A 126250-nucleotide genomic window follows, 5' to 3' on the forward strand; every position below is an offset into this window, starting at 1 on the left:
GGTCAGAGAAGATATAGACAGAACGAACAAAGTCAGCACCAGAATCTATTTGGACTATAGGCATTTGGGCCTGATGGTCCTGCAGAGTAATTAAATTTGAGCTAGAAGTTTGTTTCTTATCTTCCTATCAGATATAGCTGGAAAGGAAATGCAGTCGTTTGTAAGATTTACATTGGCCACAGGGAGAAAATATGACAATTCTTCCAGGGTAAAGGTTTCCTGATAATTGAATTTCAAAAACAAATTTGATCTCATTATGGAGTATGGGTGAGGTAACCAAATACTTTATCATCCAAATCAGGACACTTTAAAATGGGAAGGGGCATCATTAATAATTATGCCGGAACAACAGGTGTAAACTGGACAGAGGGTCAGCCTAATGAAAAAGACGAGTGTCGTCAATAGTAATCTTGTCATAAGTGTAGGATGATAGGGTTTGCCACAGCCATCTTCTAGAACAATGGTTCTCACAGTATGTTCCTTGGACCACCACCAGCAGTATCATTTGAGAGATTGGTAGAAATGCAAATTCTCGGGTCCTACACCAGACTTTTGGTTATGACGTTTAGCAGTCTGTGTGTTGACAAGCCCTCTAGGTGATTCTGATGCATGCTCAAGTTTGAGAACCGCTGGTTTAGAACCATCTAAAAGAAGCCGAGGGCGTAGGGCCAAAGCAGAACACAGTGGATAGGGTTCTTCATGTGCACACCTCACTGATGATTTCATTTCATACGGGTGCAAACCATCCTACATTTTAACTTTCCTCTGGGGCTTTTGACGCTACTTGGGCCTTAGGTAGGTCAAAGTTAAAAGAGTATATTTATATCAAAGCACCATATTGTACACCTTAAGTATATATAATTTTTAATTTGTCAACCATTCCTCAATGAAGCTGCAAAATTTTTTAAATATTTTAAAAAATTGGTAATAGAATATGCCATTTTCAGTCTGGGCTTAAAATTCTGTGCAAAGACTCTGTGGTCAGTTCCTCTTTTAATGTTGTTTTAAAAAATCTCTACTTAAAATATGTTATCCTGAAATATAAAATACAATTGCAATAGGGACTATAATTCTTTCAAGATACAAAAGTTAGTTAATATATCTTCCCTGCATATATAATCCCTCCATGGTGATCCATTAGATCAAGGAAAAAATTCTTACTTTTTCTATGATGGAGTCCAGCATTTGTCCTCAGATTTTAAATTCATTTTGCTTCCCTGAATGTCACATAGACCCTTCTTCTTCTACATAGAGCTATTTGACATCAAATAGTTTTTCTTTTTCACTTCCATACCTTTGCACTTTGTATCACATGCCTTATCATCCAATTTAAGCTTCTCCAACACTGGCGGGTAAACTTACTCCCTCATGGAGAACTTACCTTTCCTACCTACCTGTATTTGTTTTTCACATTTCGGGGTTGCTACAGGACAAGGGGTGTGTATAATATATTTCTCCCTTCCCAGTTCCCAGCATAACATCTGCTACTCGGTACTCAACTGCCCAGGAAAGGTGTTTCTGGCAGTTCTCGAAATCGCTGGAGGACTTAAGAGGGTTGTTTAGTCCTCATTTTTATCAATACTTTTAAAATTGAAGTATAGTTGATTTACAATGTTGTGTTACTTTCTGCTGTACAGCAAAGTGATTCAGTTATACATATATATACATTCTTTTTAAAAAAATATTCTTTTCCATTATGGTTTATCATAGGATATTGAATATAGGTCTCTGTGCTATACAGTAGGACCTTGTTGTTTATCCATTCTATATATAAAATCTTACATCTGCTAACCCCAACCTCCCGCTCCATCCCTCCCCAGCCCCCTCCCCCTTGGCAACTACCAGTCTGTTCTCTATGTCCATGATTCTGTTTCTGTTTCATAGATAGGTTCATTTGTGTCATATTTTAGATTCCACATATAAGTGACACCATATGGTATTTGTCTTTTTCTTTCAGACTTACTTCACTTAGTATGATAATCTCTAGTTGCATCCATGTTGCTGCAAATGACATTATTTCATTCTTTTTCATGGCTGAGTAGTGTTCCATTGTATATTTGTACCACATCTTCTTTATCCATTCATCTGTCAATGTAGTTCTCATTTTCAGTAAAGAATAACTTTTACTGCATGAACACAGTGAATTGCAGAAATTTCAACTATATTTCTTTCTCCTATAAAATATTATATAATATTAGGTATTTAGTAGTAGGCATACTATGTTATATACCAGGATTAAAACTCATTAAAAAATTATTAACTAGGAGATGTGGGTTATTCTGGGCTGGGGTGGGAAAAGTACAAGATGAACCTGAACATTTTGTTGTGCCAGAAGGTCAGGATGTGCTCAAGGCATCATGGGACATGTCAAAAGGACATAACATTCCAGCTGCAAGTGACTCCCACTGGCCAAATCTGAGAATATTTTAAAATTCAAAATAAATATAGTAATAAATTATTAGAGAAGTGCAAATTAAAACTACAATGAGGGGCTTCCCTGGTGGCACGGTGGTTGAGAATCTGCCTGCTAATGCAGGGGACGCGGGTTCGAGCCCTGGTCTGGGAGGATCCCACATGCCGTGGAGCAACTGGGCCTGTGAACCACAACTGCTGAGCCTGCGCGTCTGGAGCCTGTGCTCCGCAACAAGAGAGGCTGAGATAGTGAGAGGCCCGCGCACCACGATGAAGAGTGGCCCCCACTTGCCGCAGCTAGAGAAAGCCCTCGCGCAGAAACGAAGACCCAACATAGCAATCAATCAATCAATCAGTAAATCTTTAAAAAAAAAAAAACTACAATGAGGTACCATCTCACACTGGTCAGAATGGCCATCATTAAAAAGTCTGCAAATAACAAATGCTGAAGAGGGTGTGGAGAAAAGGGAACCCTCCTACCCTGTTGGTGGGAATGTAAATTGGTACAGCCAGTATGGAGAACAATATGGAGGTTGTTCAAAAAACTAAAAAGAGAGTTGCCATATGATCCAGCAATCCCACTCCTGGGCATATGCCCAGACAAAACTATAATTCAAAAAGATACATGCACCCCTATGTTCATAGCAGCAGTATTCACAATAGCCAAGACATGGAAACAACCTAAATGTCCATTGACAGATGAATGGATAAAGAAGATGTGGTATGTATATATACAATGGAATACTACTCAGCCATAAAAAAAGAATGAAATAATGCCATTTGCAGCAACATGGATGCAACTAGAGATTATCATACTAAGTGAAGTAAGTCAGAAAGAGAAAGACAAAAACCATATGATATCACTTATATCTGGAATCTAAAACATGACACAAATGAACTTACCTACAAAACAGAAACAGACTCACAGACATAGAGAACAGACTTCTTGCTGCCAAGGGAGAGGGTGGGTGGGGGAGGGATGGACTGGGAGTTTGGAATGAGCAGATGCAAACTATTATATATAGAATGGATAAACAACAAGGTCCTACTGTATAGCACAGGGAACTATATTCAGTATCCTGTGGTAAACCATAGTGGAAAAAACCAAAAATCCTACAGTTAACAAAAATTTAATGGGGAAATATTTAATAAATTACCTTTGGATTTCAGCACAGTAAATAAATAAATAGATTATAAACTGATTGAATGATATAAGAATCTATGTCTGTTCATATATAAATAAACAAATGAAAAATAAACTGGGGAGAAGGGAAACTTTTTTTTTAAACATCTTTATTGGAGTATAATTGCTTTACAATGGTGTGCTAGTTTCTGCTTTACAACAAAGTGAATCAGCTACACATATACATATATCCCCATATCTCTTCCCTCTTGCGTCTCCCTCCCTCCAACCCTCCCTATCCCACCCCTCTAGGTGGTCACAAAGCACAGAGCTGATCTCCCTGCATACAGGTCTTTTGTCTCCTTAGGTAGGTTTATTCCTAGATATTTTATTCTTTTGGTTGCAATGGTAAATGGGAGTGTTTTCTTAATTTCACTTTCAGATTTCTCATCATTAGTGTATAGGAATGCAAGAGATTTCTGTGCATTAATTTTGTATCCTGCTCCTTTACCAAATTCATTGATTAGCTCTAGTAGTTTTCTGGTAGCATCTTTAGGATTCTCTACGTATAGTATCATGTCATCTGCAAACAGTGACATCTTTACTTCTTCTTTTCCGATTTGGATTCCTTTTATTTCTTTTTCTTCTCTGATTACTGTGGCTAAAACTTCCAAAACTATGTTGAATAATAGTTGTGAGAGTGGGCAACCTTGTCTCATTCCTGATCTTAGTGGAAATGGTTTCAATTTTTCACCATTGAGAATGATGTTGGCTGTGGGTTTGTCATATATGGCCTTTATTATGTTGAGGTAAGTTCCCTCTATGCCTACTTTCTGGAGGGTTTTTATCATAAATGGGTGTTGAATTTTGTCTCACACCGGTCAGAATGGCCATCATCAAAAAATCTACAAACAATAAATGCTGGAGAGGGTGTGAAGAAAAGGGAACCCTCTTGCACTGTTGGTGGGAATGTAAATTGATACAGCCACTATGGAGAACAGTATGGAGGTTCCTTAAAAAACTAAAAATAGAACTACCATATGACCCAGCAATCCCACTACTGGGCATATACCCTGAGAAAACCATAATTCAAAAAGAGTCATGTACCACAATGTTCATTGCAGCTCTATTTACAATAGCCAGGACATGGAAGCAACCTAAGTGTCCATCGACAGATGAATGGATAAAGAAGATGTGGCACATATATACAGTGGAATATTACTCAGCCATAAAAAGGAACGAAACTGAGTTATTTGTAGTGAGGTGGATGGACCTAGAGACTGTCATTCAGAGTGAAGTAAGTCAGAAAGAGAAAAACAAATACCGTATGCTCACACATATATATGGAATCTAAAAAAAATAAATAAATGGTCATGAAGAACCTAGGGGCAAGATGGGAATAAAGATGCAGACCTACTAGAGAATGGACTTGAGGATACGGGGAGGGGGAAGGGTAAGCTGGGACAAAGTGAGAGAGTGGCATGGACATATATACACTACCAAACGTAAAACAGATAGCTAGTGGGAAGCAGCCGTATAGCAGAGGGAGATCAGCTCAGTGCTTTGTGACCACCTAGAGGGGTAGGATAGGGAGGATGGGAGGGAGGGAGACTCAAGAGGGAAGAGATATGGGGACATATGTATATGTATAACTGATTCATTTTGTTATAAAGCAACAACTAACACACCATTGTAAAGCAATTATACTCCAATAAAGATGTTAAAAAATTTTTTTATTGGAGTATAGTTGATTTACAATGTTGTATTAGTTTCAGGTGTACAGCAAAGTGAATCAGTTATACATATATATATACCCACTCTTTTTTTAGATTCTTTTCCCATATAGGTCTTTACAGAGTATTGAGTAGAGTTCCCTGTGCAGTAGGCTCTAATTAGTTATCTATTTTATATATAGTAGCATGTATATGTCAATCCCAATCTCCCAATTTATCCCTCTCCCCTTCCCCCCTGGTAACCATAAGTTTGTTTTCTACATCTATGACTCTATTTCTGTTTTGTAAATAAGTTCATTTGTACCATTTTTTTAGATTCCACATATAAGTGATATCATATGGTATTTGTCTTTCTCTGTCTGACTTACTTCACTCATTATGACAATCTCTAGGTTCATCCATGTTGCTGCAAATGGCATTATTTTGTTCTTTTTTATGGCTGAGTAATATTCCATTGTATATATGTACCACATCTTTATTCATTCCTCTGTCAATGGACATTAAGGTTGCTTCCATGTCCTGGCTATTGTAAATAGTGCTGCAATGAACATTGGGGTGCATGTATGAATTCCCTGGATTAGTGTTAGTATGGTACATGTTTTGCCATCCTTTTACTTTTAACCTATTTTTGTCTTTATATTTAAAGTGGATTTCTTGCACAGAACATATAGTTGTGTCTTGCTTTTTTATCCAATTGAAAAATCTCTATTTGCCATTTACATATAATATGATTATAGATGTGGTTGTGTTTAAATCTACCATATGGCTATTTGTTTTCTATTTGTTCTATCTGTTCTCTTTTCCCTTTTTCCTTTATTTCTGTCTTATTTTGAATTAAGTATTTTTTATGATTCCATTTTATATTCTTCATTGGGTTTAAGAGCTTTAATACTTTCTCATTTTTAGTTGTTGCTTTAGAGTTTATAGTATTAATATCATTAACTTATTACAGTCTACCTTCACGTGATATTATAGCACTTTATGTATAATTCAAGAACCTTACAACATACTTCAATGTACCCTCCTAAGTTTTGTGCTATTGTTGTTATATATTTCAATTTGCATGTATTATAAATGGCATGATTCATTGGTATTTTAATTTTAAATAGTTGATTATCTTTTAAAGAGATCCAAATAATAAGAAAAGTATTTATATTTACCCATGTAGTTACCATTTCTGGTGCTCTTCATTCCTTTGTGTAGATGTAGATTTCCATCTGGTATCATTTGCCTTCTGCTTGAAGGACCTCCTTTAACATTTTTTGTAGTGCAGGTCAGCTGATGATGAATTCTTTAAACTTTTGTATGTCTGAAAATGTCTTTATTTTGTCTTCATTAAAAAAATAATTTTGCAGGTAGAGAATTCTAGGTTGCTGGTTTGTTGTTGTTAATTTCAGTAAAGTTCTTGCTCCACTGTTTCCTTGCTCCACTGTTTCCTGGCTTGTTACTGACAAGAAAACTGCTTTCGTCCTTATCTTTGTTCCTGTGCATTTTCTTTTTTTCTCTTGGATTTTCTCTTCACCAGTGGTTTTGAGCAACTTAATTATGATGTGCCTTAAGTAGTTTTCTCATGTTCTTGTGCTTAGGATTTGTTGATTGTTGTATCTTTGGGTATATATTTTTTTATCTTACGTGGAAATATTTCAGCCAATATTTTTTCCAGACACCCACCTCTCTCCTCTCTTCAGGAAGCCCCACCTCCTAATACATTTATGAAATGACAAAATTTTGGAAATGGAGACCAGGTTAGTAGTTGCCAGGGGTTAGGGAAAGGTATAGGAGGGGGAGGTAGGTGTGGTTGTAAACTGCAACACCAAGGATCCCTGTGATAGAAGTGTTCTCTATCTTCATTCAAACCTATAACTGTGATAAAATTGTATGAAACTAAACACACACACACAAATGAATACATGTAAAACTGGGAAAATCAGAATAAGATCGGTGTACTGTATCAATGTCAATATCCTGATTGTGATCATAGTTTTGCAAGATCTTACCACTGGGGGAAACTGGGTGCTATGAACTAAATGTCTGTGTCCCCCACAGATTTCATAGGTTGAAATCCTTACCCCCAAGGTGACAGTAGTAGGAGGTGGGGCCTTTGGGAGGTAATTAGGTCATGAGAGTGGAGCCCTCATGAATGGGTTTAGTGCCCTTATAAGAAAAGACATGAGAACTAGCTCTCACTCTCTGTTCTTCACCATGTGAGGATACAGTGAGAGGATGGCCACCTGCAAACCAAGAAGTGGGTTTTCACCAGACATCAGATCTGCTGGCACTTTGATCTTGGACTTTCCAGCCTCCAGAACTGTGAGAAGTAAATTTCTGTTGTTTAAGCCACCCAGTCTGTGGTATTCTATTATGGACTAAGATACTTGGTAAAGGATACACAGGACCTCTCAGTATTATTTGTCATAATTGCATGTGAGTTCACAATTATTTTAATTAAAATTCCAATTTAAAAAGGCATGTATGGGACAATTAGGGACATTTGTTTAATAAGTAGGTAACAAATGATATTAATAAAATATTGTTAATGTTTTAAGTGTGTTAATGGTATTGCAGTTAAACAGAGATACATACTAAAGGAAATAAGGACAAAATATATCATTTCAGTGATTTGCTTTAAAATAATCCAGCAGTAGTAGATAAAACAAGATTAGTCATATGTTCATAACTGTTGATAGTTGTTGTACATGGGCGATGGGTACAAGGGGTTTATTATACTATTTTTTGCATTTCTGAATAGCTTGAATATTATACAGTACACGTGGATAAGTTCTGTAATGCCAAAAATTAAAAGATAATTTTTAAGAAAAAGGGAGGAAATGACCACAGGAAAAAACTGGACTGAAAATGTTATATATGACTAATGCCACTTATAATTTTGACCTAGCTGTTGCTCAAGCAGTGTCAAAAGGCTGACCAAGAAAAATTATTACAGAGTATTACTGAAGTGCATTTAGCCCACGCATTGATACATATAATTTAGTCTTTTCTGTTTGTATGACGTCAGACCATCAGAAAGGTGTGCCCTCAGACAGTTTTGGTTTCTTGTTATAATACATTTGCTGAGATCTGCTTTGACTGTAGGGCTTTGGCTTCCTCTGGAAAAAATGCTCTAGAATAGGGGTAGGCAGCTACACTCATTTGTTTACATATGGACTATGGCTGTTTTCATGCTACAAAAGCCGAGTTGAGTAGTTGTAACAGAGACTATGAGCCACAAAGCCTAAAATATTTACTATTGGGCCCTACAGAAAATATTTGCCAAGGGCTGCTTTAGAAGACAGCCAAAGAAAACACACAGTACTACATGCAAGATGGGGTTGCTATAACAGGGAACTATATTCAATATCCTGTGATAAACCATAATGGAAAAGAATATTAAAAAAAGAATATATATATATATATAACTGAATCACTTTTCTGTACAGCAGAAATTAACACAACATTGTAAATCAACTATACTTCAATATAAAAAAGTAAAGGATTTCCCTGGTGGCACAGTGGTTAAGAATGCACCTGCCAATGCAGGGGACATGGGTTTGAGCCCTGGTCCAGGAAGATCCCACATGCCGCGGAGCAACTAAGCCCGTGCGCCACAACTACTGAGCCTGTGCGCTAGAGCCCACGAGCCACAGCTACTGAGCCCGTGCACTGCAACTACTGAGCCCACGTGCTGCAACTACTGAAGCCCGCGTGCCTAGAGCCCATGCTCCGCAGCAAAAGAAGCCACCGCAATGAGAAGACAGTGCACTGCAACAAAGAGTAGCCCCTGCTCGCCACAACTAGAGAAAGCCCGCGCGCAGCAACGAAGACCAAATGCAGCCAAAAATAAACTTTAAATTTTTTTTAAAAAGTAAAAAAAAAGATGGGGTTGCTATAAATGACATTGTTTCTCTATTATTAGGCTGACTATATGTCCAAGTTGTCACAGCATAATTATGAACAGAGTCCCCTCTATCAATTTATATGAATATCTATCAAAAACCTTTTGAGAGCGAGTGAGCCCCTGGAGTGAGCCCTGCTGGTCTTCAAAGCCAGGTGTATTGAGGGCTTGTCTCTCTAGTACCAGTCTTAAAAGTTGGCGTGTCCCATGTGAGGTACAAACCCTTCACTCCTCAGGGAGAAGCTCCAGGTTTAGAGTTCCCTCGCAGTTATGGGTGGCCTTGCTGAGGGTGCAGTTTATGGCGAGATGGCGTCTCAGCCTTTACTACCTGCTTCCAGGTGGTTTCCCTCTCATTGCCTGATGAGAAGGGGTCGCTCCACCAGTTTTTAGTTGTTTTTTTTTCCTGAGGACATTGTTCCATACATAGCTGTAGGCTTGGTGTGTCCGTGGGATGAGGTCAGTTCAGGATCTTCCCCTGCACCGACATCTTGACCAGGAATCTCTGAAAATCTTAAAAGGAACCAGAGCTTCTGAATCAACAAACCTACAGGAGCCAAGAGGAGATACCTGTACGGACAGCTCCGGAGGCATTTCCATAGGCTCATTGTCAAGTAAATGTTAAAGCCCCCATTCACTGGGAAGCAAAGGAACTCTGTCTGCACTGTGGAGGACAGATGGCTATGGAGAAGTCTGGAGTCAGGAATATTAGCTGCAGGATAACAAGAGGAAGAAGCCTGCATCCCTGCTACCAAGTAGCTGACAGTTTAGTGGGAGAAAAAAGAGTGAAAATCATTTCCATACTGGTGTGGAGCTCTGAGTTAGTAGGAGTTGGGGGATTATGTAAGCCTTTGTACAGAAGATGAGTCTAAGGGGGGAGTAAAATGTGAATTGAATATTGAGTGGAAAGTGGTCAAGAATGATTAAGAAAGATCACTAATTGTTTCTTGACTGCTTTGGCAGATTATCAAGTTATCTGAATTTAGTCCTTTGATTTTTTGTGATTAAAGACAGTTTTATGTAAAAAAAAAAAAAAACAAAAAAAAAACACCTTTTGAAAACCCCATACCAGGAAGTTTCTACCACAGAGGAACTGTCATGCTGTCCTTGTGGACAATTTAATCACCTAACTGCTTGTGTTTCTTTTATTCTGTATCTGCCACAAAGAACACAAATTTGCAGTTTGATTTTAATAGCCATGTTACTAAAATTCATTCAGCATTGCGTGAATAGCTACAGTCTAATTGTGCTCTGTTGTTGACTTTGTCCACTCTGTCTATATTTTCCCTGATCCTAACTTTATAGATTCATATGTGTTCATTTTACTATACTGATTATAAACCTCATAAATCCAATGGTAAATGGAAGCAGCAACTAAACAAATAAAGGAACAAACGACAATGCACCAGAGACTGAGTATTTTCTAGTTCTTTTCTGGGAAGGAGAAGAGATCTATGGTCAGAGCTGGGGAAATGAGGGGTTACAGGTGAGAGGGTACCTTCCAGAGTCTGGAATCAGCAGGGAGCTGCCTCCCCCTCCCCTAGGCTGTAGGGGTGACCCTCCCATCCCACCCTTCCTCCATCAACTGCATCATTTTCCACTGAAACACGCAGGGCTTTGAATGTGGGACACCAGTGACTTGGTGCTCACGCAGCAGAAGGACGGTGATCTGTCTCGGGGCAGCAAGTCCAGAATCTGCTGCTTCTGTGACCCACTTGCCCCTGCCCTGAGGCCCTGGTGACAGGTTAGGGCCATCTCCTCACTGAATTCCTGCCCCTGGAGACCTCTCCCTCCTCACCTCACACATGCTGCCATGTCCCTCTGCAGCCAGGGCTGGGGACCACTGGGGAGAGCTCCAGTTGGCTGGCATCTTCCTGCTGGGCCTCAGCCCCCAGGCTCTCTTGCTGACAACTCTGCTCTTCCCGGGAGCCCGAGGCCAGGTGGGCACCCATGGACTCAACCAGAGCTGCTGAGGCCGGAAGGAAGATTCTGCAGCCTTCACTATAGGGTCTTACCCAGGGGCTCCGCAGAGACTTCAAGAAACCTGGAAAGACAGTGTCCACATGGTCAGTTACTCAACATTCATCCCACAAACACTTCCTGCAGTCACCAAGGAGTGGCTAGCTGTGTTGAATACTGCAGAAGAGAAAAATTCAGAAAAAAACTACCTCTAGTTTATAGTCATGGTGGAATATAGGAAAGATGATAAAATTTGGATTAAAATTACTGAAGGTTTGAATCCCAGGTCTCTCACATGTTAGCTGGGAGAATATGAAGAAGTTACGTTCAGATACAGGTTCCAAAACAAGGCAGATATGCCTATCTTAAGAGATAATAAAAACTACATGAGATGATACTTGTAATGGTAAGCATTGAATAAATATTAGCAATTACTGTTATTAAAAGGCACACATCAGGCACCTCATTTAATTTTCACAACTCTGACAATCAGTTCTATTATTATTCTACCCATTTTACAGATAAGAAAATAGAGGTGTAGAGATTTTTAAGTCATGTGTACTAAGATCACAAAACTAAATGGAAAGACAGGATTCAACCCAGATCTGTTAGTTCCAAAATTCACACTCTCAGCCACTCAGTAATACTGCATCAAATGCCCAAGCCCTGACCTGCTCTAGCCTGTTGATAATTGGTCACTACAGGTCCCAGATCCCTGAGACCACATCACTGTTATCTCTGGCTGGTAGCAGAAGCCATCCATGACTCACTGAACCACATCAAATGCAGGGTGCTACTGAAAAACTAACCAAACATTGACATGGCACAGACTCTTAACATTAATTCAGATTGCAAATTACTTTTCCAAGAGGGTAATTAGCCTGGCTTTCAAAGGCCCCTCAAATAATCCCCAGCAGAGGATCCCAATAACATACCCCCACCAGGAATCCAATCATTGATCTGTCTAGACAGCTAATAACTGATCCTTACAGTACCTGAAATGGACTAAAGGAGAGGTCAGATGCTGACCTTCCAGGCCCCAATTAACTGACTCCACATGGCCACAATTCCTGATACCCATAGGACACCAAATCACTGATCGCAAGTATTTTCAAAATAAGACCTCCCCAAAGTCTCCAGTTGCCAAAGCTCCAAGGCTCTCAGTCAACTCACTGACTATGTCAGCCTTTCAATCATTACCTTGCAGAGATCTTAATCACTGACTTCTACAATCAATGATTCCTACAGAGATGTAATCACTTTCCCCCAAAATGCCCAAGTATTATTTGCTAAGGGCTCCTTCAAATGCACATTCACTGCTGACAAATTAGTAACTCCAGCAGGACTTCCCATCACTGATACCGTTAGGCCTGAAATCAGTGGTTCCTAACTCTGCGTGCACATCAGAATCAAACTAGGATCTTCTAAAATCTTCTAAAAATGCTTATGCAAAGTTCCACTCCTGAATGAGTGTAACTTAATATCTGTGGGCCCAGGCATCTGTATTTATAAAAACTGCGTAAGTGATTCTGATGCACTGTGAGGAGTGAGAACCACTGTCTTAAATCTGATCCTCCCCCACATGCATCCTCCTAGCATCAGACTTCTCACAACAATGGAAGCCAGAGTCATTTGACATCTACGGACCATGGAGAGAAGAGGACTTCAGTGTAAGGAGACTATATCCCTCCTAAAGATCCTATTTCTCAGCCAGAACCAAAGAAGGACAGTTTTAGACATGAAATAATTTGAAGAGTGTTCCATCAATTTACCATAGTGAAGGAAAACATTCAAGGAAGTATTCTAAATAAAAGAAAATTGAATCAGAAGTGAGATCTCAAAAGAACAAAACAATGCATATGCAAACACACAAGTTCACCTGGTCATCGTGAGATCTTTGAAAACAACAGGACATGTATGTATGTAAGTGTGTGTACAATCATAACAGAGGAAGAAAATGTGACTGGGAATTTGAAATTTAAAATGCTAAGTACCTTTTAAAGCAGAAACCTAAAGAAAATATAAATGACCTGTAATAAAAATTTTAAATTATCTTTGAAAGGTCCAGAAGTATAACTGTCTTGCTGAAGAAAATTGAAAGGAGAGGGCATGTCTCTATAGGTATAAATAGGGAAAATATAAACTTAATTATGTTTGATAGAAATGGGAAGATATACCTTTAAAGATTTTATAAAAGTTAAAATTCCCTGACTTAAAAGGTGAGTGGGCTGGGGAGAGAGGGGGTGAATGGTCATACCTGCATTAAGTCATCAAAAGTAAGAACAGGAAAAAGAAAGCAGAAAATAATATAAATAGTAAACATAAAATAAGAAACAAGGCATAGAATTAGGTATACTATGGTTATGTGAAATTGAATCAGTTGATTCATTCTGTCAAGAGAGAGATAAGATTGGAATAAAAAAGCAAGCACAATGAGACATAGTTATAAGAAGCATAACTAAAACACAGCAGCAATTTGCAAAATAAAGGGTTGGGCAAAGATATGCCAAGCAAAGTCCAGAAAAAGGAAAGCCAGTTTGGTGATATAATTATCAAAGGGAATTTCAAGGTCAGAAGCATCCAATCGGTATAAACAGGTTATATATGAAGGCAGAGCTAGTAGACTAAGGAACTTAGGAAGAGTGAACTTAGGAACTCTAATTCAAAAAATTAAACCCAACCCCGAATAGCCCAAAACAATCTTGAAAAAGAAGAACAAAGTTGGAGGTCTTACACTTATGGATTTCAAAACTTATTACAAAGTTACAGTAATCAAAACAGTGTGGTACTGGCATAAAGACAGATATATAGACCAATGGAATAGGGAGCCCAGAAATAAATGGGTCATATACGGTCAAATGATTTTTGACAAAGGTGCCAAAAGCATTCAATGTGGGAAAGGTTAGTCTCCTCAATAAATGGTGCTGGGAAAAAAACTGGATATCCATGTGCAAAAGTATTACCTTACACCATATACAAAAATTAATTCAAAATATATCAAAGACCTAAATATAAGACCCAAAATTATTAGAAGAAAACACAGGGGAAAAGCTTCATGACATTTGTATTTGGCAAAGATTTCCTGGATATGACACCAAAACACAGGAAACAAAAGCAAAAATAGACAAATTGGACTACATCAAAATTAAAAACTTCTGTGCATTGAAGGACACAATCAATAGAGTGAAAAGGCAACCTAGGGAATGGAAGAAAATATGTGCAAATCATATATCTGATAAGGGGCTAATATCCAGAATATATAAAGAACTCCTATAACTCAACAACAACAACAAACCCAGATAACCCAATTAAAAAATTGGCAAAGGATTTGAACAGACATTTCTCCAAAGATGATATATGAATGGTCAACAGGCATATGAAAAGATGGTCAACATCAATCATTAGGAAAATACAAGTCAAAAAAAGTGAGATAACACCTCATACCCACTAGGATGTCTACTATTAAAAAAAAAGAAAATAACAAGTGTTGGCGAGGACGTGGAGAAATCGGAACTCTTGTGCACTGCTGATGGGAATATAAAATGGTGCAGCCACTATGGAAAATAGTACGGCTTTCCTCAAAAAATGAAAAATAGCAATCTCACTTCTGGGTATATATCCAAAAGAATTGAAAGTAGGATCTCAAAGACAAATTTGCACACTCCTGTTCATAGCAGCACTATTCACAATAGTCAAGAGGTGAAAGCAACCCAAGTGTCCATCAGGAGATGAATGGATAAACAAAATGTGGTATATTCATGCAATAGTATATTACTCAGCATTAAAGAGGAAATTCTGACACATGCTACAACATGGATGAAACTTGAAGACATTTGCTAAATGAGATAAGCCAGTCACAAAAAGAAAAGTCCTGGACGATACCACTTACATAAGGTATCTAGAATACTCAAATTCATAGAAACAGAAAGAAGAATGGTGGTTGCCAGGGGCTGGAGGAGGGGGAAATGGGGAGATGTCGTTTAATGGGTATACAGTTTCCATTTCATAAGGTGAAAAAGTTCTAGAGATTGTTTGCAGAACAATGTGAATATACTTAACACTATTGAACTGTACACTTAGAAATGGTTAAGATGGTAAATTTTAAGGTACGTGTTTATTTTTGCCACAACAAAGGTAATTAAAAATAGATAAAGAAATAAAAATCAAACTCAAAATGCACCAACAACACTGAAGTTATACACTTTGTACCAGATGTTATTTCACACAGCAAAAGCTATATTTATAAGAAAATGTACAGTCCTACATGATTCGTTATTAAAATGAGAGAAAACCTCAAAAAAGCTAAGTACTCAACCTGAGTAATTAGAAAAAGAAATTAGAAAAAACTCAAAATATGCTAATAAATCCCCTAATAAAACCTAAATGCGATATATGTGTGTATATTATATGTACATTGAGAGTATAAATAAAGTGAAGAGCTCATCCTTTGAAATGACCAGTTACATGAATAAACTTCCAGCAAATCTGATAAATAGAAAAAAAATACAATATTAGGAAGGAGGAGATATTACTACTAGAGGAGATATTCCACTAAACATTATTTCTAGAAGAATATTATGTGCAAATCCATAGCAACATTTAAATATGGAGGTGAAACAGGTGCTTCTCCAGCAAAATATAAATTAATGCAAAAAAAGAAAGAGCAAAAGAATCTCTAAGTGACCAGTGTATAGAAGTCAGAAAATTTGTAATGTGTATCATTTTTAAAAAACACCAGCTTTGGGACTTCCCTGCTGGCGCAGTGGTTAAGAACCCACTGTCAATGCAGGGGACATGGGTTCGAGCCCTGGTCTGGGTAGATCCCACATGCCATGGAGCAACTAAGCCTGTGGGCCACAACTACTGAGCCTGTGCTCTAGAGCTCGCGAGCCACAACTACTGAGTCTGCGTGCCACAACTACTGAAGCCCGCGCACCTAGAGCCCATGCTCCACAACAAGAGAAGCCACCGCAATGAGAAGCCCACACACCGCAATGAAGAGTAGCCCCTGCTCGCTGCAGCTAGAGAAAGCCTGCGCACAGCAACGAAGACCCAATGCAGCCAAAACAAAAACAAAAACAAAAACACCAAAAACCCAGCTTTCTGTACTATTTTTTGCAATGTCCTGTGAATCTATAATTATCTCACAATAAAAAGTTAAATACAGTATGGTGACAGATGGTTACTAGACGTATCATGGTGATAAATTTGTAAGAAATACAAATATTGAACCACTATGCTGTGTACCTGAAACTATTATAATATAGTATGTCAACTATACTTCAATTGAAAAAAGAAAGTTGGGCTTCCCTGGTGGCGCAGTGGTTGAGAATCTGCCTGCCAATGCAGGGGACACGGGTTCGAGCCCTGGTCTGGGAAGATCCCACATGCCGCGGAGCAACTAAGCCCGTGAGCCACAACTACTGAGCCTGCACGTCTGGAGCCTGTGCTCCGCAACGGGAGAGGCCGCGACAGTGAGAGGCTCGCGCACCGCGATGAAGAGTGGGCCCCGCTCGCCGCAACTGGAGAAAGCCCTCGCTCAGAAACGAAGACCCAACATAGCCAAAAATAAATAAATAAATAAATAAATTTATTAAAAAAAAAAAAAGTTAAGTACAAAAAAAAGGTACCAGGATGAAATTGACTTAATATGGAGTGCAATCTAACTTTTAAAAAACAGTATTTCTACAGTTTTTAAACAGTTCTAGACCAGGGGATGGCAAACTACAGGCTGCAGGTCAAATCTGGTCCTTGGCCGGTTTTTGTAAATAAAATTTTACTGGAAAACAACCATGTCCGTTCGTTTACATATTGTCTGTGGCTGCATTTGCTACAGCAGCAGAGTTGAGTAGTTGCAAGAGAGACTGCAGGACTGGCAAAGTCTCAAATATTTACTGTTTGGCTCTTTACAGAAAAAGTTTGCTAATCCCTGTTTCAAATAATAATAGCAAGTTGGAAATCTTCCAAATTTATTTTATGAAGCACTGTTACCTTACCTAAAAAATATAGTCTTAATACAAACAGTTATCTGGAGATTATTTCATCTTATAGATGCAAACATCTTTAATAAAATATTAGCCATTTGAGTCCAGTAAGGATCAAAAGAAAAATTTACCCCATGACCAAATTGGGTTTTCCGATAAGACACAGATGGTTAATGCTAGTCCATTTATCGATTTACTTATTACATCAACAAATTAAGAAGAAAAACTATACAACCGTATCAATGGATATAAAAAGGGCATTTGACACAATTCAGCAGTAATTCTTAAAATTTTGTAGGAAACTACAAAAATTCGGCAAAGATCATAGTCTCAAAACCACCAGGAAGTATAAAACTAAAAGGTAAAATGCTGAAGACAATTTCCATTAAAACCAGTAACAACATGGGGTTGTTCCTATCACAACAGTGTTTGAAAGCTCTAGCTAATGCAATTAAATATGAAGATGAAATAAACTGCTTCAATATCAAGAAGGGAGAGAAAATCATTTTTATTTGCAGGTTATATCATTGTATACTCAGAAAGCTAGTACAGGGAATTTTGACAAGGTGATGGGGTACAAGATTGAAACAGATGGAGAGGAAAAAAATATCCTATTTCCAATAATGACAACACAAAATACCTAAAAGTGAATGTAACAAGAATGGTGCTGGACTCAAAATAGAAAAACTAATAGTTATTATTCTAGAATATAATATAAAACTTAAGCACATGGAGAGACAGACCATATTCCTGGGCAGGAATATAATAAAATAAAAATATCACTGGTTCAATATTAACCGTATTGACATAACCAAGTGCCAAGCAGAATTCCAGTTCTTTTCCAGCTTGGTAAAACAATTTCAAACTCTGTATGCAAGTATAAATAGCCAAGAAAATTATGTAAAGGAATACTGAAGGGATGCTTGGACTAGCAGATATTAACATTTACAATAAAACTAATGCAATCAAAACAGGGACAAATAGGCCAGTAAAATAAAAGAAAATGTCCACACTTTGATCTTAATATGTACAGGAATAGATATGACACCAGCGATGTTCAATTGAGGGAGTACAGAAAAGTTCACTATGTAAAAGCCAGGGAAAAGAGGAGGAATGAACAAAGGCTATGGAAATGCAGAGAAGGAATCAAAGTGCCCAAATAACCAGAAAAGATCTCAACCACTAATAGGTGGAAAAGGTAAAACAGAACTAGATATAATTATTCAGCCCTCAGAACAATAAAAAATGAAAAAGAACATCATCCAGTACTGGAGAGGATTTGGGGAAATGAGGGTATTTATATATTGCTGATGGGAATATTTCATACACATTTCCGTATACATAGATGTATGTATTATACATTGTATATATCGATATAATATATACACAATGTATTACAAAATATATGTATAACACTTTTGAGAGGCATTTGGCAATGTCTATTTTAAAAATACACACACTTGTACCTAACAATAAGGTTCAAATACAGCAAAAGCCGACACAAGCAAAGAGAAACGCACAAATCACGATTACACTGCTCTCTACAGAGCACGTAGGTGAAAAAAAAAATCAGAGAGGGTATACCAGTTTTGAACAACACAATTAACAATCGGAGAACACATATTCTTTGAAAGCAATAGATGGCACATTTATGGGACTTGGCATAAGGCAAGTCTCCACAGGTTTCAAGGAACGTTCATGACACAAATCACATTATCTAACCTCTGAGAAATGAGGTTAGAAATCAATAACAAAAGGATTAACTGTTTATTGCAAAACAGAAACGCGCTTCAAAGTGACACGTGTGAAATGAAAAAAAAATCATAACTGAATTTTAAAATACTTGGAAATGAACAATAATGATAATACGATACAACAAATCTTGTGGGTCTTAGATGGAAATGTATAGCTTTAAGGCTTAAATTAGAAAAAGAAAGGCTGACTAACAATTAGCTGGGCAGCCGATGTAAAAGATCCCATCACTGAATCCCCAGTAGCCCCATCACCGACCCAGATTCCGCCCCCCACCATCACTCAGCTCAGAGTAGCCAACCCCCTTCAAAATCACCTCTGCGCGACGCTAACTCGTAAACAGCTGAGAACCGCTTCCCTTCCAAGTGCCGACCTCTTAACACCCGGGTGTTTAGTGGAGGGGCGAGGGGTGTCTCATGCGCATGCTCAAAAGCACTTGCGAAGCTCCGTTCCCCAATCAACAGGGCACTTTCACGCAGAGTCCGTGAGAGTTCCCTTACCCTCTGCGGCTTTGCTGGGCTCGGAATATGGCCGCGCCCAAATGTTGCTGCTTCAGGGGGCCGCCATCATGGAAGGGTGTCCGTGCCGTACAGTGGAAGAAGCTGTTGCCTCCTGCCTCACGCAGCAGAACAGTGGGGCCGCCTTGGGAGAAGGTGGACTACGCTTCTTTGGGTAGACTTCCTGGTGCATGGGGGTCTTTGCATTTAGCCTCTGAGGGGCTCCTAGGGACATAGCACGGGTGAGAGGGGAGCCATTACTAATGAAAAGAGTAAGAATAAGAACCCAGAGTGAGTCTGGGAGATACCACTGGAGTTGAGGGGAGAAATATCAGGATGGTACCCTCCCCTGGCCGATACTATGGAGTGTTGAAGAAGGGAGAGTAGGGGCGATACTGTACCCCTCCCCCCCACCCCCAGATATCACGAGGGGAGAGAAGTCGGGGTGGGAGCGTCGGGGTAATCTCAATCAACCCTCACACTAGTCACTCCAACTGAAATAATTGGTATCAACAAAAATTAGTTTATTTCATTTTTGGCCGCACCTCCTGGCTGGTAGGATCTCAGTTCCCCAACCAGGGATTGAACCCGGGTCACCGCAGTGAAAGCCCAGAATCTTAACCAGCAGGCCACCAGGGACACCCCCCACAATTAGTTTTAAATTGATATGGCTAATGGTTGTTTTCTCTGTCTAATGTAATGTGTCAATAAAAACATCTTCTAGGATTATTCATACTTCCTTGTAAAATAACATCTAAGTAATAATTATGCAAGTGCAGCCTTACAACAAATTTCCAATCCTGTCCCACAAGGAGTTTGCTGCCCCTTAGGGCCTCAAATATGGAAATTATGGAGAAGCCATTGCCCCTCTGGGAGATGTCGTGGGGGCAGAGGTGAGAAGAATCCACGATATCCCTTCGATGGATGAACTGCTACACATTCTTCAAAACCCATCTCACATGTCTCCTGTGGGAAGCCCTCTCTGACGGTGGTAGAGGCTCCACGCCAGCTGAAGGTCCTTCTGACGCGCAGGTCCTATTTGAAAGGACCTGGCCCTGAGCTCTGGTGTTCTCTATGTCTTTGTGCCCTCAGACCGGTCACGTCCTTTTTGGGCCCCAGTTCAACATTCTGGACAGTAGAGGGCTGGACTCTGTGATTACCCAATAATAGTGTGAAATTTTTCCATTAAAAAGCTGGGTGTAGGGCTTCCCTGGTGGTGCAGTGGTTGAGAATCTGCCTGCCAATGCAGGGGACACGGGTTCGAGCCCTGGTCTGGGAAGATCCCACATGCCGCGGAGCAACTAGGCCTGTGAGCCACAATTACTGAGCCTGCGCGTCTGGAGCTTGTGCTCCGCAACAAGAGAGGCCGCGATAGTGAGAGGCCCGCGCACCGCGATGAAGAGTGGCCCCCACTTGCTGCAATTAGAGAAAGCCCTTGCACAGAAACGAAGACCCAACACAGCCATAAATAAATAAATAAAACTAAATTAAATTAAATTAAAAAAAAAAAATTAAAAAAAAAAAAAAAAAAAAGCTGGGTGTAAAATAAATAAGCTATCACTGCCTTCTATCTACTGACACATGTAAATGGTTGTGGCTGTTTGTCCAGAGGTCCCTGCTCAGTAAATATTGTAAACTATTTTTTACCTACTGAAGGAAGGCATGCAAGACAAGACTGATCAGAAGACTGTGGATATTACTCCTTGCATCTACCGTAGGGCAAAGAGGTACTCATCATTACATCCTTAGCTGCAGATATGAAAATATTCTGACCTTGCGTTCGTCCTTGTTTTCAACTACATGCCCATATAAATGTGAGGATTTGAGACTGGCCTGCTCCAGGATGCAGGGCAGTCAGTGGTAGAGTTTAAAAGGAGACTCTGATCTTCCTACTTAAAGTGCAGTCCTCCAGCATTTCCAATTCACATCACTCTGCCCTATCCACCCCTCTTTAGCAGTTATCACCTTTCCACAATGTTTATTGCCTCTCTTCCCCACTAGGATGCCAGGTCCAGGAAGCTAGGGACTTGGGGGCTGTTTTGTTTTACCAAACATCAAGTACCAAGAGCAGTGACTGGTGATCAATAAATATTTGGTGAATGAACAAATAGGGTCTTACATACTTGGAAGTTCTCCATCTCTAGTATTTTCTGCATTACTCTAGAAATCAATTTTATAATTAGTCATGTCATCCAGAGATGCCTGCAGAGTCTTTAGGAGGGAATAATTAATCTTTTAAGAAAATGAATCCAGTGCATGTGTTTTGCTGCTCTCTACATGTATGGTAAGATACTAAAAATAAAGCAGTTGATTACTCCACATATGTGAGAAGCAGAAATCACTGCAGTATCAGCACGAACAAAGAAATGAGCAAACAGTAAATGAGTAAGATAATTTCTGATAAAAAGGAAGGCTATGAAGAAAACGAAAGCATGGTGAGGAGCTAGAGAGTTGTGGGGTAGATCGGGGAAGAAAAACATCCGAAGAAAGGACATTTGAGCAGGTGCACGAGTGGTGTGATGGAGTGAACCCTGGGGCCAGAGCACTTTTGGCAGGGGCCACAGAAAGTGTCAGTGCCATGGAGCTCCTGCCTCCCTGCTCATCCCACAACTGGGTGGCATCTCTGGGCTGGGGCCAAAGATTTTCTTACCCCATTCGAGAAAGGGACATCACTTTTCTCCATGCAGACTTTCTCTTTTTACATTTAGATGTTTATCTAACAGTTTAATTTTCCCAATTCACTTAAATATTAAGTTAGTTTCAATAATATAATTAGCACTTATGCACCTACCACCCAAAAGAAAAGGTATGGCCTTAATAACCTCCATCTATCCATGTGTTCCCCCAATTGATGGCCCTGCCTGCCCTCAGCTGAGGTAGACATCATCCTAAGTCCCAAGTTCATCAATTTTTGATTCCTTTTTATATAATTTTATCACAACTATACAAAATCCTAAATAGTTCATGTTCTTTATATTAGTAGCTTTTAATTTTATAAACGTGTGTTATGTTTTATACACTATTTTGGGAATCACAGGGTTTGTTTTTTCCCTTAAATTCATCCTTATTGTTGGGTACTGTTCTAGTCCATTCATTTTGACTCCATCCATTTTTGTTTCCAGGTCTTGCTATTGTGAACAGGATGCCATGCATATCCTAGGTTTCATGTGCAAGTGTTTCTCGTGGATATATTCCTAAGAGTGGACTGGATAGATTGTGAGGTATGTACATATTCGCTGTAGGAGGAAATGCTAACTATTTTCTAAAGTAGTTACACTGATCTATATTCCTTCAACAGGGCAAAAAGATCCTGTAGCTGTACATCCTCTGCAACATTGTACTGTCAGACTTAAATTTTTGCAAATTGAATGGGTGTAAAATGTCATCTCATCATGTCTTGATTTGTATTTCCCTGATCGCTGATGACTTTGAACATCTCTTCATATGTTTATTGGCTCTTTTTTTTTCTTCTCTGAAATAGTCTAATAGACTTAGTTTTTTAAAAACGTAACCATAGTGCTATTACGACACTCACATTAACAATGATTCCTGGTGCTCTCTTAGACATATATGCATGCCAAACATGCTTCCACTAATTCCATTTCTTCTTTCATTTATTCATTCAACAAACACTCAGACCAGGGCTATAGGGGCAGAAAGAGAATCTGGGATAATCAGAGAGTCCAACCCTCTAAGAAAGTAAAAATTAGCTCAGGGTATAAAAGTCTGCTCTGCCACTCATAAGGCTGGGAGAACAGACACAGATAAAGTCAGATGCAAAATTAACAGAAAATATTATTTCTCCCAAGGATGTCCTGCAGCTGTAATGTAGTAAATAATTCCTACTTTGAGTGACTACTGCTTTTTTACTCACTGAGAAACTGTTCTCTACAATCACAGGCTATCAGAAACTGCTGTTTGAAGTGATATCAGTACAGATAAAACATCCCACTCTTGCTGAAGATTCTAAGTCACTTAGACACCGCAGCTAAGATTTCCAACCCCAGTGCAGAGAGAAGGGGTATCTAGATACAGAATTCTGTATCTACCTTAACTTTATGGTTTCCAAGGAAACAGGATTCTGGGTTCGCTTCATAGTCCACCTACAGCCCCGCTTTGCTTTGAGTTTACCAAAACACTGCTTCATTCACATTTCACCTGAACTTCACCATTCCTCAGAATTCCATAATAACTCTCTTTTTTCCTTTGTTCAGTGAGCCACCCCATGGTTCCTCTGGCGTGTGGTCTCCCTCACTGACTGATAGATTTGTCTGACTACAGATTAATCCCAGATGGTCTTAGGCTAATTGGGATAGGACACCCTTACATTCCAGATTGTTAAACTGAGGCCCAGAGGGGATGTGACTGGACTGAGAGCATCCAGCAAGTTCACACCTGAGCCCCTCAAAACACCTTCCTCACTTGAGGATTCAGAAAGGCCTTCAGAGGGTTACAGAGCCTTCTACCTCTTTCAGGAGGATTCCCTGGAGGAGATATCTGAACTTGGTTTTGAAAGATAAGTAGGCATTCCCAGGTGAAGGGTAGCATGACTTCTTCCCCTTCTGCCCCTGTAACATCTCCCAGAGGGCACAGGCATCTCCAGAATTTCCATATTGGGGGTGATAAGGGGCAACAAACTCGTTGAAGGGCAGAATCAATCTTGCCTTAAAGCTACATTTGCAAAGTAAGGGCACTATTACTATATAGATTTTATTTTATGAGAAAATAAAAATAAATTTTCCTAAAGATACTTTTATTGACATATTGCATTAGATTAAGGGAAAAATCAAAAACCATTATTGGTAAGGACTTTTACTTTAGCTCGAGTAGCTGGAGTGGGAGATAATGTAGATTATGGGAGCATCCAAACCCCACAGCCAACCCCCACAAGCCCAGCAGAGGGGAATCTAACGCTGACTCCTCCCCCCTTTTTCCCAGGGCTATATCCTAGGAGGGCTTGCAGGTCCCTGATTTCTTCCCTTTCTCCCCTCGCGGTATGTTCCAGGAGAGACCCGCAAGCAGTCCTATTTCTCCTTCTCATCCTGTGGTATCTGCCAGGAGATAACAGCCACGGGCACCTCTGCGTCTTTCCAGAGGCCTCTCAGCTTCTCTAAACATTATTACACAGATCCCAGGATGCCCGCCCAGAGAAACGTCCCCACCCCCGCTCCCCACTACCTGTGAGACAGCGCCAGTGCTCAGCAATGTGAGTTTAGAGGCTTCCTCATCCTCTGTACGGAATGTACACTCCTCCAACATGGCGTACCCCACGAGGAAGCGCTACCTGGGCGCGGCCATGTTCCCCGCCTGACAACGCTGCCTAGGGGCACTGAGGGCAACCAAAACACCGACTCCGTAACATCTCCATATTGGCTCTGGCTGACTACGGCTTCGAATGTGATTTTGCGCATGTGCAGAACCGCGCCCCTTCGTGCGAAGCCCCAAACCCCGAGAAGGGGCGGTGCTAGGGGTGGTGACCGGAAGCTGCTGCGGTTTTCAGCCGCGGTTTAATAGTTGTTGTCAAGAGGATGCCAGTGCTCTTTGCCGGAGGGATGTGGAGGTGATGGGGACCCGGGGAGGGTGAGTGTTGGGGAATTCTCTGTGGTCAGTGATGGAATCGGTTGTCTGAACGTAGTTGGATGATTCGCTTGTTATTTTTCAGGCTTTCCTCTTTTCTCATATCAACGTTAAGGTCTTAAAGTTCACTCTGAGACCCACAAGGTTTGGTGCATTATGTTCTAAGTGTTTTCTAAGAGTTGATTTTTTTTTTTTTGCCCATGAATTATTTAGAAGTGCGCTTTCATTTTACAAAAGTTTATCTCTTCACTAGATTTCTAACCTTAGTTTTCTGTGGTTAGAAAAATGTCTACATGAAGCTCATTCCTTGAAATATGAGGGGAGTCATGGCCTAGTCCTTGGTGAATTGTTTTATTAATGTTCCATGTATAATTCGAAAATAATATTTAATTGTTTAGTCGTCAGTTGTGTTATTTGTACTTTTTTTGTCTGCTAGTTCTATTACAGAGAAAGGAGAGATTAAGTCTTCACTGTGATGATGATTTGTTCATTTCTCCTTCCTGCTGCCCATGATCCATTTTGAGTTAAGTTTTGTATGAAGTGTGAGACTTAGATCAGGGTGCATTTATTTGGATGTCCAATTACTCAAGCACCGTTTGTTAAAAAGACTGTAGTTCCTCCACGGACTCGTTCTGTACCTGTGTCAAAAATAAATTTGCCATACTTTTGTGTGGCTATTTCTAGGTTCTCTATTATGTTCCATTTATTTATGTGTCTATCTACTTTTATCATGAATGTGTGTTGAATTTTGTCAATACTGTATGAATTTATATGGTTTTTCTTCTTTGGCTTGTTAATATGGGGGAATGCCCTTATTGATTTTTGAATATTGAATCAGCCTTACATTCCTGGAATAAGCCTCACTTGGTTGTGGTGTATAATTCTTTTTTTATATTGCAGGAATTGATTAGTTAATGCTTTTTTTTTTGAGGATTTTTGTGTCTAAGTTCGTGAGAGATGTTGGTCTATAGTTTTCTTTTTTTGTACTTTCTTTTTCTGGTTTTAGTATTAGGGTAATACTGATCTCAATAAATGAGTTAGAAAGTGTTCTATTTTCTGGAAGAGATTGTGTAGAATTATGTTATTTTTCTTTAAATGTTTGATAGAATTCTCCAGTGAAACCATCTGGGCCTGGAAATTTCCTTTTGGAAGCTTTTGATTATGGCTTCAATTTCTGTAGTAGTCAAATGACTATTCGGGTTATCTATTTAATATCTTTTCAGAGTATCTTCATATTTAATAGTGGGTAAGTTGTGGGAGTCTCTGTTTTGTGAGGAATTGGACTATTTCATCCAAGTTGTTGAATTTATGTGCATAAAGTGGTGTGTGGTATTCCCTTACTTTTCTTTTAATGGCTGCAGGATCTATAGTTATATCTCCTGTTTCATTTCTGATATTGGTAATTTGTGTCTTCTCTCTTTTTACCTTTGTCAGTCTTGCTAGAGGATTACCAATTTTATCGGTCTTTTCAAAGAACCAGCTTTTGTTTTCATTGATTTTTCTCTATTGTTTTTGTTTTCAATTTTATTGTTTTCTGCTCTTATATCTATTACTTCTTTCTTTCTATTTGCTTTGGGTTTTCTTTGCTCTTCTTTTTCTAGTATCTTATGGTGGGAGCTTACCTTACTGATTTAATACCTTAATTCTTTTCTAATATAAACATTTAACATTATAAGTTTCTCTCTCAACACTGCTTTATCTGCATCCTGCAAATTTTGATATGCTGTATTTTGATTTTCATTCATTACTTTTTAATTTCCCTTGAGACTTCCTCTTTGATCCATGGATTATATAGAAATGTGTTGTTTAATTTCCAAATGTTTGGAGGCTTTCCTGTTACCTTTCTGTTATTGATTTCTAGTTTGATGCTATTATAAACAGGGAACATATGCTGTAAGCTTTCAATTTATTAAGGTTTGTTATGACCCTGGAGAATGTAGCACAGGTGCTTGAAGAGAATGTGTATTCTATTAGTGTTTGGCTGCAGTAGGATGGGTATACTCAGTTAGGACACCCTTTTCTTGGTCCTTTGATTAAGGGGAGCAGGCTTTTCTTAGAGCTTTTTTTGTCTGTAGCTATTGATGGTTCTGAGTTATAAACTTTTCTAGTGCCCTGTTTGTGATATATGGGAGGGAAAATGAAGCCCGGGGAACTCACCGCTATGTTGTTCCTTAGGCCCTGAGGTCTGTGGACTGTCTGCCTTTCCTTTTTACCTTTCAGAGTCTTTCTATTTGCATTTGCTGTTATGTCATTTTTTCCCTGGTCTCTTCTACATTCATTATTCTTTTCTACCTGTATTTTCCTGTATTAACTTTGTTAATTTACATTTTGCTAGGGAAGCATCTGTTTCACATCAATATTAAAATATGTTGCTATACAGTTATGCATAATATCCCACAATAACTACTTTGAAACACTGCCTCATCTGGGAAAGATTCTCATTCTGTCTCTCTCTCCCTCTCCTTCCCTCTCTCCCTCTCTCTCTCTCTCTCTGTGTGTGTGTGTGTGTGTGTGTGTGTGTGTGTTTTTAAACTCTTCTTTATCTCACTTGCTAGGGAGTTATCTGTGACATCGGTCATTTTAAAGGACCAGCTCTTTGTTTTCTTTAAACTCCCATTGTTATATTTATTTGACTTATTTAAGGTTTTTATTAATTACTATTTTCCTTTTGGGGGGTTGCTTCGCTTTGTTTTTTTCCTACTGCTGACGTTTTAGATTGAATACTTAGCTCTTTTTTGTTTTATTTATTTATTTATTGTATGAAACATTTACTTTGTTGGTCTTTGGGGGCAGTTTGATACATCACCAGTGTATTACAGCTGAGCCATTAATCTTGTAGCTTCCTCACCATTAACTGGTTCATTTTTATGACACTGCTGAGGAATCAGCTGTTTCTGCAGAGGTTCAAGAGAAAGGCCTTTTAAGAAATGTGCAGGTTCCTTTTGTATATCTACAGAAGCTGTTTCCACTCTATTAACTTTTTCATCATTCACAATGTTTATCTTCTTAAGATTAGTGGTAACTGGTTTTGCTGTATTTTTTAACCTTAAAGTTTTTTGGCTGGCTCTATGGAATACATTCCTGGACTTCTGCCCTCTTAGTTTGTTCTTGGCCATTGTCTTTGATACCCTCGTGCAGCTGCTCAAGCTCCAGGTGATACCATCTGCACCTGTTATATTTATCTTTAATTAAAAATAAAGCCATTTAAATCTATAAATTTCACTCTGTATACAACTTTAGCGTGTTCCATGACTTCTGGTAAAAATTGTTTAGCTACTGTATTGATTTCCGACTTTGATCCTGGGTTATTTAGCAAACTGTTTCTTTTCTTTTAAAACAGATTTATTTATTTAGATATATAAAACAGACTTATTTATATATATTCAATACCTTAAAATTCACCCATTTAAAGTATACAATTCAGTGGTTTTCAGTACATTCACAGAGTTGTTCAGTCATCACCACAATCTAATTTTAGAATATTTTCAACACCCCAGAAAGAAACCTTGCACACATTAGCAGATATTCACCATTCATGCCACCCCACACCCCCAGCCCTAGGCAACTTCTAATCAGTTTTCTGTCCCTCTATATTTGCCTATTTCGCACATTTCATATAAATGGAATCATAAAATATGTGGTCTTTGTGACTGGCTTCTTTCACGTAAGATAATGATTTCAAGGTTCATTCATGTTATAGCATGTATTGGTACTTCTTTTTTTATTGCCAAATAATATTCCATTATATGGACACACCAAATTTTGTTTATCTGTTCATCAGTTGATGGACATTTAAGTGCTTTCAGCTTTTGGGCTACTATGAGTAATACTGCTGTGAATATTTGTATACGAGTTTTGGAGTGGACATGGGTTTTCATTTCTCTTGGTAGATACCTAGGAGTGGAACCGCTGGGTCATTTGACAACTCTATGGGTAGCATTTTGAGGAACTGCCAACCTGTTTTTCAGAGTGGCTGCACCATTTTACAATTCTACCAGTAATGTATGAGCTCAAATTCATTCACATCTCACCAACACTTGTTACTGTCTTTTTTTTTTGCCATCTTTGTGTATATGAAGTGGTCTCCTAATGAATAGAACATTTTTTATTTTTAAAAATATTTATTTATTTTTTGGCTGTGTCGGGTCTTAGTTGCGGCATGCAGGACCTTTTGTTGTGGCGTGTGGGCTCTTCGTTGCGGTGCGCGGGCTCCAGAGTGCGTGGGCTCTGTAGTTGCAGCAGTCGGGTTCTCTAGTTGTGTCGCACGGGCTTAGTTGCCCCGCGGCATGTGGAATCTTAGTTCCCCGACCAGGGATCAAACTGAAGTCCCCTGCATAGCAAGACAGATTCTTAACCACTGGACCACCAGGGAAGTCCCAGAACATTTTTGGTTTTGATTGCATTTCCCTAAGGACTAATGACGTTGAACATCTCATCTTATACTATAATCAGAGAATGTAGTCTGTCGATTCCCAACATTCAGACATCTACCAGATTTTTTGTGTGGTCAGGTTATTTGATAGAATTTTGTAAAAGTTCCATGGGCGTAAGAAAAGAAAGCATATTCTCTTTCTTTGGCACAACATCATCTTTATGTGTTTAAAATTTAATTTGTTCATACCTTTAATTTTATTTTACTCCTTATTTCTTTTACTCTTTTGTTTCCTCTTCATCTCATTTCTTAACTTTTGTTGTCCTAATTAAGTTCCTCTTCATTTTATGTGATATTTACCCTTTCCCGACAAGAATGACTAAATCTGTAGTGCCTGTATTAGTTGATCGTAATAAAATTGTACCTCAATTTGGACACAGAGACACCCTCCCCTCCCTAGTTCCCTCAACAGGAGAAACAGTTTTCACCTCTGGATGTTTTTGAGGTAATTAAAAATTTTAGTCCCAGGCTACTAGTATTTTCCTTATGGCATATCTCTTCTGTTTTAAGAAACTTTACTTAACATTTTTATTCCAAATTACGGTCATGTTTTCAACATCTGTTAAATAGAACCATGTTTATTTTGAGCCTCCCACATAAAAGGTACCATGTGGTGTACCATTGAGAATGTGAACTTGGAAGCCAGGTAGACTGAGTTTGATTTAACATCACTAAACCTATGTTTCTGTATGCATAAAATGAGGTAATAATAACTACAGCAACACATAGATGACGTGATTGTTGTGCAAATTAAATGAGGTACCTCCTTCTGTATATTACATGATTCCTTGTAATAACAGTACTTGCTAATATGAATTAAATGTTTACCTGGGCCAGTCTGGTGCTGAGTGCCTTAAAAACATCATCTCATTTAATTTTCACAACCCCTTGAAATAAATAGTTTTGATTTGTTTTGGGAAAAAAATCTGAAGAAACATTTTCATATTCATATAGCTAAAGGTTGGCAGAGCTAGAAATGAAGCTTTTATTAATTTTAGTCTAAATCTCATGGTCTTGCTCATATTCCATTTTGATGAATAACTCGAATCGGTGTTGATGTGGCTTTGTCTACTCCACAGTATCCAGTGTCGTGAACTATACTTCGGTGCCCTCAGGAAGCGCTTGTGGGGTGAATGTTGAATGCCTGACCAAGTGGACACTGTCTTTCCAGGTTTCTTGGAGTCTCTGTGGAGCCCCTGGGCCAGACCCCATAGTGAAGGCTGCAGGATCTTCCTTCAGGCCCCAGCAGCTCTGGTTGAGTCTACAGGTGCCCACCTGACCTCGGGTTCCTGGGAAGAGTGGAGTTGTCAGCAAGAGAGCCCGGGTGCTTAGGCCCAGGGGGAAGATGCCAGCCAACCAGTGCGCTCCTGGGCCATCCCTGGCCCTGACTACAGGGGGATGTGACAACTCCTGTGAGGTAAGGAAGAAGAAGAGGTGCCCAGGGACTGGAATTCATCCAGAATGAAAGATAATATCCCATTATTTTAATTTGTATGACTTTTTTTTAACCAGGCAACATAATCAGGGGATTTTTATTGGATTTATTTCCCTTATGTGAATTTCTTTTTCCTGTCCATTGCTGATTTATTTATTTTAGCTTATGGATGTTTACAGTTTTTTTTTAATATTAAGGTTAATAACCCTTTATCATTCTTATATATTTTTGTGAATATTTTCTGCCACTTTGTAATTTGAAATTAGTTTCTAGTTTTATTTATAAGTGGCAAAAGGTGACAAGTAGTTTTCGAAGTCTTCTTAAAACAGTGGCTCTTCCCTGCTTTGTTTCTCCCAGATTCCAACTCCCTAGAAGCAAGCACTCTTAATCTTTTTAATGGAATTTTTTTTTTCGTTTTGGGCATTATCTATTGACTTTCCACTATGGAAGGTAGAGATTCAGCTTTTCCATGCACCTCCACTCATACACACATTTGCCTCTAGCTATCACTGTTTTGATTAGATCTACTGTCAAGGTTTATTATTGTGACTGTTTATAGTTAAGTCATGTAGTATCCAGGCTGTGATTACTATTTCTGCACAACTTTTTCTTTTGCCTGGAATTAACTATTTTTTTCTGGTTTAGTCATTTCTTTGCTTTACTATATACATATCAATAATTCAACTCCAAATTCTTTCCAGTTGTTTAAATCTCCACTCTGTATATTCAAACATATTAGGTAATGATCATAGTGACAATAATTATAAACACTCATATAATGTTTACTATATGCCCAGCACTGTTACACACACACTACATATACTAACTCATCTTCCTAACAACCTGGAGAAGTAGGTACCATTGTTATTCCCATTTTATGGAAGGGGAAACTGTGGCATAAACAAAAACTATCTGGCCCAAGTTAACACAGCTAGTAATGGAGGGGGGGCTATCTCAACTCTGGGTATCAATGTCTTCTCTTTGAAGAAATCTCTCCTGGACCTTATTGATTCACTGAAGGCTAGTTTGGTTGCTCTCTCAGCTTCACACACAGCTATGACCTTGGTGTGTTCTGTTCGCCATCCCTCAGGAAATCCTTTTTACCTCTGTCTTGTGTCAGATTCCCTTTCCTGGGAATCCTGTTTCTTCCTTCCTGTTTCCTGGATCCTGTGTCTTCCTCTTTCTTGGTTTACCCCCTAATTTTTTGGGAGCACATCCTCCAGTATATCCTTGAGAATGGATGCATGACAGGTGAACTTTTTGAAGCTTTGCATGTCTGAAAATGTCATGCAAGAATGTATTTATATAATATATATAATTGTATAAATAAACTTATAGAAGTAAAAAAAGTAATAAATACCATGGAAATATATTTATTTGACCCTGACACTAAATTTATCTTTTTGGCTGGGCATAGAATTCTAGGTTGGAAATCATTTTTGTGTAGAATTTTACAAGTCTGTTTCCAGTCTAGTCCTTTTCTACCCATACACACGTTTTCTCTGCTTTTCAAAAAACTATTCTTGTTCAGTTGTTGATCCTCCATATTTTAAATTCTTTGTCCTACTGATTTCCATTTCTTTTTCTTTTGCTCGCCTTTCTAGAAGTTTTTTTTTTAAACTTCATCTCCCAGATTTTCTTCTGTGTCTCTCATTAATGCTGTTCTATATTGTTGGAGGATGGAGGCAATGAAAAGTGCCCATCAAACTGGGAAGGTATCTTGAGACTGAAAAATGAGGCAGGCAGCTCCGTATAATCAATGGATCAGTTTATTGTTATAGGGTAACTTACTCACAGGGTGGGATCAGGGGGGCGATGATCCAGAAGTATTTGCAGCTGCATTCTGCACAGCTGAGGGACGATTGGGACAATTTCACAGTTAACCTAGGGTATGGGGGTACGTGCTTGGAAACAAGAAGTGCATTCCTAAGTCAAGATTTATGAATGGGTAACTGGTCTTATGAGCACTGGGAACATGTCAGTGAAGGTCTTCATTATTGTTTATAAATTTATTTTATTTTTATTTATTTTTGTCTGCGTTGGGTCTTTGTTGCTGCACGTGGGTTTTCTCTAGTTGCGGCGAGCGGGGGCTATTCTACGTTGTAGTGCATGGGCTTCTCGTTGCGGAGCATGGGCTCTAGGCATGCAGACTTCAGTAGTTGTGGCACGTGGGCTCAGTAGTTGTGGCTCATGGTCTCTAGAGCACAGGCTCAGTAGTTGTGGCACACGGCTTAGTTGCTCCGTGGCATGTGGGATCTTCCTGGACCAGGACTTGAACCCCTGTTCCCTGCATTAGTAGGCGGATTCCCAACCACTGCGCCACCAGGGAAGCCCTTCATTATTGTTTAAAGACTACCAGAGCGTAGAGGCCACCAGACCTAATGATCGTGAAACAATATCTATTAACTACAAAGCCCTTGGTGACAGAGAAGAGGCTTACTACACAGTACAGCTCTAGGCAGGGTCACTGGAAGGACAGGAGGAACTGCAGAGGCCCAAGATGGCATCTGTTATGATAACAGCCATACATACGTTTTATTTTAAATAGCTCTGTTTCTTTTCAGGATATTCCCTTATAATAGCATACTATTTTTGTTTTATGGATGTAGCATCTTATCACTCTAGGGATATTAGTAATAGTTTTTTAATCTAATTTTTAAAAAATAATACACATGGCTCAAAAATAAAAAATTAAAAAATATATAAAAATTTTAAATATACAAAGCTATATAGTCTAAATTCTCTTACCCATCTTTCTCCTATCTGTTCATCTCTCTTTAATACATATAACCAAGTTAGTTAGTTTTCTCTGCATGAGTTTCTTTATGCAGATAAAAGCAGCTGAGAACATATTCTTATTTTCTCCTTTTAAGTTCACGAAAGGTGTCCCACAAAACAAATAATTATCAATTTTTAGTAATTTTAAGTCTTTTGGTGAGATAGAATATGAATTATAAACAATGCTGCCATGAACATTTTTGTTCATGTCTTGTCATGTACATGTGTCCACCCCTCTCTTGACTATATGCACGGGGTGGAGTTAGTGGGTTGTAGATTCAGCCTATCTTTTAAAAATGTTTTTATTGTGAAATATAACATATATCCAGAAAAGTGTGCAAAACAGACATGTACAGCTCAGTGATTTTTCACTATGTAGGTCTAGAAAATGCCCATAGTCAGCATTCCAGAATCCCCCTACTCCCAAAGATAACTACCCTCCTGACTTTTATGATAATTACTTCCATTGAGAAGAAAATCACAAGACACAGAGTGGAAGAAGAAACAGACAACAGAGGACTTATATCCAGGATGTATAAAGAACAGCAAAACAATAAGAAAAAGCAGACTACCCGGTAGTCAGAGGCCTTATTTGAATAGGTGTGTAACAAAGGAAGAAATCCAAATGGTTAATAACACCTGAGATGGTACTCAATCTCTTTAGTCATCAGGGAAATGCAGAAGTTAAACCGCAATGTAATACCACTACACTCCCACCAGAATGGCTAAAATTAAGAAGCCTAACAATGACAAGTGTTAGCAAGGATAGGGGGTCATATCAGTAGTTCATATACTCATTTCAGCACATATAGCTGCTGCTATGTTAGCTAATATCAGCAATTCATATGCTGCTGGTGGGAGTGTAAATTGGCACAATCTCTTTGGAAAACATTTTAGCCTTCTTTATCAAAGCATACATAGACCATATGAGGAAACACTTCTCCTAGGAAAATACCCAAGAGAAATCCTTGGCTAATGTACCGGGACACACATTTAAATGCTCCCTGTAGCATTACTTGTAACAGCAAGAAACTGGAAATAACTTAAATGTCCATCAATAGTAGAATGGATACAGAAATTGAACATAATATTGAGTGAAAGAAGCCAGACACAAAATAATTTGTATTGTTTTAATTTATGTAAATTAAAGCAGAACAAAACCATATTGTACAGGGATGTATGGTTAGGTCGTGAAACTCAAAAGCAAGTGCTTACTATCAGAGGCAGGATAGTGGTTTCCATGATTGATGGGGAGGCTGGGTGGAAGGAGGGAAAGAGGCATGAGGAAGGTTTCTGGGCAAAGAGGTGGCAATGTTCTGTTTCCAGACCAGAGTGGGAATTACGTAGGTATTTGCCTTGAATAATTAGTTAAGCCAAATATTTATGTTTCATGTATTTTTTGAATGAGTATTATATTTTGTAAAAATCTTTTGAAAAGGAAAAGAATACCTACCCTCCAATTTTGACCGCAGTCTCCCGTAAACCCTTTCCAAAGACAGCTACAAAAACATACATACATACACACACAGACACACACACACTCTGCTATAGCCATTTTTAAACTTCCAACACTTTTCTCATTTAAAAATAAATCTTGGTGATCATTAAATGTCAGTAGATGTAATGAGTTGCCTCATTCTTTTTAAAGGCTGAATTTTATTCAATTATATGGATATATCACAATATAACCAGCCCCCCGTTAATAGACATTTAAGATGCTTCCAGTCTTTTGCTATTACAGACAATGCTGCAATGAAAATCCTTATTTCGTCCTTATACATATTTCAGTTAACACAGGAGGGACTATGTTTAAAGAGAAACTTCTGCAAATGGAAGTCTCAGGACAAACGATATATATGCATTTTCATTTTTGATTGATATAGCAAAATGACCTTCTTTGTGGGTTGTATCAGTTGTATAAGAATGCCTGTTTTCACCATACCCAAGACAGAAGAGTGTCTTGTCATATTTTTCTTTCTGGCCCATATAATAAGTTAAAACATGGTATCTTAGTACAGATCTAATTTGCATTTCTCATGTTACGACTAAGGTCGAATCTATGTAATTGTGTTTAAAGATCCATTTATATTATTTTTCCTGAGCTGATTTTAAACTTCCTTTGCCCGTTTTTCTATTAGGTTTTTGGTATTTACATATTAATGACAGTAGCTCTTTGTCTTTTATATGGGTCCCAAATATTTTCCCTCAACTTCTCAGTTGTCTTTTAAAGGAAAATATTGACTTTTTCTCCGTGCATTTCACATAATTGTGCTTATCAATCTTTTATGTCCTCCAAGCTTTGTGTCATAAGGAGAAGGCCTTCCCCATTGCTCAGCTATATTTTAAAAAAAATTCCTGCATTTTCTTTTTAGTATTGATACTTTCATGTTTTTAGTTTTGCTTTTACTTCTGTGATTATCTGGATTTTTGGTTGTTGTTGTAAAGCCTTAGCTAGGGATCAATCTTCATTTTCTTCAAGATGCCTACACATTTGTCCCAATACCAGTTATTGAATAACCTATATTTTCCCCACTAATATGCAACACTACATTAGGATATATATATATAAAATATTTATATTCTAATACATAACTCTGGGTATATTTATGCACCTTATTCCCTTCTGTTGATCTAATAGTCGTAGTCTTTATGATTTTAATTCCTCTGTATTTATAGTTTATTCTAATACATAGGAGGGCTAAGCCTCTGATTACTCTTCTTTTTCAGAAATTTACTGTTTTCTTGACTGTTTTATTTTCCATACACAATTTATAATCAGCTTGCCAAATTTAAAAATAATCCTCTTGTTGTTGTCAGTGAGTTTGCATTAAACTTGTATTTTAAGATAGGACCATTCATCTCTTTATGATAATTCAGATTTACTACTAAAGTACAGAGTATGTCTGTATTTTTTTCAAGTAATCTTTGCATTTTCCATTAGTGTGATAAAGTTTTCTTCAAGTATATTTTTGACATCAGTGCTTGTTTCTGTTATCTAAATGAAAAAATACAATGCAAATGTATATGAATGTACATCATTACAAAATGGAACTAAAATGACAATTATACACACAAGAGATAGTTGGAGAGTGAGTGAAAGGAAAAACAAAGAATCCTGTGGTTCTCTTATTCTTGTTCAGGAGAACGATATCGATATTGATAGACCTTGTTAGAGAAACAAGCGTATACTTATGGTTCTCTTTTCTCCACATCCTCTCCAGTATTCATTGTTTGTGATCTTTTTAATGATGGCCATTCTGACTGGTGTGAGGTGATACCTCATTGTAGTTTTTATTTGCATTTCTCTAATAATTAGCAATGTTGAGCATCTTTTCATGTGCCTATTGGCCATCTGTATGTCTTCTTTGGAGAAATGTCTGTTTGGGTCTTCTGCCCGTTTTTTTGATTGGGTTTTTTTTATTGTTGTTATTGAGTTGTATGAGCTGTTTGTATATTTTAGAAATTAAGCCCTTGTCAGTCACATCATTTGTAAATATTTAAGGGAGACAGATTTCTAATCTCAGTTAAGCATTCATGAGACAGAATGGGGAGTTGGAGGGTCTGTGTCTGACCTTGTCTGCAGATACAGGCAAAAGGAGAAAGGTCTGCATTTGTTCTTGTCACAGGTAAACAAGGGAGTCGTTTACAAGTCGTATGGGGGTCATGGGAAAGAATGGACAGCCAGACTTATCTAAGTCATGTGGGAAGAATGGTTGTTTGTGGTAGGTCATTTCTCGAAAAGGAACACAAATAGGTAGGAGGGATTTCTTAACTGTCACTGTTTTCAGGACTCAGGTGAAGTTCGACATTGTCAGGGGTTCTCAGTTCTGTTTGAAAACTTGCATCTAGTCCTAGATGACCATGCCCCCGGCCACATGGCATTCTTCTGCCCCACAGAATGGCTGAGTGATGACCAAGGGAAGTGGTTCAGGGAGACATTTGGAGGTGTTGGCAGGTGTTTTGCGTGTGAGATGCAGGAGCTGGGACCCTACCCGCTGCTTCTGACAGACTTCTCAGCAAGATTAAGGGGAATGGTGATAGCATCCTGGTAGTAGGTATTGGAAGACCTGACAGTTAAATTTAAGGCTCTTGCAACAGTTTGGGAGAGATGTGCCAGGGCATTTTCCTTTGTGAGGAAGGCTCCAGGGGGTGGTTCTGAAAGGCAAAGATCATTAATGCCTGTCCCTTTCCTGTACTCCCTGAGGTCTGAGGTGTTTCCTCTTCAGGTTCTGTGTTGTTCCTCATCCTCTACTGACACAAAATCATTATGGCCCATTCTAGTAGCTATAAATTCACCTCCCCCTGCCCAATTGTCTTCTACTAGTTCCCAGACCTTTCATCTGAATGGGTCAGATACAAGAAAGACAAGGGCATTTTTATAAACTCACAGAGATCTGTTATGTTGTGCACTTTGGCCCATATGGGCCACTGTAGGGAGACATAGTAAGCAATGTACTGAACCAAGTAGTAATTAGCCTTGTGATCTAGGACAGTGTCCATCCAACCAGGGAATCCAGGTAGCTGAACCAGAATTAAATCTCAGTCTCTCAGGCTCCCTCCCTGCTGGCTGGGCTGCCACGCAGAGGGTTACCAGCCAGGCTGGTCTGGGGTCGCTAGGTGAAAGAAAGATTATACCCAGGAATGTTCAACGGAGGATCCCAGATTGTCAAAATGTGTCCATATAACCCCTGATCACTAATTACCCAGGGAGCAGCTGAAAGGAACTGATTACTTTCTGGGGAGAGCCATATTCATTGACCCAACTGCTTTACTAGGGTGTATGGACCAGAAGGAGGCAAGGGTGATAGAGTCTGCAATCCTTTTGAGTCCATTTCTGAGGAGGCCATTCCAACACTCGACAATACCAGATGCTGGTGGATGGTGGGGAGTGTGGAAGTCCGTCATACACCTTGACTATCAGCCTATCATTACATGGCTTTTGCAGTAAAAGGTGTACCGTTTTCAGGCTGCAGATAAATAGTCCAGGACGCCGAAAACCTGACACAGATTAATTCTAAGGGCCACAGCGGTGTGGCTGGAGTCAGCTGAGCAGACTGAAACAGCAACACTTCAACCTGAAAAAATGTCAACAATGGTGCAACAGTGCTGACATCCCTGAGAGCAGGCTCTTGAGGTGTGCTGCAGTATGCCAGGAGCAGGCGGGCCCACAGTTCATGCAGTGTGTCCTTCCTCATCCCAGTGGGTCATCTTTTAGAAGGAGTCACGTTTTGGCAGGCAATGGTAGCTTCTGCGTCAGAAAGATATAGTCTTGCATTTTGCGCCGAGTCTGTGATGATGGTTGTGTTGCCATGTCCACGTGATGATGGATGCAGAAAAGCAATAGCAGTAATATAGGCCCTGAAGGCTCCATCAGCAGTGCGGTTCCAGTCAGTGTCATCAGAGACTGGACCCTTACCATGGGCACCTACGTGGGTGACCCAGACGGTTCAATTAGTAGCCTTGATTTGTCTCCATGGCCCACGATACCAAAGAAGGCTGTCCAGTCTCCCAGCCCGTAGTCTTCCAAGTGGGAGACTGAACAGCTGGACATTGGCAATAGCTTAAGAGTCAATAGATATCAAAGGGAATATTGGCCAGAGTTACAAGCATAGGCTTGAGTTCTGCCTGCTGAGGGAGTGCTCACATCCATTCTCAGTTCTACTAAGGTTGAACAGCCACAGAGCCCGGTAGAAACCATTAGATTCCAGCTTAGACCAGTCATTAGTGGATCAGGTGTAGGCATTTGAGGGATCTTCTATGAATCGAGTGCCCCATGAAGCCCAGCAGCCTTGCTCCACGGTTGGCAGAGTGGGAAACAGATTTTCCCCCAAAGGGAAAATCTGTCCCATTTTCATGTGAAGCCAGGCCAGCTGTGCTCTTGAATATACTCTTTCCTTTTGACAAGTGAGGCCCTTTTGACAAAGGGCCTTTTGGGCCCTTCCCACCTTGTTAGTCATCGAGTCTGAATTGACCTACCCCCAAAGGGGAGTATCAAGCTGGAGGGTTTGCAAGGCCTCCATGGGTTAGGTGTTCAGTTTCGACAAGGGCCCAGTAGTAAGCTAATAGCTGCTTTTCATAAGGGGTATAGCTAGTAGCTGTGTAAGGAAGACGACAAAGCCGGTACCCTAGGGGGCTTTTCCAAAGGGAGGCTGCCCCCCTTTGCTAGTGGCCCCAGTAGGCAACATCCATCAGTTACACAGACTGGTAGCTCAACAGGGTCATTTAGGCTTCGGGGACCCTGAAGGCAGAGAGCAGAGAATGTGCCACAGCGTGCCGGACAACATCCTACACTGACCGTTGGTTTGGGCGCCACTCAAAAGACATTGTTTGTGGCTTAGCCAATATAAAGGACCAAATAGAGTGTCCAGGTGAGGCACATATTGTCTCCCATTCCCAAAGAGCCCAGTGTGATGTTGGGCTTCCTTTTTGGCATAGGGTTCAAAGAGGTAGAAGTTTTTCTTTGATTGCAAGAGGGATAGAGCATCGTCCATCCACCCAGAGGTCCCAGACACTTTAGTCGAATTTTGTCAGGGTTTACCAGCGACCTCTGAGGGCAAAGGCATAATGATACTATGGGTGGAGCCATTGAAATTAAGGCTTCCGACTGGCTAACCAAGAAGGCTTCATCTATATAGTGAAAAGTTTGGACAGCAGAGGGTAGAGCCAGTCTCGCTAAAGCCTGACCCACTCACTGGTGCGAAACGCCAAGGTACTCTCATTACTTCTGGGAGAGCACTGCCAACGTATATGGAAGGCCTTGCCATATGAATGCAGATTGGTCGTGGTCTTTGGTGTCAGGAACTCTGTAGGGGCTGAGGTTTTACCCTACTTGTAAGCTAAGAAGTTGGCTTGCCACAGTTTCAAGTATGTTGACAGAGGCCATGAGACTCCTGAGTCAGTGATGGGAGACTTTATTAGTCACAGAAAAATCAGTAGCCAGAGTCAGCGTGGTTGCATGTTAGGGGGAAAAAAATTAAATCTCTTAGCAACCCAGGAAATCTCTACAAATACAAAATAGAAAGAAAATTGTTTTGTTATTGAATAAGCATCAAAGCAGACCACAGTGCGCATCACAAGCAATTAGCTAAAGAGATTGCAAAGACAGAAAGAAATCTCACCCTTTTCTGGGACAGAGCAGATAGAGTCCATTACCTGCTTGTTTTCAAGATAAATGATAACTTATCAAGTCCTCATGCAAGAGAACTTGACAGGACAATTCTGTCTACATTCTTTCATAGTTCATCCTAAGTTCACCTGGTAATGGGAGCGGCCATCTGTGCTAGTTAATTGCCTTTATCTAAAGGCAAAATCAAACTTCTCCTGTCTCTGTGACAAGCAGGTAGTTCCAGCTTAGAGCCAGGTGCCTAGGCTAAGCTCCCAGGGTGACAGGGAGATAGGGTACTATCTTCCTTGTTGTCTACATGTCAATGAGGTATCTCCCAGACCCTTAAGAAAAACATTCCTGGGTTATAATGCTGACAAAAGGCTTATTTAACCTTTTAAAAGATTTACATACATATCAAAGGGGCAGAGGGAGGATTTACAAATACCAGGTTTCTCAAGGAAATACTTTAAGAAAAAGGAAGCAGGAAAAGGTCTCCTCTTTTGGCAACAGGGAAAATTCCATTTTTTTTTATCCTTACAACTTTCCTTTTATAATAACACCACACTTTTCTAATTATCTCACTGCAGTTTCTACCTTTCTGTGGGCAGTTTGCTGCCACCTAAATATCTAGTAAGTCCATACAATAGCTAAGCAAAGCAATTAGGAAAATTACCATAGGGTGAATTTTAAAAGTCAGTGCAATTTACGCGTTGGGGAAAAAAACCTTTAAATATGTCTTACCAGTAGTTAAAGCACATTCTTGATTAGCAATGTGCAAAAGCTCTCTGTTCCTCATACGTTACTTTTACAAACTGTTGTATTATCATTATTGCTTGCTCTTTCAAGTGATTAATTGTTTAAGTATTATTTTGTAGTTCCTTATGAAGTCTTACCCAGTCCAAGGCCAAGGAGTAGCTCTCTGGGGGCCTGATAATTTTTGTTTGTTTGTTTTTTGATGTGGACCATTTTTTAAGTCTTTATTGAATTTGTTACAATACTGCTTCTGTTTTATGTTTTGGTTTTTTGGCTGGGAGGCATGTGGGATCTTAGCTCCCTGACCAGGTGTCGAACCTGCACCCCCTGCATTGGAAGGTGAAGTCTTAACCACTGGACCACCAGGGAAGTCCCTAATTAAGATTTTCTGCGGCTGCTTCCCACTAGCTATCTATTTTACATTTGGTAGTGTATATATGTCCATGCCACTCTCTCACTTCGTCCCAGCTTACCCTGTCCCCTCCCCGTGTCCTCAAGTCCATTCTCTACGTCTGCGTCTTTATTCCTGTCTTGCCCCTAGGTTCTTCAGAACCATTTTTGTTTTAGATTCCATATATATGTGTTAGCATACGGTATTTGTTTTTCTTTTTCTGACTTACTTCACTCTATATGACAGACTCTAGGTCTATCCACCTCACTACAAATAACTCAATTTCGTTTCTTTTTATGGTGTAGTAATATTCCACTGTATATATGTGCCACATCTTCTTTATCCGTTCATCTGTCTATGGACACTTAGGTTGCTTCCATGTCCTGGCTATTGTAAATAGTGCTGCAATGAATATTGGGGTACATGTGTACTTTTGAATTATGGTTTTCTCAGGGTATATGCCCAGTACTGGGATTGCTGGGTCATATGGTAGTTCTATTTTTAGTTTTTTAAGGAACCTCCATGCTGTTCTCCATAGTGGCTGTATCAATTTACATTCCCACCAACAGTGCAAGAGGGTTCCCTTTTCTCCACACCCTCTCCAGCATTTATTGTTTGTAGATTTTTTGATGATGGCCATTCTGACTGGTGTGAGGTGATACCTCATTGTAATTTTGATTTGCATTTCTCTAATGATTAGTGATGTTGAGCATTCTTTCATGTGTTTGTTGGCAATCTGTATATCTTCTTTGGAGAAATGTCTATTTAGGTCTTCTGCCCATTTTTGGATTGGGTTGTTTGTTTTTTTGATATTGAGCTACATGAGCTGCTTGTAAATTTTAGAGATTAGTCTTTGTCAGTTGCTTCATTTGTAAATATTTTCTCCCATTCTGAGGGTTGTCTTTTTGTCTTGTTTATGGTTTCCTTTGCTGTGCAAAAGCTTTTAAGTTTCATTAGGTCCCATTTGTTTATTTTTGTTTTTATTTCCATTTCTCTAGGAGGTGGGTCAAAAAGGATCTTGCTGTGATATATGTCATAGAGTGTTCTGCCTATGTTTTCATCTAAGAGTTTGATAGCGTCTGGCCTTACATTTAGGTCTTTAATCCATTTTGAGTTTATTCTTGTGTATGGTGTTAGGGAGTGTTCTAATTTCAGCTCGGTGCTTTGTGACCACCTAGAGGGGTGGGATAGGGAGGGTGGGAGGGAGGGAGATGGAAGAGGGAAGAAATATGGGGATATATGTATATGTATAGCCGATTCACTTTGTTATAAAGCAGAAACTAACACACCATTGTAAAGCAATTATACTCCAATAAAGATGTTAAAAAAAATAAAAAGGAAGAAAGAAAAGATTTTTTTTCTTATAAGCCCAATGAATTTCTCCCAAGTTCCTGTTGTTCAGTAATTAACATCACACGTACATAATGTAGCCCTGCAGTAATGGTTCCATCTCCCCAAATAGTATTTCCCAGATGCAAAACACAGAGACACCCATGGTCATTTCTAGTATATTATTATGAGGCACTCTTTGAAGGGTACAGATTGAACTTGCAGTGCTTAATGTAGTTGGTTTTAATTATTTTAAGTCTTGAGGAACAACCCAGCCTATGGGCCGTTGCTTGCATTGGTCCAAATCAATAACAGGCATGCAAATCTCCTTGAATAATAGGCATCTACTTTTGTTTATCCATGCTGGGACTGGAGAGAACTTGCATCCTAAAATTAATACAGTGACATAAGACCTATCTTCTGCAGTTGCTATCTATAAATGCCAGGTTTCTGTTTGTCTATTAATTAGATGCTGTTTTAAACCATTTATCCCTTCTGATATAGTCATAGTCCAATACCTGTTTGTTCCCTTGAATATGCTGTAATTCTGAACTAGTGATGCTATCCTAGAGTTATTTGATAGCTAGCTGCTCCTGGACTGTACAAATGAGTGGCTCTGAGACCTATGTGGTGATTTTTTTGCCCCACCATTAAATTATTCCAAACAGTCCAATTCCAGAATTTTCTCAGTTTCCATTTGACTTGAGTTTCCATGGCTTTTAAACATCTTGCATGATGTGATTCCATTCAGTTTGCCATTGTATTATGTGTTTTTGTAATTATCCCAAAGCACCAAGTTTATTATTCAAAATCTCATTACCAAAAGAGTTAGCTATACCTGTGCCTGTTCCTGTTTCTTCCAGGATTGTACTCCGATAAGCCTTGTTTTGCCCTTGTGTGGTCCCAAACAGGCCCCTTAAACAGATTCCATAGTGGAAGGGCTCAGGGATACAAGTCTAGTTGTGAAGACTGATTTTAGCCTCAGATATATTAAGAGAAACTATCCACCTATAATCCTAGGGGCTATTAAAATAGACTCAGGGTTTTCTAGTAAAATCTGATTCTTAGGTAATTGAAATAACTGTGCTGTGACTAGGACAGTAAGGCAGTCTATGAGAATGGTAATGTTTGCTTGTAGGGGAGGAAAAAATAATTTTCTTTCTACCCTTCTAAGTTCTTGGCTGAGACCCCTTTAATAAAAGATAAATTAATAAGAGAAAACAAGTTTATTAACTTATCTACCTCATGTATATATGGGAGATACCCAGGGAACAATGAGTCACTCAAAACGGTGGCTTAGAATTCCAGCTTATATAACATCTTCAACAAAGAACAATAAATTTATGGGGAAACGACAGGACAAAGGAAAGCAGTTTTAGGTTTCCAAGGGCAGCATACTGTGGGAACGTAAATATATGGGAGGAGGCTAATGATAGATAAAGGCTAGTTAATAAAGTTTGTTATGTAGGTGCCATCTCCAGGCTGGTAGGGTCTAAAGTTGCCTCCGTGATTAACTTTTGTCCTTCCTGGGAGAGAGGAGAGGAGAGACACCTTTGAAAATTTATATCTTTTTAAAAATATTTTTTATTGGAGTATAGTTGGTTTACAATGTTGTGTTAGTTTCTGCTGTACAGCAAAGTGAATCAGTTATACATATACATATATCCACTCTTTTTTAGATACTTTTCTCATATAGGTCATTACAGAGTACTGAGTAGAGTTCCCTGTGCTATTCATTGATCCTTATTAGTTAGCTATTTTATATATAGTAGTGTGTATATGTCAATCCCAATCTCCCATGAAAATTTATATCTTACTTTTAGGCAAATGGGAGGGCAGGGAGCTTTTCTATTACCTGCTTCTTCTCAACTGCATTCAGCTCAAAATAATCCTTATGCCAAAGTGACATATTCTGCTACCCTTCAACCTCATTTCAGTTGAGCTCAATACCAGTATCAGTCACTGTAGAAAACTCAAGTTTCAAGTCCTTTGTGGGAGCAACAGTCCAATCCTCCTGAGGTACTGGCTTCATAGGGAAAGCATGAATCCAACTGTGTTTTTTTTTCACTTGGGAAGGTCCCTCCCAGTGTGGTGACAGCCTGTCTCTTCCTGGGACTCTTATGTAGATGAAATCTCCCTTTTGATAGAGGTGGCAGACTTTTTCCAGGGGGTCTTTCCAGGTTCTTATGACTTTATGTCTCAGGGTTTCTGGGGAAGAGAGAAACCCTTTAAAGAATTGAATATGATTATGGGAAGATTCAGTTAAATTAGGCACAGGACATGGTCTCAGACCAAAATTCATAGGCCTGCTAAACATAAGTTCAAAGAGAGTGATTTCATACTTGCTGGCAAGGGTTGCTCTAATTTTTAACAAGCTAGTGGTAAAGCTGTAGGCCTTTTTAACGCTAATTGGTTGCTGAATCTTGGCCAATGAGTTTCTTTAGAGTTTGATTCATTTGCTGTACATGTCCACAGGAATAAGAATGATAGGGTATATGATAGCTTGTAGAAATCTGCAAACATTTTTGTAATTCCTGAACAACAGTGGAAATAAATTGACTTTTTCTGTCTGATTCAACGTGCTCTGGTATCCCCAAAGTGGAAATGACGTTTATTAAGGGAACCTATACCATTGCCTGAGCACTGGCTTTTTTTTTTTTTAAAGTATTTGTTTATTTATTTATTTATGGCTGTGTTGGGTCTTCGTTTCTGTGCGAGGGCTTTCTCTAGCTGTGGCAAGCGGGGGCCACTCCTCATCGTGGTGCGCGGGCCTCTCACCGTCACGGCCTCTCCCGTTGCGGAGCACAGGCTCCAGACGCGCAGGCTCAGCAGTTGTGTGAGCACTGGCTTTTTGAAGAGAGGAAAACTTCAGGCCATTCTGACATCATACACACCATAAGTAGACAAAACTTCCTACGTTCTGCAAGCATTGCTTCTATGAAATCCAACTGCCAGCAGTTCCTGTTGGATGGGAAGTTGGTTGGGGAAAACTTCTGGTGCTTACCTTGGGAGTGGCCTGTAAAGAATTCTGCTGACAGATAGCACATCTCTTTAATATGTTTTGAATAAGTTCATCTCTTTGGTAGGTGTAGTGAGAGTCTTTAAAATGCCTTTATCAATGGGGAAAAACTGAAACCATTTCCACTAAGATCAGGAACAAGACAAGGTTGCCCTTTAGACTATTTCTTAGTCTAAAACTCTCACCACTATTATTCAACATAGTTTTGGAAGTTTTAGCCACAGCAATCAGAGAAAACAAAAGAAATAAAAGGAATCCAAATCGGAAAAGAAGAAGTAAAACTGTCACTGTTTGCAGATGACATGATACTGTACATAGAGAATCCTAAAGATGCTACCAGAAAACTGCTAGAGCTAATCAATGAATTTGGTAAAGTAGCACTTCCAGGGGCTGGAATGGGGGAAGGGCTCTCCCGCCTCCATGGCCTCCTTGCCTCCCCAGGGAGAGGGGAAATGAGTCAGCCAGCTGTCGGTGCTAGAAGCTTCAGGATCACGCGCTCGGACAACGGACTTTCTCTAGGAGCCCGTGCGCCCATCCTCAACCAGGAGAAGACGCTCAACCTCCCACATGTCCCGTCCACCTGGGTTTCAGAGGATCTTGCCTTCTGACCCGGAGGCAGAGGGATTGAAGGCATCGCCTTCCTCCCCTACTAGAAACACAAGAAGAAGCTGAGAGTTACGTGGCCGGATTAACCCAGGCTCCCAATGCAGTGTTAGGACTGAGGGCCCCAAGGGGGGAAAGTGGGAGACTCGCCCCTTCCAGCTCATTTGCACCTGCTCCCTCCGCCCTGCTGTGGGTCGGGTTCTCTGCCGGCGTGGCCTACCCCTTGCATAGCTTTTGTGATTTGATGGTCTGTTTATTTACTAAGTGGACGGGTTACAGGTGTGGTGCAGGAGTCCTGAGGTTTTGCTGCTGTGTACTTTTTTTTTTTTTTTAAGATTTTGGTTTGTCAGGCTCGCTACGTTCATTTCACGCAACAAGGGTTTTGTCGTGCCCGAGATGGCCACGGCCGGCAGGAGTGGGCTTTATTGTGTGAAGAGTTCAGGGAGGGAGGTGCCAGCCCGGGGTATCGGCCCCCAAAACGAGGATGACGGTACCTTTCTGAACACTTCACTCACTCGCCTTTTTTTTTTTTTAACATCTTTATTGGAGTATAATTGCTTTACAATGGTGTGTTTGTTTCTGCTTTATAACAAAGTGAATCAGTTATACATATACATATGTTCCCATATCTCTTCCCTCTTGCGTCTCCCTCCCTCCCACCCTCCCTATCCCACCCCTCTAGGTGGTCACAAAGCACCGAGCTGATCTCCCTGTGCTATGCGGCTGCTTCCCACTAGCTATCTATTTTACGTTTGGTAGTGTATATAGGTCCATGCCACTCTCTCACTTTGTCACAGCTTACCCTTCCCCATCCCCGTATCCTCAAGTCCATTCTCTAGTAGGTCTGTGCCTTTATTCCCATCTTGTCCCTAGGTTCTTAAAAAGAAATGAAATTGACTTATTTGTAGTGAGGTGGATGGACCTAGAGTCTGTCATACAGAGTGAAGTAAGTCAGAAAGAGAAAAACAAATACCATATGCTAACACATATATATGGAAACTCACTCGCCTTTCACTTGGGCCGCCCAACTTCCCCTTCTCACTAGAAAGAGAAGTAATTTTCCAAACGAGAAGCAGGCCAAACACCGAAGGAGCTGGGCTTGCCGGCTGCTTCCCACCCAGCAAGAGCTAGTGTGGTTGGTTTGGGGTTTGGTTTTCACAATTTCTGGGTTAAAACTGCAGGCTGCTTCTGCCTCCCAAATCCCGCACGAGGGCACAAGGTGCGTGGCGAGCATCCCGAGTGGCTGTAGCCATGTTTTAGCTGCTTGGAGACCTGGATCCAGGTGACCCTGAGACAATTCCAAGTACACTTTAACCCACTAAGTCAGCTAGATAAGACGGTGGATGTCCGGAACAAGTTGCCGATTAAGGTGGTACAAAATCTTGGTCTCCCATCACTGGGGGAGGGGTAGTGTCAAACGCTCCTGCCAGAGAACCCGCCCCTACGAGGTTCTCTCGGGGGCCATCCTCCATCCGCCCTGGCCACCAGCGGGAGAGTGACGAGCAGGGCAGAAGGGGACGGGAGTCGCTGCCCCCACAGCTCAGGAAAGAGGCCATTCCCACCCCTCGCCCCTCCCGCAGCCTTGTCGCAGAGCAGCTACACGGAAGCCTCCGGAAGCCACAGCGGCGCCCTGGATGTCACACCCCTCTGAGGGAACTAGGTCTCGTTTGGATTTGCAGTGTTCGGATGTTCTTTATTTACAAGACCAGGTTTTGCCTTCTGTCAAGGCGGGAAACGCTGTCATTGTCCCTCCCAAAGCCTGGAATAAAGAAAAGAGGCAGTGTCAAAAAAAAAATCCATAGGAAGAGAAAATACATTCACAGTACTGTACTGTATTTAGTAATACTGTAAGTTTATGTCATCTGTTTACAAGAGGAATCATCCGTCAGTACCTACATCAATATTGTCTTATATGATTCAAAACACTGTAGATGTTTTACATATTATTAACACTAGATATCAAAAATGAAAAGGTAATGTGAAAAAGAAATTCATATTTATTTACAGTTATACTGATTCATGCATTGATAATGAAGAAGCAGCAATATGATTGCTTTATGGTAGACTAGTGTAATCGATACGATTGCTTCACAGTAGCTTAGTCTATACACTAACGAATGAATCGTTATAAAATTTTTGTGGCATACAATATTACAGTCATATTCATAATACAGTATTGGAAACATTGTTACTTAAAAAAAACCCTTACCTCTGATGATAGGCTGATAAGCAGTTTCTCCATTTAGGAGAGAGGCATACTGTACAATAACATAATTCTTTGAGAGCAAAGTCGTAAAACAGTAAGAAAACTAACACACTATTTTATATTAAATATCACTCACTTATGCCTATGCAAGGATAGGCTGTCCACTGGAATACAAGTCTTGCACACAATGTTCTATACGAAGCATACTTAGGCGATGATAATGGCACAGAAACATCTCATAGAGTTCTTGCCATACAGTTATTAGATTTTCAAATGAAGACAAACATACACATCGGATACATTGGGTAACTCTATGGCACGATGATTATTTGCTATTCATTAAGTGCATGTGGATCATCATAAAGGTTTTCATCCTGGTCTTCACGTTGAGTAGGCTGGGGAGGAGGAGGAAAAGGAGGAGTTGGTCTTGCTGTCTCAGGGGCAGCAGAGGTGGAGGAGGTGGAAGGGGGGGGGCAGGAGAGGCAGGCACACTCGGTGTAACTTTATGGAAACACATCATGATTTCTGTCTGACTTTTTTGCTTTTTCATGTCTCTGAAAATGTTTCTACACAGTATACCAATCCTTCCTCCACCATTTGCATTAGTTTCAGTGCCCGTATCATAGAAGGATCCATGTCGTTAAAGAAGTCAAAAGCAGTCTTGAAGAGTCAGAACCCTTCTGCCAGATTGCCTAATGTCAATGCGTTTTCTGGCCCTGCTTCTTCTACATCTTCTTCCTCCTCATTGTCTGGCACTGGTTGGGAAGCACTCACCTCCATCAAGTCGCCTTCTGTGAATTCCTCTGCTGTAGTGTCTGTTAGCTCTTGAATTTCTCCAAGATCCATATCTTGAAACCCTTCACCCCCTGCCTTTTTTGCCACATCACAATCTCTTTCCTGATTTCCTTGATTGGCTCTGTCGTAAATCCTGTGAAGTCATGCACAACATCTGGACAGTTTCCTCCAGCAGGAGTTTATTGTTTTGGGCTTGATGGCTTTCATGGCTTTTTTTTTTTTTTTCATGGCTTTTTCTATAACAACGATGGCATCTTCAGTGGTGTGATCCTTCCAGACTTTCATGATATTCTCTCTACTGGGGTTTTCTTCCATAGCATTGACAATCCTTTCCATAGCATACTGTGTGTAATGAGCCTTAAAGGTCCTTATGACTGCCTGATCTAGAGGCTGAATTAGAGGTGTATTATTTGGGGGCAAGGAAACCACTTTGACGCCTACAGTGTTGAACTCATGAGGTTCTGGGTGGCCAGGGGACATTGTCCAATATCAAAAGAACTTTCAAAGGCAGTCCCTTACTGGCAAGGTACTTCCTGACTTCGGGAACAAAGCATCGATGGGACCAATCCAGAAAAAGAGTTCTGGTTGTCCAGGCCTTCTTGTTGTACCATCAAAAGACTGGCAGCTGGTGTTTATCTTTTCCCTTCAGGGCTCAGGAGTTAGCAGCTTTATAGATAAGGGCAGTCCTGATCATAAACCCGACTGTGTTTGCACAAAACAGAGTTAGCCTATCCCTCCTGCCTTAAATCCTGGTGCTCACTTCTCTTCCTTACTAATAAATGTCCTTTGTGGCATTTTTTCCACAATAGGGCACTTTGGCCTGCATTAAAAACCTGTTCAGACAGATACCTCATCTCCTTGATGATTTTCTTAATAGTGTCTGGGAACTCATCTGCCGCCTCTTGGTCAGCAGAAGCTGCTTCTCCTCTTATCTTGACATTTTAAAAGCCAAACCTCTTTCTAAAATTATCAAACCATCCTTTGATGGCATTACATTCTCCAGCTTTAGATCCTTCACCTTCGTTTTGCTTTAGGTTGTTGTAGAAAGACTTTGCTTTTGCTCAAATCATGTTAGAGTCTATAGGTATGCCTTTCTCAGAGCAATCCTGCATCCAAATAAAAGCTGCATTTTCAATACGAGTTGAAAAAAAGTTCACAAAAAGTGCAAGGTTTTCATGCCTGCTGGCATAGCTGCAGTGATAGCTTCACCAATTTCCTCTTTTTTAAAAAAAATAATAGTCCTTTTGCTGGATTTATTTATCTTGAAATGGTGGGCAACCACACCTGCAGACCTCAACATATAGCACATAGCAAGCAATTCAGCTTTTTCTTGTAATGTCATGGCTTTCCTCTGCTTCTTGGGAGCACTTCCAGCATCACTAGTGGCACTTTGTATGGGTCCCACGGTGTTATTCAAGATTTACGGTAGTGCACTAAACACGATGAAAAATACATGAGAACCACGAGAGATGACTTGTTACTGTGATATGCAATTTACTGGAGAGATAAACTGCTCATGCAGAGATGATTAGCGTCACACAGCGTTTTAAGCGGATACTCGCAACACTTGAGCTCATTGCAATCGCAAAAGGAGGTGGCTATGAAATTATTACAGTACGGTATGGACTACAGCTAATTTTATGCAGTTATGATTTATTACTGCATTTTTACATTTGTTTACATTTCTCTTGACTGTGAACGGCGCCATGTGTGGTCTGTAAGTGTGTGCATAAGTTTTGATAAATTTTAACTTTATATAATAGATTTGTGTATATTTTATGGCAGTAAATGACAAAATAGACTAGTATCTACAAATATTTTATGCATTCATGACATACCTAACTTTTTAAAATTTTTTCGATATTTCTAGGCTACACGGTTCATCTGTGAGTTTTTCAAATTGTTGCAAATCCCCAAGGATTTTTCCAGTAGATTTTTTTGAAAAAATCCACATGTAAGTGGACCCACGGAGCTCAAACCCATGTTTTTCAAGGGTCAGGTGTACATTGAATTGGCCCAAAGGGCCCCGTCAACCCCCGAGGTCACTTAAGTTTCCTTTCCGCACTAATCCATACCTAAACCCCATCAGCTGAATCTGGGTGCTCCCTTACGCCCTCAAGATCAGATAGGATGGTCTTGGGTGCCTGTATCCAACAGAGCTTTAAAAGGCTGAGACTCTCCCTTCCCTGAAGTTCTCCAGCATACTCAGGGGGGTGTATGGCCTCTGGTCCCTCTTGGGAACAGGGAGCCCTCTGTCCCACCCCAATCATTGCTTCAAAGCAGCTGATTTCAGGGTAGAAGGGAAGGGAGGGATGAGGCATGGAGTGAGAGGGCGGTTCCATGCCAGCAGGCAAGTCTTTACGTTTATGTTTAGTTTTGAACAATGCAATGGCTGCTTGGGGCTCAACCAAATGATCTATCTCATGTTTTCAGTATGCCCAGAGCTCTGCATCTGGCAGCAAGGTCCTTGTGACTGATGCCATGTCTTTCAACTTTTAGGATGCCTCAATTCTGCAGCCACAGCCATATTGCTTTCCGTTCGCGCCCATTGGCTAGCTCAGGCAATACTAGTGCAGTAGCAACTTTTTCTTTTTAAGATGTCCACTTTAATCCGGGGCACTTGCTGCCCATTTTCATGATAGTGTAGGGGAGGAGGAAAGTTTTTCTCGACCTTCTTAGGGTACCTGGCTGGATCTGAAAATTAAACTGACAGAGACAGATTAACAGGAGAAAAGCATACACATTTATTTGTAAGTTTTACATGAGGTGGGAGCCTTCATAAGGAAATTAAGACCCAAAGAAACAGTTAGACCTGAGGAGTTTTATGCTGGGTTTGATGAAGAGTGGACAGTTGTGGAGGAATATGATAGGGCAGAGAGTATGAGGTAAATGTAGTAAACTGTGGGAAAGTTAGCACGACTTGTTTCTGAGGATCCCTTTGTTTTTGGAGATAAGGATGCTGCTTTCCTCTGGGTGTAGGCAGGGCACCTCTCACATGAGGGTGATCTGCTTCAGGGGAGACGGGTGGGGGAAGGTCAGCATGACCTCCCTACTTCTTCTGTGTTCTCCAACCCCTTCAGCTTAAAATATCCAGTATGCCAGTGTGCCATATGTGGGGGTAGCACATTCTGAACCCCATCTATAATAGCATATCTTAAGTTTTCACCTACTTTTAAGATAAAGGCTAGGGAAGTCTTTCAGGGCAGTGAGGCTGACCTCAAAATTTTATCTAGAATTCTTTGGGTCATTTTCTCATTTGGCAGTAGGTCATTTTCATCTTCATCAGCATTAAAGATCCAGTATGGGGCAGTAAGAGCCTGGATGCTAGTCACTGCCTCATCTGTGGTTTCCCACAGGAGTTTGTCTCAGGGAAACCTCACCAAGAAGGCTGAATTATAGCAGGCAGGACCTACTGCAAAAAACCTCTGAGACCTTTGGCTGTTGTTTCTCAATAGATCTGAGGTTGGCATGATAGACTGTAGGAGGGGCTGAGCCATAAGACATTCCAGCTGTTTCCATTCTTCCATAACAAGCTTCACATGCCCTCCTGCTCCTCTTTCAACCAACCAGCCAAAGCTGTAACCATGTGCCTGGCTTCTGCCCATACTGGTAACTAGTTTCCCTCCTTTTGCCCTGAGGATAGATGCTCATCTCTGTAACTGTTGTCTGAGAAGTGCTGGGAGCTACCGCTGCCCTCCACTGACTCTTAGTACAGGCATCCCTCGTTTTATTGCACTTTGCTTTGCAGGTACTGTGGTTTTTTTACAAATTGAAGCTTTGTGGCAACCCTATGTTGAGCAAGTCTATTGGCACCATTTTTTCAACAGCATTTGCTTACTTCATGTCTGTGTGTCACATTTTGGTAATTCTTGCAATATTTCAAACTTTTTCCTTATTATTATATTTGTTACGGTGATCTTTGACCAATGATCTTTTTTTTAAATATTTATTTATTTATGGCTGTGTTGGGTCTTCGTTTCTGTGCGAGGGCTTTCTCTACTTGCGGCAAGTGGGGGCCACTCTTCATCGCGGTGCGTGGGCCTCTCATTATCGCGGCCTCTCTTGTTGCGGAGCACAGGCTCCAGACGCGCAGGCTCAGTAATTGTGGTTCATGGGCCTAGTTGCTCCGCGGCATGTGGGATCTTCCCAGACCAGGGCTCGAACCCGTGTCCCCTGCATTGGCAGGCAGATTCGCAACCACTGCGCCACCAGGGAAGCCCCTTGACCAGTGATCTTTGATGTTACTATTGTTAATTGTTTTAGGATGCCACAAACTGTTCCCATATAAGACGGCAAACTTAGCTGATAAATGTATGTGTTCAAACTGCTCCACTGACTAGCCGTTCCCTGTCCCTCTCCCTGTCCTCAGTCCCCCCTATTCCCTGAGACATAACAATATTGAAATTAGGCCAATTAATAACCTTACAATTGCCTCTAAGTGTTCAAGTGAAAGGAAGAGTCTCTCACTTAAAATCAAAAGCTAGAAATGATTAAGCTTAGTGAGGAAGGCATGTCAAAAGTTGAGATAGCCCGAAAGCTAGGCCTCTTGCACTAAACAGCCAAGTTGTGAGTACAAAGAAAAAGTTCTTGAAGGAAATTAAAGGTGGTACTCCAGTGAACACACAAATGATAAGAAAGTGAAACCACTTTATTGCTGATATGGAGAAGGGTTTAGTGGTCTGGATAGAAGATCAAACCAGCCACAAGATTCCCTTAAGCCAAAGCCTAATCCAGAGCAAGGCCCTAACTCTCTTCTATTCTATGAAGGCTGAGAGAGGTTTGGAAGCTAGAGAAGAAAAGTTTGAAGCTAGCAGAGGTTGGTTTATGAGGGTTAAGGAAACCTTTTCCATAACATGAAAGCACAAGGTGAAGTAGCAAGTGCTGATGTAGAAACTGCAGCAAGTTATCCAGAAGATCTAGCTAAAATAACTAATAAAGGTGGCTACACCAAACAACAGATTTTCAGTGTAGATGAAACAGCTTTATATCGGAAGAAGATGCCATCTAGGACTTTCATAGCTAGAGAGAAGTTAATGCCTGGCTTCAAAGTTTCTAACTTTGAAGGCCGACTTTAGGAGCTAATGCAGCTGATGACTTTAAGAAAAAGCAAATGCTCATTGACCATTCTGAAAATCCTAGGGCCCTTAAGAATTATGCTAAATCTACTCTGCCTGTCCTCTGTAAGTGAAACAACAAAGCCTGGATGACAGCACATCTGTTTACAACATGGTTCACTGAATATTTTAAGTCCACTGTTGAGACCTATTGCTCAGAAAAAAAAAAGATTGCTTTCGAAATATTACTACTCATTGGCAATGTACCTGGTCACCCAAAAGCTCTGATGGAGATTGTACAGCAAGATTAATATTGTTTTCATGCCTGCTAACACAATATCCATCTACAGCCCATGGGTCAAGGAGTAATTTCAACATCAAGTGTTATTATTTAAGAAATATATCTCATAATGCTATAGCTGCCATAGGTAGTGATTCCTCTGATAGATCTGGGCAAAGTCAATTGAAAACCTTCTGGAAAGGATTCACCATTCTAGATGCCATTAAGAATATTCATGATCCATGGGAAGAGATAAAAATATCAACATTAACACAAGTTTGGAAGAAGTTGATTCCAACCTCATGGATGACTTTGAGGGATTTAAGACTTCAGTGAAGGAAGTAACTGCAGATGTGGTGGAAATAGCAAGCAGACTTGAATTCGAAGTAGAGCCTGAAGATGTGACCAAATTCCTGCAATCTCATCATAAAACTTGGTTAGACAAGGAGTAGCTTCTTATGTATAAGCAAAAAAAGTGGTTTCTTGAAATAGAATCTACTCCTGGTGAAGATGCTGTGAATACTGTTGAAATGACAACAAAGGGACTAGGCCATCGGCCCTCAACCTGAGCCTTGTCTCTTATTTAGTTCTGGGGAGCACCTGGCTGACGTGAGTGCTGTAGAGGAGAATGACTTTGAGGGCAGAGCTTTAATCTCAACAATTAAAATCGAGATTGAGACAGAAGCAGTCAGAATTATACTCTCAAGAAAGAATATCTCCTAATACAGAAGTACCTGAAGGCTGGTTGGGGTGGTGAGGCCCAAGGCAGTCTTACCAAGGATGGAGAGTAACTAAACTGTTCCACTGAACTATCCAAGCCAGCAGAGTAGAGTGAATAAAGGAGAAAAAATTGCCTGCCTCAGGTGCAAAAGTTCTCTGGGAATCTCTTATTTTAAAAATCTCTGCTGCTTCCACAACCTGAAGACACAGTGAGGAGGAAGCAGACCTTCACCAGAACCTTCATGCTGGCCCTTTGTTCTTGGACTGCTCAATCGCTATAACTAGAAATGGAATGAAACATGTGCCAAATCCACTGGGTGTCAATTGATTAAGAAGTTAGTTTAGAATCGAGGCACCAGTCCCTCCCACCAGGAAGCTTACACAAGCCTCTTAGACCAGCCTCACCTACCAGGGGGCAGACACCAGAAGCAAGAGGAACTACAATTGTGCAGCCTATGGAACGGAGACCACAAACACAGAAAGTTAGACAAAATGAGACAGCAGAGGAATATGTGCCAGACGAAGGAACAAGATAAAACCCCAGAAAAACAACTAAGTGAAGTGGAGATAGTCAATCTACCTGAAAAATTATTCAGAGTAATGATAGTAAAGATGATCCAAGATCTCGGAAAAAGAATGGAGGCGCAGACCAAGAAGATACAAGAAATGTTTAACAAAGAGCTAGAAGATACAAAGAACAAAGAAATAGAGTTGAACAACACAATAAATGAAATTAAAAATTCTCTAGAAGGAATCAATAGCAGAATAAATGAGGCAGAAGAACGGGTAAGTGACCTGGAAGACAGAATGGTGGAAATCACTGCCTTAGAACAGAATAAAGAAAAAAGAATGAAAAGAAATGAGGATGGTTTAAGAGACCTCTGGGACAACATTAAACACACCAACATTTGCATTATAGGGGACCCAGAAGGAGAAGAAAGAGAGAAAGGGCCTGAGAAAATATTTGAAGAGATAATAGCTGAAAACTTGCCTAACATTTTCTTGGAAACAGTCACCCAAGTCCAGGAAGTGCAGAGAGTCCCATACAGGACAAACCCAACATGCCGAGACACATATTAATCAAATTGACAAAAATTTAAGACAAAGAGAAAATATTAAAAGCAACAAGGGAAAAGCAGCAAATAACATACAAGGGAATCCCCATAATGTTATCAGCTGATTTTTCAGCAGAAACTCTTCAGGCCAGAAGGGAGTGGCATGATATATTTAAAGTGATGGAAGGGGAAAACCTACAACCAAGAATACTCTACCCAGCAAGGCTCTCATTCAGATTTGATGGAGAAATCAAAAGCTTTACAGACAAGCAAAAGCTAAGAGAATTCAGCACCACCAAACCAGCTTTACAACAAATGCTAAAGGAACTTCTCTAGGGAAAAGAAAAGGCCACAACTAGGAACAAGAAAATTATGAATGGGAAAGCTCACCAGTAAAGAAATGACCACAAAGGATTTGGAATATGACATAAACTTAGTTGATAAAGCAGTGGCAGGGTTTGAGAGGATTGACTCGCATTTTGAAGGAAGTTCTACTGTGGTTAAAATGCTATCAAACAGCATTGCATGCTACAGAGAAATCATTCATGAAAGGAAGAGTCAGTCAATGAGGCAAACTTCACTGTTATATTCTACTAGGAAATTGCCACAGTCAGCCCATCCTTCAGCAGCCACCACACTGATCAGTCAGCAGCCACCAACATCAAGGCAAGACCCTCCACCAGCAAAAAGATTATGACTTGTGGAAGGCTCAGATGATGGTTAGCATTTTTTTAGCAATAAAGTATTTTTTAATTAAGATATGTACATTGCTTTTTTAGATATAATGCTGTTGCACACTTAATAGACTACAATATAGTATAAACATAACTTTTATATGCACTGGGAAACCAAAAAATTTTTGTGTCTCACTTTATTGCAATATTTGCTTTATTGTGGTGGTCTGGAATACCCACGGTATCTCTGAGGTATGCCTATCCTAGCTGTTACAATGGGGTGGACTTGAGATTGGCCACAAGATTGGTGAGGAAGCCCCAATGGGGGGCTCTCAATGGTGAGAGTTAGGACTAACCAGAACACTGTTCAGACAGCTGTCTTTAAACCTACTTTGTGGTACTTGGTGTGCAATAACTTCTCCAGTTCCTCCTCATTGACTGCCAGTAAAGTGGAGGACCATATATTGAACAGTTGACCATACAATTTGGTTGAACATTTTCACTACTGATTCCATAGACTTCCCTCAGATCTCCTTAATTTGCCTGTCTTAGTTTTCTATCATTGCTGTAACAAATTGCCACAAACTCAGTGGCTTAAAACAACAGAAATTTATTATCTTATAGTTCTGTAGTTCAGAAGTCCAAAATGGCTCTCACTGGGCTAAAGTTAAGATGTTGGCAGGGGTGGGTTCCTTTCTGAAGGCTCAAGAATCTATTTCTTTGCTCTTTCCAGCTTCTAGAGGCCACACATGTTCCTTGATATGGTCCTCTTCATCTTTAAAGCCAGCATTAGTGGGTCAGTTCTTCTCACACTATATCACTCTAACCGTCTCTTCTACCTCACTCCTACACTTTTAAGGACTCTTTACATTGGCCCTAACCTAATAGTCCAAGATAATTTCCTTGTCTCAGGGTCAGTTGATTAGCAACCTTAATTCCATTTGCAACCTAAATTCCCCATTGCCATGTAGTATAACATATCCACAGGTTCCAGGGATTAGGATGTGGACATCTTCGGGGCAGGGAGGTCTGTGAGTCCCTTATTTTTTTAAAAAAATTTTATTTATTTATTTATTTATTTAGTTTGGCTGTGTTGGGTCTTCGTTTCTGTGCGAGGGCTTTCTCTAGTTGCGGCGAGCGGGGGCCACTCTTCATCGCGGTGCGCGGGCCTCTCACTGTCGCGGCCTCTCTTGTTGCGGAGCACAGGCTCCAGACACGCAGGCTCAGTAGTTGTGGCTCACAGGCCTAGTTGCTCTGTGGCATGTGGGATCTTCCCAGACCAGGGCTCGAACCCGTGTCCCCTGCATTGGCAGGCAGATTCTCAACCACTGCGCCACCAGGGAAGCCCTGTGAGTCCCTTATATTTCCTTTTCCAGAAAGCCACATCTCTGTGCACAGCCTATCCTTTGTCTTTTTTTTTTTTTTGAGTTTATTTATTTTTTTATTTTTTATTTTTAGTTTTTATTTTTTTAAGATTTTTAGAAATTTCATGTAATGTCTGAAACATTTATATTAACATATTTCCATACATATTTCCATACAAATACAAGATTTTTAGAAATTTCATGTAAAGTCTGAAACATTTATATTAACATATTTCCATACAAATAACCCAATGAAAGTTTAGTATTAGTTGTTTTGTTTGTTTGTTTTTTTATACTGCAGGTTCTTATTAGGCATCACTTTTATACACATCAGTATATACATGTCAATCCCAATCCCCCAATTCAGCACACCACCATCCCCACCCCACCGCAGTTTTCCCCCCTTGGTGTCCATATGTCCATTCTCTACATCTGTGTCTCAACTTCTGCCCTGCAAACCGGCTCATCTGTACCATTTTTCTAGGTTCCACATACATGCATTAATATACGATATTTGTTTTTCTCTTTCTGACTTACTTCACTCTGTATGACAGTCTCTAGATCCATCCACTTCTCAACAAATGACTCAATTTCGTTCCTTTTTATGGCTGAGTAATATTCCATTGTATATATGTACCACAACTTCTTTATCCATTCGTCTGTTGATGGGCATTTAGGTTGCTTCCATGACCTGGCTATTGTAAATAGTGCTGCAATGAACATTCGGGTGCATGTGTCTTTTTGAATTATGGTTTTCTCTGGGTATATGCCCAGTAGTGGGATTGCTGGGTCATATGGTAATTCTATTTTTAGTTTCTTAAGGAACCTCCATATTGTTCTCCATAGTGGCTGTATCAATTTACATTCCCACCAACAGTGCAAGAGGGTTCCCTTTTCTCCACACCCTCTCCAGCATTTGTTGTTTGTAGATTTTCTGATGATGCCCATTCTAACAGGAGTGAGGTGATACCTCATTGTAGTTTTGATTTGCATTTCTCTAATAATTAATGATGTTGAGCATCTTTTCATGTGCTTCGTGGCCGTCTGTATGTCTTCTTTGGAGAAATGTCTATTTAGGTCTTCTGCCCATTTTTGGATTGGGGTGTTTGTTTCTTTAATATTGAGCTGAATGAGCTGTTTATATATTTTGGAGATTAATCCTTTGTCTGTTGATTCGTTTGCAAATATTTTCTCCCATTCTGAGGGTTGTCTTTTCATCTTGTTTATGGTTTCCTTTGCTGTGCAAAAGCTTTGAAGTTTCATTAGGTCCCATTTGTTTATTTTTGTTTTTATTTCCATTACTCTAGGAGGTGGATCAAAAAAGATCTTGCTGTGATTTATGTCAAAGAGTGTTCTTCCTATGTTTTCCTCTAAGAGTTTTATAGTGTCCAGTCTTATATTTAGGTCTCTAATCCATTTTGAGTTTTTTTTTTTAATTAATTTATTTATTTATGGCTGTGTTGGGTCTTCATTTCTGTGCGAGGGCTTTCTCTAGTTGTGGCAAGTGGGGGCCACTCTTCATCACGGTGTGCGGGCTTCTCACTATCGCGGCCTCTCTTGTTGCAGAGCACAGGCTCCAGACGCGCAGGCTCAGTAATTGTGGCTCACGGGCCCAGTTGCTCCGCGGCATGTGGGATCTTCCCAGACCAGGGCTCGAACCTGTGTCCCCTGCATTGGCAGGCAGATTCTCAACCACTGCGCCACCAGGGAAGCCCCTTGAGTTTATTTTTGTGTATGGTGTTAGGGAGTATTCTAATTTCATTCTTTTACATGTAGCTGTCCAGTTTTCCCAGCACCACTTATTGAAGAGACTGTCTTTTCTCCATTGTATATCTTTGCCTCCTTTGTCATAGATCAGTTGACCATAGGTGCGTGGGTTAATCTCTGGGCTTTCTATCTTGTTCCATTGATCTATGGTTCTGTTTTTGTGCCAGTACCATATTGTCTTGATTACTGTAGCTTTGTAGTATAGTCTGAAGTCAGGGAGTCTGATTCCTCCAGCTCCATTTTTTTCCCTCAAGACTGCTTTGGCTATTCGGGGTCTTTTGTGTCTTCATACAAATTTTAAGATGTTCATACAAATTTTAAGATGATTTGTTCTAGCTCCGTAAAAAATGCCATTGGTAATTTGATAGGGATTGCATTGAATCTGTAGATTGCTTTGGGTAGTATACTCATTTTCACAATGTTGATTCTTCCAGTCCGAACATGGTATATCTCTCCATCTGTTGGTATCATCTTTAATTTCTTTCATCAGTGTCTTATAGTTTTCTGCATACAGGTCTTTTGTCTCCCTAGGTAGGTTTATTCCTAGGTATTTTATTCTTTTTGTTGCAATGGTAAATGGGAGTGTTTCCATAATTTCTCTTTCAGATTTTTCATCATTAGTGTATAGGAATGCAAGAGATTTCTGTGCATTAATTTTGTATCCTGCAACGTTACCATATTCATTAATTAGCTCTAGCAGTTTTCTGGTGGCAGTTTTAGGATTCTCTATGTATAGTATCATGTCATCCGCAAACAGTGACAGTTTTACTTCTTCTTTTCCAATTTGTATTCCTTTTATTTCTTTTTCTTCTCTGATTGCCGTGGCTAGGACTTCCAGAACTATGTTGAATAATAGTGGTGAGAGTGGACATCCTTGTCTCATTCCTGATCTTAGAGGAAATGCTTTCAGTTTTTCACCATTGAGAATGATGTTTGCTGTGGATTTGTCATATATGGCCTTTATTATATTGAGGTAGGTTCCCTCTATGCCCACTTTCTGGAGAGTTTTTATCAGAAATGGGTGTTGAATTTTGTCAAAAGCTTTTTCTGCATCTATTGAGATGATCATATGGTTTTTATTCTTCAATTTGTTAATATGGTGTATCACATTGATTGATTTGCGTATATTGAAGAATCCTTGCATCCCTGGGATAAATCCCACTTGATCGTGGTGTATGATCCTTTTAATGTGTTGTTGGATTCTGTTTGCTAGTATTTTGTTGAGGATTTTTGCATCTATATTCATCAGTGATATTGGTCTGTAATTTTCTTTTTTTGTAGTGTCTTTGTCTGGTTTTGGTATTAGGGTGATGGTGGCCTCATAGAACGAGTTTGGGAGTGTTCCTTCCTCTTCAATTTTTTGGAAGAGTTTGAGCAGGATAGGTGTTAGCTCTTCTCTAAATGTTTGATAGAATTCACCTGTGAAGCCATCTGGTCCTGGACTTTTGTTTGTTGGAAGATTTTTATTCAGTTTCAATTTCATTACTTGTGATTGGTCTGTTCATATTTTCTGTTTCTTCCTGGTTCAGTCTTGGAAGGTTATACCTTTCTAAAAATTTGTCCATTTCTTCCAGGTTGTCCATTTTATTGGCATAGAGTTGCTTGTAGTAGTCTCTTAGGATGCTTTGTATTTCTGCGGTGTCTGTTGTAACTTCTCCTTTTTCATTTCTGATTTTATTGATTTGAGTCCTCTCCCTATTTTTCTTGATGAGTCTGGCTAATGGCTTATCAATTTTGTTTATCTTCTCAAAGAACCAGCTTTTAGTTTTATTGATCTTTGCTATTGTTTTCTTTGTTTCTATTTCATTTATTTCTGCTCTGATCTTTATGATTTCTTTCCTTCTGCTAACTTTGGGTTTTGTTTGTTCTTCTTTCTCTAGTTTCTTTAGGTGTAAGGTTAGATTGTTTACTTGAGATTTTTCTTGTTTCTTTAGGTAGGCTTGTATAGCTATAAACTTCCCTCTTAGAACTGCTTTCGCTGCATCCCATAGGCTTTGGGTCGTCGTGTTTTCATTGTCATTTGTCTCTAGGTATTTTTTGATTTCCTCTTTGATTTCTTCAGTGATCTCTTGGTTATTTAGTAACGTATTATTTAGCCTCCATGTGTTTGTCTTTTTTACATTTTTTTCCCTGTAATTCATTTCTAATCTCATAGCCTTGTGGTCAGAAAAGATGCTTGATATGATTTCAATTTTCTTAAATTTACTGAGGCTTGATTTGTGACCCAAGATGTGATCTATCCTGGAGAATGTTCCGTGCGCACTTGAGAAGAACGTGTAATCTGCTGTTTTTGGATGGACTGTCCTATAAATATCAATTAAATCTATCTGGTCTATTGTGTCATTTAAGCTTGTGTTTCCTTATTTATTTTCATTTTGGATGATCTGTCCATTGGTGTAAGTGAGGTGTTAAAGTCCCCCACTATGATTGTGTTACTGTCAATTTCCTCTTTTATAGCTGTTAGCAGTTGCCTTATGTATTGAGGTGCTCCTATGTTGGGTGCATATATATTTATAATTGTTATATCTTCTTCTTGGATTGATCCCTTGACCATTATGTAGTGTCCTTCCTTGTCTCTTGTAACATTCTTTATTTTAAGGTCTATTTTATCTGATATGAGTATAGCTACTCCAGCTTTCTTTTGATTTCCATTTGCATGGAATATCTTTTTCCATCCCCTCACTTTCAGTCTGTATGTGTCCCTAGGTCTAAAGTGGGTCTCTTGTAGACAGCATATATATGGGTCTTGTTTTTGTATCCATTCATCCAGTCTATGTCTTTTGGTTGGGGCATTTAATCCATTCACGTTTAAGGTAATTATCGATATGTATGTTCCTATGACCATTTTCTTAATTGTTTTGGGTTTGTTTTTGTAGGTCCTTTTCTTCTCTTGTGTTTCCCACTTAGAGAAGTTCCTTTAGCATTTGTTGTAGAGCTGGTTTGGTGGTGCTGAATTCTCTTAGCTTTTGCTTGTCTCTAAAGCTTTTGATTTCTCCATCAAATCTAAATGAGATCCTTGCCGGGTAGACTAATCTTGGTTGTAGGTTCTTCCCTTTCATCACTTTAAGTATATCATGCCACTCCCTTCTGGCTTGCAGAGTTTCTGCTGAGAAATCAGCTGTTAACCTTATGGGAGTTCCCTTGTATGTTATTTGTCGTTTTTCCCTTGCTGCTTTCAATAATTTTTCTTTGTCTTTAATTTTTGCCACTTTGATTACTATGTGTCTCGGCGTGTTTCTCCTTGGGTTTATCCTGTATGGGACTCTCTGCGCTTCCTGGACTTGGGTGGCTATTTCCTTTCCCATGTTAGGGAAGTTTTCGACTATAATCTCTTCAAATATTTTCTCTGGTCCTTTCTCTCTCTCTTCTCCTTCTGGGACCCCTATAATGCGAATGTTGGTGCGTTTAATGTTGTACCAGAGGTCTCTTAGGCTGTCTTCATTTCTTTTCATTCTTTTTTCTTTAGTCTGTTCCGCAGCAGTGAATTCCACCATTCTGTCTTCCAGGTCACTTATCCGTTCTTCTGCCTCAGTTATTCTGCTATTGATTCCTTCTAGTGTAGTTTTCATTTCAGTTACTGTATTGGTCATCTCTGTTTGTTTGTTCTTTAATTCTTCTAGGTCTTTGTTAATCATTTCTTGCATCTTCTCAATCTTTGCCTCCATTCTTATTCCGAGGTCCTGGATCATCTTCACTATCATTATTCTGAATTCTTTCTCTGGAAGGTTGCCTATCTCCACTTCATTTAGTTGTTTTTCTGGGGTTTTTTCTTGTTCCTTAATCTGGTACATAGCCCTCTGCCTTTTCATCTTGTCTATCTTTCTGTAAATGTGGTTTTTGTTCCCCAGGCTGCAGGATTGTAGTTTTTCTTGCTTCTGCTGTCTGCCCTCTGGTGGTTGAGGCTATCTAAGTGGCTTGATGGGAGGCTCTGGTGGTGGGTAGAGCTCTATCCTTTGTCTTTAATTTTTGTCAGTTTGATTACTATGTGTCTCAGCATGTTCCTCCTTGGGTTTATCCTGCTGGGACTCTCCTCACTTCCTGGACTTGGGTGACTGTTTCCTTTCCCATGTTGGGGAAGTTTTCAGCAATTATCTCTTCAACTATTTTCTCAGGTCCTTTCTCTCTCTCTTCTCCTTCTGGGATCCCTATAATACGAATGTTAGTGCATTTATTGTTGTCCCAGAGGTCTCTTAGACTGTCTTCATTTTCATTCTTTTTTCTTTATTCTGTTCTGAGGCAGTGATTTCCACCATTCTGTCTTCCAGGTCACTTATCCGTTCTTCTGCCTCATTTACTCTGCTATTGATTCCTTCTAGTGTATTTTTCATTTCATTTACTGTATTGTTCATCTCTGTTTGTTTGTTCTTTAGTTCTTCTAGGTCTTTGTTAAACATTTCTTGCATCTTCTTGATCCTTACCTCCATTCTTTTTCCGAGATATTGGATCATCTTCACTGTCATTATTCTGAATTCTTTTTCTGGAAGGTTGCCTGTCTCCACTTCCTTTGCTGTTTCATTTTGCCTAATTTTCTGTGATTGTGGATTCCGTTCCACAGGCTGCAGGATTATAGTTCTTCTTGCTTCTGCTGTCTGCCCTCTGGTGGATGAGGCTATCTAAGAGACTTGTGCAAGCTTCCTGCTAGGAGGGACTGGTGGTGGGTGGAAGTGGGTCTTGTCCCTCTGGTGGGCAGGGCTGTGCTCAGTAAAACTTTAATCTGTTTGTCTGCTGATGGGTGGGGCTGTGTTCCCAACCTGTTTGTTGTTTGGCCTGAGGCGACCCAGCACTGGAGCCTACAGGCTGTTTGGTGGGGCTAATGGTGGCCTCCAGGAGGGCTCACGCCAATGGGTACTTCCCAGAACTGCTGCTGCTAGTGTCCTTGTCCCCGCAGTGAGCCCCAGACACCCCTCACCTCCACAGAATACCCTTCAGTACTAACAGGTAGGTCTGGCCCAGTCTCTTACGGGGTCACTGCCTTTTTCCCCTGAGTCCTGGTGCGCACAAGACTTTGTGCGTGCCATCCAAGAGTGGAGTCTCTCTTTCCCCCAGCCCTGTGGAAGTCCTACGATCAAACTCCACTAGACTTCACATCTAGATTCTCTGGCTCCTCCTCCTGTTGCCAGACCCCCAGGCTGGGGAGCCTGACGTGGAGCTCAGAACTTTCACTCCTGGGGGATAACTTCTGTGGTATAATTGTTTTCCAGTTTGTGGGTCGCCCACCTGGCAGGGATGAGATTTGTGTTTATCACAGTTGTGCCCCTCCTACCATCTTGCTGTGGCCTCCTCTTTGTCTTTGGGAGTAGGGTATCCTTTTTTGGTAGGTTCCAGCATTTTTTTGTCGATGGTTGTTCAGCAATTAGTTGTGATTTTGATGTTTTCATAAGAAGGGGGTGAGCTCATGTCCTTCTACTCCACCATCATTTGGAAGTGACCTGCTGGCTCAGCAGGGTGGTGTGGGACACCAGTCAGCCTGCAGCTCCTACAGCTTCTGTGGCTCCTGCAGGATCCTTGTTGGGCCAAGTGCTTGGTTAGCCCTTGCACTGCCCATCCTAATCATCAAAACTTCCAAGAACTGTGAAAGGTCTGAGATTTTATCCTACTTGCAAGCTAACAAGTTAGCTGGGCACAGTTTCATGGATGCTGGTAGAAGACATGAACTCCTGGGTCCGAGACAAAGGACTTGAATACTCACAGCATTAGTGGTAGCCAGAGTGTGAACATTTGCACCACTCCTCTAAGCCTCAATTCCCACAGGGTGATGCAGAGGGCCAGGTGATACCTGCACATGCAGTGGATTCCATTATAGGAGAGGAACCCCAAGTTTATAGATCTCGAACCTTTCATGAAGGGCAGTAAGCCTGCCTGATCCTTGCCTTGAGGAAGAAATATCTTGAGTACAATTTCTAGTATAACCTGCCCTTCGCTCTGGAGAGGGGCACTCTATCTTCTAAGCCTGTTCACTATATAAATATCTTTGAAAAGATAGTTTGGAAAAAAGGCAGTTATGAGTCTGCTTGAAAGATATACAGAAATGTGAGATTTGTGGAGAATTTTCTCCCAATAGTCTCTCAAGTCCCTTTTAATCTGGAACAGATCTAACCAATTCTCCTCCCTCTTGTTTTTCCCCTTACTATTTATTTATTGAAGAAATTGGACCACTTGCCCCGAGCTGTGTTCCACATTTTAGAATTTGATAAGTGTATTCTTGTGGAGTATTTAATAGTTCCCATATCACCATTTTAATGTGAACAGAAAAATCTAGAGGCTTGATCAATGCAGATTCAATTTTTAGGCAAAAATACTTCACAGGTGGTATTTTTTTAATTTATTTATTATTTATTTTTTCTTGGCTGTGTTGGGTCTTCGTTTCTGTGCGAGGGCTTTCTCTAGTTGTGGCAAGCGGGGGCCACTCTTCATCGCGATGCACGGGCCTCTCACTATCGTGGCCTCTCTTGTTGCGGAGCACAGGCTCCAGACGCACAGGCTCAGTAGTTGTGGCTCACAGGCCTAGTTGCTCCGCGGCATGTGGGATCTTCCTAGACCAGGGCTCAAACCCGTGTCCCCTGCATTGGCAGGCAGATTCTCAACCACTGCGCCACCAGGGAAGCCCCCCATAGGTGGTACTGAGTGCTTGCTAGTTCATCCCCCCAGAAGGCACATAATGCCTGGTTGTCTCTCTCTCAGTATGTTCAGGTGTTGTCAACCCAATCCATAGGTTTTAAAGTCCCTTTATTCTTTCACCCAATGGTTTTGGCAGCCGTTGGTGATTCTTGCTTTTATTAGCATTGATTAGCTGGAATACTTCTGAAAGAATAAATTTCCATAATCAACTATTGGTGTGTCCTGAAATGCAGTACTTAGAGGAAGGATAATCATTTTAGTGTAAAACTCAAGTAATGTCTCTTTCCTGATATATAAAACACTTCAGAGAGCAGGAACCGAGCCGAGCAGAGCCAGCCAGTGGCTGCGGCATGGGGGCTGAATATTAATAAAAGTATCCATGGAGAACACTGAAAATTCAGTGGATTCAAAATCCATTAAAACTTCAGAGACAAAGGTCTTACATGGAAGCAAATCAATGAACTCTGGAATATCCTTGGATGATAGTTACAAAATGCATTATCCTGAAATGGGTTTATGTATGATAATTAATAACAAGAACTTTCATAAAAGTACTGGGATGTCATGTCGGTCTGGTACAGATGTAGATGCAGCAAACCTCTGGGAAACCTTCACGAACTTGAAATACGAAGTCAGGAATAAAAATGATCTTACATGTAAAGAAATTTTGGAATTAATGTACAGTGTTTCTAAAGAAGATCATAGCAAAAGGAGCAGTTATATTTGCGTGCTTCTAAGCCATGGTGAGGAAGGAAAAATTTTTGGAACAAATGGACCTGTCGATCTGAAAAAATTAGCAGGTTTCTTCAGAGGGGACTGTTGTAGAAGTCTAACTGGAAAACCCAAACTTTTCATTATTCAGGCCTGCCGAGGCACAGAACTGGACTGTGGTATTGAGACAGACAGTGGTGTTGAGGATGACACGGCCTGTCAGAAAATACCGCTTGAGGCAGACTTCTTGTGTGCATATTCTACAGCACCTGGTTACTATTCCTGGCGAAATTCAAAGGACGGATCCTGGTTCATCCAGTCACTTTGTGCAATGCTGAAACAGTACGCTTACAAGCTTGAGCTTATGCATGCTCTCACTTGGGTGAACCAAAAGCTAGTGATAGAATTCGAGTCCTTTTCCACTGATTCTGCTTTTCACGCAAAGAAACAGATTCCTTGTATTGTGTCTATGCTCACAAAAGAACTGTATTTTTAATCACTAAAGAAATGGATGATTTTTTTAAAAATTTTGTATGCCAAGTGAGGAAACGGTGTAACTGATACTATATTTTCCTCTCTCATTTAAATCTAATCTAATCCCCCAGGTGATACTTGGAAACATGTCACTTTCATAGCAATAAAACTACTATGAAGCTACCTCAGACACAATCAGGTAGTTGAAATTGAATTTAAGAATAAATAAAAATGGATAGTGGTACAGTCATTATGAGAGGATTATAAATTAACAGCTCTCATAATTAGCAAGTTTTAGTGATTATGCTATGCTACAGATTTTCAAGGAATTATGGAAGAAGTTAAACATTGCAGTAATGTATTTCATTGATATGGATATGTTGTTGTATCAGAGAATGTGTTATGGTTTTTGTCAAACTATAGAAATGATGATGTGGAATAATGTATCCTAGAAATTGGTGGTCCATGTGCGTGGTCAAAGGCTTGAAGACCTTGATCTTAGAATTAGTATTTGGAGATAAGACAATGGTATTTTTACATCACTTCTCTGAGCACATGGTTTTGTGATGCATGTCTTTGTTGTTAAAAGAAAAAATCATGTTTAGTATTGAAAAAGGAACTAAATGTTTTACTTGAAAATGTGTGAGAAAACTAAGTTGACGCTCTCAAGGTTAAATGCAACATTAATAGAGGGAGACAGAGTTAGGACTCTAAGGTGCTGAAATGCAACTCTTCCCACTAGCTGCTGGGCCTCGCTTTCCCACAGAATACCTGAAGGGCTCTTATGTCAAAACCTCAAACTTTGATCACACTGATAGCAGCGTGAATTGAAGAAACTCTGTAGGAACATACTAAAATACAACTTGCAGAATACACAGTGAGGTGTAAGGAAGAAACAGTAAATCAAGCATCTGGGCACTCCGTAATTAGAAGATAGTTTGAGCTTGAACAGGGACACAGCGCAGCCTATGTGATGAAGGCAGAGCCATAGACTACGGCTTCAGGGAAAGGGATGCTGGCTAATTATCTTCATAGGTACTGGTGTGCGTGGAGGATGCTCCCAAGGCAAGAAGCTCCAAGAAAGTGAACCACATCAAACTTCTGAAATGGAAATTTTCCAAAGATGGTGAGAGTCATAATAAAAATCATAGCACTCTTTTTTTAAAAAATTTTTCAATGATGGCTTTTAACTGGATGTTAAATCAAATTCTTATCTGCCTTTGTGTAGATAGCACATTATATAAAATACACTTAGCACCACTGCCAATGTAAAGGATACACTGAATAGCAATTCACTTCTCACTTTACACTGAGGGGGAGGAGGGCTGCGGTTGTCAGCCTGTCAGAAATTAAGTATGTAAATTAATGCTTAAGTGTATGAATTTGAATATGATTTACAAGAGGCTTGGAGTGTCGTTGGGGGAAAATACTGAGGTTTCTCTTTCCCCTTCAAGGTTAACAAGTGCTCAGTGACCTTTACAGACTGCACGCGGGCATGGGTGTGCCCATGTGTGCACTTGGCCACCGAACTTTGGCCGGGAGCTGAAATACTGCCGAAGAGCAAATCCTGGACTCCTTCTGGAACGTCCCTTTCTGCCATCCATGAATGTCAGCCCATAAGAGCAATTTCATTAGCATTTCCTCATTTTCCAATATAAGCAGTGAGTGTGGCCTGATAATACGGGCCCTCATCCATCCTTTGCAGAGTATGGGAAAAATCATAGCACTCTTTGCAGTAAAATTTTTCAGCATGTTAAGTTGTGTTCTGTTGACATTTACAATCAAAGGAGAACGATACTGTTATGATCATATACTGTTCTCTGAAATGAAAGGACCATGGCACCCAGGACTTTATCAGTCATCCAGTCTTCCCTCCTTTGGTGCCAGGGAAACTGAAGGCCAGAGAGGAGAAGCAGCACGGCCCCCAGCCAGGGAGGCCTGGCTCCGAGCCTTCTAGCTCAGGAGGTGTTGAGCTATCCCTGCATCGCTGTATCCTGCTGGTTTTCAGTCTGACATTTCCCGTGAGCTTTCTTTTGCTAAAAGAAAGGAACTCACCTTTATAAATGAGAGCTATTTGTTTTGACTACGTCTGTAACTTTTTCTAAGTAAATGAAGCATGTAATGGTATCTTAAGGTGTGTTCCTGTGTGGCAGTTTTATAAAAAAATTTGTTATTATGAATTTTTATTCCCAAATATAAATTTTAACTTAAAAAAATAAAAATAAAACACTTCAGTGGTGATCTGTTACTAAAAGAATTCATACTATTTCATGATCAGACTCCAGCATACTTCCTTGGATTTTTTTTTCTCTTAATTGCCTCCTTGACATATTATATAATCTCTCCTTTTCACAAAGCTGTTCGCTCTTTGCTTAATTACTGTGTATTTTCCTGTCTCCACACCAATCTCTTTGTCTTTTCTGGAAAACATTTTCCCCCACTTACCTCTATCACACTTATTTTTTCCAGGATTCAGTTTAAACTGTACCAGCTCTATGGAACCTAAACCTACATCCCCAGTAGAATCGACTGTTTTCTCTTTGGGGCCCACATTGTACCCTGAATGTATTTATAATATGCACTTTTTGTTTTTTGTGTTTTTTGAAACTGAGTTATATTTGAACTACATTGAATTACCCAGATCTTAAATGGTATAGTTTAATGAATTTTGACAAATATGTATACCCATCACTCAAATTAAAATATAGAACATGTCCATCACCCTTGAAGGTTCCCGCCTAATCAGTCAATATCCTCCCCCTGAGGCAACCATTGTTAATATTTTTAATCCCTATAGATTAGCCCTGCTGGTCCTTGATTGTCATATAAATAGAATCATACGGTTTGTGTTTGGCTCTGCGTTTGGCTTCTATTTGTAAATTTTTGAGAGTCATCCAGGTTGTTGGTTCTACCAGTAGCTCTTTCTTTTTTATTGCTGAATATTCAATTATATGAATATACTATAATTTGTTTATGCATTTACCTGCTGATGAACATTTGGAATGTTTCTAGTTTTTTTTTATCATGATAAATCCTGCTATAAATATTCTTGTGGAATTTTTCTGAGGATATATTGTTGTCATTTCTTTTTAGTATCTACCAAGGAATGGAATTGCCAGATTACAGGCTGGTGTATATTTAACTTTATTAGAAACCGCAAAACCAGGGACTTCCCTGGTGGGGCAGTGGTTAAGAATCCGCCTGCCAATGCAGGGGACACAGGTTCGACCCCTGGTCCAGGAAGATCCCACATGCTGTGGAGCAACTAAGCTCGTGCGCTACAACTACTGAGTCTGCATGCCCTAGGGCCCGCGTGCTGCAACTACTGAGCCCGCATGCTTTAGGGCCCACGTGCCACAACCACTGAGCCCGTGCGCTTAGAGCCCGTGCTCCGCAACAAGAGAAGCCACCACAATGAGAAGCCCGGGCACCACAACAAAGAGTAGCCCCTGCTCACCACAACTAGAGAAAGCCCGCGCACAGCAGCGAAGACCCAAAACAGCCAAAAAAAAAAAAAAGAAACTGCCAAACAAGTTTCCAAAGTGATAGTTCAGTTTTACATTTCTACCAGCAATTTTTCAGTTTCTTTTTAACTTTAGCTTTGAAAGTGAGTGTATAGTGCTATCTCAGTGTAGTTTAAATTGCATTTCCCTTATAACTAATGATGTTGAACATCTTTTAATATGCTTTATTGGTATGTCTTTTTCATGTGTGTCTGTTCAAATATATTGCCCATTTTAAAAAATTGGGTTACATGTCTTTTGCTTTGTAGGAGTTCTTTATACATTCTTTTTTTTTTTTAATTTTATTTATTTATTTATTTATTTATTTTATGGCTGTGTTGGGTCTTCATTTCTGTGCAAGGGCTTTCTCTAGTTGCGGCGAGTGGGGGCCACTCTTCATCGCGGTGCGCGGGCCTCTCACTATCATGGCCTCTCTTGTTGCGGAGCACAGGCTCCAGACGCGCAGGCTCAGCAATTGTGGCTCACGGGCCTAGTTGCTCCGCGGCATGTGGGATCTTCCCAGACCAGGGCTCGAACCCGCGTCCCCTGCATTGGCAGGCAGATTCTCAACCACTGCGCCACCAGGGAAGCCCTATACATTCTTAATATGGGTGTTTTGTATACATATTGCAAATATTTTCTCCCAGTCTGTGTCTTGGCTTTTTGTTTTCTTAATGACATCTTTTTAAAATTTTTATTTTATTGAAGTATAGTTGATTTACAATGTTGTGTTCAACATTTCTGCTGTACAGCAAAGTGATTCAGTTATACATATATATATTCTTTTTCACATTCTTTTCCATTATGGCTTATCACAGGATATTGAATATAATTCTCTGTGCTCTACAGTAGGACCTTGTTGTGTATCCATTCTGTATGTAATAGTTTGCATCTGCTAACCCCAAACTCCCAATCCATCCCTCCCCCACTGCCCCTCCCCCTTGGCAACCACAAGTCTGTTCTCTATGTCTATGAGTTAATGACATCTTTTGATGAGCAGAAGTTTTAATTTTGATAAGGTCCCATTTACCAAAATTTTCTTTTGTGGTTGTTGCTTTTTGTACTATGTCAAGAAATCCTTGCTTGTCCCAGCATTGCAAAGATGTTCTCTTATGTTTTCTTCCGGGACATTTTTAGTTTTAGTTTTTATGTTTAGGTCTATAATACAGCTTGAATTAATTTTTTGTTGACTTTTTCTGTCATTTGTTTTCTATTTCATTAATTTTTTTGATCTTTGCTAGTTCTTTTCTTTTACCTTCTTTGGGTTTATTTGGTCTTTTACTTTCTAGCTCCTTGAAGTTAAATTTTAGGTCATTGATTTTAGACTCTTTTCTAATATAAGCATTTAAAGCTAGAAATTTCCTTCTAAATTTATCTTTATCTGCTTCATGCAAATTTTGATTTTTTTTTTAGTAAGCAGCCTTCTAAGTTGGCTATCAGTGATCCCTACTTCTCGGTATTCATACCCTTGTGTAATCCACTCCCCTTTGTATGTGGGCTGGACCTAGTGACTTGCTTCTAAGAAACAGAATAAGGTAAAAGTGTTGGGATGTCACTTATGTGATTAGGTTATAAAAGACTGTAACTTCCATCTTGCTGGCACTCTCTCTGGCTCTTCTCGCTTGCTGGCTTTGATGAAACAAGCTACCATGTTGTGAACTTCCCTATGGAGAGATCCACGTGGCAAAGGACTGAGGGCAGCCACTGGCCAACAGTCAATGAGGAACTGAGTCACTCAGTACAACAAACCTCGAGACATGAATCTTATCAACAACCACTTGCCTGAGCTTGGAAGTGGGTCATTCCAAGTCAGTGTTCAAGATGAACATAGCCCTGGCCAACATCTTGATTGCAGCCTTGTGGGAGACCCCGAGTGAGAGGACCTAGCTAAGCCACACCTGGACCCCTGACCCACTGTGAGATAATGGATATTGTTGTAACTCACTAAGTTTTAGGGTAATTTGCTATGCATCAAATAGAAAGCTAACACAGATTTTGGTACTGGGAGTAGGGTGTTGTCATAACATACCTAAAAATGTGGGAATATCTTTCAAACTTGGATGCGGGTGGAGGCTGGAAGGATTTTAACGAGCATATTAGAGAAATCCTAAATTGCCTGAATAGATTATTAATTGAAATTTGGACTATAGGGTGCTGCTGAAGGCTCAAAAGGAAGTGAAGAACATGTTTTGGAAACTGGAGGAGCTTATGTGATAGAAACTTAGCAACACTGTCATCTGCAATTATGTGGAAAGTAGAGAATTGTGCTTCATGAACTTGGTGATCTATCTAATATTTCCAAGAAAAGTGTTGAAGGCATCTAGTTTCTTCTTGCTGCTTTTAGCAAAATGTGAAAGGAGATAAATTGAGAGAAAGACTGTCAAACACAAAGGATCCAGGACTTGATGGTTTTGAAAATTATTAGCCTCTGCAGATAGCACAAGATTCTAAAGTTAAGAAATAGTTCTGAAACACTATCAGGAAAATATGATCTAGAAATAAAGCAAAAGATGTGACTATACAACCTTTTTTTAAGACCTCAGATCAGAGGACCAGAGCATTCAGCCACACAAAACTCCCCTTGAAGAGATTAAGAGTGCCTCATAGATCTCAATCAAACAAGAGGGCCTCTAGGAAGCTTAAGAGTGTGTACCTCAGCCCTCTCAGCAGGAGTCCAAGATAAAGAATGGCTTATCTCAAAAAGAGATCTGTAGGTGCACTTTTCATCTAAGGAAGTGAACCCAGTGAGATTCACAGACAACTCATAGTAGGAAGCAGACTGAGAAAACTCTTCTGCTACTTTTCCTGAAATGCTACCTTTCAACCTTTCATGAAATAGGAAAGATGGCTCAGAGGGTGGGACCAAAAACACAGAGGGTAGAACCAAAAGCCATGAAGAACTTATCAAGGAACTCCTAAATTTGCCCAGCCAGGTAACACTTATTTTCTTCAGCATGTAAAAATTTTGTAGTTTGTATTCTGTATTTTGACCTCTATTTCTTCTGTTGAGCACTGAGTGGTCATTTTAATCACTGTTTCCCTGTATGTAATATGTCTTTTTTTGTTTGTTTGTTTTCTGGCTGTTTTCTTTTCTTCTTTGGTTTTCATTAGTTTGACTACAGTGTGCATAGGTGTGGTTTTCTGTGGATTTATCCTGCTTGAATCTGTAAATTTATGTCTTTTACCATATTTGGGAAGTTTCTGCCTATTATTTTTTTTATAAATTTATTTATTTACTTATTTATTTTTTATTTTTGGCTGCATTGGGTCTTTGTTGCTGTGTGCGGGCTTTCTCTAGTTGCAGCGAGCGGGGGCTACTCTTCATTGTGGTGCATGGGCTTCTCATTGCAGTGGATTCTCTTGTTGCAGATCACGGGCTCTAGGCGCGCGGGCTTCAGTAGTTGTGGCACGCGGGCTCAGTAGTTGTGGCTCACGGGCTGTAGAGTGCAGGCTCAGTAATTGTGGCACACAGGCTTAGTTGTTCCACAGCATGTGGGATCTTCCCGGACCGGGGCTCGAACCTGTGTCCCCTGCATTGGCAGGCGGATTCTTAACCACTGCACCACCAGGGAAGTCCATGCCTATTATTTTTAAAAATATATTTTTCTGTCCCTTTCCCCTCTCCTGTCTCCTTCTGGTTCTCCAGTTACATGTATGTTACATCTTTTGATATTGTCTTATCCTGGGACTGTATTCTTTTTTTCAAATTTTTTCTCTCTGCTTTTCAGACTGGGCAATTTCTGTTTGTCTGTCTTTACATTCATTAACTCTTTCTGCTGTTAAGCCCATCTAGTGAATTTTTTAGTTCCAGATTATATTTTTCAGCTCTAGACTTTTCACTTGGTTATTTTTTTAAATTGAGGTATGATTGACATATAACATTATATTAGTTTCTGGTGTATAACATGATGATTCAATATTGTATATATTGTGAAATGATCACCACAATAAGTCTAGCTAACGTCCATTACCATACATAATTACAAATGTTTTTCTTGTGTTGAGAACTTTTAAGATTTACTTTCTTAGCAACTTTCAAATATGCAATACAGTATTATTAACTATAATTACCATGCTGTATATTACATCCCCATGGCTTATTTATTTTATAACTGGAAGTTTGTACCTTTTGACCCCTTCACGCATTTCACCCACCACACACTCCTGCCTCTGGCAACCACCAACTGTTCTCTGTATCTGTGAGCTCTGTTTTTTGTTTTTCTTAGACTCCACATATAAGTGAGATCATACGGAATTTTCTTTCTCTGTCTGATTTATTTCACTTAGCATAATGCCCTCAAGGTCCATCCATGTTGTTGCAAATGGCAATATTTCCTTCTTTTTTATAGCTGAATAATATTCCATTATGTGTGTATGTGTGTGTGTGTATATATGTTTGTGTGTGTGTGTGTGTGCGCATATACACACACACACACACACCACGTTTTCTTTATCCATTTTTCCACTTATGGATGCTTAGGTTGATTCTATATCTTGGCTACTGTAAATAATGCTGCAGTGAACGTGGGAGTGCAGATACCTTTTTGGGTTAATGTATTCATTTTCTTTAGATAGATACCCAGAAGTGGAAGTGCTGGGTCATACCTAGTTCTGTTTTTAATTTTTCGAGGAACCTCTATCTTGTTTTCCATAGTGGCTGCACCAATTTACATTTCCACCAGCAGTGCACAAGGGTTCCCTTTTTCCTGTGTTCTCACTAACACTTGTTATTTCTTGTCTTTTTGATGATAGCCACTCTAACAGGTATGAGGTGATATCACATTGTGGTTTTGATTTGCATTTCCCTGATGATTAGTGATATTGAGCACCTTTTCATGTACATGTTGGCCATCTGTATATCTCTTTGGAGAAATGTCTGTTCAGATCCTCTGCCCGTTTTTTAATCAGATTTTTTTGGGTTTTTTGCTGTTGAGTTTTATGAGTTCTTTATATATTTTGGATATTAACCCCTTATCAGATATATGATTTGCAAATATTTTTTCCCATTCAGTAGGCTGCTGTGTCATTTTGTTGAAGGTTTCATTTGCTGTGCATAAGATGTTTACTTTGGTATATTCCCACTTGTTTATTTTTGTTTTTTGTTGCCTTTGCTTTTGGTGTCAAATCCAAAAATTCATCTCCAAGACTTATGTCAAGGAGCTTACCACCTATGTTTTCATCTAGGAGTTGTATGATTTCTGATCTCATGTTCTAGTCTTTAATCCATTTTGAGTTAATTTTTGCAGGTAGTATAAGATAGTGCTCGAGTTTCATTCTTTTGCATGTGGCTGTCCAGTTTTCCCAACACCATATATTGAAGAGACTGTCCTTTCCCCATTTTATATTCTTGGCTCCTTTGTCATAAGTTAATTGACCGTATACGTGTGGGTTGATTTCTGGGCTTTCTGTTCTGTTCTGTTGATCTATATATTTGTTTTTATACCACAGTCGAGTTACTTAATACATTCATCACCTCACAGAGTTGCTTCATTTGAGTGTGTGTGTGTGTGTGTGTGTGTGGTGAGAACACTAAAGTTAATTTTTGTATATGGTGTGAGATGTGGGTCAGGGTTTGTTTTTTTCCTCCAAAACGCATATCCATTTGTTCCAGCACAATTTTTAAAAAAGACTTTTCCTTTCCCCCCATTGAATCACTTTGGCACCTTTGTCATAAACCAGTTGTCCATATGTGTGCAGATGTGTTTCTGGATTCTCTATTCTGTTCCATTGATATATGTGTCTGTACTTAGATCAATACCACGCTGTCTGATTATTGTAGCTTTAAAGTAAGTCTTAACATTACATAGTATAAATCCTCCATGCTAATCCTTGCTTTGTGTATTCTAGTTCCTTTGCATAGCCATATAAACTTTTAACATTTCCCTGTCAATTTTTACCAAAAAGTTGACAAATAATTGGCTGAACAAGTAGAAGACAAATGAGTAAAGTGATATAAAATTTCAACAACACTCAATCGAGTTGATTTATATATTATAGAACACTGCACCCACCAGTAGCTGAATATGCATTCCTTTCCAAGGACACATGAAACGTTCTTCTGGATAGAACATATGTTGAAATCATACAGAGTATGTTTTCTGACCACTATGGAATTAAATTAAAATTGGCCAAAAAAAAAGGCATCAAGAGAAAATGGCTATATTTTTGAAGACTAAATGAAAGCAGCAGTAGAGGGAGCTATGTAAAGTGGGAAAAAAATGCACATGCTTCCTTCTAAAAGTTATAAAACACAAATTCCCATTAAAATGAGCAACAAAATAGGATCAAGTTCAAATCCTGTACCGAAATATTATTTTTAAAAATGAAAGACTGATGGGCTTCCCTGGTGGCGCAGTGGTTGAGAGTCTGCCTGCCAATGCAGGGGACACGGGTTCGAGCCCTGGTCTGGGAGGATCCCACATGCCGCGGAGTGACTGGGCCCGTGAGCCACAACTACTGAGCCTGCGCGTCTGGAGCCTGTGCTCCGCAACAAGAGAGGCCGCGATAGTGAGAGGCCCGCGCACCGCGATGAAGAGTGGCCCCCGCTTGCCGCAACTAGAGAAAGCCCTCGCACAGAAGCGAAGACCCAACACAGCCATAAATTAATTAATTAATTAATTAATTAAAAAAATGAAAGACAGTGTTGTACACAATGAATAGCAGAAATTTCCAATTAGATATTTGTATTCTGTACATTATGTATAAGTAGGTATTTAATAGGCATACCCTATGGGATATTATAGTAAAAATTACTAAAAACAATTTTCTATCTGTCTCTTCCCTATCCCCCCATGCTGACCATGTCACCCTGAACGGGATTGTGTTGTTACAGGTGTCAGTGTCCTTTGAGGACGTGACTGTGGACTTCAGCAGGGAAGAGTGGCAGCAGCTGGATTCTACTCAAAGGCGCCTGTACCAGGACGTGATGCTGGAGAACTATAGCCACCTCCTCTCACTGGGTAAGCAGAGCCACTCTGTGAACCTACAAGGACCTTGTTATGGGTAAAATTGTGTCCCCCCCCAAAGAAACTATGTTGAAGTCCTAACCCCCACTACTTCTGAATGTGACCTTATTTAGAAATAGGGTCTTTCCAGAAGTAATCAAGCAAAAACAGGGTCATTAGATGGGCCCTACTCCAATATGACTGGCATCCTTATAGAAAAGGGACGTCTAGACACAGAGACACAGAAATACAGAGGGAAGGCAATGTGAAGACATACAAGGAAAAGATGACCATGTGACTGGAGTGATGCACCTATAGGACAAGAAATGCCTGAGGCCAGAGAAGCCAGGAGTGAGGCATGGAACAGTTCCCTCGCTAGCACCTTCAAAAAGAGCATGGCCCTGCTTACACCTTGATTTTAGACTTCTGGCCTCCAGAACTTGAAGACAATAAATTTCTGTTGTTCTGAGCCACCCAGTTAGTGGTACTTTGTTACAACAGCCCTAGGAAACTAGCACAGCTTTCTGTACTGGGAAGTGGGGTGCTGCTGTAACAAATACCTACAAAAACCATGGAGGTGGCTTTGGAATTGGGCAATGGGTAGAGGCTGGAAAGATTTTCAGGTGCTTGATAGAAAACGTCTAGATTGCCTCAGAGAAACTGTTGGTAGAAATAGGAGTGTTAAAGGTGTTTTTGGTGAGGTCTCAGATGGAAGTGAGGAACATATAATTGGAAACTGGTGGAAAGGTGATTCTTATTATAAAGTGGCAGAGAATTTGGCTGAATTGTGTTCTCTTGGGTAGAAAACAGAAGTCGTGAATGATGAATTTGGATATTTAGCTGAGGAGATTTCTAAGCAAAGTGTTAAAGGCAAGGCTTGGTTTCTGCTTCATACTTACAGTAAAATGCTAGAGGAAAGAGAGAAATTGAAGGAGGAATTGTTAGTAAAAAGGAACTAGAATATGAAGATTTGGAAAATTCTCAGCCTATCCATACTGCAAAATATAAGAAGGTGTACTCTGGAAAGAGCACCAAGGGTGTGGCTGGACAACCAGTTGCTAAAAAGATTAGGTATATGATTTGTGGATCCAATCAACCATCTCAGGAGAAATGCTGCCAGCTTGGGCTGAAGAGGATGGAGGCAGGGAAAAAGGCAGGAAGACTGGGGTTCTGGGATTCTACAGACAGGAAACAGGCCAGTAAAGCTATTTGGCTGTGAACACCCTTCAAGAAAAGGGATGAATGACCCCCAAAATGGTTCAGAAGCCAGCAGGGCTGTCACTGCCATCACAGGCCCAGAGGGCACAGACTGGGAAGATGCAGGGCGACTGGCTGTCACCTCTTTGTTTCCAGAAGGTGAGCCACCTAATTGGTTCCAGAGCTAAGAGGGCAGGGCCACCACCCAGGTGTGAGGTTGCCACATCTGATCTGAGGTCACACCTCTTAACATGCTCTCTTGAACTCTCTCTTCAACTGTCCCTTATGGTACTTGTTGACTATCAGTTTTGAGCCAGTATTTAGCCTAAGACGGAGTTTACTGCCCACTTTGGGCACATTCTCAAGCAACACGACTCTGGGAGGACCCAGCCTCAGTGCTCCAAGGGCAGCTCCTGGCCTCACACCATCCACAGGCTGGGCCTCCATCATAAGGACTTGGGCCCCTTACGAGCAGCACTGGGAGGCAGGTGTTGTCCCTCCTTTTGTTTATGGAAGAGCCAGACACAAAAACTTACTCTTCAAGACCTTGGAAGGGATATCTCAACATGGCCCACACCACTGGACCCCTAGAAGTTTCACTGCGATAGAAGGCCCCTAAATTTTTTTCCCACCTTCTGACACACAAATGTCTTATCCATAAGTCTAGAGTAGTTGCTCCTCCTTGTTCACTAGGTCTAATGAGCATAGTATCACCCATGTAATCGACCGATGTGATGTCCTGTGGAAGGGAAAGTTGATCAAGATCCCTGCGGACTAAATTATGACATAGGACTGGAGAGTTGATCTGCCTCTGAGGTAGGACAGTGGAGGTGTATAGCTGGCCTTGCTAACGGAGAGAAAACGGCTTCTGCTGGTCTTGACTAACAGGTATTGTTTTTAAAAAAAGCATTTGCCAGATAAATAGCTACATACCCGGTATCACGGAGTGCGTTCATTTGCTCAAGCAACAAAACCGTATCTGGTACAGCAGCTGCTGTTGGAGTCACTACCAGGTGGAGTTTATGATAATCCACTGTCTTCTGCACAGGCCAAATAGGCACGGTGAATAGGGATGTAGTGCAACCACCACTCTGCATCCTTCAGGGCTTTGATGGTGGCACTAATCTCTGCAGTCCCTCAGGAATGCGGTACTGCTTTTGGTTTACCATTTTCCGAGGTAGAGGCAGTTCTAGTGGCTTCCACTTGGCATTTCCCACCATAAAAGGCCTCACTCCATAGGTCAGGAAACCAATATGGGGATATTGCCAGTTGCTGAGTATGTGTATTCCAGTTATGCATTCCTGGACCAGAGAAGTAACCACAAGATGGGTTTGGGGATCCACTGAGCCCACTGTGTGTGATGGACCTGAGCAAAAACTCCATTGATCACTTCACTTTTATAAGCCCCTACGCTGTCTGGTGGGCCACAGTGATGTTTTGGGTCTTTTGGAATTAGTGTCAGTTCAGTGCCACGGTCCAGTGATGTCTGGTAAGCCTCACTGTTTTTTTCCCCAATGCACAGGTACTCTGTAAAGGGATATAGGTCCCTTTAGGGAAGGTTGGAAGAAAGGTTAGTAGTATAAATTTTTGGCAGTGTCATGGGTTCCTTCCTTCAGGGACCCGGCCTCCCCTTCATTCAAAAGTGTTCATTCCGGGTGTGTAAACTGGCTCAAGTCTGAGAATTGATTGAGGAGCCAGGACTCTGTGTTTTGATGTTTCAAGTTAGACTTCTGTTCACTTGACCTAGGACTCTTCTCCTTAGACAGATCAAGTAAGAATTTAGTAGATTGCCCACCTATTTCTTTTCTAGGGATGTCAGGATCAACTAGCCAACCCCATAGATCTCTGTGAATTGGACTGTTTCTTTTTGTTTGTTTTTTTTTTTTTTTTTTTGCAGCGCAGAAAGTTTGGTTTATTTCTAATGTATATTAAAGACATGTATGCATTTTTTCCTATTTGACAGTAGTATGGTATATGAGAAAGAAGTTTAAATCTCCACCCGGCCACTTGTTGAATGAATAACTAAGCCTCTTACTAGCTATGTGATTTTGGAATTTTACCTCTCTGAGCCTCAGTTTCCTTATCTAAAGGGACTAAGAGGAGAGTTATTTTGAAGATGAAATGAATGAATTTATCTAAAGTGCCTAGGGCAGTGTCTGGTACATAATGAATACTCAGTATTCTTTTATTTCCCCTTTCCTTGCTCTTAATTTGTTGATATGTCTGTCTGTGAGCAGGTGAGCCACTCTGTAACAGATGTTACATTTAATGCTAGTCTCCCTATTCTCATATAGTGTTAGAGAGAAGGATAGAGAGGTATAGACATGTAACACATAAATATATGAGTATGTAGCATAGTTTCTTAAATATCTGAAAACCGTTCTTTGCGAAATGTTCATATACTGTTTTTGTCCTGCTTTTCTTAGACTGTCCTAACTCTGCTGCCTTGAAAGAAGGTTATCTCTTAAATAATGGAACACTAAGATAAAGGTTTGTTTTGAAAGATGTCTGAAGTCTAATGAGTAGGAGAATGAATCAAAACAGTATTATAAAAATTTCTACTCTTATGTGTGAATCGGACTTTTTTTTAATTATTTATTTTTAATTTATTTATTTTTGGCTGCGTTGGATCCTCGCTGCTGCACGCGGGCTTTCTCTAGTTGCAGTGAGAGGGGATTCCTCTCCATTGCGGTGCGCGGGCTTCCCATTGCGGTGACGTCTCTTGTTGCGCAGCACAGGCTCTAGGCACGCGGGCTTCAATAGTTGTGGCTCGTGGGCTCTAGAGTGCAGGCTCAGTAGTTGTGGTGCATGGGCTTAGTTGTTCCACAGCATGTGGGATCTTCCCGGACCAGGGCTTGAACCCGTGTCCCCTGCATTGGCAGGCGGATTCTTAACCACTGCGCCACCAGGGAAGCCCCCGGACTTTTCTGATTACTGCTTTGACCCTGTGGTAACCGCATCCACCTTGCATTTGACAACTCAGTGCCTCCGTTTGGCCCCTGCCACCCCAGGATCCAATTACTCCCATTGCATTTAGGTTGCCCAGTTCACTGGCAGAAGTTCCCACTGAAATTTCTGACCTACAGCAAAGAGCAATCACAGATTACCCGGGGCCCCTTCACAAATTTATTAGTCACAGTCATCATCACAGATGTGTCTCTGGACCCTCCCGGCGTGAGCAAACCTTCCACGATAAATCCACTCTAACATTCCAATCTCCCTAAGCCTTTGTATGCCTTCCTCTGTAGTACACCAAAGTAGTCCTGGCATTTCAGCTGCATTTAGTGTGGGCCATGTTTTGGTCCATGTTTCAACCAACCAGCCAAACACACTGCTTCAGCCCTTCCTAACCCCTCAAGTGGCAACATTACATTCAGAATCTGCTTAGTGTACACATGTCAATGATTTTGGCCTGATCCAACTTTATGTTCTTTCTGTTATCCCACACTCTTAATATCCATTTCCACACATATTCCCCAGATTTCTGTCCGTATAAATTGGACAAATCATGCAGTTCTTTTGGAGTATCTCACACCTCCTCATGGGTCACACTGTGTACCTCACCCTTGGGCCTTGATGAGACTTAAGTCTAGTTATAGGTCTGGAAGCAAAGAAGGGTGGTAGGCATAGGTCCTGAGGGGAACCAGCAGTACCTTACAAGGCAAGTCCCTCAGGGGAGCCCACTGGAGGCTCCTCTGGCAGAGGAGGGTTAAACTTCTCAGTTGAGGGTAAAAGGGCTGCTTCTACTGGCAAAGACTCATCTGAATTTAGAAGTTCAGTGTCCTCATATGTCTCCATTCCAGTTTTCAGGATCCCGTTCCTTCCTCATCAATGCTCTCCTTTAACAGCAGACACTCTGTGAGGTTGGGAATTCAATTTGTGTTGTAATTTAGCCACTCACAGGATGAGACTCCGGGTTTGGTTTTCAGCCGTCTCAGCTCTGCAGCTACAGGAGCTAAGGGTTACTTTCAGGACAGACAGAGAAATTTTCAGGTCACTTATGCGATGCATGATCTGGGAAATCAAATCCCTGAGCTCATCCTTTTCTTTCCCCACTTCATCCAGCGCAATTAGGAGCAATCAGGCAATCTTACTATACTTGGAAGTTTGACAAAAATTTCCAAGGTATCAAATACAAGGTTATCCAGAACCTCACTTCTTACAAGCATTTGATTAGGAGTATCCAGTGTTGATATTTTGCATATCTCTATTGCCATGTCACACCAGGGACTATTAGTGCCCTCCTTACTACTGAAATAGAGTCATTAGTGCTTTTGAATCTAATCAGAATAAGGAACCAATTCCAGAAATCCCATAACTAATTCAGAAAACTCATCCTTGAGATTCTGTTCCTCTAGAGCCACTCTCAGTACCAAACTCTGTATTATGGTTCTGCAGAGAAATAGAACCAATAGGATATGGGTATATACATATAGAGAGTATACACATACGCGCACGTGCACGTGTGTACATAAATACAGAGTAGGGGGGAGAGATTTATTTTAAGGAACCAGCTCACCCAGTTGTGGGGACTGGCAAGTCTGAAGGGCAGGCCAGCAGGATGGAAATTCAGGTGAGTTGATGTCGAACTTTTGAGTCTGAAATCCACAGGGCAGGCCACGGACTGCAAACTAGGCAGATTTCTTATGTCGCAGTCCTGAAGCAGAATTCCTTTTTCCACTACCCGTTCTTTGTTCCCTTTGCTCTCAGCAAGCACCTCAGCTGGTTGTGGTTTTTTACCAAGTGGGATGACCCAAAACTTTATTCCTGAAGGGTCTGGCCCATTAGTAGTCCTGCCTGAGTTGAATTGTTGTAGTTTTCCATTGACTTTAATCACAGGGCATGATAGTATGCCTTATGGGGTCTCCTGTATTCTAGACATACTCTTCTTTACCTCCATCATGATATAGCAGTCCAATTTCCCCTTGGTAGTCAAGATCAACCACCCCAGCCAGCACAGTAACTCCCTTCTTTTCCTGTTGATTCAGAGGCGTGAAAAGACCAAGATGTCCAGGTGGCAGACTTAACTTCCGGTTCAATGGAATCATTGTTGTGTCTCTCGGTGGAAGTGTTCCTCCCTTTGGAACTAAAACGTGTAGAACAACAGAGCATAAGGTTGCCGGTACAGGAAGCAAAATTTTTGCTAATGGGTCACTAGTGGTAATAGTAAGTGGTGCCACTCCTGGCCCGGGGCTGAGTGGGTGGGGCTACCACCCTGGTGGGCTTGGAGGACAGAGTGTTGTACCAATGAGAATTATTGTGAAGCCTTAAAATCTAATGGGGGGCTTCCCTGGTGGCGCAGTGGTTGAGAGTCTGCCTGCCAATGCAGGGGACACAGGTTCGAGCCCTGGTCTGGGAAGATCCCACATGCCGTGGAGCAACTAGGCCCGTGAGCCACAATTACTGAGCCTGCGCGTCTGGAGCCTGTACTCCACAACAAGAGAGACCGCGATAATGAGAGGCCCGTGCACCGTGATGAAGAGTGGCCCCCACTTGCCACAACTAGAGAAAGCCCTCGCACAGAAACGAAGACCCCACACAGCCATAAATAAATAAATAATTTTTAAAAAATCTAATGGAATTTGCCCTGCTAGGTTTCAGACTTGCTTGAGACCTCCCATCCCTTTTTAAATTCTAATTTCTCCCTTTTGGAATGGGAGTATCTATCCTCTGCCCATCCCACCACTGTATTTTGGAAACAGATAACTCATCTGTTTCCACAGGTTTGCATGGAGAGGAATGTTGTCCCAGAATGACTCATACTCAAGTCTCATCTGTAAGATTTGGATGATTTAGATGATGTGATTTGAGACTTTGAGTTGATGTTTAGATGAGATTTTAGACGTAAGAGTTGATGCTGGGATGCTTAAGACTTTGGGGGATACTGGGATGGGGTTAGTGTATTTTGCACATGGGAAGGACATGAATTTTGGGGCATCAGAGGGCCGGCTCTTATGGGTTGAATTGTGTCCCCTCAAAAAAAAGATATGTCGAAATCTTAACCCTCAGTACCTCAGAATGTGCCCTTATTTGCAAGTAGTAATCTTTACAGAGGGGATCAAGTTAAGATGAGGTCATTGGTGTGGGCCGTAATTGAGTGGTATCCTTACAAAAAAGGGAAATTTGGGCACCGAAATAGGCACGCATAGGGGGAAGACAATGAGAAGAGACGCACAGGGAGAAGACAGCCATGGGACTGGAGTAAAATGTGTTTACAAGCCAAGGAATGCTAAAGATTTTTGGCAAGCACAAGTGCTAGAAGATGCAAGGAAGGATTCTCCCCTATATCTGCCAGAGAGAACATGACCCTGCTAACACCTTGATTTCAGATTTCTAGCCTCCAGAAATATGAGACAATACCTTCCTATTGTTTTAAGCCACCCAGTTTTCGGTACTTTGTTAGAGCAGCCCTAGGGAACTAACACAGAACCTCAGAGAGGCCGCTTCCATCCTCAGCTGCTGAGTGCTCTGGGGCATCTGAAGTGTGTGATGGTGTCATCCTTGATTGGTCTGAGATTCTTCAGTCGCTTTGCACCTTTGCACTTATTACTCTTTTCCCAATGAAATGTGGTCACTTTTCCAAAGAACAAATGGAAAGCAATTAGCTGGACCCCATTTTCTATCATTTCCTGTTAACAGGGTGTGAAATTCCCAAGCCAGAGGTCATCTTCAAGTTGGAGCAAGGAGAGGAGCCTTGGACGTTGGAGGAGGAAACCCCACATCAGAGCTGCTCAGGTGAGCGAGTGTGATCCGGACATGGAAATACTTGAGGCTGATACTTTTAAAAGGCTATGATCGCTACCCTTTTTTTTTTTTTAACATCTTTATTGGAGTATAATTGCTTTACAATGGTGTGTTAGTTTCTGCTCTACAACAAAGTGAATCAGCTATACGTATACATGTATCCCCATATCTTTTCCCTCTTGCGTCTCCCTCCCTCCCACCCTCCCTATCCCACCCCTCTAGGTGGTCACAAAGCACCGAGCTGATCTCCCTGTGCTATGCAGCTGCTTCCCACTGAAGGTACAAAACTTTAGAAACTTCTTGAAAATAGATAACATTGGCCTCTCTGGTACCAAATTGCTCTCTCCCTTTATTTCCCTTACTGTTATCAACTGTCTTCTTGGCTTGGCTTTCCTCCAGGAGAATTGCTGCAATATGTATAGTCTCGATCATATGACAGGCTTCCTCAGTATGGATCTGGTTTTCTTGGATATTCTCTCCTTCCATCACATTTTTATGCTTTAGTACCGAAACCCCACTCCCAGGGTCTTAGATCCTTATCATATACATTCAGGTTTTAATGGATTTGCCATCTTTGAAGATCAGTTGGTTGCCTCACTCCTGTTCTCCCTGGTGCCCTTTCACCTTCTTCTCCATCTCATTTTCATCTTCTCACTCTAAGATACCAATAAACTGTCATCTACAACCAGCCTCACCTTCTTTTCTCTTTGTAGATGTTGCCTTTAGATTCCTCACTTCTCTCCACCTTCCCTATCTCACGCCTCTCTCCCATCTTCTGACTTTATGATCACTGTCACCTAGCATTTTTTTCTTTTAAAATCAGCCTTATTAAGGTATAATTTACATACCATAAAATGTATCCATTTTAAGAGTACAGTTTGCTGAGTTTTGACAAAGGTACACACTGATATAACCACCACCCCAATCATGACATATTACATTCCATCACACAGAATGCACTTTCATGCCCCTTGAAGTTAATACTCAACACCACTTTGGCCCCAGGCAACCACTGGCATGCTTTTTGTTATTATAGATTAGATTTGTCTTTATTAGGGTTTCATATAAATGGAATCATACTGTATATACCCTTTTGGGTCTGACTTTATTTGTTCAGCATAATGATTTTGCAATTCATTCATGTTATTGAGTGTATCACTAGTTTGTTCCTTTTAAATAATGAATACTATTCCGTGGTATGACTATACTGTAATTTGTTTATCTCTATACCTGTTGATGACAGGTGGTCATTGTTTGGTTATTATGAATAAAGCTGCAGTGAACATTCTGGTATGTCTTTGTGTGAACATATGTTTACATTTCTCTTGGGTAAATACCTAGGAGTGGAGTTGCTCATATAATATAATCAGTGTTTACTTACCTTTCTTATAATTTCTTATAATTGCCAAACTGTCTTCCAAAGTGGCTGTATTATTTTACATTCCTAACAGCAATACATGAGAATTTCTGTTGCTCCAAATCCTCACCAACACTTGCCATCATCAGTCTCTTTAATCTTTGCTATTATAGTGGATGTGTAATGGTATATCATTATGATTTTAAGTTGCATTCCTCTGATGAGTAATGATGTTAAGTATCTTTTCATGTGTTATTGACCATTTGTACATTTTTTTTGTGAGTTGTCTATTCAGATATCTTTCCCATTTTTTATTGGGTTGTTTGTCTTCTTTTTATTGAGTTTTAAGAGTTGTTTATATTTGCTTGATACAGCTCCTAAGCCAGATATATGTATCACTGATATTTTGTTCCAATCTGTGCCTTGCAATTTTTTTAAATATTTTTTTAACTTTTATTTTATATTGGAGTATAGCCGATTAACAATGCTGTGATAGTTTCAGGTGCACAGCAAAGCGACTCAGCCATACATATACATGTATCCATTCTCCCCCAGCCTCCCCTCCCATCTAGGCTGCCACATAACATTGAGCAGAGTTCCCTGTGCTATACAGTAGGTCCCTGTTGGTTATCCTTTTTAAATATAGCAGCGTATACATGTCAATCCCAAACTCCCTAACTATCCCTTCCCTCCACCCTTCCCCACACTGGTAACCATAAGTTCATTCTCTAAGTCTGTGAGTCAGTTTGTGCCTTGCAATTTTATTTTCTTACTGGTGCCTATCAAAAGGCAAATGTTTTAATTTTGATGGAGTCTAATTTATCTTCTTTTTCAAACTTTTAGTATTTTTTGTGATCTGTTTAAGAAATCTTTGCCTACTACAAGGTCACAAAGATTTTCTCATATTTTCTTCTATAAGTTTTATTATTTTAGCTTTTTCGGTTTAGGTCTATGATCCATTTTGTGTGTTTAATGTAAGGATTGTTGTTCATTTTTTTCAATATGATATTCAGTTGTTCTAGAACCATTTGTTGAAGAGACTTTTTTCCCACTGAATTTCCTAGGCACATTTATTAAGATCAATTGATTTCATATATGTGAACCTATTTCTGGATTCTCTATTCTGTTCAATTGATCTATATGTCTTTCTGTTTTAAAGTGAAGGTTTTATTATTATTTAGGTATGGTGAGGTCAACAGATCCAGAGACAACTGCCAGTGAAAATAGTTTGTAACTCACAGTTCTCAAGAGGAGGAGGCATGCCACACCACATAGGGTCACACCAGGGAGCACCAGGGTCAATCAGGAGGTAGAAGTTGTGAGGAGGAAGCATGGGCAAGAGACTTCATTGTGATTTTCATGGAAATAATGGGTGAGCCAGAGTAATCAGGCTGGGGAGGTTTAGAATTAGCTAGTTTGAGTAATTTCAGCGGGCTCTGGGGTGTAGGGACTGTCCTTAGTTGCCTGGTACCCAGCCCTGAGGTGATTTGGGCATGGGGCTAGTGGCTCAACCTGTGAGATCGTGATGAAGGAGATAATTGGTGGATATGGGCTCTGGATTGGTTGGTTTGCATATGAAAGGTATCGTTACAGGGAAGTCATTTACTGCCTCTAGGAAATAACTAGCCCTGGGAGGGGCAGTCTCTCCAGGATCAGTAAGGCATCAGATGCCAGAGCATCAAGAATACAGAAAATAAGAAAATATAGTTAATACACTGTCCTTTTGCCAGACCCATACGTAATTACTGTAGCTTTTATAATGAGTCTTGAAGTCAGGTAGGGTAAGTTCTCCAGCTTGGCTTTTTAAAAAAACTACTTTGGCTCTTCTAGGTCATTTGCATTTCCATATAAATTTTATAATCAGTTTGTAATTTTTTTGAAAAAACTTGCTGGGATTTTGGCATTAATTCTGTAGATCAATTTTAGGAGAACTGACATCTTAATAATATTGAGCCTTCTAATCCATGAATATGGCAACTTTCTACATCTATTTAGATCTTTGACTTCTTTCAGCAGTGTTTTATAGCTTTCTGTTTAGAAGTTTTATGTATCCTCCATTAAATTTATCCCTAAGTATTTAATGTTTTTTGATACTATTATAAATGGCATTGTTTTTTTTTTATTTTCAGGATGTTCATTGCTAGTATAAATTGCTAGTGATTTATTTTTGTACGTTGACTTTGTATCCTGAGGCATTTCTAAATCCACCTATTAGTTTTCTTGTAGGTTCCTTGGGGTTTTTCATGTAAGTAATCATCATCACTTTAAGGGCACTTTTACTTCTTCCTTTCCAATCTCATGATTTTTATTTCTTTTCCTTTCCTTATTTCACAGTCTAAGACCTTTAGTTCGATGTTGAATAGAAGTGTTGAGCATGGGCATGCTTGCCTTGTTCTGATATTTGGGGCAAAAAGTTCGTACCATGAAGTATGATGTTAGCTGTAGGTTTTTTGAAGCTGCACTTTATCAGGTTATGTAAGTTCTTTCTAATCCTAGCTTATTGAAGAGGTTTTCTCTTATCATGGTTACATGTTGGATTTTGTCAAGTGCTTTTTCTTCATCTTATTAGAGTGATCATATGATGACTTTTATTTTGTTAATATGTGAATTTATTTATTGATTTTCAAATGTTAAATTGACCTTGCATTTTTGAGATAAATACTAGTTGATTTTGATTTATTACCCTTATTATATTAATGCATTGTTGGATTCTGTTTACTAATTTTTAAAAAAATATTGGCATTTTTCATGAGTGATATTGGTTTGTAGTTTTCTCTTTTTTTGCAATATCTTTGTCAGGTTTCGGTATTAGAGTTATGCTGGCCACAAAAAAAATGAGTTGTGAAGTTTTCCCTTCTCTATTATCTGAAATAGTTTGTGTAAGATTGTTACTTCTTTTTTTACTGTTTCATGGAATTCACCAGTGAAACCATCGGGCCTGGAATTTTCTTGATGAGAAAGTTTTAATAACAAATTCAATTTCTTTAATAGACATAGGGCTATTCAGATTTTCTGTTTCATCTTTTGTCAGACATAGTAAGTTGTATTTTTTAAGGAATTTGTCTATTTCCTTTATGTTGTCTAATTTAATTCTGTCATGGTCTGAGAAAAGAATATATTTAGCTGTTGATGGGTGTTGTGTACTAATATATATATATATAATCTCTCTATATATAGATTTAAAGTTGGTTGTGTGTTGTTGAGATCTGTTGCTTTATGGAATTATATTCTACTTGTTCAGTTATTTGTAATTATAGGGGATAAAAACTGACGAGGAGATTTTAAAGTTTATATGGATATACAAAGGACCTAGAATAGCCAACACAGTCTTGAGAAAGAAGAAAAAGTATGAAAGATTTACACTACCTAATGTTCAGATTTACTATAAAGCTACAGTAATTCAGACAGTGTAGTATTGATATAAGGACAAACAGATATATAAATGGAACAAAAGAGAGTCCAAAAATAGACCCACACGTATATGGACAACTGAGTTTTGAGAAAGGTGCAAATACAATTCAGTGGGAGAAAGGAACATCTTTTGAACAAATTGCACTTGAACAAATGGATATTAGTATCAAATGGAAGGAAAAAACCTTGACCCAAACCTCACACCATATACAAAAATTAACACGAGCCATAGTAGGACTGAATTGTTTCTATTGGACCAACCCATCTAACAGATCAAAACTGTTAATTCTGGAAAATATATTTTAAAAACTACTGAAGACACTGGAGAGTGACCAAAAGGACATTTTTCTAGGTCATCATATATTGAGTAATTTTGGATTGTATCTTGAACATTATCAGTGTTATGTTATAGTAACACTATATTCTGTTACACTGTTCTGTGCTTTTTCATAGTAGGCAATTAACCAGGTTATACTCAAATCGGAGATGCTGTCTCACCTAAGGTGGATAGCAACTCACATCTCTGTTCAGACTTCCTCTAACTTCTGACTTCTCTCCAAAATCTGCTTGCTTTTATTCACTCTACCAATACATGTTTTGTTTTGTTTTTCTAGAGCTTACAGTTACTGTCTGTAGAAGAATTGTTGTTTAGGAGGTTACTTCTCCATACTAGAAGTGGAACTCTTACAGTTGATCCTTGTACATTTACCCTGTATTCTGAGACCTTGCTAATAAATTCACTCATTAATTCTAGCGAGTCTTTTTGTAAATTCCTTAAAATTTTCTGTATCCATTATCATATCTTTTTATCATTTCCTTTTTAGTCTGCATGCCCTTTATGTTTATTTTATCTTGTTCCCAATCTGAAGGCAAAGGCTTTCAGTCTTTCAGTGTTAAGTATATTAGCTGTGGTTTTCCTTAGATGCCCTTTATTAATTGTGGCAATTTATTTTTATTCCTAGTTTGAAGAGTTTTTAACATGAATGGATATGAGATATTCCAAATGCTTTTTCTGCATTTATTGAGATGAACATTCTATTCTGGTAATGTGATGAATTTCACTGATTTTCAGATGTTAAACTGACCTTGCATTCTCAGGATAAACCTTACTTGATCATGATGTATTATCTTCTTTCATGTATTTCTTGATTCAGTTTGCTAGTATTTGGTAAGGATTTTTATCTCTATGTTTCTGAGAGATATTAATCTTTAGTTTGGGGGGATTTTTTTCGCTTATAACATCTTTGATTTCAGTATCATGTTAATGCTAACCTCATAAAATGAGTTAAAATTCCATGCCTGCTCTGTCTTCTGGAAGAGTTTGTGTAAAATTGCTATATTTGCTAAGATTTTTCAATGTTCACTCCTCTGGTGATTTTGTATAAGATTGCTTTAAATTTTATAATTTTTCCTTAAATATATGATAAAATTTACCAGTGAACTCATCTGGGTCTGAAGTTTTCTTTGTGGGATTATCTTTAATTTCAAATTCAGTTTCTTTAGTAGATATAGGGATGTTCACATTTTCTATTTCTTCTTGTTTTGATAATTTTTCTTTCAAGGAGTTTGTGCATTTTATCTAAGTTGTCAATATTTGACATTCAGTTGTTTCATAATATTCCTGTATTATCATTTTAATGTCTGTTGTATCTTCTGTAATGTGCCCTCTTTCTCTGAAATTGAAAAAATTTCAATTCAACAGGATTACAAAAATATAAATTTGTATGCACTTAATAACATAGCCTCAAAATATATAAAGAAAATATGGATTATACTAAAAGGAAAGATAAAATACACAACCATAGTTGGAGATTTTGACATACCTATCTCAGTAATTGATTTTTGTCTGTTTACAGACAAAAGAATCTGTAAAGATGTAGAGGATTTGAACACGATAAACCAGTATGACCTAACTGACACACATAGGTCACTGCATCCCACAACTGTAGATTACACATTCTTTTCAAGTGCATGTGGCACACTGACCAAAATAGACCCTATTTTGGGACATAAAGCTAATTGCAACAAATTTCAAAGGATTGAAATCATACATTATATGTTCTCTAGTTACTGTTGAAATAAATCAAAACTCTGAACAGAGAGACAATTAGAACATATCCAAATGTTTAGAAAGTAAGCAGCATATATACACATAGCTCATAAGTCAAAGAAAAATCCACAGTGGAATTAGAAAATATTTTGAGCAGAATGATAATGAAGATGTGACACATCAGAACTTGTGGCATGAAGCTCAAGTACCACCCAGATAGAAATTTATTGCTTTAGATCAAGATGGTAGAGTAGGAAAATCCTGAGCTCATCTCCTCCCACAAACACACTTAAATTACAGCTACACAGAGAACAACTAACTATCTCTGAGAATGACATGAAGACTAGCAGAACAGATTTTCCACAACTAAGGATATAAAGAAAAGGCCACATTGAGATATGTAGGAGGGGCAGAGACACAGTCTATTCAGAACCCACACACCCAGTGTGATGACCCACAAGCAAGAAGGTATCATAACTGCAGAGGTCCCCCTTGAAAAGTGAGGGGTCCAAGCCCCACGTTGCACTCCCCAGCCCAGGATACCTGCACTAGGAAGACAAGTCCCCCAACATCTGGCTTTGAAAACCAGTGGGGCTTACATCTGGGAAAGCTGGAGGGCTGTCAGAAACTAAGACTCCACTCTTGAAGGGCTCACATACAGACTTACTCTCTCTGAGTCCCATTGCAGAGGCAGCAGCTTGAAAGTGCCTGGGTTATACGAGAATGAGATTCACTGACTAATTTTAGAGCATGTGCCAGAGGGGCAGGGATCTAGTGGAACTTTCTCTAGGGACAGAATTGCTAGTGCATTTTTTTTACTCTCCTTCCACCTAGCTGGCCTGGTGCTGGCAGGTACCATTTCTGTCACTCTCCCACTCTCCATTAGCCTCACTAACACCATGCACCCAGTGTTCCTCTAAGGACCCACCCCACTCCACCCAGTGGGCAGCCTCAGCTGGCCCCAGTGCCCCCCCAAAGTGGGTCCTGCTCCAGGGGGCCATTCCACCCTCCAGTATGCTCACAGCAATCATGGCCCAACCACAACAGGTGAGTACATGCAGCCCACACAGAGGATACCCCTGGAGCACCTGGTTCTGGTGACCAGGGGGTATTGTATCACTGGATATTAAGAAGATATTATGATGAACTTTATGCTACCAAATTTGATAACTGAGATGAAATGGATACAGTCCTAGAAAAACACAAGTTATAAGAAATGTCACAAACAGAAAGAGAAAAATTTTAGCAGTCTTTTTATCTATCTATTAAAGAAGTTTAACCTAGAATTTAAAACCTCTCTTCATTGGTGAATTCTTCCTGTCGTTTAAAGAAATAATACCAGTATCGTACAAGTTCCTTTGGAGAACAACAAAAACAAAAAGCATTTTCCACCTCATTTGATAGTAAATTGAACTATATTAGAATAAAAAATTACTCTTCTTCCAAAGGTATCATCATGGTCAGAATGGTGGTCACCTCTGGAGGTCAGTAATTGACTGGGAAGGACCACAAGGAAATTTCCTGGGATAATTAAAATATTTTATATTTTCATCTAGGTGGTGGTTACATGCGGTATAATATGAAAAAACTCATGAGTTCTACATTTAAGATCTGCACTTTACTGTATAGAAATTATACCTCAATAAATGAAGAATTTCTTATGCAGATCATCTTATGAGCCTGTGAGATTATTCCTTGGGGATATTTATATAGGAATGGTATTGCTTGATCATTGGAGTATACATGCTGTACACAAGTGTGCCCATTTCACCACATCTATGCCAGTACTTGGCATTATCCAGATTTCTTATTTTGTGGCCAATCTAATGGATGTAAAGTGGTATTGTGGTGTTTTTCCCCCTTTTTAATATCTGTTATCCATTTGGGTTTCCTCTCCTGTGAATTTCTTGTTCCTGTTATTTTATCTTGTCTGACCATATAGTTTTCTTCTATTCTTGACTTGTACCTAATTTGCTCACTTCCTTTTCCATTGAGCCTTTTCCCCCCACTGAGATGCCACTGGCTATGGATGTTGTTTACTGTCTTCTGGATATTTGTTCCCGTAGTAATTAATTCAAAAGATTCTTCCATTCTGAACACTTAAGCTTTTTATTTGTATTCTTATGACTTCCATATTGGCACCACTAGTTGCTATATTATAACTGGGCTTTAGTACCACACTTACCTACATATTAGACAATTCCCACAGAATATTCTACTTTATTCATCCTTACTTAGTATGTGAGGAATTGGCATCATCATTGCCCAAATCAGGAATCTTCAACATTCCAAACTTTGTCAGATTCTGCTGTTTCTTGTTTCTTCCCTCTTAGCTATCTTCTCCTAATTACTCTGCAATTCCTTTTTTTTCTTTTTAAAAGAATACTATTTAGATATCCTCTCATCTTAACTCCTAGTATCATCACCTAGAGTAAGTCTGTATTTTCTTATGCTTGGATTACTCTGTTCCTAATGGGATTTGCAGATTCCATTCTTGTTTCTAGTTCATCTTAAATGCCACTGATAGATTTCATTACCTGAGACACTGCATTTATCTTTGCCATTAGCTTTATGAAGTAAAGCTATTAATATTAAATATTAATTTTTTGCAGTCCAAATGATTTTATTTTTATTTTTTAAAATTTATTTTATTGAAGTATAGTTGATTTACAATGTTGTGTTAATTTATGCTGTACAACACAGTGATTCAGTTATACATATATATATTCTTTTTCATATTCTTTTCTGTTATAGTTTATCACAGGATATTGAATATAGTTTCCTGTGTCAATTACTCCATGTTATATAAAACATGACCAATAGCTCTTCTCTCAGTGCCACCTACAACATGGCCATTTATTTCCAATTAAAGTTGTATCTGTGCAGTTTCCTTAATTCATGCTTTCCTCAGATTTTCACCTTGTCTTTAATGCCTACCAAATATGAAGTTCGTCTCTGAATCTAGGCTCTTTATTATTTTGTGCTTTGCCTATCTAGGCAATAGACACTTCCGTTTTGTTTCAGGTTATCGTCTATTCCATGAAACTCCCCTTACCTACTCCAAAGTTATTGCTCTTTTCCATTTCCGTTCCCCCATCACTCAGATGCTTCTGCCCCTAGTAATTTTGAAAGTCCCTGAAAATAAGAGCCTGTATCTTATTTTCGTTATCCAAATGCTAAGCACAAAGAAAATACCAATATTAACTAATCAAATTTGTGGGGGACAAGAATATGAGTATTTTGCTCTATTTCAAAAGGGTTTTTAAAAGTTCTACTGAGAGAAATTCAACGTAACATAGATTGTAATTGGAAAGCAAAGACAATGGAATCAAATATTTAAAAGTTTACTGTCTATGCATTGTGTTTCTATTTTTTTTTCTTTTTTTCTTTTTTTTAATTAGGGAGGGGGAGAAGGGGGGTCAGGAGGCGGTGAGGTGAGGTGGAAGTGAGAACGAGGAAACCTGTGCTAAAACCTCTTCTAAGAGAAAAAGAAAGAGCGACCACCCCCTGCTCCTCGCCGCCGCTGGTGCAAAAGGCGGTAACCAACCACCCAAGCCCACACCTGGCCCGAGCTCCACACCCAGGGCAGGAAGGGGGGTGAGAAGGAGGGCGGAGGAGGCCTGCCCTTTTTGTATTCAATTGCCCGTGCGTCTATGCAAAAAGCCTGGAGCAGGGCTGCACCCGCGGGAGGCGCGCACAATGGCTGAAAGCTTTTCTGTTTGGGGATGTGGCTGTACCTGCTCGCCCCTTCTGTGTTTCTATTTTTTAAACATTTATTTATTTTTGGCTGCTATTAGAAGTCTATTAAAATGATTAGCAAAATGAATAGCACATAGGGTGTCTGCTTCAGAGGTTCAGAAAAAAGTCTCACTAGCAATATGATCAGATTAATTTTCAAAATAAAAGACTCAAACTATTTGATGAAGCATACATACATTTTTAAATAGCACAAAAGAAGATGCTAAGCAGAAATGGAGGAAGAGGATATGAACATGTCCTTTTATTTGGGAATAAACTGGACTTTTGGGAGGCATTTTTTTGAGTGGCAAAGAGAATGCCAGTTTGCCTGCACAGCTCTTTCTAGACTGATGACTCTCCATTTATGTACTGTTCATTGAATCTGTGGGATCAGGAAAGGTGTAGAGAAGCTTTTTATTGCAGGAGCAAATTTTTTACAATGAATATTGGTGCTGGTGATCTAAATATTGTCCAATACAGCAGGGGGTTAGAAGTTAAGTTCTATTTATGTTAGACATTTTATATACATTTAAGTGTTAAGTAAAGTGAGAAGTGAAGCCACCTCTAAAACCAAGCCTAGGAATCCAGGGCTTAATAACTTCCAAATAAAGTAAAGCCAAATGTATGAGAATAAAATGCAACTTAAGAATAAGAGGAGGGAGAGGCCTTCAAGATGGTGGAGGAGTAAGACGGAGATCACTTTCCTCCCCACAAATACATCAGAAATACATCTACATGTGGAACAACTCCTACAGAACACCTACTGAACGCTGGCAGAAGACCTCAGACTTCCCAAAAGATATATTTTTTTTTCCTTTTTCCCTTGTGAAAATTCCCTTGCGAGTGTGTATGTGTATGCTTCTTTGTGGGATTTTGGCTGTCTGGCTTTGCTTTTCCATTTGTCCTAGGGTTCTGTCTGTTTTTTTTTTTTTACTATAGTTTTTAGTGCTTGTTATCATTGATGGATTTGTTTTTTGGTTTGGTTGCTCTCTTCTTTCTTTCTTTTTTTTATTACTTTTTAATTTTTTTTAATTTTTAATACTTTAAAAAAATTTTTATTTTAATAACTTTATTTTATTTTCTTTCTTTCTTTCTTTCTTTCTTTTTTTCTCTCTTTTCTTCTGAGCCATTTGGCTGACAGGGTCTTGGTGCTCCGGCTGGGTGTCAGTCCTGTGCCTCTGAGGTGGGAGAGCCGAGTTCAGCACACTGGTCCACCAGAGACCTCCCAGCTCCACTCAACGACCAGCAAGCTACAGTGCTGGACACCCTATGCCAAACAACTAGCAAGATAGGAACACAACCCCACCCATTAGCAGAGAGGCTGTCTAAAATCATAATAAGGTCACAGACACCCCAAAACACACCACCGGACAGGGCCCTGCCCACCAGAAAGACAAGATCCAGTCTCATCCACCAGAACACAAGCACCAGTCCCCTCCACCAGGAAGCCTACACAACCCACTGAACCAACCTTAGCCACTGGGGGCAGACACCAAAAACAACGGGAACTATGAACCTGCAGCCTGTGAAAAGGAGACCCCAAACACAGTAAGTTAAACAAAATGAAAAGACAGAGAAACACACAGCAGATGAAGGAGCAAGGTAAAAACCCACCAGACCAAACAAATGATGAGGAAATAGGCAGTCTACCTGAAAAAGAATTCAGAGTAATGATAGTAAAGATGATCCAAAATCTTGGAAATAGAATGGAGAAAATATAAGAAACGTTTAACAAGAATCTAGAAGAACTAAAGAGAAAACAAACAACGATGAACAACACAATAAATGAAATTAAAACTTCTCTAGAAGGAATCTATAGCAGAATAACTGAGGCAGAAGAACTGATAAGTGACCTGGAAGATAAAATAGTGGAAATAACTACCGAACAGCAGAATAAAGAAAAAAGAATGAAAAGAATTGAGGACACTCTCAGAGACCTCTGGGACAACATTAAACGCACCAACATTCGAATTATAGGGGTCCCAGAAGAAGAAGAGAAAAAGAAAGGGACTGAGAAAATATTTGAAGAGGTTATAGTTGAAAACTTCCCAAATATGGGAAAGGAAATAGTCAATCAAGTCCAGGAAGCACAGAGAGTCCCATAGAGGATAAATCCAAGGAGAAACATGCCAAGACACATATTAATCAAACTACCAAAAATTAAATACAAAGAAAAAATATTAAAAGCAGCAAGGGAAAAACAACAAATAACATACAAAGGAATCCCCATAAGGTTAACAGCTGATCTTTCAGCAGAAACTCTGCAAGCCAGAAGCGAGTGTCAGAACATATTTAAAGTGATGAAAGGGAAAAAACTACAACCAAGATTACTGCACCCAGCAAGGATCTCATTCAGATTCGATGGAGAAACTAAAACCTTTACAGACAAGTAAAAGCTAAAAGAATTCACCACCACCAAACCAGCTTTACAACAAATGCTAAAGGAACTTCTCTAGGCAGGAAACACAAGAGAAGGAAAAGACCTACAATAACAAACCCAAAACAATTAAGAAAATGGTAATAGGAACATACATATCGATAACTACCTTAAATGTAAATGGATTAAATGCTCCAACCAAAAGACATAGACTGGCTGAATGGATACAAAAACAAGACCCGTATATATGCTGTCTACAAGAGACCCACTTCAGACCTAGGGACACATACAGACTGAAAGTGAGGGGATGGAAAAAGATATTCCATGCAAATGGAAATCAAAAGAAAGCTGGAGTAGCAATTCTCATATCAGACAAAATAAACTTTAAAATAAGACTATTACAAGAGACAAAGAAGGACACTACATAATGATCAAGGGATCAATCCAAGAAGAAGATAGAACAATTGTAAATATTTATGCACCCAACATAGGAGCACCTCAGTACAGAAGGCAAATGCTAACAGCCATAAAAGGAGAAATCGGCAGTAACACAATCATAGTAGGGGACTTTAACACCCCACTTTCACCAATGGACAGATCATCCAAAATGAAAATAAATAAGGAAACACAAGCTTTAAATGATACATTAAACAAGATGGACTTAATTGATATTTATAGGACATTCCATCCAAAAACAACAGAATACACTTTCTTCTCAAGTGCTCATGGAACATTCTCCAGGATAGATCATATCCTGGGTCACAAACCAAGCCTTGGTAAATTTAAGAAAATTGAAATCATATCAAGTATCTTTTCTGATCACAATGCTATGAGACTAGATATCAATTACAGGGGAAAAAAATCTGTAAAAATTACAAACACATGGAGGCTAAACAATACACTACTAAATAACCAAGAGATCACTGAAGAAATCAAAGAGGAAATCAAAAAAATACCTAGAAACAAATGACAATGAAAACACGACAACCCAAAACCTATGGAATGCAGCAAAAGCAGTTCTAAGAGGGAAGTTTATAGCAATGCAATCCTACCTCAAGAAACAAAAAACATCTCAAATAAACAACCTAAACTTACACCTAAAGCAATTAGAGAAAGAAGAACAAAAAAACCCCAAAGTTAGCAGACGGAAAGAAATCATAAAGATCAGATCAGAAATAAATGAAAAAGAAATGAAGGAAACAATAGCAAAGATCAATAAAACTAAAAGCTGGTTCTTTGAGAAGATAAACAAAATTGATAAACCGTTAGCCAGACTCATCAAGAGAAAAAGGGAGAAGACTCAATAGTCTTGAAAAAGGAGAAGTAACAACTGACACTTCAGAAATACAAAGGATCATGAGAGATTACTACAAGCAACTATATGCCAATAAAATGGACAACCTGGAAGAAATGGACAGATTCTTAGAAAAGCACAACCTTCTGAGACTGAAGCAGGAAGAAATAGAAAATGTAAGCAGACCAATCACAAGCACTGAAATTGAGACCGTGATTAAAAATCTTCCAACAAACAAAAGCCCAGGACCAGATGGCTTCACAGGCGAATTCTATCAAACATTTAGAGAAGAGCTAACACCTATCCTTCTCAAACTCTTCCAAAATATAGCAGAGGGAGGAACACTCCCCAACTCATTCTACGAGGCCACCATCACCCTGATACCAAAACCAGACAAAGATGTCACAAAGAAAACTACAGGCCAATATCACTGATGAACATACATGCAAATATCCTCAACAAAATACTAGCAAACAGAATCCAACAGCACAGTAAAAGGATCATACACCATGATTAAGTGGGGTTTATCCCAGGAATGCAAGGATTCTTGCATATACGCAAACCAATCAATATGATAAAACATATGAACAAATTGAAGGAGAAAAACCATATGATCATCTCAATAGATGCAGTAAAAGCTTTCAACAAGGGGCTTCCCTGGTGGCGCAGTGGTTAAGAATCCGCCTGCCAAGGCAGGGGACACGGGTTCAAGCCCTGGCCCGGGGAAGATCCCACATGCCGCGGAGCAACTAAGCCCATGCTCCACAACTGCTGAGCCTGTGCTCCAGAGTCTGTGAGCCACAACTACTGAAGCCTGTGTGCGCCTAGAGCCCGTGCTCCGCAACAAGAGAAGTCACTGCAATGAGAAGCCTGCGCACCGCAATGAAGAGGAGCCCCTGCTCCCCGCAACTAGAGAAAGCCCATGCACAACAACGAAGACTCAACGCAGCCAAAAATAGATAAATAAATTTATAAAAAGAAAAAAAAAAGCATTTGACAAAATTCAACACCCATTTATGATAAAAACTCTCCAGAAAGTAGACATAGAGGGAACTTACCTCAACATAATAAAGGCCATATATGACAAACCCACAGCCAACATCGTTCTCAATGGTGAAAACTGAAACCATTTCCACTAAGATCAGGAACAAGACAAGGTTGCCCACTCTCCCCACTGTTATTCAACATAGTTTTGGAAGTTTTAGCCACAGCAATCAGAGAAGAAAAAGAAAGAAAAGGAATCCAAACTGGAAAAGAAGAAGTAAAGCTGTCACTGTTTGCAGATGACATGATACAATACATAGAGCATACTAAAGACTCTACCAGAAAACTACTAGAGCTAATCAATGAATTTGGTAAAGTAGCAGGATACAAAATTAATGCACAGAAATCTCTTGCATTCCTATACACTAATGATGAAAATTCTGAAAGAGAAATTAAGGAAACACTCCCATTTACCATTGCAACAAAAAGAATAAAATACTTAGGAATAAACCTACCTAAGGAGACAGAAGACCTGTATGCAGAAAACTATAAGACACTGATGAAAGAAATTAAAGATGATACAAACAGATGGAGAGATATACCATGTTCTCAGATTGGAAGAATCAACATTGTGAAAATGACTATACTACCCAAAGCAATCAATGCAATCCCTATCAAACTACCAATGGCATTTTTCACAGAACTAGAAGCAAAAATTTCACAATGTGTATGGAAACACAAAAGACCCCAAATAGCCAAAGCAGTCTTGAGAAAGAAAAACGGAGCTGGAGAAATCAGGCTCCCTGACTTCAGACTATACTACAAAGCTACAGTAATCAAGACAGTATGGTACTGGCACAAAAACAGAAATATAGATAAATGGAACAGGATAGAAAGCCCAGAGATAAACCCACGCACATATGGTCAACTTATTTTTGATAAAGGAGGCAAGAATATACAATGGAGAAAAGATAGTCTCTTCAATAAGTGGTGCTGGGAAAACTGGACAGCTACATGTAAAAGAATGAAATTAGAACACTCCCTAACACCATACACAAAAATAAACTGAAAATGGGTTAAGGACCTAAATGTAAGGCCAGACACTATAAAACTCTTAGAGGAAAACATAGGCAGAACAATATGACATAAATCACAGCAAGATCTTTTTTGACCCACCTCCTAGAGAAACGGAAATAAAAATAAACAAATGGGACCTAATGAAACTTAAAAGCTTTTGCACAACAAAGGAAACCATAAACAAGACCAAAAGACAACCCTCAGAATGGGAGGAAATATTTGCAAATGAAGCAACTGACAAACGATTAATCTCCAAAATTTACAAGCAGCTCATGCAGCTCAATATCAAAAAAACCAAACAACCCAGTCCAAAAATGGGCAGAAGACCTAAATAGACATTTCTCCAAAGAAGATATACAGATTGCCAACAAACACATGAAAGAATGCTCAACATCATTAATCATTAGAGAAATGCAAATCAAAACTACAATGAGATATCATCTCACACTGGTCAGAGTGGCCATCATCAAAAAATCTACAAACAATAAATGCTGGAGAGGGTGTAGAGAAAAGGGAACCCTCTTGCACTGTTGGTGGGAATGTAAATTGATACAGCCACTATGTAGAACAGTATGGAGGTTCCTTAAAAAACTAAAAATAGAACTACCATACGACCCAGCAATCCCACTACTGGGCATATACCCTGAGAAAACCATAATTCAAAAAGAGTCATGTACCACAATGTTCATTGAAGGTGTATTTACAATAGCCAGGACATGGAAGCAACCTGAGTGTCCATCGACAGGTGAATGTTTAAAGAAGATGTGGCAGATATATACAATGGAATATTACTCAGCCATAAAAAGAAACGTAATTGAGTTATTTGTAGTGAGGTGGGTGGACCTAGAGTGTGTCATACAGAGTGAAGCAAGTCAGAAAGAGAAAAACAAATACCGTATGCTAACACATATATATGGAATCAAAAAAACAATGGTTCTGACGAACCTAGGGGCAGGACAGGAATAAAGACACAGACGTAGAGAATGGACTTGAGGACACGGGGAGGGGGAAGGGTAAGCTGGGACGAAGTGAGAGAGTGGCATGGACTTATATATACTACCAAATGTAAAATAGATAGCTAGTGGGAAGTATCTGCAAAGCACAGGGAGATCAGCTCGGTGATTTGTGACCACCTAGAGGGGTGGGATAGGGAAGGTGGGAGGGAGATGCAAGAGGGAGGAGATATGGGGATATATGTATATGTATAGCTGATTCACTTTGTTATAAAGCAGAAACAAACACACCCTTGTAAAGTAATTATACTCCAATAAAGATGTTAAAAAATTAAAAAAAAGAAGAGGATGAGATTTTTTATGGGACATGTGTTCAGAGTACAGTATCAAAATGACTAACAGGGGAAAACTGGATTTGATGATTCAGAGCATTCTCAGTATCTAAAAACTCTTGCTGGTGAGATAGTGTGTAATTCTTCATTTTACAATTATTATTGAGATTGGCATATGTCTCATGAACTGTACTTGTGATGGAACAATCTGTGATTCCCACTCTGGGCAAGAATAGTATATTAATTGTGTTAAAGGTAATTTACAGTAGTAAAGAGAGCATTAGATACAGTGACTTAAATACAGAATTTTATTTCTCTCTTATATAAAGTCTCTAATATCACAGGCCATTGGAAAACCTAGTTGCTCCTGCTTATTCGTGAATCCAGATTCCTTCCATTACTCAACTCCGCTGTCTCTTGGATTCTTTGTGGCATCTGCATGTTTGAATCCATGTTGCCGTCAAGTCCAGGTTTTAGTAAGCAAGAGGGTAGAAGAAGGTATAGAGAAAACATGCCTACTGTTTCAATGCTCTGGTTTGAAGGTAGCACCCATTATTTTCTCTCACATTCTGTTTAGAACATTGTCACATGGCCACACCAATTTTCAAAGGAGGTTGAGAAATGTTATATGACTGGGCAGCCATATGCCTGGCTACTACTCTGTTTTTGCAAAAGAATGATGAAACAGATTCTGGTGGGCAGCATTCAGTCTACCACAGTTGGTTTGTCATCTCTCTGATTTTGTACTTCTTGTTAAATATATATAATTTTTGTTCCAAGAAAACAATAACACCTGGATGGAGAGTTGGAGTATAGACATCCATTTATTGTTTGTATAGGTCAAGATGGCTGTGATCACAATATTTTTCCTATAGGCATGAATAAATTAATTTTTTCAGTTTTTTTGAGATATAATTGACATACATCATGGTATAAATTTAATGTGTACAGCATAATGACTGGACATATATATCATGAAATGATTGCCACAGTAAGTTTAGTTAACATCCATATCGTATAGATACAAAAAAGAGAAAGAAAAAATTTTTCCTCGTGATGAGAATTTTTAGGATCTACTCTCTTAGCAAATTTAACTGTTTTTTATCACCTTAATTTGATATTGTTGCTCATAAGCAAGAAGCAGTGAGATAAGTGAGGATTTAGAATTGAACGCTAATGAGGACTTAGACTCTGAGTCACCCCTTCAAGCCAAGCTAATGAAGACTTAGACTCTGAGTCACCCCTTCAAGCCTAGGCTCTCCACAGAAATTTCCCCTTAAAACCCTTGTCTGTTTAATCTTCACTTCACCCTTCTTGATATCCCCTACCAAAATAGAGCTAGATTGCTTAGCTGAACTCCAATCTCCAATACTGAATATATATATATATATATATATATATATATATATATATATATAAAATCATTCTGAACTTCACTTTCCTTATCTACAATGGTGGATAATAATAGAAAATACCTCATAGGGCTTTTGAAAGGATTAAATGAGTTCATATGTATATATTTCTTAGAACAATGCCTGGAACATCGTGTCATATAAGAGCTTGGCACATAATAAGTGCTATATATGTACTTTCTGTCATTGTCATCATCATCATCATCATCATCATCATCATCATCATCATCATCAAATTTACTGGTTTCCCTGTGTTCAATTTGGATTAATTTACGTGTACCTTTTAATCTTCTGCTGTCTATTCTTTGTGTCAATTTTACTTTTTCATTCTCTTTTTAGATGGAAAGTTTGGGATTAAGACCTCACAAAAAAGAATTTCTGGAAAAGTTTCATTTCATACTGAAATGGAGGGTGAAGATACAAGAGATGATTCATTGTATTCCATTTTAGAAGAACTGTGGCACGGTGCTGAACAGATAAAAAGCTATCAGGAAAAACAGAACAAACCTCTGAGTCATGCTGCTTTCATCAATAAGAAAATGTTGAATACAGAATGGGATTATGAATATAAAGACAGTGGAAAATTTGTTCATCCAGGCCCAAATCTTATTCCTTCACAGAAAAGATCCCATAAACGTGACTCATTTGGAAAGAGTTTAAAGTATAATTTAGATGTACCTATTCATAATAAAAACAATGCAACAAAGAACTTTGATAAAATTATTGGACACGGTCAAGTTTTCACCCAGAGCTCTTCTTATACTAACCATGAAAATACACATACAGGAGTGAAATTCTGTGACAGCAATCAGTGTGGCAAAGTCTTCAGCCTCAAACAAGCACTCAGTCACAATCTGAAATTTCCTGTTGGGGAGAAAGCAAATATGTGTACTGAACTTGGGAAGATCTTCACCCAGAGGTCACACCTCTTTGCACCTCAGAGAATTCATACTATGGAAAAACCTCATGAACTTAGCAAATGTGTGAATGTTTTTACACAGAAGCCACTACTCAGTATATATTTGAGAGTTCATAGAGATGAAAAACTATATATATGTTCTGAGTGTGGGAAGGCGTTCATCCAAAATTCAGAATTAATTATGCATGAGAAAATTCATACTAGAGAAAAACCCTATAAATGTAGTGAATGTGGAAAATCATTTTTCCAAGTGTCATCTCTACTTAGGCATCAGACAACCCATACTGGAGAAAAACTTTATGAATGCAGTGAATGTGGGAAAGGCTTCTCCCTGAACTCAGCCCTCAATGTACATCAGAAAATTCATACTGGAGAGAGACACCACAAGTGCAGTGAGTGTGGGAAAGCCTTTACCCAAAAATCAACGCTCAGAATGCATCAGAGAATTCATACAGGAGAGAGATCCTACATATGTACTGAATGTGGACAGGCCTTCATCCAAAAGGCACACTTGATTGCACATCAAAGGATTCATACTGGAGAGAAGCCTTATGAATGCAGTGACTGTGCGAAATCTTTCCCTTCTAAGTCACAACTCCAGATGCATAAGCGAATTCACACAGGAGAGAAACCCTATATATGCACTGACTGTGGGAAGGCCTTTACCAACAGGTCAAATCTCAATACTCACCAGAAATCTCATACTGGAGAGAAGTCTTATATATGTGCAGAATGTGGGAAAGCCTTCACAGACAGGTCAAATTTCAATAAACACCAGACAATTCATACTGGAGAGAAACCCTATGTCTGTGCTGATTGTGGGAGGGCCTTCATCCAGAAGTCAGAGTTAATTACACATCAGAGAATCCATACTACAGAGAAGCCTTATAAATGTTCTGACTGTGAGAAATCCTTCTCCAAGAAACCACATCTCAAAGTACATCAACGAATTCACACAGGAGAGAAACCATATATATGTGCAGAATGTGGGAAAGCTTTCACTGACAGGTCAAATTTCAATAAACACCAGACAATTCATACTGGAGAGAAACCCTATAAATGTAGTGACTGTGGAAAGGGCTTCACTCAGAAATCAGTTCTGAGTATGCATCGCAATATTCATACATGAAAGTAACCCTGTTTCTTGAAAATGAGAAAACCTTATCACAGAAATCAGGTCTAAGTGTGTATTATAAAATTCAACCAAGACCGATCATATATGAATACATTGTATAATAAAAAGAATTCATCAGGCTCTTTCACCTGAGATGAGAAAAATTATTTGGAAGAGACCCTCTAAGAATGCACTGAATGAAGGGGAACTTCCATATTTTCACAGCCTCACAAAATATAATAGAATTCATACTGGGGAAAATGCTGTCAGTTTGAGGCATTAGGAAAAGCCTTCCTGTACAAAGTATTATATAAGGCAAGTTATTACCAAATTCTTTACAGATGGAGTATGCAAAATTATATAAATGACTGTAATGTTTACTGTGTTATATTAAGCAATTTAAAGTGTCAACAAAACAAAAGGTAGGACAACAAAATGATATATTTAATGTGTAGACCTGCTCTCAGTTCTGTAGGGTATTTGTAGCAGAACACATTGCACAATGGGAGGAATAATTGAATTGAAATTTTTTTTTGGATTTAATGTAATTGTGGCTATCAAATATGTTTCCTATTGAATATTTTGCTCATGTGAATCCACAGTTTTAAAGTCATTATGGTTTTATATATACACACATCTGCTGATATAATTTTACATGAACACATAAATATAATCCTATCATTCATACTGGTTTCCATGACATCATATTTTTATCTTCCTTCATTGTGGTACAATGCAAAATAGCCACAGATCTCTCCCATCTTTTTTTATGCACCCCCCTTTGTAATATTACTCTGTTGTTTTTCTTATTAAGAGGTAGAGCTGTCTCTCTACTCCTTGACTCTGAGCTTGGCCATGTGACTTGTTTTGGCCAATGTACATTAACAAAGAGATTCAAGAAGATGCTGGGGAAGTGTGTAAAGCCTGCCTCGAGTCTTACCCTCTCTTGCTGCTCTTTGGAATTCCAAGACCTTCGTGTGAAGAAACTCATTACTGAGGGATGAGAAGCCACATGGAACAGAGATGAACCAGGCCAGCTGAAGCCCCTTAGACCAAATGCCAGACATGGGAGTGAGGCCTTCATCAACCTTCAGCCCCAGCCACGCCAGCCCACACCAGAAGAGCCACACCAGTTATCCCAGCCAACCTGGAGAATTATGAGATAAATAAAATGATTATTGTTTTAAGCTACTAAGTTTGGGGTAGTCTGTTGCACAGCAAATGCTAAGTAATACCTAAAAGTGTACGCCTACTGGGGGTATTGTATCAAAACATAAGACGTGACATTAGCTTTGGGCCTGAGCAGCAGGCAGAGACTGGAAAAACAATGAGGAAAACTGTTAAGAAAGGCTGGAAATCATGGCAGTCTGTGTTGTTTAGTAAGGGAAAAAAATAGCAAAAAATAGCAAAACAGTCACCATCCTCTGTGGAAAGATAGAGAATGTACCAAATGAACTTGTGGATCTGGCTAAAGAGATTTCCAACAGAATGTTGGAAGTATCAGTTTGCTTCTTTTAGCTGCATATGATAAGATACAGAAAGAAAAGTATGAACTAAGCAAATAACTCTTCCATTTGCGAGCAGAATTCAGAAGAAATAACAGAAAAGCCAGGACTTGGCTGGGTTGGAAAATAACTGCTTCACATCTCCAGTCTCTCCAGCCACCAAAATATTCTCAAGGTGAAAAAATGGCCCAAGGGTAGAGATCAAATCGTAGATGTGGCTCTAAGACCCTTTGTTAAAATGTGTGAAATATTTAGGTTGGAGTTTGGGAGACTCTCTCAGCTAAGTCAAACAGCTTCTAAAAACTTCACAACATTGTCCCAGTAGCCTGACACACTGCTCACAGTAGGGAGGGTAAAAAGAATTGTTGATGTCGCATTTGGGACATGGAGTAAATACAAACCAGATTCATAGAAACTTGTAACATTTTTAATAGAGCTTTACTAGCAAAACTACCTCCAGGTTGGACTTAAAGGGACTGAAACAGTCCAAAATGAAAAGTGGCCTCTGGACTCCCCTTTCTAACTTCTGTGAACAGGAAGCACGCTGAGAAAGTTACTCAGCTGCAAACATGGGCCATTTCTTATGGGAAAAGAAGGCTGTCTCAGAGAGGAGACCCAAGAACAATGTACTAAAATGGACTGGGAAGCCATTCCCAGGTAGAACTGTGACCTAAGCAAGAAACATTATTTGCCCCTGGGGCAGGGATACCTGACAATATTTGCTCTGTGGGATTTCAGAATTATTATGGAACAGTGACTGATATGTGCCTCTTGTTCTTCCCCTTTTTGAATGGGAGTATCTGTTGCAGTTATCCTGTCCCTATCTCACTATTGTATTTATATTTATGTGTGTGTGTGTGTGTGTGTGTGTGTGTGTGTGTGTGTGTGTGTGTTGGGTTGGGGGGGGTGGTCATATACCTTGTCATTTAACTCACAGGTCTCTGGATCAAGAAACTGAGAAACTGCACCCAAGGAGCCTCAGCCATATCTGAACCTGATGCAGAAGACTTAAGGTCTTAGATTTGAGCCTGTTGCTATAATTTGGGATAAACGTTTAGAGGTCTTGGAATGAAGGTGAACATATTTTGCATGGTATGATAATGTAAATAATTTATGACCAGAAGAGAGACTGTTAGATAGAAAATGCTACAAATTTCCATCCCTATATGTATGCCTGTTTTCAGTCATTATTTTGCTTTGTATTTCAGTTGGGATAATTTCTATTAACCTATCTTCAAGTTGACTGGTTTTTAACCCCTACCCTGGCTCTGTTAGATCTACTGATGAACCCATTGAAGGCATTCTTCATCTCAGTTATGTTTTCTTTTTATTTCTAGTATTTCCATTCTCTCTGCTGAAATTCCCCATCTGTTCATACCTGTTGTTTACATTTTCCACTGCCCTCTTTAACATATTAATTAATCATTGTTATTTTAAATTCCCTGTTTGACAGTTCCAACATCTGGATCAACTGAGTCTGGATCTGCTGATTGCTTTGTCTCTTGACAGTAGATTGTTTTCTCTTGCTGTTTTGCATGTAATTTTTGGCTGAATGTCCGATGTTGTATGTAGGAGAGTAGAAACTGAGGTAAATATTTATTCCTGGGAGTAGATAATGGCTGCTTTCCTTATAGGTCATTAGCATAGGGGAATTGAGTCCATCTAGTCAGGATTTAGGCTGGGTTTAGGTTTTGTTGCTCTCTTTACCTGCAGTGTGTCAATGACTTCAAATTTCTCTAGTGTTACCTTGTGCTTAGAATAGGCACTGATTTTCCAGATAATTTTTCTCAATATTCCTGAACCACCCTTGCCTTTAGGCGTTTCCTATGTGCCTGCATCTCAGAGAGGCTCCCTCTCTATGCTCTTGCTTCTCCCTTAGTAGTAGACTTCTATTATTACCTGGGTCTTGGTGACCTGATGAGTGTGGGGACAGGAGTTGTCCTGGGCCAGCCTCAGTCTTAGGTCTTGGAGGGTGAGGCTTTTTCAGTGATCCTGCCCTCCCCATTAGTATAAAGCCTTCAATGGTCTGGGCCTAGGATGGTTTCCTGCCCTTACCCTGTGAGTGGAAGGTTTTTTCCCTTTTCCTTTCCTCTAGCCACAGTGGATCTTCACCTATGTCCTGTGGGCAACAAGGTTTGCTGCACTTCCCCCAGTGGCTTAAGGCTTTTGTTTTGTAAGGGAATAGGGTCCCATTGGGGCTTTGTGCCATTTCTGTATCAGCAGCTGTCCCCTTGCAGGCCTACACCACTGAGAGAGGCTTTCTCCAGTCCCACCCTATCCCCAGTGTTTCTTGTGAGCACCCAGTGGAGGTCTGTGGAGAAGAACCTGCAAATGGGGGCCAAATACCCCTAGGTCTCCAGCTCTCAGAGGTCCTGTATTCTCACACTATCCCACACTCAGCCTTTAGAAATTTATTTAAAATTCTTGCTGAATTCTTACTGCTGGTGTGGTAGACCCATCTTCCTTCCTGCTCTGCCATAGGTGACCAGTGATAACTTCCTGTCTCCTTTGAGGCATTTGTCTTATATATCAAGCTAGTTGGTTGCTCTATGATGAGTTCAAGAAAAGTTATGATTTTGTAGATTACCTGAATTTTTTCTAATTATAAGAATGGGAGCTCTTTTCAGGTGTCTACATTCTAGCCAGAACCCAGAAGTCTGGATGGTCTCCTTTGGCCACTACCATCAGAATATATGCCACCTTTCAATATGACTTTGCCACTTCACCCAAGAGGTAGAGTCTGTGTCTCCAGCCCTTGAAACTGGATTTGGCCACTTCTTTGGCCAGTAGGACATTAGCAAATATGACACAAGCAGAGGCTTGAGAAGTACTTGCACACTGAGGTTTGCCCACTCCTGCTGCTCTTTGAAATCCTGAGCCCAAGTGTGAAAAAGCCTGGGTTATGCTACTAGAGGATGAGAGACCTTACGGAGCAGTGATGGGGCAGAGATGAGCCATCCCAGTTGAGGTGCCCTAGACCAACCGTATTTCATCTGCCAGATGTGTGAATGAAGCCATTCTATCCATCTAGCCATGGTCAAGCCCACTGTAGTCGGCAGCCTCTGAGATGACCTTGAATTATCCCCACCTCTTGGTATCTACAACCTTGTGTAATTCTGTTCCCTTGAGTTTGGGCTGGATTAGTGACTTGGTTCTAGTGAATAGAATGAGGCAGAGGTAATGGGATGTCACATCCAAGATTAGGTTACAGAAAGATGGGGGCTTCCATTTTGGATGCTGTCACTCTCAGAGGGCTTACTCTAGGGGAAGCATGAGGCAGCCCTATGGAGAGACCCACATGAGTGAGTTTGGGAGCATATTCTCCCAGTCTAGCCTTCACATAAGACCATAGCCTCAGCTTACAGCTTGACTGCAACCTTATGAGAGACCTTCAGCCAAAGGCACCCTTCTGAGCCTCACCTGAATTCCTGACCCACAGAAACCACGAGATAATAGATGTTGTTTTAAGTTGCTAAATTTTAGGGTAATTTGTTAGATAGTAATAGATTACAATAGTAATACACTGGCCTAGACTAGAAAAGCTCTGCCATCCACCCCACCCATCCCAGACAACTCACAGAATCGTGGATTAAAATGTTGATTGTTTTAAACCACTAAGTTTTGGGTGGCTTATTACCGAGAAAAAGCTAACTAATACATTTATTATTTACTGAATTTCCTCCTCCACTATATCCCCAACAGATAACCAGTACTAATTAACTACTATGAACACTTTCATGTTTTAATCTGTGCTCATAATTGTATATAGACATACATATGTTACGTGCTTATAATCAGATAGAAGCTGTATAAGGATTGGTTTCTTCCTTGATTTTCAAATATGGGATCATGTCATACAACTATCTCTGCTTGCTTTATTACTCAACAATAACTCTTTTGAATGATTGCATGATAGTTCGTGGGGTGGATATGCAATAATTTATTCAACCATTTGCATATTAAGATTTATTTATACACCCCCTTTTCAACTTAGGAGCAATGCTGTTCAAAATATTGAGGCAGTTTGCATAGTGGTTGGGTAGATAGGCTCAGGAACCAGTCCAGCTATGGTTTCCATCCTGGCTCTACCAGTTACTAGCTATGTGACCTTGGACAGGTTAGTTAACCTCTCTGTCCTGATTTCTTCAGCTGTAAAGGATGGATGTTCACAGTAGTACCTATCTCATAGATTTGACATGAGATGTATATAAACTTCCTAGGGCTGCTGTAATAAAGTACCACAAACTGAGTGGCTTAAAACAACAGAAATGTATTGTGAGGGCAGAAGTCTGAAATTAAGGTGTCAGCAGGGCCACACTCCCTCTGAAGGCACTAGAGAAGGAATTGTTTTGTGCCTCTCACCTAGTTTTTGGTAGTCTCAGTCATTCCTTGGCTTGTGGATACATCACTCCAGTCACACAGCCATTTTCTTCCCGTGCGTCTTCACATCGTGTTCCCTCTGCGAGTCTGTCTGTGTGTCTAATTTTCCCTTTTTTTATAAGAATACCAGTCATATTGGATTAGGCCCACCCTACTGGCCTCATTTTAACTTGATTACTTCTGTAAAGACTCTGTTTTCAAGTAAGGTCACATTCTGAGGTACTGGAGGTTAGGACTGCAACATATCTTTGGGGGGTACACAATTACTCTTAACAAGAAGTTGATGCACTTATCTGTGTAAAGCACTTAGAACTATGTGTGGGGAGAAGTTCTTGTTGAATACTAGATACACCCCACTTCCTGAGCCTGCCAAGGCCCCCCTACCATTCTCTATGCTTGGGCAGGATTTGAGAGCTTGTCTGTGGTATCTTAGTCTCATCCAACTACCTAAAGAAAATGTTTAGAGTGACAGGGAAAGCAGGCCGAGGACCAAGGCTTGTGCTATCAGCATTTGAGGACCAGGCCAAGAAAGATTCATCTACAGAGGATAATGGGAAGGAGCAGCTGGAGAGGTGAAAACATACCAGGTGAGCAAGGGGTTCACAGAGAACAGAGTGTTTCCAAGGAGTGTTTCAGTGAAGGAACTGTCCAGTCTAGAGGTCAATTCACATGAGGAAAGAAAACCGGTGCTTGGATTTTGTGACAAGGAGGTCATTATTAACTTTGGTGAGTGTTATTTTAGAAGTGAATTTAACTAAGGAAAACAATTGAGCAAATTTGAAGGAGTTTCTGAACTCAGATGGTGTTACTTCACCACAAAACTTTTCCAGTAGAAAAAAAAATTAGGTTATTGGACTGTATTGTTCTACTGTTGTCTGGGTTATGCTCAGAAATGTGTTTTCAAGAATCCTGTGTGACTCCAGGTTAGAGTCGACCAAAAGTAGAAATTGCATGAGATTCGGGAGGTCAAAGTGAAGGAGCAACCATTACTCCAAAAGTTTGAGATTAGATACAGGGAAGGACAGATGCAGAGATACCCGGAAGGTCTTAATTTTTCCTCACTCTCTTCCACTCTGTATTCAGCCCTTTCTATCTCCCAGCCCTGCTTACCTACAGTGGCCCCAGGCCTGCCACCAGATGCCTGGCTGCAACCCACAAAGGCAACAGCTCTTCATATATTTCTCCATCAGCTCCCCTTTCACAGTCTCACTTAAGCAGCTGGATGTGCCTGGCTTCTCAGATTTTCTTGCAAGCACTGACTTATCCACCCATGCCAGTGTTTCAAAAGGGCTGGTTTAGTCACTTCTCTAATCTTCCAGCTTCCCCTTCCATACCTTTACTTCCCCAGCTACTCCCACAATTGTGCATGATCTAATTCATATAAAAATTCCTTATTCCATAATACTCATAATGAATCCACTTCCCTGATTGAACCCTGATTGTTAAAGTTACACTTTCTTTTCCTGAGAACTTGGTAAACATTGCTCTTCTAAAATTGAGTGGTGCCATTGAGAAGTCTTAGATTAACCTGCTCTCTATTTTTCTTGTATGTTTCTGCCATGTGATTCTTTTTTTATGCTGGAAGTTAAGGATCTTTAGAAGCATATGCCTTAGTCTTGATTTTTGTGAGCTAATTTTAACTGGGCTATAGTGAGCTGTTCCAATCATGATTCAAGCCTTTTATTTCAGGGAAGTTTTATTTTAACTTTTTTATCTGGTCCATCTCTTCTCTTCTTCAGGGACATCAAGTATGCCAATGTAATGTGTCTTTGTCATCTTCTCCGTCCATTTCTTACCACTCTACATTCGTTTCATATCATTATTCTTTTTGGTTGTTTGTGATTGGCTCTAGCCTCCTGTTCAGAGATAATTCTCCATGAATTCTTAATGTCTAGACATTAACAGCCAGTGTGCTCAGGTTTATTTACATTCCGGAACAGTAAAGATAGAGAATGTCTCCCTCCCTGGAGACATTCCCAGAGAAGATTTACTTACATTCTAGGACAATAAAGGTAATGTCTCTCTTCCTAAGACGAGGATGGGCAATAAATCAATATAACAATATTGTGTTTTCCCCACATTTTAATTATGTCAATTTTCAATTATGTAGAAGTACTGAAAGAACAGTACAATGAACACACATACAACTTTCATCTAGATTCAACAATGTATATGTAAATATTTTCCTGAATAATTGATGGTAAGTTATAGACATAGCATTACACTCAAATATTTGAGCATCCATATCCTAAAAATAAGGACATTCTCCCCCATAACTACATCATCATTATCAATCTAATTCTCATATGATATCTAATATGATATATCCAGTCCATTTTCAAATTTCTCTCATTGTCTCCAAGATATATTTTACAACTTTATTGAGGTATAATAACATATAGTAAATAGAACTTGTTTAAAGTGTACAATTTGCTGAGTTTTGACATATGTATGTACCTTTAAAACCATCACTACAATAAAAATAACATATCCATTACCCCTAAAAGTTTCCTTATGCCCGTTTGTCATCCAACCCTCCCTCCCCACACCCTTCCCCCCATCCACAGGCAACCACTGATCTGTTTTTTGTCATTATAAATTAGTTTGAATTTTCTACTATTTTATATAAATGGAATCGTACTGTAGGCATTCTTGTTTTGTTTTGCTTCTTTCATTCAGCATAATTATTTTGTGATTCGTTTTTGTTGTTACATGTATCTATATTAATTACTTTTTACTGCTAAATGGTATTTCATTGTATAGATGTACCAAATTTGTTTATCCATTCATGTGTTGATAGAAATCTGTGTTTCTAGTTTTTGGCTATTACAAATAAAACTGATACGAACATTTGAATACAAGTCTTTGTGTGGATGTAGCTTTCATTTCTCTTGTGTGAATACCTAGGATTGAATAGTTTGGTCATATACTGAGTGTATATTTAGCTATTTAAGAAATTTGCAAACTGTTTTCCAAAGTGCTGTACCATTTTACATTTCCACCAGCAGCATATAAGTGTTACATTTGCTTCACATCTTTGCCCTCACTAGGAATGATTATTCCTTTTAATTTTAGCCATTTTTGTGGGAGTGATGTGGTGTCTCACTGTGGTTTTAACTTACACTTTCCTAATAACTAATGCTATAGATCATCTTGTGCTTATTTATAATCTATATATCATCTTGGTTGAGATATCTTTTAAAATATTTTGCCCAGTTGTAAGAGTTCTTTATATATCCTAGATATAAGTCCTTTGTTGGATATATATTTTGCAAACATTTTCTCCCAAGTTTGCCTTTTCATTTGAATAACAGAAGAGCAAAAGTTTTTAATTTTAATAAGTCCAATTCATTTATACTTTCCTTATAGTTCATGCTTTTTGAGTCATGGTTAAGAAATTTTTGCAAAACTCAGGGTCACTAAGACTTTATCCTATGCTTTCTTCTAGACATTTTATAATATTGGTTCTTACATTTAGTCCTGCTATCCATTTTGATTTAATTTTGTATATGGTCTTAGGAAAGGGTTTAGGTTCACTTTGTTTTGCATATGGCTGTCCAATTGTTCCAGAACCATTTGTTTTAAAAAACATTATCCTCCCTCCATTGACTTGCCTTGTCATTTCTGTAAAAAAGTCAGTTGATTGGTTGTATTTCTGGAAGTACTTCAGTTCTATTTTTCCATTTGTCTATCTTACTGCCAGTACCACTATTGGCATTGTTCTAACTTCTGTATTACTCTAGCATTAGTGATTACTGTAGTTTCATAATAAGTCGAAGCCAGATAGTGTTAAGTCCTCCAACTTTTCTTTTCCACAATTGTTTTGGCTATTCTAGGTCTTTTAAATTTCCATATGAATTTTAGAATCAGCTTGTTGGTTACTATAAAAAGCCTGCTTGGGTTTTGATTGGGATTGAATTGAATCTATAGATCTATTTGGAAATAATTGACATTTTAATAATATTGAGTTTTCAGATCCATGAACAGGGTATATATTTCCATTTATTTAGGTCTTCTTTCATTTCTCTCAGAAGTGTTTTATAGTTCTTTAGTATGCAAATTTTACACATTTTGTCAAATTTATCCCTAAGTATTTCATATGTCTATATTATTTTAAATGGTATTAATTATTTTAAAATTTCCAATAGTTATTTGCTAGGATAGAGAAATACAATTGACTTTCACATGTTGATCTTGTGTCCCATAACCTTGCTAAGCTCACTTATTAGTTCTAGTAGCTATTGTTGATCCTGTTAAGCTTTTCTACATAGACAATCATGTCATCTGTGAGAAATGGTAGTTTTGCTTCTTCCTTTCCATTATAGGTGCCTTTTATTTATTGTCTTATTGTACTGGCTACAGTACAATGTTGAAAAGAAGTGATCAGAGTGGATATCTTTGCCTTTTTCTTGATCTTAGGAAGAAAACATTTAGTCTTTCACCTTTGAGTATGATGTTAGCCGTGGGTTTTTCATATATGCTCTTTATCAGGTTGAGGAAGTTACCTCTATTACTAATTTGTTGATAGTTTTTATCAATAGATGTTGGATTTTGTCAAATGTTTTTTCTCCAGCTATTGAGACAATCATATAGCTTTTCTTTTTTAATTTGTTAATCTGTCAAATTACATTGATTATATTGATTTTTGATAGTTAAATAAATCTAGCATTTCTGGAATTAAACCCTCCTTAGTCATGATGTATTATCATTTTTATATATCACTGGACTCAATTTGCTAAAGTTTTTGTTAGGAATTTTTGCATGTATTCTTATTTAGGATGTTGGTTTTTAGTTTTCTTATATTTTCTTTGTCTGCTTTTGGTATCAGGATAATGCTGACTTCATAGAATGAGTTGGGAAGTGGTCCCTCCCCTGGAAGAGTTGGTGTAGAAATGGTGTTATGTCTTCCTTTAATGTTTGGTAGAATTTGACAGTGAAGCCATCTGGCACTGGTATTCTTTTATAAAAGATGTGGTGTATATATCATGGAATATTATTCATGAGAAAGAAGAAAATCCTGCCATTTGTGACAACATGGATGGACCTTAAGAGCATTATGCTAAGTGTGGAAGTCAGACAGAGAAAGAAAAGTACTGTACGATATCACTTATATGTGGAATCTTAAAAAGCCAAACTCATAGAAACAGAGAACAAAATGGTGTTTACAAGGGACTGGGAGGGGTGAGGCAATGGGGAGATGTTAAAGGGTACAAACTTGCAGTTAGAAGATGAATAAGTTCTGGGGATCTAATGAATGGCATTGTGACTATAGTTAACAATACTGTATTATATACTTGAAAGTTGCCAAGAGACTGGATCTTTAATGTTCTCACCACAAAAAGAAATGATAATTATGTGACATCATAGGGGTATTAGCTAATGCTATGGTGGTAACCATGCTCCAGTATATAAGTGTATCAAATCAACAGGTTGTACACCTTAAACTTACACAATGTTAAATGTCAATTATGTCTCATTTTCTAAAAAAGTTTTTAACTAAAAATTCAATTTAACGGTTATAAGGCTATTCAGGTTATCATTTTCTTCATTGAGCTTTAGCAGTTTGTATTTTTCAAAGAATTTGTCTATTTCACATAAGTTGTCTAATTTAGGAGCAAAATATTGTTCATTGTATTCCTTTTTTATCCTTTTAATAAAATCTGGAGGATCTGAAGTGATGTTCCCTTCTCCCATTCTTGATATTGATAGTTTGTGTCTCATTTTTCTTCTGGGCAGTTTGGCTAGAGATTTATCAATTTTACTGATTTTTCTCAAATATCCAGCTTTTGGTGTGATTGATTTTTCTCTATTGTTTTTCTGTCTTCAATTTTATTTATTTATGTTCCGTTGTTTATTATTTCCTTTCTCTGCTTACTTTGAGTTAAATTTGCTCTTCTTTTTCTAGTTTCTTATGGTTGAAGCTGAGCCACTAATTTGAGACGTTTCTTCTTTTGTAGTATAAAGCTTTAGTGATATAAATAACCCTTTAAGCACTCATTTAGTAGCATCTAATATATACTGATATGTTGTCTTTACATATTCATTCAGTTCAAAATACTTCCTAACTTACCTTGGGATGTCTTCTTTGTCCCATGTGTTATTTAGATGTGTGTTACAGTATCCAGATATTTTAGAATTTTCCACTTTCTGTTATGATTTATAATTTGATTCCATTGTGATCAGAGAATATACTTTGTATGACTTGAATACTTATAAATTAATTGAGACTTCTGTTACGGTACAGAATATGGTCTATCTTGGTAAAAGTTTCATGCACACTTGTAAAGAATGTATTTTGCTCTTGTTATGTGGCATGATCTATAAATATGAATTAAGATTTTTGATAGTATGATTCAAGTCTTCTGTAGCCTTACTGATTTTATGTCCATTCTATCAGTTATTGAGGGAGAGGTATTGAAATCTCCAACTAACATTGTGCTTCTTTCTATTTCTCCTTTCAGTTATACAGTTGATGCTTTATCTATTTTGAAGCTCTGTTAATAGGTATACAGCATTTAGGACTGTTATGTCCACTTGTTGAGTATGCCCTTTTTTCATTATGAAATGACTCTATCATGGTAAAATTCTTATATTAATAGCCACTTCTTTTTTTCTTTTGATCCGTTTTAGCAAGTATGTATTTTCCCATCACACACACTTATATATAGTCTCCAGCCCTTCCAGAGGCTGAGCTGATACCACATGGCCCAAAACCCCTACCATAAATCCCACTCTTGGTATAGACTACCCAGCATGGTTCCAGGCTCCCAGGTAACAGACATTCTTATCAGGCAGGACACTCCAAGGGCTTAGAGGTTACCTTGTAGGAGCTGGGTCAAGGGGCCAAGCCTTTCTTTGGGCAAGGTTTATCCTTTACTGAACACCGACCTTTTTCTGTTCCAGGATCCAATGCAGTTTATCACATTGCTTTGAGTTGTCATGTTTCCTTAGTCTCCTCCAACCTGTGACAGCTTCTTTGGTCTTTATCTTTCATGATCTTGACACTTTTGAAGATTAGTCTTGTAGACATGATAAGTAGTCTTGTAGAAATGTCCCTCAATTTGCATTTGTCTGATGTTTTATCATGAACAGATTGAGGTTATGGATTTGGGGGATGGATATCACAGAGATTATGTGCCCTTCTCATTGCATTATTTCACGGGACAGATTATATGAACATGACTTATTACTAAGTGATATTACTAAGTGATATTAACCTTGGTCACTTTGTTATGGTGGTGTCTCCCAAGTTTCTCTGTTGTAAAGTTACTGTTTTTCCTCTTTCCATACTTTTCACTGACTCAAAGTCCTCATACTGAAGGAAAGGGCGATTAAGCTCTACCTTCTGGATGGAGGGGCATCAAAGAGTTTGTAGTCATATGTTAAAACTACCACAAGGGAATTATTTTGAGGTTATGCAAATATCCTGTTTCTCCTTAAAGTTTCATCCATTAATTTTAGCGTTCATCAATGGCTCTTGCCTTCAGCAACTACTACTGTTTTGTTCTAATAGTGATTTTCTTTCCCTCATTGCTTCTACATTTATTAATTGGCATTCCTCTATAAGGAATATTTGTCTTCTCTATTCTTTGTATTATAATCCAATACTACATTATGTATTATGTGGCACAAATTGTTGCAGGTTTGGCCATTGTTAGGTCTTTCAGCTTGGCTCCTGAGTCCCTTTAACATGCCCCCATCATTTTTTTTTTTTAATTTTATTTATTTTATTTATTTATTTTTGGCTGCATTGGGTCTTCGTTGCTGCGTGTGGGCTTTCTCTAGTTGCGGCGAGCGGGGGCTACCCTTTATTGCGGTGCCCATGCTTCTCACTGCGGTGGCTTCTCTTGTTGTGGAGCACGGGCTCTAGGCACGTGGGCTTCAGTAGTTGTGGTGCGCGGGCTCAGTAGTTGTGGCACACGGGCTTAGTTGCTCCGCGGCATGTGGGATCTTCCCGGACCAGGGCTCGAACCCGTGTCCCCTGCATTGGCAGGCAGATTCTTAGCCACTGCGCCACCAGGGAAGTCCCCGCCCCCATCATTTTATTGTGGAGGAGGGTACTTCCTTACTTACTGGAACTATAAGACAGTCCAGGCTCATCTTGTAATTTCCCTGATCCAGACCTAGAATCAGCTATTAATTTCTCCAAGGAGATCTGGTTTCTTTTGTTGGAAAGTGGCATTTAGAAATCAAGCTCTTGGCATTATGTATGTTTATTGCTACTGGTGTGTCACTGCTAGGAGTGTCAAAGAGCTAGGAAATGCATGTATGTATCCTACCCATGTATACACACATTTATTTTTATTTCTTTAGCTATCTGTATATATTTTAAGAGAAACATGAGTTCATGCTGATATTCCTGACTTGAACCCAGTACTACAGGGTTCCTTTAGCCTTCTCCCGGCCCTTGCTTATTTGCACTTCTTTCTCTTGACAGGAAAGAAAAACAGTTAACTCCATTTCTGTGGGCCAATTTTGGGGTTCCCTATTTTCTATTCAGTTCCACTGATCTGTGTTTCTGGATTTTTGTCATTACCACGCTGTCTTGGTAACTGTAGCTCTACAGTGAGTCTTGAAATTGGGTAGTGCAAATCCTCCAATTTTGTTTTTTCATAATTGTTTTGGCTATTCTTGCTCCTCTATTTTACCATAACAATTTTAGAATTAGCTTGTCAAGGGTGGTGGGGTATAGCTCAGGGGTAGAGCATTTGACTGCAGAATTAGCTAAAAAATAACTTTAAAAGGCTTGCTGGGAATTTGATTGGAATTACATTGTATCTATAGATCAAATTGGGGAAGAATTGGCATTTTAATTATATTGGGTCTTACAATCCATGAGCATGGCCTATCTTTCCATTTATTTACATGATATTTTATTTCTTTCGTTGATGTTTTTTAATTTTCAGTATACAGATCCTGTACATATTTTGTTAGATATATACCTAATTAGTTTGTCTTTGTGGTCATATTATGTGTGTTATATTTTTGTTTTTTGTGTTTTTTTAACGTGTGTTATATTTTTAAATTTCAAATTCCATTGTTCATAGCTGGTATGTAGGATATAATTGACTCGTATATTTGACAGTGTATCCTGATATCTTGCTAAACTTGCTAATTCTAGGAGCTTTTTTCTAGACTTTAAATTTTTATCTACATAGACAATAATGTTGTCTGAAAATAGAGTTTTCTTTCTTTCTCTCCAATCTGAATGTCTTTTATTTCCTTTTCTTATCTAAAAGCACTGTCTAGGACTTCCAGCAGAATACTGAATAGGAGTGATCAGAGAAGATATCCTTGCCTTGTTTCTAATCTTAGAATGGGAGCATGCAATTTCTCACCATTCAGTATGATGTAAATTGTAGGGTTTTTGTAGATTCCATTTATTAGGTTAAGGAATTTCCATTCTGTTCCTAATTTGCTTTGAGTTTTTACCATAAATGGTTATTTATCAAATGCTTTCTCTGCATCTACTGAGATGATTATATGGCTTGTCTTATTTAGTCCATTAATATGGTGAATTAAAATGATTTTGAAATGTTGAAACAGCCTTGCACTCCTGGCATGAACCCCTCATTGTTGTGATATGTGAAATACATGTGTGTTTGTATGAACATGTGTATACATATACATATGTGTATATGTATCTTTTATAAATTGTATATTTTTTATAAATCTCTTTCATAAATTGTATATTTTTATATCTGTTTATAAATATAAATATATAAAATATATTTATATATTTATACATATAACTAATACTTTAATGAAGACTTTTGTGTCATGTTCATGAAGGATACTGGTCTTCAGTTTTCTTTTTCTGTCATATCATTTTCTGGTTTTAGTATTTGGGTAATGCTGCCTAATAAAATGAGTTGGGAAGTGTTCCCTCCTCTTTTTCTGAAAGAAGTTATGTTTTCTGAAATGTTGGCAAGGGTATGGAGAAATTGGAACTTTCATGAATTGCTTTTGGGAATATAATATGGTACCACCTCTGTGGAAAATAGTTTGGCAGTTCCTCAATAAGTTAAACGTAGAATTACCAAATGACCCATCAATTCCACTTCTAGGTATATACCCAAAATAGTTGAAAACAAGTGTTCAAACAAAAACTTGTACATGAACATTCATAGAAGCACTATTCACAACAGCCAAAAGGTGGAAACAACCCAAGTGTCCATCAGCTGATGAATGGATAAACAAAACATGGTATATTCGTAAAATGGAATATTATTCAGCCATAAAAAGGAATGAAGCATGGATTCATGCCACAACATGGATAATCTTTGAAAACATTATGCTAAGTGAAAGAAGACAGACACAAAAGGCCACATACTGTATGATTCCATTTAAAGGAAATATCCATAACAGGCATATCTGTAGAAACAGAAAGCGGTAGTGGTTGCCAGTGGTTGTGGGAGAGTGGGATGGTGGGAGAGTGGGATGAGGGGTGATTCTTAATGGGTAGGACCTTTTTTTTTTTAAGAAGTTTTTTTTTTTAATTTATTTTTTATTTATTTATTTTTGGCTGCATTGGGTCTTCGTTGCTGCGCGCGGGCTTTCTCTAGTTGTGGTGAGTGTGGGCTACCCTTCATTGTGGTGGGCGGGCTTCCCATTGTGGTGGCTTCTCTTGTTGCAGAGCACAGGCTCTAGGTGCAGGCTTCAGTAGTTGTGGCTCACGGGCTCTAGAGCGCAGGCTCAGTAGTTGTGGCGCACGGGCTTAGTTGCTCCGCGGCATGTGGGATCTTCCCGGACCAGGGCTCAAACCCGTGTCCCCTGCATTGGCAGGCGGATTCTTAACCACTGAGCCACTGGGGAAGCCCCAGGAGGTTTCTTTTTGAGGTGACAAAAATATTGTGGAACTAGATAGTGGTGATGGTTGCTCGACATTGTGAATATACTAAATGCCAAAAAATTTCTGAGAGAGAGAGAGAGAGAGAGGAAGGGAAGGAGGAAGGAGGAAGGAAGGAAGGAAGGAAGGGAGGGAGGGAGGGAGGGAAGGAGGAAGGAGGAAGGAAGGAAGGAAGGGAGGGAGGGAGGGAGGGAGGGAAGGAGGGAGGGAGGGAAGAAGAAAAAGAAAATGTGTGTAGCTTGAGTTAATATACATTCATATACAGTCCTCCCTGGGTAACCATGGGGATTGGTTACAGGACTCCTGCAGGTACAAAAATCTGAGGATGCTCAGGTCCCTTACAGTTGGCCCTCTGTATCTGCCGATGCAGAACCCACAGATATGGAGGGCTGACTGTATTTCCAAGCCTCCAAGTTAGCTAAGAGGGCCTAGAAGAAATAATAACCCAATGAGTACCAATGAGCGTACACAGCAACCAGATCTAGGTTTCTAAATATCATTTTCTAATAAAAGGAACCAGATTTCCTTGAAATAGTTGGACTGGGGCAGGGAAAATACAAAATGAGGTGGAGCAACTTGTAGTTCCAGGAAGTAAGGAAGTGCTCAAAAAAAAAAAAAAATGCGGGCATACCAAAAGGGCACCATAGCCAACCTGAGTCTGCTTGCAATGGCCAAAGGTGGAACAATTTGAGACAGAAGATAAATGACCATATTATTAGATTATAACCCATAGAATAAAATAAATATGAGTACAAGTTGATATAAATAAATAATTAAATAAATAGATGGGGGAAAGGGACAACTCTTACTTACAGAATAATTCTAATTAATAAAGGCAAAAGGAATGAGGGGAGTATAAAAGCACTATTTTTTTAGAACACCACAGTAAAAAATGTTGCAGACAAGATCCATCCACGGGTGCTAAAATTAGTAGGTGAAAGTTTGATAGGAAACAATGTATTTGCATAGTCTCAAAGTATTTTTCCCAAGATATTTGTTAATTACAAAGGGAAAATAGTAAATTTAGAGTGGAGAAACCTGGCAGACACCACTGGGTTAACCAATCAAGGTTAACATCACCATGGTGGCACAAGAATGTGAACGTAGTTAATGCCACTGAACTGTACGCTTAAAAATGGGTTAATATTGGCTGTACAGCAGAAACTGACACAGCAGTGTAAAGCAACTATACGCCAAAAAAAAAATAAATAAAAAATAAAAGCAGGCAGACTGGCAAAAAAAAATTGGGTTAATATTGGGAATTTCCTCGCGGTCCAGTGGTTAGGACTCTGTGCTTTCACTGCTGAGGGTGCGGGTTCAATCCCCAGTCCAGGGACTAAGATCCCTCAAGCACACAGCACGGCCAAAAAAAATGGGGCATTAACATGGTAAATTTTATGTTACATGTATTTTCCACAATTTTTTAAAAAGTAGTCTTACATCTATGACTGAGGAAGAAGGGGGCACTGACAGCCCCAAGATATGATATGTCCTATGAAATACTTGGGACAGACTTTTATACTAAGAAATGATTTATTGTTTATCTGAGATCCAGATTTGTCTATTTTTATTTGCTAACTCTGGAAACCCTACCCAAGAGGCCACATTTTCCATTTGAACC

General features: G+C 39.4%; 3 protein-coding genes and 1 long non-coding RNA gene across 8 annotated transcripts; 2 read left to right on the top strand and 2 right to left on the bottom strand.

Moving 5' to 3' along the window:
- Window positions 1-9108: 9108 nt before the first annotated feature.
- Window positions 9109-19339, bottom strand: LOC118888823. Its single transcript, XR_005018371.1, has 3 exons — window positions 19169-19339; window positions 10956-11201; window positions 9109-9670 (listed from the first exon to the last, which is right to left on the bottom strand). It is a non-coding gene; the product is annotated as an uncharacterized LOC118888823 (long non-coding RNA).
- A 5487-nt stretch (window positions 19340-24826) lies between these two features.
- On the top strand, window positions 24827-109493 carry LOC118889204 (zinc finger protein 81). 3 transcript variants are annotated; one of them, XM_036840984.1, is made up of 5 exons: window positions 24827-24929; window positions 30530-30775; window positions 78825-78951; window positions 86773-86868; window positions 106202-109493. In XM_036840984.1, exons 2-5 carry the CDS (start codon window positions 30704-30706, stop codon window positions 107908-107910), a joined length of 2004 nt encoding a protein of 667 aa, XP_036696879.1. In that variant the 5' UTR covers window positions 24827-24929; window positions 30530-30703; the 3' UTR covers window positions 107911-109493. The 3 variants fall into 3 exon arrangements, with proteins under 3 accessions (XP_036696879.1, XP_036696880.1, XP_036696881.1); XM_036840985.1 differs by lacking the exon at window positions 30530-30775 and having other exon boundaries at window positions 24833-24929; window positions 106202-109082; XM_036840986.1 differs by lacking the exons at window positions 24827-24929; window positions 30530-30775 and adding an exon at window positions 82560-82623 and having other exon boundaries at window positions 78873-78951; window positions 106202-109082.
- LOC118889207 (ribosomal biogenesis factor-like) lies at window positions 27740-28042 on the bottom strand. Of its 2 annotated transcripts, XM_036840991.1 has the most exons (2): window positions 27920-28042; window positions 27740-27814 (listed from the first exon to the last, which is right to left on the bottom strand). In XM_036840991.1, exons 1-2 carry the CDS (start codon window positions 28040-28042, stop codon window positions 27740-27742), a joined length of 198 nt encoding a protein of 65 aa, XP_036696886.1. The 2 variants fall into 2 exon arrangements, with proteins under 2 accessions (XP_036696886.1, XP_036696884.1); XM_036840989.1 differs by having other exon boundaries at window positions 27740-28042.
- On the top strand, window positions 67675-68511 carry LOC118889206 (caspase-3-like). 2 transcript variants are annotated; one of them, XM_036840988.1, is made up of 2 exons: window positions 67675-68166; window positions 68282-68353. In XM_036840988.1, the coding sequence occupies exons 1-2, from the start codon at window positions 67684-67686 to the stop codon at window positions 68351-68353; spliced, it is 555 nt and encodes a 184-aa protein (XP_036696883.1). In that variant the 5' UTR covers window positions 67675-67683. The 2 variants fall into 2 exon arrangements, with proteins under 2 accessions (XP_036696883.1, XP_036696882.1); XM_036840987.1 differs by having other exon boundaries at window positions 67684-68511.
- Window positions 109494-126250: the final 16757 nt, after the last annotated feature.

The sequence above is a fragment of the Balaenoptera musculus genome, chromosome X (assembly GCF_009873245.2).
Source record: "Balaenoptera musculus isolate JJ_BM4_2016_0621 chromosome X, mBalMus1.pri.v3, whole genome shotgun sequence".
NCBI classification, from domain to species: domain Eukaryota; kingdom Metazoa; phylum Chordata; class Mammalia; order Artiodactyla; family Balaenopteridae; genus Balaenoptera; species Balaenoptera musculus.

What these genes read in the sequence shown, in the direction of transcription:
- LOC118889207 (XM_036840989.1), bottom strand. Translation starts at nt 28,042, where the DNA reads ATGGCCAAGAACAAACTAAGAGGGCAGAAGTCCAGGAATGTATTCCAT.
- LOC118889204 (XM_036840984.1), top strand. Translation starts at nt 30,704, where the DNA reads ATGCCAGCCAACCAGTGCGCTCCTGGGCCATCCCTGGCCCTGACTACA. An exon ending in GATGTGACAACTCCTGTGAG is followed by an intron (nt 30,776 to 78,824) that starts GTAAGGAAGAAG and finishes GTGTTGTTACAG; the next exon opens with GTGTCAGTGTCCTTTGAGGA. An exon ending in TAGCCACCTCCTCTCACTGG is followed by an intron (nt 78,952 to 86,772) that starts GTAAGCAGAGCC and finishes TCCTGTTAACAG; the next exon opens with GGTGTGAAATTCCCAAGCCA.
- LOC118889206 (XM_036840987.1), top strand. Translation starts at nt 67,684, where the DNA reads ATGGAGAACACTGAAAATTCAGTGGATTCAAAATCCATTAAAACTTCA.